The 144,179-nt window shown below is 44.1% G+C and overlaps 1 protein-coding gene and 1 long non-coding RNA gene across 5 annotated transcripts; both read right to left on the reverse strand.

Moving 5' to 3' along the window:
* Positions 1 to 16,310: 16,310 nt before the first annotated feature.
* Positions 16,311 to 26,981, reverse strand: LOC111544268. The gene is made up of 5 exons (XR_002732092.2): positions 26,638 to 26,981; positions 22,819 to 23,147; positions 18,460 to 19,336; positions 17,749 to 17,928; positions 16,311 to 17,253 (listed from the first exon to the last, which is right to left on the reverse strand). It is a non-coding gene; the product is annotated as an uncharacterized LOC111544268 (long non-coding RNA).
* Positions 26,982 to 37,201: 10,220 nt separating this feature from the next.
* Positions 37,202 to 109,702, reverse strand: MASP1 (mannan binding lectin serine peptidase 1). Of its 4 annotated transcripts, XM_031935274.1 has the most exons (16): positions 109,149 to 109,418; positions 103,370 to 103,601; positions 80,204 to 80,381; positions 78,407 to 78,538; positions 74,287 to 74,483; positions 70,818 to 70,965; positions 69,266 to 69,384; positions 67,889 to 67,967; positions 61,292 to 61,429; positions 59,243 to 59,317; positions 47,502 to 47,639; positions 44,138 to 44,251; positions 43,048 to 43,233; positions 41,167 to 41,234; positions 39,067 to 39,166; positions 37,202 to 38,004 (listed from the first exon to the last, which is right to left on the reverse strand). In XM_031935274.1, exons 1-16 carry the CDS (start codon positions 109,229 to 109,231, stop codon positions 37,814 to 37,816), a joined length of 2,178 nt encoding a protein of 725 aa, XP_031791134.1. In that variant the 5' UTR covers positions 109,232 to 109,418; the 3' UTR covers positions 37,202 to 37,813. The 4 variants fall into 4 exon arrangements, with proteins under 4 accessions (XP_031791134.1, XP_026311446.2, XP_031791135.1 ...); XM_026455661.2 differs by lacking the exons at positions 37,202 to 38,004; positions 39,067 to 39,166; positions 41,167 to 41,234; ... (1 more) ...; positions 44,138 to 44,251; positions 47,502 to 47,639 and adding an exon at positions 51,835 to 54,318 and having other exon boundaries at positions 109,088 to 109,482; XM_031935275.1 differs by lacking the exons at positions 37,202 to 38,004; positions 39,067 to 39,166; positions 41,167 to 41,234; ... (2 more) ...; positions 47,502 to 47,639; positions 103,370 to 103,601 and adding an exon at positions 51,835 to 54,318 and having other exon boundaries at positions 109,088 to 109,702.
* Positions 109,703 to 144,179: the final 34,477 nt, after the last annotated feature.

Consider the following 144,179-nt stretch of genomic DNA (forward strand, 5'->3'; position numbering starts at 1 on the left):
TGCTCTGTCGTCTTGGCTGGAGTGTAGTGGTGAGATCTCGGCTCACTGAAACCTTCACCTCCCAGGATCAAGCGATTCTCCTGCCTCAGCTATGACTTTCAAAAAGTCACTCTGCTGTTTCTTCTCATTTCAGTCCAGACTTCGGGCTGCCAGCCAACTGGCTCTTTCAAAACATGGCTGTTTAATATACCATCCTTCTAACCCTCCTTGATATGCCATCTCTACTTCCCACTGAAATGCGTAAAAGCCCTTTTTTTTTTTTTTTAAAGAGATGGAGTGTCACTCTGTCACCCAGGCTGGAGTGCAGTGGCCTGATCTCAAATCACTGCAACCTCCACCTCCTGGGTTCTAGCAATTCTCCTGCCTCAGCCTCCCAAGTAGCTGGGATTACAGGCTTATGGCACCATGCCCGACTAACTTTTTGTATTTTAGTAAAGACAGGGTTTCACCATGTTGCCCAGGCTGGTCTCGAACTCCTGATTTCAGGCAATCCACCTTCCTCGGCCTCCCAAAGTATTAGGATTACAGGTGTGAGCCACTGTGCCCAGCCATAAAACCACATTTTGCCATAGCATTGAGAATTAAAGATGGCAACAGACCACTTGCCAATGTCTGGAAAAATTCTAAGTGAGACATGGCGGAGCTTCAAATGACAAACTTTAGGTGGATAACACTCACTTTGACCTGTGAAACAAAATGGCAAGGCTGGCCATGGTGATGTCTAATAGCAGATTTAACACTCTCTCCCTCTGTTCCTCTCTCTAGGCCATGTCATCCCCACTTTCTAACTCGCCACATGCACTGAACACAGCAATTGTCTGAGATGGGAGGAAAACAGCAGTAGGGTCTGTGATAGTTTCTTCCCAGCATGAGATGTGAAAACAGCCTAGGCATGGCTGGGCACAGTGGCTCATGCCTGTAATCCCAGCAATCTGGGAGGCTGAGGGAGGTGGATCACCTGAGGTCAGGAGTTTGAGACCAGCCTGACCACCATGGCAAAACCTTGTCTCTACTAAGAATACAAAAATTAGCCGAGCACGGTGGCGCATGCCTAGTCCCAGCTACTCAGGAGGCTGAGGCAGGAGAATTGCTTGACCTTGGAAGGCGGAGTTTGCAGTGAGCCAAGATTGTGCCATTGCACTCCATCCTGGGTGAGAAAGTGAGATTCCATCTCAAACAAAACAAAACAAAATGAAAACAGCCTAGGCAGAGAGGTAAAGCCTGGTAGTGGAGTGGTCAGAGAGCTGGTTTCTTGCGACAGCACTGCCCCGTTCCTCCCTCCTCTGTCATGCCCATGTTGTGCCAACAGAAATAATTGATGGGGAGAACTGGAAGGAGCAAAGAGAAGTCAAATTGGCCATAAAGCCACTCAGGAAAGAACTCAAGTGATTTGGGGAGAAGGAGGCGTGTGAGTTAACAGGTTTTGTTGGGGGAAGGTACTCAGGGGAGCCAGCAAGGAATGAGTTGCTGGGTGGAGGGCTGGAGAGAAGAAAGAAGAAGAAGATTTCAAAAGGATAGTCATGGTAAATGGGAAATGAAGGAGTGAAAAGGAAGCTTAGGACACTGCTTTGTGTTATATAAGGAAATTCCTCATCTGCCACCTGTTGTAGAGATGTTAATAGTCATGCCCATTGTTTTTCAATGCCCTTTTGCAATGTGCTTCTTTTCGCTGTGGCTCTGTGTAACGAATGACTGTGAGGTGGTCCAAACTTACCTCCTCTGCATGGTCATACCAACGGGCAGCGGAAGAAACAAAGGACTACTTCTTAGTCTGGGTGAATGACTTGATGCATGTCTACAGGATAGTCGTCCCCTGTCCTGTGATCTGAGGAGGGGCCCAGGCAGGCAGGCTGTACAGAGGGGAATCTGTGCCAACTGTCTGCTGGGGGACAGTTGAGCTTCTGTGGATCTTCAAACAAAAACAAATCTTCAAAGCAAAAAGCAAGCCTGATCGCTGCCCTCCAAGGTCCGGAGGAGGCTTCAATAGTGTCTGGCTGAGCTCCCAACCCTCTTTTCTTGGTCTCATTCCTTTCCTTTCTTCCCCCTAGCTGAGGTTGCTGCCCAGAGCAAACCACATGTGGGGCCACACACCCTAGCAGGCCACTGCTGGTGTCTGCTGCCTCAGGGATGCTCCAGCCACCTCGTTCTTCCCTGCAGCAGGCCTCGCTTTCCACCTTCCATCCCAGCCTACTGTGGGCCCATCAGCCTGGTCCCACCCCCATGGAGAACCCAAAGTCTTACTGTATGTAACTCCAGGTGATGATCCTATGTTTTCGCAGCGTTCCAAACTCCTTCCTTCCCAACCCCAACCAAAGGTTTCCCAAACTCTTATGGTTCCTGGGGCAGGAGGAAACAGGCTCACAGCTTATGTGTTGGCTGCAACAATGAATCCAAAAAGCAGCTCCAGGGTGTGTGTGTGTGTGTGTGTGTGTGGTTGTGGGGCGCTGTTGGGGAGTGGGAGAACACAACCTACAAAAAAATCATCATTAAAAAAAGATTGGCCAGGTGCTGTGGCTCATGCTCGTAATCTCAGCAGTGGGAGACTGACGTTGAGGATTTCTTGAGCCCAGGAGTTTGAGACCAGCCTGGGCAACATGGTAAAACCCTGTCTCTACGAAAGAAAAAAAAAGAAAGAAAAAAGAAAAATAAGCTAGGCATAATGGCATGTACCTGTGGTCCCAGCTACTGGGGAGGCTGAGGTGGGAGGACTGCTTGAGCCTGGGAAGTCAAAGCTGCCGTGAGTCATGGTTGAACCACTGTACTCCAGCCTGGGCAACAGAATGAGACCCTGTCTCAAAAAAAATATTATAAAACAATTACTTAGGATGCCTGTAATTTGCCAACCTTGCTGTAGATGCCATGTTACCAGTGATTTCCTGTGCTGACAGCTTGTCATTTTTTACTCTTGTATTTACCAAATTCTGGCCTAGGCATGACAGTGGGCACCTTCCCCCAGCCCAGTGCCTATGTTCTGGGTGTCAGAAAGGTTTTGCATATAAATACATAATTACCTAATAAATACATAATAATATACACACACATATATGTGTGTGTGTGTGTGTGTGTATATATATATATATATACAGTTATATATATATTAATACATGTAATTTTGGGGACCCATTTGTTTCACATTTTATAGTTACCTTACTTTTCCCCTTGTATGTACTTGAGAAAATGCTAATATACAGAGAAAAAGTGGTTCTTACAGCTTAAATATGTGGTTTTTCCACTCCATTGCTTTTACACCGGTTTTTAGCATTTAACATAACTAGTATGTTGCATTATATATATATACACACATATATATGTGTATATATGATACACATATTATATGAAATTTTTAAGAGATTTGCACTTTAAAAAAATCAAATTTACTAGTTCTGCTTGACTAAGTAGTGAAATCATTATTTTAAAAAATATTGTTGCTCATTTCAGAGGCATATTCACTAATAAATGTGTAATATATACCGATTTAAACAACAATAACAAAAACAAACCAAATGAAGCCAAATCAAAATAAATATTTAACCCAAATTGAACCTGTAAATACAATTAAGCCACAAGGATGCAAAGGAAGCATAGACTTAAATGAGTCTCTACCGTTTTCAGAAGTGTACTTATGGAGAATCTGCCTTCTTTCTCTCTCCAGTTCTGTTTCTTTCTGTGGTTCCTTTGTCTCTGCCCTTTAGTTTTTCCTCTTTATTTCTCTCTCCTCTTTCTTCCCCTCCACTTGTCTTCCCTTCTTCTGTGTCTTATTTTCCCCTTCATTCCGTTCAGTTTATGTAGTCCTTGCTAAGGATAACAGGGGAGACATTTTTCAGGCTCCTTCTGCTCTTTGTGCTTTTTTTTCCACCAGGAAAACAGGTGGCTTGCATGTTTTATTTTAAACTCTCAAGAAAGAGTATAACAAAAGGCAGTGCTTTGTCAAATTCAGCAGGGTATGAAGTAGTGAGTAAGTGTAGGAGGAGGTATTCAAGCAGATGTCTGAAATGCAGACAGGGTTAAAGAGGATTCTTTCATTGGGATGAGCAGTTGACCTAGATGATCTTCAAAGCTCATTCTAGCTCAGAAATAATACAATAATGACAAATATTTATTCAACATTTACTATATTAGTTAAATACAATTTTGAGACAGCCAAATGCCTAGGCAGATAAAAAGTGATCTCCAGGGAATCTGACCCGTCCCACAAGTGTTTACAGCAGATGCTTTTGTGCAGATGAGGGAACCTGCCCAGGGCTTGTGTGGGCATGCCCATAGCCAACTGGTGCTCAACACGCACACTGGGGGAAGTGGATGGATTATTTGAGTCACCCGTGAAAGGTGGAAAAGCAAGCACCTATCATAGGGTTGATAACAGAAGAAAATGTAAATCTTTAGCAGGGTGCCTGTTTGGTGTATAATAAGCGTTCATTAAATGTTAGCAATCCTTATAAATGCTGTGGTATGGAAAATGTGAGCTGTTAAAGAGAGCATAGAAACTTGCCTCCTTCTCGGCCCAAGTATAGGAGAGAAGAACACCAGACTGGATAAAATAGTTCCATGAAGAGGGGAACGAAATTTTGGTAGAAGAAAGAGTAAGAGCAAAGCAATGGAGATGGGATTATGCATCCTTTTGTGGGAAAGGAAAAGCATCTGCTATGTCTGTTGAGAGAGGGTCAGGTGGTAGGAGCTGTACTTTGCAAGTTAAATGAGACCAGATCATGGGTTGGAACTTGAGTGCCTTGCTAAGCAGTTCACCCAGTGGTGCAGCCCTAAGGTGTGAGAGCAGGGATTGATTTCCATGGTTACATATCTTTTTTTTTTTTTTTTTTTGTAGGTCCTGCTGAGTTTACTTGGAATCAGAAAATATTGGAGGACATATTTATTTGGGTAAAGATATAGCTAAGAACTGTCTAGATCAGGGAGTGGTTATAACTTTGGACATTAAAAATTGGGGGAGGTTTCTAGATAACCATCATTTCTTATTTATTCTGAAAATATTTAATAAGGAAAAAGTTATGAGCACAGCAATACTCCTTCATGGGGAAAATAGAAAGTAGCTCATTCTATATGTTTCTGAGTATCTAAGAGGTTTGGGAGAGGAGAATTTTGCTTTTACCAAAGCTATAGGTGTTTCATGTAATCGTGACCCACAAATTGCTAGAGCAGGAAGGAAACTTTGAGATCACGTAATACACTTCTACTGATTTTAAGTACACAGAAATACAGAAGCAGAGAGGCCACATTCTTTGGTCACACAGCAAGTCTCATAGCAGTGACAGAATGTGGACCTTTCATTTCTCCCTTTCTTGTTCTTTCCACACAGGTCTTGCTAATACTATCTCTCTCCTATAGTTTCTGAGAGTTATCAATGTAGCATGTGTTAACCGAGTTTTGTATTTATGCCTAAGACAGACCTGCATAGATATGCAGGGGTATAAGGCACCATTTTATCACACCAGATGTCAGTTGCTTTCAGAAGCATGGGTCCAAGAAGCCTGAAATACCAGTCAGTCAAACAACAGCAAGAAGTTAAAATAGTAAAGGTAGTGCTAAGTCAAAATGGCTATGGGTGCCAAAGCCCTTAGACTAGCCAGCCTTGTTAGCTGCCATGTAAGGCAACACCAGGGTCAGTGTGACTCATGAGTTTATTCTGGTGCAGACTTGGCCAGTTCTGGGCTGGAGTGTTTATTTGATTGGGCCCTTCTGAATCTGTTCCCCATGGGCTTACAGATAAAGAGCTTTAGGCCCCTTGGCCTCCTACCTGGTATGAAAGCCATCTCTCTTCCTGGAAGCTGAGAGAGGTACACCTCCTGGAGCTGCTGCCTCAGACAGCCTGCAATAGGACTGACCTCACACCTGCTCTGCTGGCCAGCCTCTCAGTTCTGGGACATTGCCCAGTCTAGCCTCAGGGCTCACCTTTCCTACTTCTCTTTCAGGCTGTGTCTGGCACTAACCATCCTGCCACCCCTAACCACAAAGTGAGGCGTGGCCTATACCCAGCTCAAGGGAAGGACCTCCCTCCAGAATATGTAGATCAGGGCTCTTTCTCACTGGAACTTCTCTCTGTGATTCATACAGGAGTTAACCTAGGTCAAGAATTGGATCCCAGAGAAGTAAATATCTGCTCTGGGACACCAAAGAGAGAATCTGCAGTTTGAGGATTCTTGGTTCCTTAGTGGCTAACAAGCGAGGACTCCCTTAGCCCTCTTCTCCTGAATGAAGTCTACAAAGGAATTAACTTAGATCCTTGAGAGACCAACATTGGCTTTCAAGAGAAAGTGAGAACAGATTTTGATAAAGCAATGGACTTCACAGCTGATGTGACTGGCAGTGAAGGATGCACCTGGTTGTTTCACTGTCTTTTGTCCTGTTTGCCTGATGTACATGACTTTCCAATTTCATTTACCTATGTCAAATTATTGCAACCCCAAAATTTCATGTAAACGTATAAATTAACCTCCAAAGAAAAGCCAAGCAAAAGTTGAGGCCTTAGAATAATGATAATTCTTTTGGCCTGAGAAGCCAGGCTTCTGGATAATAGACCTACTTACTATGCTAATTACCTACTTCTTATGTGTGCCCTGAGTATTTCAAATACAGACATTCATTGGTAAATATATGTGAGGCTGTAAGAGGAACATTTTTTTTTTTTTTTTTTTGAGATGGAGTCTCGCTCTGTCGTCCAGGCTGGAGTATAGTGGCGTGATCTCAGCTCACTGCAAGTTCCGCCTCCTGGGTTCATGCCATTCTCCTGCCTCAGCCTCCCGAGTAGCTGGGACTACAGGTGCCCACCACCATGCCTGGCTAATTTTTTTTTTTTGTATTTTAGTAGAGATGGGGTTTCACCGTGTTAGCCAGGATGGTCTCGATCTCCTGACCTCATGATCCACCCGTCTCAGCCTCCCAAAGTGCTGGGATTACAGGCGTGAGCCACTGTGCCCAGCTGAGGAACATTTTTGAACTGTTTTACATATATAAGGTTATCATTACAATGATAGGAACAGTATGGAAAAATTCAGACCACAGAAGGTTAAACTAGAAGTCCACAGATACAAGGAACAAGAACATGAGTTCACTGTTTTGAAAGCAAAAATTTAGGAGAGAACAATGATGGTTAATTTTATGTGTCACTTTGACAGGTCCATGGGATGCAGATTAAACATGGTTAAACATGATTTGTTTAAACATGATTTCTGGTGTGTCTCTGTGAAGTGTTTCCAAATGAGATTAGCATTTGAATCTGTAGACTGAGGAAAGTAGATTGCCCTCCTCAGTGTAGGTGGGGCATCATCCAATCTGTTGAGGGATAGAATAGAACAAAATGGCAGAGGAAGGGAGAATTCACTCTCTTGCCTGACTACCTGAACTGGGACATCTCTTAGACTGTGACCTACACCATTGGTCCTTTGGGTTCTCAAGCTTTCGGACTTGAACCAGCTGCACCACCAGCTTCCCCAGGTCTTCAGCTCACAGAGCAGAGATCATGGGCTTTTCAATCCTTATAATTATGTGAGCCAATCCCTTATACTCTCTCTCTCTTTCCTATTGGCTCTGTTTCTCCGGAGAACTCTGACTAATGCAATAAGCAAAAGAAAAAGTGCTTATTTATTTATTTACTATTATGGAAAGTTTCAATATACAAAAAAATACATAGGATAGTATAATAAATGTCCATGTATCAACTACTCAGCCTCAACATTACCAACTCATGGTCAATCATATTTCGTCTATACCCCTACCCATGTTATTTGAAGGAAATCTCAGATACTGGGTTAAAGAAAATGTTTTAGAAGACATATAACTGATGGTTACTGAAGCTGGGTGATGGGCACGTGGAGTTTCATTGTCTGTTTCGCTTTTCTATGTGCTTGAAAGTTTCCATAATATTCAGATTAGCAAATAGAGATTGTTAGCCATTATGGAAAGTTATGTCAAATAATAGAATAAATAGTGCTCCGTCTTTCTCCTAAAATTGCATTTCAACTCATTACAAGGTATTCTTCTTAAAAAGCTTTCATGTTTAAAGAATAAAACAAGCCAGTGGTGTTCCGGCAATGCAGAATTTTACAACTTATAAACATAGGCTTTAATAGTGGTAACAATAGAACTACAACACCCCTTTTACCCCTCGCAAGTAGTCAATATTAGCTGTCTGCTTACTGTGGGCTGGTATGTGGTTAAGTGCTTTCTATTGCAAGGCACAGAGAGCCAAGGTTTTAGAAAGTGAGATGGTGGCACTCAGTAAAGAAAAGCTTCTTAATAGCCAGGGGTTAGATAGTGCTGCTACCACTGGATAATGAGCTCCATGTCACTGGAAATGTTCACATTCAGGCTGGATAACTGCTTGGCTCTCAGTAGGCATTGGTTATTACTTGGATTTCAGAGGCAACCCTAATCCCAGATCACTGGGTCTGTCTAAAGATAGACAATGAAGTCTCCTCATTCTATACGAAGAATCACCTTCTCTCTAAATTAAAATCAGATTCTTTTATGCCTATTTAAATCTTCACATGAAATGTCTCAGAGTCACTGGCACATCTGATCAGGATCAGACTAGATAATTTCCAAGATCCCTTTTATTCCTTAATTCTGTTCTATACATCTTTGTATTTTCAGGTCATGTGGTAGACTCAGCCAAAGTGACTGAATGCAAATGTGATTCAGGTTTATTTTGTGGCCACTGTGAAACACACATCTGCTGTCCAGAGCAGTTTCCTCTCATTTCCAAAAGAAAGAACCAAGTTTTCTTGTTTTATTGCTTTTCTTGGAAAGGTCATGCTCAGAGGGAGAGCAAATGTGTATCAGAATGGATTTTTTTCTCCTCCTTCCTCTACTTTCTTTCTTCCTCTTTACCCTAGTGAGTAGAGGTCTTTAACATAAAAGAATCATCGGCCGGGCACGGTGGCTCAAGCCTGTAATCCCAGCACTTTGGGAGGCCGAGACGGGCGGATCACGAGGTCAGGAGATCGAGACCATCCTGGCTAACACAGTGAAACCCCGTCTCTACTAAAAAAAAAATACAAAAAACTAGCCGGGCGAGGTGGCAGGCGCCTGTAGTCCCAGCTACTTGGGAGGCTGAGGCAGGAGAATGGCGTGAATCCGGGAGGCGGAGCTTGTAGTGAGCTGAGATCGGGCCACTGCACTCCAGCCTGGGCGACAGAGCCAGACTCCGTCTCAAAAAAAAAAAAAAAAAAAGAATCAAGGGACACAAACTTTGTTAGCATAGTAAGAAATGACAGCTATGCAATGGAATGTGGTCAGTATTAGTGGGAGAAAGGTTATTAGCTTATAGATACTCTGCACTGAAGGTTGAACAAGGTCCTGAAGAGAAAGTAGAAGAGCAGAAGAGATCAAAGAGAAGACCTAGAAAGGAGACCAGAAAAATAAGGGAAAGTTCTGGACATGCATTCTAGGTGGATTCTCAGTGGACCTATTGGAGACTTGATGAAGAGTAAAGGAAAGTTGTGTCCTGTCCTCTGAACCCCACGAATATGCCATTCAACCACAGTAAGATGGTCTGATAACGTACGGTGACTTCATTTCCTACTAGACCTTCCAGGAAATGTTGTTAGGGTTGAACAGTTGCATATCTTTCCAAAACTGCTTCAGGAATAATCTCTTGGGGGTACAATCTGAAGATACATTCCCATAGTAGTGGCTGCTCAGCAACAGGAACATGCTTAGGGCTCAGTCTTCCTGTCCTAAGCCAAAGGCTCTGGGTTAGTGTGGGTCACCTGGTTATTGATGTTCATTGGACATGAAATGAGCAAGACTAATTTATCTCTACATCCCATGAGTCCAGAATAGGGCCTGGCACATGGTAGTTGATAATTCAGAGTTTTTTAAAAAACAAATAAATGAGTAAAATTGTTGCTTCCCCACATGTAATGTTACCTTGCCCCTTCTTCAGAATAAGGGGAAGGTAGCTGTCTTTTATTCTAGATCGAAGATCCTGAAAATGGGGAGATTAGTTTTTGAGGACTTGATAATTTCTCTCAAGTATGCTCTTTTTCACTTCCTGGACCATGGCACTGTTCCCTTGGTAATATCCATAGAACATTTTCTGATGAATGCTCTTCTCAAAGACAAGATCTTGCACTTGAAAAAAAAAAAAAAGTACAGAGACTGGGCACAGTGGTGCATGCCTATGGTCTTAGAACTTTGGGAGGCTGAGATGGGAAGATCACGTGAGCCCAGGAGTCTGAGACCAGCCTAGGCAACATAGTGAGACCCTAACGGTACAAATAAATAAATAAATAAAAAATCAGCTGATCACGATGGTGCATGCCTGTAGTCCCAGTTATTTGGGGGGCTGAGGTGGGAGGATCAGTTGAGCCCAGGAGATCAAGTCTGCAGTGAACCATGATTGAACAACTGCACTCCAGTCTGAATGACAGAGTGAGCCCCTGTCTCAAAAAACAAACATAGAAAAAACAAAGCACATAAACTGGGCACAGTGGTGCGTGACTGTAATTCCAGCTACTCAGGAGGCTGAAAAGGAGGATTGCTTGAGCCTAAAAGTTCAAGAGTAACCTGAGCAACATAGAGAGACCCCATCTCTGAAAAAAAAAAAAAAAAACAAAGCACAGTTTTATGGTGATAAAACTTCAACAGAATGAAGACTGGGGGACTTTGGATTTTGGGCTGTATATCTCTGAAGGGCCCCCTTGCTGATGGTAGGCACATAAACCTCACAAAATTGAGCAAGAGCTTGGAAAAGAAGTTCAATGGTTGCTGTCAGGGTGGAGGGGAAGCAGAGGAAGAGATTCTTATAAATCATGACTGGGCATGCAGAGGGGGGTGGTACTGGCAGGCTGGGTACCTGTAATGCTTTCCTTTGCTTTGTTCCAAAGGGAGCAGCCGTACTGTTCCTATCTGTCTATGTTTTGGGATTGGACTTGCTGGATTAGTTTACTCTTTGGCTACTTTGCCTTTTTGATCCTTAGTTTGCTTGCTTTTGCAAAATAATGTCAGCCTCTACCTACATCATAGAATTTGACATAGCGTTCTCAAGGCACTAACCTCTTTGAAGGATGAAGAAAAATAATCAGGTACTGTGGTTGAAAGTCTCCAAAGAAGGCTGCCACCAATTCCTTCCCTTCCTATAGGCACAGGTCATTTCCCCATCAAGAGTTGGTTTATTTCCCATTCCCCGAAATCAGGCTGGCCCTGTGATTGCTTTCATCAACAGAATATGACAGGAGTGATGTTCTGGGACTTCGGACTCTAGCCTTAAGGAGGACTGGAAGCTTCCATTTATTCTTCCTAGAATGAATCTTCTTGGAAACAAACTACCATGTAGTGAAGAAGCCTAAGCAGCTAAAAGGAAAGTCCCAAGTGGAGAAATACCATAACAGTGAATAAGGCATTATGTAAGTTCACAAATGGCAGAGGCATTGTGGAGAGGGAAGGGAAGTCCATATTCACGGTAATTGTTTCTTCTGGTGAAAACAAAGGTCTATCCCTTCCTTGATGGAAATGGTCCAGTGTAATCAACCGGCCATCAGGTCGTTGGTTGGTTCCCCATGGAATCATGCCCCACTCAGTGGTTCAGTGTTGATCTCTCTCTGTTCTTGGAATTTGGGCATTGTATTAGTCCATTCTTGCACTGCTAAAAAGAAATACCCGAGACTGGGTAATTTATTAATATAAGGAAAATAGGTTTAATTGGCTCAGGGTTCCATAGGCTGTACAGGTAGCATAGCCAAGGAGGCCTTAGGAAACTTACAATTATGACGAAGGTGAAGCAAAGCAGGCTTGTCTTACGTGACCGGAGCAGGAGGAAGAGAGAGTGAAGGGGGAGGTGCTACACTCATTTAAACAATCAGATCTCATGAGAACTCTATCACTATCACCAGAACAGCAAGGGGAAAATCCACCACTATAATCCAATCACCTCCCACCAGGACCTTCTTCCAACATTGGGGATTACAATTCGACATGAGATTTGGGTGGGGATGCAAATCCAAACCATATCAGGCACTCAGCAGTGGATTTAGAGAATTCCTTATATACCATTGTGATATTCCATATAGCATTGCTTCTGACTGGCAACTCATTTCAATGTAAAGGAAATCTGGCAATGAGCTCACACTCATGAAATTCATTAGTCTTAACTGTATCACCCATAATCCCGAAGCAGTTGGCCTGATTGAACAATGTGGTGGTCTTTGGAAGACTCAGTTATAGAATCAGCTGGGGGACAGGACCTTGCAGGGCTAGGATAATGTTCTCCAGGATTTGGTACATGCTCAGAATTAGCAACCACGATGATATAGTGCTTAGTTCCAAGAATTAAAGGGTGGAATGGAATGGCTCTCTCAAAATTACCCCTGATGGTAAACTAGTTTTTTTCTTTTTCTTTTCTTTCTGTACCCGCAATTTTGAGCTCTGCTATTTTAGAAATCTTAGTTCCCAAGGAAAACAAAATTTCCATTAGAGAAGAAAATTAAAAGTTCCTTTAAAGTTGAGACCACTACATGGGCTCTTAATATCATTAAGTCAACAGATTATGGAGGGCCTTACTGCTCTGGCCCAGCAATGCTGGGGCATTCTGGGAGGAAAGAGTCTTTGTTTGGGGACTGTGAGGCACATTTAGATCTTTGGTACAGGGTACCAGTAGAAACTTCTAGTCATGGGTCCAGCCCTAAAACACACCCCTCCTTCTTCTCAAATGCCATTTAGGGATAGAAAATTGCCCACAGTTGAGAATGATTTTTCATGAGGGCATCATTCCAAGAAAAAAAATTAGAGACTTGTTTTTTCTTTTCATCCCTCTATTTTCTAGTTGGGAATTTAGTTTGAACCATTTTATGCACTTAAAACATGATCACAAACTTTAAGAAATTGGCCAGGGTGAGGCCAACAGCTTTAGAGATATCTGAATTGGCATTCTTTATATTGTGGATTCCATGGTGTTAGAGGTCATTTGATAGAGAGCAAGTTGCAATACCACAGGGTTTTTTTCTGTCTTGATAGAAATTTTTATTAGAGAAAATACTCTGCTATCCAGAAGGATGTATTATACTGGCCTCTGCACAGCAAGCTCAGGTTCTAAACAAAACTTAATTTGTGCCAGTGGGGATTGCATCAGCTGGTCACAAACACACATACACACACCCTCTGGTGATTCTTACTTTCTGTCTTCTGTCACCATAGTGTTTATTGTAGCAACACCTGAAGATACTTCTAGAGGATTTGTTCTGGGTAGCACTCTTTGCTATAAGCTCCTCTCAGCTTCATGTATTTTCTGGAAAAGTCCACAGCCCCCATTCTCATTTTGGCCAGTAGCTCCCACCTGAGGCAGTTCCCAACATATCTGTGAAGTTAGTTAAACTAGTTTACTTATAGGTGTTGGTTGCCTTAATTCAGAGGTAAGAATACTGACTTGAAGGACTAAAAGTTTAATGAAGGGTCCTGAAGAACTTAAAAGTTTTTCCCAATGCCAGCCAGGTGAGGTGGCTCATACCTGTGATCCTAGCACTTTGGGAGGCCAAGGCAGGAGGTTTGCTTGAGCCCAGGAGTTTGAGGCCAGCCTGGGCAACATAGCAAGACCCTGTCTCTACATAAAAAACGTTTTTTCCGATGTTAATGTTCAGTGGCTTGATATGTTTAATTTCTGTCCTTCTTGCTGTGTTCAGTACAAATTTAGTAAAGTGGCACCTCCCCAGAGATTGTCAACTATGTAGCAGGTTCCAGGAGACAGAGCCTGGCTCCAGGCATTACCTGCCATGCCTCTTAGAAGCTTCCCTCTTCCAACCAGTGGCCTCCATCCTACCTCCTGCCCTCCCAGGATTCAGTTTTCTAAGTATAAAGCTGTTTGAAACCACATATGACTAAAGTCAGAGGGGACCTTACTTTTGTCATCCACCCTAATTCTTCATTGAACAGATGGACAAACTGAGGCCAAGGGAAATTAGTGACTTGCCCAAGGTCACAATGCCAGCCAGGAGCAAAGCTGGGCTATGTGTCTCCTGACTCCCAGTTAAGTGCTCTCTCCATTGAGCCAAGATGCCTGGCATCAAATGACTGAGGCTTTACAGGGTTGCTGTGCCTAGAGATGACTTTCTGTACCGTATTTTCTTTGGCAAGATTTCAAGCTAAATATCTCTCTCAGTTCTAAAATATTTACACCGAGTATCAGGGGTCTTTGGACACCATTGCTTCATTAAGTTTAGCAGCAGTAGCAGGGAGGATGGTGGGTCAAGTACAACTCACTCCTCTTCTGGGGAGATGTGGCCTCAGTGTGGGGGGGCCCAGTGACCCATTTGCTGAAATGATATCAACTTCATTTGCAATTCTTGGGGTTTGTAATGGCCACGTGAATGATGAAGAAACACATATTTAACGAGCAGATGTGATGTTCTAGATTCCATGCTGAGCATCACAATGGCTAAAGCTGGGGTTTTGTAGACAGTCATATAGGTTCAAGTCCCAATTCAACTAGTTATTAGCTGTTAAATCTTGCACAAGTTATCTAACCTCTAGACTTTAGCTTACATATCTGCAAAATGGAGCTGCTGCTGCTATTACCTACCTGCCAAGGTTGTTATTGAATGAAATAAGTTGATATTTATAAAGCACCAGAACAATGCCTTCTAAGCACTTACCAGGTAAGTGCTATATAGTGATTGCTGTTACTATGCAAATTAAAAATATATTCACGTAAAACATTAACATGTGTTTTTACTAGGATGAAAAGATACAGATTACATATATTAGAATTGCTACCTACGAGGCTACATGGAAATTTTCTTTTTTTAAAAAAGCGGCCAGGTGCAGTGACTCACACCTGTAATCTCAGCACTTTGGGAGGCCGAGGCAGGCAGATCACCTGAGGTCAGGAGTTTGAGACCAGCCTGACCAACATGGTGAAATTCCATCTCTACTGAAAATACAAAATTAGCCAGGTGTGGTGGTGCATGCCTGTAATCCCAGCTACTTGGGAGGCTGAGGCCAAAGAATCACTTGAACCCGGGAGGTGGAGGTTGCAGCGAGTCGAGATTGTGCCACTGCACTCCAGCCTGGGCAATAAAGCGAGACTCTGTCTCAGAAACAGCAACAACAACAACAACAACTGCAACAAAGCAACCAGGCAAGTCATTCTAGAGCCCCTATTTTTAATCACAGCAGATACTGTTTTGTTATTATCCCAGTGAGAAGATGAATAAACTGAGGTTAAAATAGTATAAATCAAGGCATCAAACATTCATGAAACGGCAGGAGAAGCACTTGGAAGATGGTTTCTGGTATCAGACGGGTAATTTTTAGGTCCTTCTTTTTCATCACTAAACTTCAAGATCTGCTGTCTGCCTAAAATTCATAACGTTCGAAGAGCCTGCTCAGATTCTGCTAGCCACACCAAGCTTTTGAGAGACTGGAGTCAAGAGATGTGTTTTCTAATTGTAGGAAGTGTTGTCTCTAATGCTTGCAGTGAGCTTCGCCAACAAGTTTTATACAAATAGATGGCAAGAGTGTAATGTGAGAAACTGAAATAAAACCAAAATGCCCTAAAAGACAGGATGGGCTAAATAAATTATGCCTATCCATATAACAGAATATAGGTAGCCTATAACATCCTACTATGGAATATGACCTAGAAAATTATTCATGATATATTAGTTTTTGAAAATGTCATAATGTGGTACGTAGAATGTATGTGGTGTGCAGAATGTATGTGTGTATACACACACATATACACATGTACATGTACAGAAAAATGGTAGGTGGGATGTACATATCATAGTGTTAACAGTAGTCATCTCGGGTGGGGTATTATGGAAGAGTCTTCCTTTTCTTTTCTTTCATCTATAGTTTGTAATTTTTCTAGAATAAACCCATATGATATTTTTCAAAGGAAAAATAATGTATTAAAAATAGCAGGAGAGGCAGGTATAGTAAAGGCTGCTTTGCCTGTGGGTGGTGCTCCTCTTCTGCACTTCTATAATCAGCTTGGAAATAATCTTGTCTACTCCTGCCTGGCTGATGCAATGCTCCAACCTTTGTGCACAGGTGGCTGCTCTTGCACAAGGCCATTACAGCATGGATCCTATTGCACAATAATTGGATACACAGTCAGCTACAAGCACTGACATAGAGCCTGGCACATGTCTGCAAACTCTACCCACATGCCAGGATATGTTTGACATGAATGAATTAATGAACTGGTCTGGGGTCAACAGCTTGAATTTGTATACAGGCTCTGCCATTTATAGGCTAGGTGAGCCCCAGGCTCCTGATCTGTACTGCGGCAATAGTAATCATAACTTAAGAGACCTCCAATTGTGTTTTGAAAATGGCAAAGCGCTGGTCACAAGATGGCTGGGGGAGCCGAGGGAGAGTTTATTATTATTGCTCCATCTACTAACAAATTTACATCTCCCCATCCCTTATTTCTCCTTGGCTCCCTAAGGCATCATGGTTACCATAGCAGCCAGATGCTGATGATGCCTCCAGGGTGTGGCAAGGTGAAACTGAGCCAGTTTCCCAGTCCTCATCTCCCCAGTACTCCTTCCAGGCCGGGGTGAGATGGTCTGAAGCTCAACCTCTGATCAGGTCCTCCACTCTGTCTTGGATCACTTAGAGCCACAAACTCTGCCTCTGCAATCTCAGTTCAGGGCCTTGAAACACCTCTTCAGAGACTCCCTCCTCCCCAAGCTCTGTCTTCTGGCACCCTGCCTGGTTGCCGTGGAAACAGGTTCCACTGCGGACAAAGGAGGGAGCTGGGTCCTGCTTCCTCCTGGTCTTGTCGATGAGGATTTTTAGACCTTGGAGACTGCGCTGCCCTGCCCTGCACCTACCCTCACTCTCCGTGTTCTCACTAAGGTGGAAATTGCCCTCCCTCACTACTGACAAGACCATGTGTAAAAGCGTGACCACAGACGAGTGGAAGAAAGTCTTCTATGAGAAGATGGAGGAGGCAAAGCCGGCTGACAGCTGGGACCTCATCATAGACCCCAACCTCAAGCACAATGTGCTGAGCCCTGGTTGGAAGCAGTACGTGGAGTTGCACGCTTCAGGCAGGTGAGTAGCCCAGGAAGGTGGATCCCTGCAGGCCGCCTCTAAGTCCCTAGCTCTAGGGCACCTTCCAAGGAGAGGAAGATTACATAGAACCCATGTGTTTAGCTTCAATCTCACTATTAGGCTGGCGTAGACTGGAAGTCAGAGAAAGAGTCCCTAACTGGGAACTAGGACACTTGAGTTGGATTTCAGTTCTTCCACTGATCACCTGTGTTACTCTTCCTCTCTGCGTCACAATTTTTCCATCTGGAAAATAAAGACATAGAATATACTTATGAGTCCTACACACTGACATTTTACATATTTTCTATTTTAACAATCTGTTAAAAAGTAGTTTAAAACCAGAGAAGAAGGGCTGAGGCCCACTGAGGGTCAAGAGGCCTGGGCTCCGGTCCTGGGACCAGTTTAAATCTATTTAATTCAACTTAATTTCATTTAAAATATTGAATACATGAGATGTGCCAGAAACTGGCTCTACTGTTGGCTCCAGGGCCCTTGAGGAATTCGATTTTCTTCTGGGACCTGGCTTTCTCCATTTGCACAGTGAGAGGTCAGCCTGTGGTCCACAGAGCAGCAGGGTCAGCATCACCTGGAACTTGTTAGGAAAGCAGAATCGTGGGCCCCTTTTAGACCTGAATCAGAATCTGATTTCAAGAAGAGTTCTAGGTGGTAAGTATGTAAAAACTATCTGAGATGATTTTCTAGCACTCTTGTTCACGGGTCCAGAGTGTCGGGGCTTACCTTTGGGACATAAGATGGGGAGGCTGAGTGGTGCAGCCTGGAAGTCAGAAGCAAGACCTTCCTGCCTGCCCTGATTCAGCCAATTCACTTCAATTCAGGAAACATTACTGGGCACCTGTTATGTGCTGGGCGCCGTCTCTGCCTCTAGCTGGGTGTACGTACGTGGACGCCTCTCTCACTCTCTTTTTCTCAGCATAAAACAAAAGATTAATTAGGTGATTTCCAGGTCCCTCCAGTTACATTTTTCAATCCAGGTTTTGTAGTCTGGTCTGAGAGGAGGAAACAGTCCCCAAAAGAGGTGAGTGAACAAGAAGAGAATGAAAATGTGAAGCTCCTAGACTGGCTGACAGGAGGGGTGTCAAGGGCTGGACACTTACAGGCGGGACTCGGGAGCTTCTCGAAGACCTGGGAGTCTGTGGGGGCTGAGTGGGGAGGACTTGTGGCTGCCCCAGACCTGGGTGGGGACCTGTAATCCCCAGCTGGCCCCAGTCAGGCCTGGGAGACTACAGGCCTTGGGGCTCTGGGCACAGACCGCCTCCACCTTCAGGCCTTGTGATGCATTAACTCTGGCACTGGCCTGGACGCTGATAGCTAGTAATGGTGTCATCTTCTCCTGATTTGGATCCAGCCTGTTCACAGTCACGTGTTAACAGACAGAAATGTGCAGATGGATTAAGTGTTTCTTATCTGGTGTGAGCAGGAAGGACTCACCTAGTGCACCATGGGCAGTTTGCAGATGAGGAATAAGAATGAGGCCCAGCGCTGGAGATAGGCCTCTGGCAAGCACTGAGGAGGTAGAGCACTGCTGGATGCCAGGTGACATCCTGAGGAACCTGTTCTAGTCCTAGGGGCACTCGCAAGGCTGAGTGGCTTCCTGGGGAAAGCTAACGAACCCAGGGCACCGGCAACACACTTCCTCCACCTCCAGGCTCTGCTGAGCCCCCATGTCCCCTCACCCCATTCCTAGGGCTGTTTCCACCACCTCCGCCTGTCTTCTATTCCTCCCTCTCCTCCCGTCTCCGCAGGTTCCACTGCTCCTGGTGCTGGCACACCTGGCAGTCACCCCACTTGGTCATCCTCTTCCACATGTTCCTGGACCGCGCCCAGCGGGCGGGCTCGGTGCGCATGCGCGTCTTCAAGCAGCTGTGCTACGAGTGCGGCTCGGCGCGGCTGGACGAGTCCAGCATGCTGGAGGAGAACATCGAGGGCCTGGTGGACAACCTCATCACCAGCCTGCGCGAGCAGTGCTACGGCGAGCGCGGCGGCCAGTACCGCATCCACGTGGCCAGCCGCCAGGACAACCGGCGTCACCGCAGAGAGTTCTGCGAGGCCTGCCAGGAGGGCATCGTGCACTGGAAGCCCAGCGAGAAGCTGCTGGAGGAGGAGGCGACCACCTACACCTTCTCCCGGGCGCCCAGCCCCACCAAGCCTCAGGACGAGACGGGCTCAGGCTGGAACTTCTGCTCTATCCCCTGGTGCTTGTTTTGGGCCACGGTCCTGCTGCTGATCATCTACCTGCAGTTCTCCTTCCGTAGCTCCGTCTAAGATTCCCTGGGTGGGCCCAGAGCCTGTCGAGGGTGCCAGTCAGCTGATGGGAGGGTAGAGGAGAGACCTGGGTTGGGAATAGTGTCAACTTCTAGCGCTGGTGATGCCACCGACTCAGTGGGGATCTTGTACAAATTATACAGTTTTTCCACCTATAAAACTTAGGGTTTGGGCAAGGTCATTGGTTTATCATAGTGAAACCCAGGACCCCAAAGTTCTGCGTAGGTGCCTCAGGGACTTTTGGATTTGGAAAGTAGGCTAAGCTAGTGGGTGTCTCCAACTCCTGGTCTAACCACCCATCCTCCAACTCCTGCCTCCTCCTCTTGCTTCGATCATATCAGCTTTACTTTAGATGGGGTTCCATTTAAGATTTTTGTACAAAAAAAAAAAAAAAAGGTTTAACTACTTTTAAAAAGTTTGAAAATTAGAGGACTGGGTGATCTCAAAAGGGCTTTCTACAGTAATGAGCTCGACCTTGCTCTTATTAGTCCCTCACCCCTGCACCTCATGATCTCCCACTTTCTCTAGCTGCAGCCTTAAATTAGCTTCTTTGCCCACCCTGTGAGCCTCATCCATGATTCTGCCTTCACCATGCAGCAGAGGTTTCCCTTGAAGTGCGCCAGGTGGGAGATCAGGCTGTTCCTTCGCTGCTGGGTACACAGGGTCTCTTGCTTTTGTTTCTCAGATTCCAGCTTCTTTCCACCCAGGGCAGATTCTGGAGGCTGCCTGCCTGAAAGATGGTGGCTGGGGTGGGGTCTCATAGAGCTAGGCTTCTTACCCACTGTGTATGAACTGGCAGAGAATTCAGGGGAGATTTAGAAGACAGAATTTTAGAAGCAAAGCATAAAATCTCTGGGAAGCATTAGAATGGAGGGTCTTCAGAGTTCAGGGACCAAGTCTAGTGGATTCTCAGCTGATGGCCAAAATACAAGAGCAGGGGCCTGGCCTCCTGAGTTCTTTGCTGAAATTATAGTTGAATGGCTTTCCCACATTGGCCAAGCATGAGGCCTCTTGCCAAAGATCAGCTGTCCCCCTAAAGCCACAGGGATGGGGTATCTTCAGCAAGAGAGAGGGTGTTAAAGATGTAAAATGCTTTGTCCATGGGAAAGTGCACAGATATGTGAGAGAAACTTACAAGGCTCTAAAATGAGATGTGATATGGCTTGAAATGGGAGGAGAGAAGACTTTCTGACAGTGGGGGTCTGGAATGGAATTGGTGGGGAGAGGCAGCAAGCTGCACTTTTGAGGGGCCTCATTTATCCCACCTCTGTTAATAACTTGACTCCCTCTCCTCCTTCCCTGCACTTTTGAGGGGCCTCATTTACCCTACCTCCGTTAAAAACTTGACTACTCTCCTCTTTGCTAGAAAGTCACCATCATCTGTAGTGATGGAGGAAGGCAGATCACTTATATAAAGATGGGACACTTTAATAAAGACAATATATCTTCAAAAAGGCCTAGTAGTCATTAATGTGTGTTTGAGATTCCCCCACTGTCCCTGATCTGTAATGAGCTGTTGGTCCCCTCCATCCCGCCACCCTGTCTCCCCTTTTCTCCTTTCTGCCCCCCCTCCCCCCGCCACCACATGAGGCTCTGTCTAGCTCCAGTTCTGGGCCAGTCTTGTCCACAGTCAGGAGGGACGGAGGGTAGTCATTCAGGGAATCAGCGTAAGGTCAGTTTTACTCGTATCCTGGCTTGAATGCAAGTAAGCAGCGATGGCTTCCTTTACTTCATTCACAGAGTACTTATTTCTTCGTCTAGTCCGCATATTCTGAACACTTGCTGTCTAGCAAGTCCTGATTTACTTGCTAGACGGTAGGTGTTCAGAATATGCGGACTAGACGAAGAAATGAATACTGTGAGTGCAGTGGAATACAGGGGCTGCTCTCTGGTTCCTCAGACATCTCTGCTTGCTACAGAAGTTTTCAGCCCCAGCTGTACTTCAGAAATTCTGGGGAGATTTTAAAGAAATATAAGTACTTAGCCTCTACCCCAGACCAATGGGATCAAAATTTGGGGGCAGTGGGACCTGAGCATCTGAATTAGAATAAAACACCCAGGTGATCGACCTGTACTGCTGGTGTAATGCCTTCTAACTGAGGGATAGACTTCCTTTTGCACCTAGTTTTATGAAAGCTGAGCCCTGAGATCTTTCTTGATGACTTGCCCTGGATTCTTTAGGACTGGGGCTCGGCTTCCCTTTCTCTAGCTGCCCTACTCACTCCGCAACCTGTGCTATGGGGATTTCAACCTCCCTCACACTCCCTTGCTCCTGCAGGTTTGCTGCTACAATGGCTGTGTTCTGCTCTGAGAGTCTTTGTCACTGAGCTCTAACACCCTTGCTGGGACATTCATCAAACTTGTTATAATTACTCATCCCTGCTAGGATGTAAGTTCCAAGAAGCACAGGCTCCATGGATTTCATTCACCTCTATTGAATGCATAACAAATGTTCAATAAAAATGTATTGAATGAATAAATGAACCAATAAGCTGAGTCATCTCCAGCCATATCCTCACCTCTCTAGCATATTACGCCTGTGACAGTATTCGGAGTCTCTTTCTCACTTTACCACTCATTCTTTCTAGGTCTTGCACTTATATATCCCAAAGCAAATCAGTTTAAATTAAGGCACTTGAAGTAGGAACAGTGTTTTGTTTTTGTGTTTGTTTTGTTTTAAGATGATAGCATGGGGTCAGGTGAAGGACCCTGAGCCCTGCATTGGGAACTGTGGGTCCTCGTTTGATTTTAACTGGGTTCTGCTGGGACTTTAGGGGGATCATTATTCTCTCTGGGTCTCTGGGTCTTAGAGGCTCTTATGATATGAAGCACTCTGAAGTCTGTCTTTGTGCCATCCTGTATTAGCCCATATAAAGCATTTGCACACACTTTCCAATGACAAGTTCTCCAGCCTGTATTTGAGCACCCCCAGTGACAGGAGATCATTACCACCTAAGGTAGCTCATGCCATCTTTGGATAGTTCTGCCTTTTAAAGAAGACTTTTTCCTTTCAAGCCTCCCTCAAAGGGGTTTGAATTTTTTTTCACTTTCTAGTTCTAGTTCTGGTTCTTACAAGCAGGATCCCACAAGGGAGGAAGTTTCACATTCCCCCTACAGATCTCTTCTCAGCACTGCAGCCAGGGCAATCCTTTTAACCTAAGTCAGATCCTGCCATTCTTGTGCTCCCTTTTTTGTTCTGTAAAAGCCAAGTCCTGCAGGGCTAAACATGATGTGGCTTCAGCCACGTTACTGACATCTTCTAGTACTCTTTGCCCTCATTTCTGTAGCTACCCTGGTTTCTTTGCTGTTCCCCAAATACATAGGCATGTACCTGCCTAGGACCTTATTCTACCTGTTCCCTCTGCCTGGAATGGTCTTTCCCAAGAAATTCACTTGCCTCACTGTCTGACCTCCCTCAAGTGTTGGCTCAAGTCTCATCTTAGATGCTCTTTTCAGGCCTTCTACTTCATGCTGTCACCTGTTCCCCCACCCCACCCTCTTGCTCCTGATTTGCCTTGCGCTTACCTTAGCCCGTGTTTCTAGAAAGCAGAAGTCAAGGCAGAGGTTTATATGATAGTACTTGACTGAGGAGTGTGACCTCAGAAAACTGGAGTTAAGATAGGGGGGAGCACAGCAAAGCAGGAGGGAAATCCAATGGAAGGAGGCCTTGTCAAGTTGGCCGTCTCCACTGGTGAAGGGTGTTTCAGTCCCACAGAACCATCTGAGAAGCCGGATGAAATGCATCTCCAGATCACTTGGGGGTAAAGGGGTGTCTGTCCTCTGGCTCCTGTCTTCCAATGGCTGAAGGTTGCCCCATAGGATGTTAACTTCCCTCCACTCTGGGTTGTGGTACACTAGCGGAATGAAAACATGAATGAATAAGTGCTGAAAGGGTATCAGAAAACAAGGTTAGTGTCCTTGCTCTGACTTTCTCAAGGTCAAAGTTCCAGTTTCTGATTTTTGCAGTCCTGTTCTGATTGTGTCTCTTTCTGAGGGCGCAGCATCTCCTCCACATCCTTTAAAAATAGCACTCTGACTTCCTTTTCCAGGAATTACCTATTCCCCATGCAATATAACATGGTAGGATATCAAGGAACTCTGCACCTCCCCTCAACTCCCAAGCAAGAAGCACATGGCCTAAGAGAAGTTGGTTGGAATTTCAATGATGAGCAAAGTGATGAAAACACTAAAAACAGATGGAGCCTATCAATTCCAGTGGTGGCCCCTGGCATGATTGCAAATTGTTTCTGCTATTCGTATCCCCAGCATGACCAAATTTTGTCCTTTGCTGCGACTTGTTCTCCACTCTTTTTGATTCTATGAACTTTCTCCATAGCTTTTCAATACTTGCCCTTTTATGCTTAAATCAGCTGCCATCTCTGTGTTTCAACCAAAGGACTCTGACTGATACACCAGGTCTTCTCCATTGGGTCAGCTCTGATGATGAAAGCTCAGACCAGAGCTCCATCTGCTCTCTCCCTGGACCTCCAACTTTTCTGTTCTCTGTACTGAAGCACCTGCCTCAACCCCACACATGCCCTCCAAATCCTGCCTTTTCTTTTCTTTTCTTTCTTTTTTTCTTTTTTTTTTTTTTGAGGCGGAGTCTCCCCGGACTGGAGTTCAGTGGCCGGATCTCAGCTCACTGCAAGCTCCGCCTCCCGGGTTTCCGCCATTCTCCTGCCTCAGCCTCCGGAGTAGCTGGGACCACAGGTGCCCGCCACCTCGCCCAGCTAGTTTTTGTATTTTTTTTAGTAGAGACGGGGTTTCACCGTGTTAGCCAGGATGGTCTCGATCTCCTGACTTTGTGATCCGCCCGTCTTGGCCTCCCAAAGTGCTGGGATTACAGGCTTGAGCCACCGCGCCCGGCCTCTTTTTTTCTTTTTTTTTGAGATGGAGTTTCACTCTTTCACCCAGTCTGGGGTGAAGTGGCCTGATCTTGGCTCACTGCAACCTCCGACTCCCGGGTTCAAGCAATTCTCCTGCCTCAGCCTCCCGAGTAGCTGGGATTATAGGTGCGTACCACCACTCCCAGCTAATTTTTGTATTTTTAGTAGAGACAGGGTTTTGCCATGTTGGCCAGGCTGGTCTCAAACTCCTGATTTTGAGTGATTCACCTGCTTCAGCTGCTCAAAGTGCTAGGAATACAGGCATGAGCCACTGCGCCCAGCCAAATCCTGCCTTTTCTCCTTCCATTTACAATGAAATGTTTCAAGGACTGTTCATAGGCTGCCTCCATGTTTACACTTCCAGTTAATTCTGCAGGCTAGCGTTCACCCCATAGTGTTGCAGAAATTGTCCTCATCCAGCTCACCAGCAGGCATCTTATGGCTACATACAATCAACACGTTTAAACCTTATTTTTCTTGACCTCTCACAGGAGTTCAACACTACTGACCATCTCCAAACACTTGCTTTATTTGGTTTCAGGGACATGCACCCTCCTGATTTACCTTCAGTTTTTCTGTCTCCTTCCTCTCTTCTTCACAGGTTTCTCTGTCTCTACCTGCCTCCTGAATGTTGGTATTCTTTAAGCTCCAATTCCAAGCCTTAGTCTCTTTGATCCTCTCATATTTGTCCATGTCCTCTGGCTGATTGAATCTATTCTGAGTGTTCTTTAATATCTGTATGCTAATGACTCATATATGCATCTCAAGGCATGAATTTTCTTCTGGACTTCTTACATTTATGTTCTCCTTGACATCTCTGTTTGACTGTTTCACAGGCATTTCAAAGTCAACGTGTCCTAACAGATTCTAAAATATGTTTTCCCTCCGGTTTTCCATAAAATTTTTATTTTAACCAATTTTAATTGCACAATTCAGTGACATGAAGTACATTCACATTGCTGTGTAGCCATCACTGCTGTTTATCTCCAGAACCTTTTCATCACCCCAAACTGAAACTGTCAAATCTATTTCACAGCCCCACGACAACCACCATTCAACTTTCTGTCTATGAATTTGACTATTTTACCTGGTTTACTTTAATATAGAGAGAGTCATTTCTTTTCTTCCCCTCATATTTATTTCAAGCAATCACTTCATGTTTCCAGTGGCATAGTAGCCACAATATTTGTCCTTCTGCATCTGGCTTATTTCATTTAGCATCATATTTTTAAGATACATAATATTAAAGCATGTATCACAATTTCCTTCCTTTTTAAGGTTGAATTGTATTTCCTTGAATGTATATACCACAGTTTGCTTATTTATTTTGTCTTAGTCCATTTTCTGTTGCTTACAACAGAATACCTCAAACTGTGTAATTTATAAAGCAAAGAAACATATTTTTTACAATTACGCAGGCTCAGGAGTCTAAGGATGAGGGGCTGCATCTAGCGAGGGCCTTCTTGCTGGTGGGCACTCTGTGATCACAAGGTGGCATCACATGGCAAGGGGACTTAGCATGCTAATGTGCTCACTCAGGTCTTTCTTCTTTTTCTTATAAAGCCACCAGTTCTCCTCCCATGATAACTCATTAATCCATTAACCTATTAATCCAAGAATGGATTGCACCATTTGTGAGGCAAAGCCTTCATGACCTGATCACCTTTTATAAGCCTCACCTTTCAATACTGCCACATTGGGGATTAAGTTTCAATATGAGGTTTTGAGGGGACACTCAAACCATAGCATTCTGTCCTAGCCCCCCAAAACTCATGTCCTTCCCACATACAAAGACATACATTCCATCTGCATAGCTCTTAACTTGGTCCAGCAGCAACTTAAAGGTTCAAAGTCCTAAGTCTTACATATGAGCCTGTGAAATCAAAACAAAATATCTACTTCTAATATACAATGGTGGGACAAGCATAGGGTACACATTCGTATTCCAAAAGGGAGAAACAGAAAAGAAAGAAGCAGTAACAGGCTCTAAGCAACTCAGAAACCCAAGAAAGCAGACACTGGGTCTTACGATTCCAGAATGGTCTCCTTTGACTCAATTTCTGGCATCCTCTACACACTGGTGTGGGGGTTGGGCCCCACAAGCCTTGGGCAGCTCTGCCTCTGAAGCTTGACTGGGGTCCATCCACCCAGCTCTTCTAGGCTGGCATTACATATTGAAAGCTCTGGGGTCTTGGTGGAATTCCATTCCCAGAGCTCCATGAGGCATTGACCTACTGAAGACCTTCTGCAGCAGCTCTGACCTTATATTTCTGCTTGGCATTGCTCTAGTAGAGGTTCTCTGTGGTGGCTCTACTGTCACAACAAGTCTCTGTGCTGTCAGGTTATCAATGACATTTTCTGAAACTTAGATGAAGGCTTAATAAGCCTTCATAGCTCTTGCTTCTTGCAAGTCAGCGGAATTAGCACGATGTGGATGCTTCCAAGGTTTATGACTCACCTTCTATATCTGCAGCATGAGCCACACCTTGGCCTGCTTCAGTTCTGGCTAGGGTGGCCTCAGAGAACTGTGCCAGGGCACAGAGTCTGGAGGTGGTCTTGGATAGTAAGCCCATAGAAAGCGCCTGGGCTCACTCCCTGAAACCATTCTGTCCTCCTAGGCCTCTGGATCTGTGATAAGAGGGGCAGCCTTGAAGATCTCTAAAATGCCTTTGAGATCTTTCTTCCATTGTCTTGAGGAATAGCACCTGGCTGCCTTCTAGCCATGCTAATCTCTTTAGCAAATGGCCTCTGGGCTACATCCTTGCTTTTTCACTCTCTACACAGCTGGGCTGAGAAATTTTCAAATCTTTCCACTCCGCTTCCCTTTTAATTATAAATTCTTTCAATTTTTTTTTGTTCCTCAGCCTCAGTGTAAGCTGCCAAAAGTAACCATGCAGCTGCTTGTTTTGCTTAGAAATTTATTCTGCCAGATACCTTAGCTCATCACTCCCAAATTTGGCCTTCCACAGAGTTCTTGAGTGTGGACACAGTTCAGCCAAGTTCTTTGCAAATTTATAACAAACATGGCTTTTATTCCAGTTTCTAATACCTTGTTCCTTAGTTCTATTTGAAACCTCATCAGAATGGCCTTTATTGTTCATATTTCCATCAGCACTCTGGTCATGACCACTTAACCAATCTCTAAAGAGTTTCAAACTTTCCCTAGTCTTTTTGTCTTCTAAGCCTTCATCAGAATCTAGGCATTTCTTAGACTGCTCCTCCAAATTCTTTCAGCCTCTGCCCATTACATGATTCTAAAGCCAATTCCACATTTTCAGGTATTCATTACCAGCAGCACCCTCCTTGGTACCAATTTTCTGTCTTAGTCTGTTTTCTGTTGTTTCTAACAGGATACCTAAAACTCCATTCATCCATTGAAAAACATTTGAATTGTTTCTACCTTTTGCCTATTGTGAATAATGCTTTCACAAACATTAGTGGACAAGGATTCATCTGTTTGAATTCTTGCTTTCAATTCTTTAGGTAATTTTGTTGTTGTTCAAAATGGGGCATTTGGAATACAGCCACCTCTTCCAGTCTTTGCAGACTGGCTTTGTGCCAGAGAAGCTCTTCACTAATTAGCTGGGCATGTCCTGTACCTAGGGATCAGCTAGAGGTGAAAGCTTGAAGTCTTTTCAGTTCTTTTTTGAGCATGCATCTTGCCTGGGCCTATGGCTTTTTCAATTTCCCAGTATACAGGTCTGCTTTTGAATGTCTTCATTTCCCAGAGTCTCACTCCAGCTTCTCCTCTGGGTCTTAGATGATCTATTGTGTAGCTCCACGTGTAATGTCTTACCACGGGTGTCTGTGGGTCTGCAGTTTCTCTGAAGCTTTCTAAAGCAGACTCCCATGCCTGCGACCCTAGGTTAAAGAGAGAGATCAGCCCTCCAGGCAGCCCCACAAAGATGTTAAAATATTGCAAATAAGGACTGATCTCCTCCTTCTGTTCTGAGGGAGGAAACTGGGCATGGGCTGCTGCCTCTCCCTTGTGCCACACCAGGGAAAGGGTGGGTCAAGGGTGAGTAGAAACATCACGAATTTCCTGATGTTTCAAATGTGGCTTTTTCTTGACTGAGTATTCACTTCTTTGCTGTGGACCTTTCGTCGTTTTCCAACACTCCTATAAAGTTAATTTCATTGGGTTTCTGGTTGTTGTAATGTTTCTAGAGGGGAACATGGGTTTGGATCTGCCTCGTCTGCCATTTCACTGCAACACACTCAACTGTTCTCCCTGTTCTTGCCTTCCTACAACCCGGCCTCCACACAGGGCCATAATGACACCTCACACATGCTGTTCCATCTGTTCCTCTTGTCTCTTTGCCAGGCTAATTCCAACTCATTCCGTTTCCAGCCTACACTCTTTCCTCTTCATTTTATCCATTTGAGAATAGAATAGATGCTCCTGCTAAGAACACGTATATTTCTCTCTGCTTTCCATTTCATAGGCTCTCCTTCCAACTGTAAGACTTTATGATTCTCAAAGTCTACTTAGGGAAGCAAGTATTTACCGAGTCATGGGATGTTAGAGTTGGAAGAACCATTAGAGACTCAATCGCTTCATTTCAAAAATGACAAAATGTGATGAGAGGGTGGGAGTAACTAACCCCAGGGCCTACTGTCAGGTGATGGTAGAGCGAAGCATCCAAGTCTCACCTAGTTTTAGTCCAGAACTGTTTCCCAAGACTCTTCTTGATCTGCTAGGAACATGTTTCAATCTAAGGAGGCCTCACCTGCCTCTCTTATTGCCTCTTATACTTGCTACATATGGGGAATTCTAGGTTTGCTCATGGGCTTTGCTCCTGTCTTGGCAAAGATTCCTCTGTGATGGTTCTTTCTTTGCACACATTGCCACATGCCACATAATGAACTTGTTAGATGTATCTTATGTGTTTTAAATAAACTCCTCAGGGAAATTCCTGGATCCTGGGCCTCTCCCACTGGAGCTTTTGTTTGCTTGTCTTGATGTTCAAGCCAGGAATAGAACTACAGGCACTGAATTATCGTTCTAGAAGCTGAAATTCCTGGTGTAGGGTTGGGAAAAATTGTTGCCTTTATTGCTTTCCTCATGCCCATCTGGACAGAGACCAGCTCAATGAGAGGATTCTTCCTGGGGATCAGGAGCCCTGAGAACTGAGAGGCCTGCCAAGTAAGTAATATGTCTAACATAGTAAGTCCATAGACTATCAGAGCTATATGACAAATTAGAGATGCTTTGAGCAAGGGCCCTGATTTTGCAGATGGGAAACTGAAGCCCAGAGGAATAGGAAACTTGACCAGCATTGTATATCATGGGGTAATAGAAGATCATGAAATTTGGGGTCAGAAAACATTTGAGTGCTGGTTCTGCTACTTACCAGCTCTGTAACCTTAAGTAAGCCTCATTTTGCTCCTCATCAAAATGCAAATAATACTATCTGCCTTGGAGGGCTATTGCCAGTAATAAAGAATACCCTGTCTGTGATAAAGCCCGCTATAGGGCACATGCTCACTGAATGTTCATGCTCTTCTTTCATCCTCTTTCCCTTTTAATTTGCATCTTCCTCTTTGAGTCCTGAAAGGCTCTTTCTTCTCTGTGATTTCAGTTGAGCTTGGTTGGTAAATACTTGAAAAAAAAAAAAAGGCAAGGGTTAACTTTGCAGCTTGGAACGGGTTTATTTTAATATATGTAGAGTTATTTATTTTCTTCCCTCATATTTATTTCAAAGCAATGATTTCATTTTTCCAGAAGCACATGACCACTCTTCATTCTTCAAAGATAGCTATTTAAAAAAAATATCTTTAAACAGAAAACACCAGTGATTTTCTGGGCCCCATTCCCACTGGCTGGAATACCCCAGAGGAATTTAGTTTTTTTTTCAAGTCCCATTCTGGTTCTCTGTGGGGCTCCCAGCTAAGGAATTTCCTTTGGAGTCGTTTTTTGGCATTGCCTGGGTACTGCCACATGCACCAGGGAAATGAAATCCGCTTCTTGTATGACTCTGCCGTTACAGAGGCCTGTGGAGGTGGTTGTGTTAGTGATTGTGGTATAGAAGAGCTCATTGGCCTGGGAGTCAACAACCTTGGTTTTCAGACCTGGTTTAACCATTATCTAGGCTGCTGGCCTTCGGTGACATGGTCTTTCCTCTCCCCTGGATATCAGTTTCCTTATTTGTAAAGCAAACAGATAAAGTGCCCTGAAGGGTCTCTGCCAGCTTTGGCCTTAATCACAAACTGCTACTTAGCCCTATTTTGGGGGAGGAGAGGAATTTGGAATGGTTTCCTAACCCTGACCCTTCCAACAGTTGAAATATCACACCCGTAGTTGAGAGGAGGTGCCCAAGCTAGAGATGAAATTGGAGAGCCATCAGCATTTAGGTGGTTTTAAATGTCATAAGCCTAGATGAGATTATTTAGGGAGTGAGGGTAGAGAGTAAAGAAAAGAGGCCAACGAGCTGAGCCCAGGGAATTCCCATGTAGAGAGGTTGGAAAAATAAGGAGAAACCAACAGGGAGACTGTGGGGACTGAGACACACAGAGCAGGATTCCCTGGGGCTTTCAGAGCCTTGGGAGCAGAGTGAGGACTGGAATCCAGGCCTTCACGGCCAGGTTCAGAGCTCTGTCTACTGGCCCAAGGCTCCTTCTCTCTCATGGCACCAACTACTTCTCGTATTGGAATCCTGCTGATGTCCCTTGCATTGGACACATCGTTTCATCGAATCTGAGCAGGAGGTGGATTTTTGTCTCTTTTTTTTTCAGTGCACTTGAAGTACTTCATAATTTTAAAATGCACTCAAATGAAAAGACTTGGTGGGAGGCCCAGACTGCTATCATGGATTTGGGCGTCAGACATGCAAACTCAGACCGAAGGGAGATGTTGTCAGAATTGTTAAAAGAAGGATTCTGTTGTCTTGGATCCCATTGGCAGGCCTGGGCCACATGTGAGCATTTAACTGGCATAGATTAAATAAGCCAGATGGTCCCAGGCGATGGGCAAGATGGGATAACGTCACAGGACAAATAGCCCAAGGGGAGAAGAGAGTCCTCACTTTCAAACTAGGTCAGCATCTTCTGAGACCACGGGCCTGGTCTACATCTACACTGTGACCTTCGGATCCCCAGGCTTGCTCTGGTTGGTGGGGTACCATAACCTCTTACTTTGCAGAGGTCTCCATTGGGACTGAAAGATGCTGGCGGGGAAGACATGTTTTTGCCCATGCTGATCTGTTTGTCATTCAGGCACTCATCCTGGGTGCCATCCAGGCCCGATACACCTTCCCATTGTCATCACACTGCTTTATCCTAATACCCCATTCCTCACAGAAGACTCCCTTGGAGGCTTTGTGATCTGCCTAGGTGTTGAAATGGTCCTGGTTCTTTTTCTTATTATCAGAAGCTCATTGCTAGGAATTAAGCTTGTGTTTCTGCATCCAAATGACATTTTTCTTTTCTTCTTGAAAAAAAAAAATGGCAACACAGGAAATTGTTGCAAAGGCATGTTTGTCTCCTTCCCTCAAGTTCAGAGAACCCATGGCTTCCTTTCTATGGACAAGTGCTGGTACTAGTGGGTCATAGAAAGACCAGGACCTGGAAAACCATTTCTGCTTTTGGGTTTTGGTTTCTGCTCTCTTTTCTCTCTACTTCTCTACCAATTCACTGTGAAGCGCTAACAGAGGTTGGGAGTCTGTTAAAAGTGACTTCTCTAGGCCCAGCCCTAGCTGGGCCTAGAATCTCCAGAAGGCGATTCCTCTCCTCCCTGTAAGCTGGCCTACCTCGCTCAGGACCATTAAGTCTCTTGCCTAATGTACTGTAGCCATCTTGAGTCTCCCTCAGTTCACTGCATTTAATGCCTCATTCGAAAGGGAAAACTGATCACATCTCTCTTTGGTTTAAAATCCTTAGATGGTTCCCTATTCCCAAAAGCAAGCTGTGTATTCCAGGCTTTTTATAATCCTGCACACAGAGATCTTCCCAAATGGTGTGATGTTCTTTCTCCCAAACTGTCTGTCTCTCTAGGGACCGTATCACTCAGTTTACCCCAAAGCCCGGAGTCGTTTCATATCTCTGCTTTCTCGTATGCTACTCCCCGGTGCCTGGGATGCTCCTCCTCTTCTTTGGTTTACTACTGCAAGGTAAAACAGCACTGTTCTTTCCAGAAAACACTAGTGCAGAAAGGTCTTAGCAATGGTATTGCTACTGAGAGTCACAAAATAGTTTTGGATCATGGGCTACAATACCAGGGAATCTACCTCATCTCTGTATCTTGCCAGCTGAGTGACCTAAGTCAGAGGTTGCACACTGGCGGGATAGCCTAGAATAATGACTCTCAAATTGGATGTCCATTAGAATCACCTGTGGATCTTTAAAAATCCCGGTGCTCAGGCCTTACTCTAGGTTGATTATATTTGGATATCTGTGGTTGAGATGCAGACATTGGCATTTCTTTAAACTCCCCAGGAAATGCCTGTGTGTAGCCTCGATTGAGAACCACTGGTGTGCGAGTTAAGGGATTGGGCTCCGGAGTCCATCAGAACTGGTTTCAAATTCTGGTTCCTCTATGCCCTAGTTGAGACATCTTGGTTCACATTTTTTTTTTTTTTTTTTTTTTTTTTTGATATGTAGTCTCGCTCTGTTGCCTAGGCTGGAGTGCAATGGCACGATCTCGGCTTACTGCAAGGTCCGCCTACCAGGTTAAAGTGATTCTCCTGCCTCCCAAGTAGCTGGGATTACAGGTGCCCACCACTGTGCCGGGCTAATTTTTGTATTTTTAGTACGCATGGGGTTTCACAGGTTGGTCAGGCTGGTCTTGAACTCCTGACCTCAAGTGATCCGCCTGCCTCGGCAGCCTCCCAAAGTGCTGGGATTATAGGCGTGAGCCACCGTGCCTGGCCTACTCTTCTTATAAGGACATCAGTCCTACAGGATTAATTAAGGGCCCACTCTACTCTAGTATGACATTTTCTTAACTAATTATGTCTGCAATTATCCTAGTTCCAAATAAGTTCACATTCGAAGGTAGTGAGGGCTGGGACTTCAACGTATCTTTCCCATTTTGTCTCCTCTTGGCTGTGACAGTTTCTTAGAATGTCCTCGTTTTTGATGACCTTAACAGTTTTGATGAGTGTTGGTCAGGTACTTGGTAGACTGTCCCTCAGTTGGGATTTACCTGATGTGCTTCTCATGATTAGCCTGGGGTTATGGGATTTGGAGAGGAAGAACACAGAGGTACAAAGTCATTTTCATATGGCACACAAAGTCACATAGCATCCATGTGACTTAACACTTTTGTATTAACCTTGATTACCTGGCTGAGGTAGTGTTTATCAGGCTTCTGCATAGCAGAATTACAGGATCCTGCCCCGCCCCGCCTTTTATACTATATTCTTTGGAAAGAAGTCACTATGTGCTGCCAACACTTAAGGGATGGGGACTCATGCTGCATCTCTGGAGGGATGCACGATTTTGCATTTTTTCAATGGGAGATTTGTCCATTCTCCCAGTTGATTTATTTGTTCAATAATTTATTCATGTACGTGTGTACTCATGAATATTTATTTTATACTTTAGGTTAATATCCAACGCTATGTTGTTTTGTTGCTCGACATTCCAGCTTTGGCCAGTGGAGCTCTTTCACTTGCCTCCTGTGTCCCTTTGACATACCCCCAGCACTGTGTAGCACTTTGAGCATGTCCTCACTTTCTGGGACTACAAGATGCTCCAGGCTCAACTTGTGTGTTTCCTGCCCCAATCCTGGAATCAGCCCTTTCTTCAAAGAGCCCGTGTTACTTTTATTGGATGATGATATTTTAGAAACCAAGACCTGCCCACTAAGAGTGCTCACTGCTGCTGGGGTATTTGTGCTCCTAAGTTGGCCCACATTTTACACTTCACCGCACTTCAGGTCACTTACCTGTAAAAGGAGGATAGGCATAGTCCTTCCGTGACATTTTCTTGTGGAAAATTAAATTAGAGAAAGTGTATAACCAGCAGATAGTAAATGCTCAAAAATGTTAGTGATTATTTTTTCCCATTAACTTTCTATATTTGAGTAAACTTACAATTTTCTAAGTTCTTTAGTAAATGCTCAAAAATGTTACTGATTATTATTTCCCATTAACTTTCTATATTTGAGTAAACTTACAATTTTCTAAGTTCTTTAGTAAATGCTCAAAAATGTTAGTGATTATTATTTCCCATATAACTTTTTATATTTGAGTAAACTTACAATTTTCTAAGTTCTTTCCTATCTGCTAATTCGTCAGATTCAACAACCTCAGAAGAGAGGTTATTCTACAAATGTATAGATGAGAAAATTAAATAAATAAGGAAATAAACGTATGCTGCACCAGAATTCAAGTGTTTTGGATTTTGAGACTTATTCTAGACCAAGATTGGTTTCCACCTCCGTCATATGAGTGGTCTACATTCCCCTCCCTGACTCTTGCCCAACTGTAGCTTGAAGGACTTCTTTGTGGTGGTGTTTCTTTGATTCCTGCTCTCCATTGAATAAGATTAACTCAGGCAGAAAGAAAGCATAAACTCCAATCCAGAACAGGCCACCCATAGACATGGCATCATATTTTCTAAACCAAACAGTGAACATATGATTCAAATTTATTAAATGCCACTGATAATAGTAAATTTAGCAAAAGGGTGGCATTTAATAATTGTAATGTGGATGCAGAAACATTGGCATTCTGGAATATTTGGATAATTTGCAGGAATAATAGGACAGGTATTTAAACAGAACTTTGTATTTATAACAGTCCTCCTATTATAGTCTCTCTCCCTTCATGGTACAGTGATGCTACATGAATACAGCAAAATGCTGGTAAATGAAAACAACTCACTAGAATCATCAGTGCATAAAAAACATACAAACAAACAGGGAGGTTGGATTCAATGCAGATGTTTATTGGAACTAATGTTTGTTTTTTCATAAGAACAACAGCTTCTGTTGTTCATAAAATCTGTGTGTGATTATTATTGCTAACAGCAGCACTCATGGTATGAAATGACAGCTTCAGTTATAGAGAGGTGGGTTTGGGTTGCACAAAGAGGAGATCTTTTTAAGTGTCAGCTCATTTAAAATTTTTCTTACTTATTTTTTAAAAAATTAATATTCACAACCAATGATTCAAAAGGCAGCAATTTTAAAGTTGGAATGAGCTGCAATTGGGGATAGTGAGTTTCTCATCAGTAGAAATGCTCAAGAATGAGGTCGTGAAGTTAGACAAGGTTGTTGTCCTCACAGATACTCCAATCCTCTGCTTCTATGGCTCTGTGAGAGATTGGGGTTTCTTGGACCTTAGCAGCAGTGCAGGAGCTGGCACAGCTAACAAGCGCTTGTAGATCATGGGGAAGCGTGGGTTCCATGGCCTATTTAGACATTTTCTCAGGATAAGGATGAAATTGCAATTGGAGGAATAAAAAAAATAAGCTGGGTCCAGCCAGAAGTCAGTATTTGTGCACAAATCTTGAGGCCATTTCAAGTCCTGTTTAGAATTCTAACTTCAAGGAGGAAAGCTCTTTTTGGTGTTGGTTCTGATCCCAGAAAATGAGTCTACTGGACATGAGTTTTGGGGGAGGGGCTGGTATAATACAGGAAATCTTGAGTGGACATTTACTGTTGTTCTCCCTCCATCTGGAATGCCTTCTCCGTCTTACCTGTGGACAAGACTCCAGTTCAGTCACCTCTTCTGAGAAGCCTTCTTGATTGATATTTCCTCCCCCAAAACCTTCATACCAGAATGTTCTTTCTTTTACCTCCATGACTTTCCAAAACAGCACTTGGCAGGGTTTATTCCGTTACACAGCAGTCACTTACGTATGTTTCATGTCTCCCAGTAGGAGCTTCCAGAAGGTATGGATGATACTCTCCTCATCTCAGTAGTTCCCACAGCAGTCAGCACAGCCTGGGCTGTTGGGGTGTGCCCAGGCCGTGCTTGAAATGGGAAGGTATGGTGTCTTGGAATGCCTTGGGGTGATTCCAAAACAGCATTACAGTTCTTTGGCATTGAAAACGGAGTTTCCGCTAGCCTGACAAGTGTCTGATGGAGTTGGGTCCTATTACCACCTTCCTTTTACAGAATAAACAGCAGGGCACAGAGGTAGAATGACTTCTTTATAGAAAAAGAGGCAGGCTGTGAATTGTTGTCCCTGAGTATTCAGCCTGGGGCTTTATACATATACATATACATATATATATATATATAAGTTCTCATTCTCCATTATCTTCCTCTTTTTTTTCAAGAGACTTGGAATTACTCCAACAGGTCAAGAGTTAAAAGCCCCTGGGGAAGATCAATTTCTGTAAAACACAAGACAGGAACTTGGAGATCCTGATCCCTTGGAGGGCTTATATCTTGGAGCTCTGGAGGGCATAAGGTCTCTAGAAGCTTCCTGAGAGGGGATGGGAGAGGCATTCTGCTTGGAAAACACTTATGGCCTTGCAAGATTAGGGAGTTCAGGGTGAGTCTCAGGGGTGAGGAGTTGGGGAATGGCTGCTTGGGGTCAGCTGTGGACATAGAAAGGAAGAGTCTAGGGGCCTGGGGTACAAACTCCCAGGGCCCACCTCGTGCAGCCATTTCCCAAGAAGGGAAAGAGGCCAGGGCCCAGAGCAGATGCTCTGCTTAGGAATAAGGAAGGATCCCTTGGCTTGCACTTTGCCTGGCCTATGTCCTTGGGAACCCACCCGTAGTGGGAAGGGGTGGATATTGCGGGAGCAGCAGCAGCATTTTGTCTGCATCAAAGTTCCTTTGAACCGATTGTAATTTTTGCCTTTTGGTTACATTGGCTTTACCTCATCTTATCAGGGGGAAAATGGCTTCATTGCATCTTAGATCGTCAGAGCTTGGAGGACCCTTTGAGATGAGGGAGAAGCACTTGCATAGGGTCATGCAGGGGGCTAAGGGCAGAGCTAGTTCTAGAACCTGGTGTCTGTCTTTCCAAACCACAATCCCCAGGCTCCCTTCTGTCCCTGCTTCTCTCAGGCCCTCCGGCAATCTGGCGTCTAGCACATGTTCCTAGCTACATTGTTAGGGGACATACCACAGGACTCAGAACCTTGTCTGTTTTAGTTTTTAGGGGTGAGGGCGAAGATTGATGTTGGGAAAGTTGCACGGTGGCATAGAGCATTTAAGGGTAGATGGAGGTGGTCAAGGTTGAGGGGAGAGGTGTGTCACTGATCAACCCTAAGACCCAGGCAGGGGTTTGTGAGACAGCTGCGTTTGCCTGGTAGACACACCGACCTTCTGCTAAGGCGCATTTATTGAAAACAGGGTATGCTATGCACTGTGCTAAGTGCTATGCATCTATTAATTAATTTTTTCCTCATCAGACTTTTGTGAGGTAGGTAAGGTATAGCATTTCCATCTTATGAAGAAACTGAGGTTCGAAGAGATGAAGTCACCTGCCCAGCACTGCAAACTAATAAGTGATAGAGCCTGGATTTGGCCTCGTGTTCTGAGCGCTCCCCTGCTCTGTCTCTTTAAAGAGAGTGAAAGGGGGGCGAAGATACCCGCCCTATTGCTCAGTAATGGATAGGCTGAAGGAAGAGGGAAGGAAGGGAGGAAAGGAGAAATGGCCGCTTGCATCGGAGGATTGTCCTCTGCTGGTGACTGACCACAACAGGTGGTGCTGGGGCTGAGGGGCCAAATTCAGTTCCTCAGTCTGGTGACCCTCTGGATCCAGTCCTTGTTGTGGTGGATGTAGGAGTACACTCCGTAGCGGTCCTTCTTCCCGCAGTCCTCACCCCAGGACACAGTGCCCACCAGGTACCAGTGGCCTCTTTCTCTATTCAGGGTCACCATGGGGCCTCCAGAGTCACCCGCACAGGCGTCCTTTCCCCCTAGATGAAAAAGAGACGCAGATGAAGATAAAACGCCCCTTCCCAGTCCAAGTCTCCTTCTCCCACGTCTGGATTGTAGTTCAGAGAATTGGACACTAGAGGGCACAGCAGACCGTTGGACCCAAACCTGAGCTCCGGGCGGTTCTAGGTTAGGCCACATCAAAGCTCAAACGATTCTAGAAAGCCCTGGTTCAGACTTTCTCTTTTCTTTTTTTCTTTTCTGTTCTTTCTTTTCTTTTCTTTTCCTTTCCTTTCTTTTCCTTTCCTTTCCTTTCTTTTCTTTCCTTCTTTCCTTCCTTCCTTCCTTCCGACAGACCTTCCTTCCTTCCTTCTTTCCTTCCTTCCTTCCTTCTTTCCACTTTCTCTCTCTCTCTTTCTTTCTTTCTCTCTTTCTTTCTTTCCTCTTTCTGTCTTCTTTCATCACTCTCTCTCCTTCCTTCCTTCCTTCCTTCCTTCCTTCCTTCCTTCCTTCCTTCCTCCCTCCCTCCCTCCCTTCCTTTGTTCTTTCTTTCCTTTCTTTTCCTTTTTTTTCTTTTCTTTTTTTTTTTTGAGATGTAGTTTCACTCCACCCAGACTAGAGTGCAGTGGCATGATCTCAGCTCACAGCAACCTCTGCCTCCTGGGTTCAAGCGATTCTCCAGCCTCAGCTTCCTGAGTAGCTGGGACTACAGGCACCTGCCACCGCGCCCAGCTAATTTTTGTATTTTTAGTAGAGATGGGGTTTTGCCATGTTAGCAAGGCTGGTCTCGAACTCCCGATCTCAGGTGATCCGCCCGCCTCGGCCTCCCAAAGTGCTGGGATTACAGCCAAGAACCATTGCGCCCGGTCAAGGCCTTTCTTAAGGGAAACACTGGACTTGGGAAGGAAATGATGAACATCCTGTAGATATCTTTTCTCCAATGCATCTTCTCCTGTGGAATCCCTCCTCCCATGCCTTCCTCCAGTCCCCTGCACCCCCACACTGGCAGCCCACCAGGCTGGGATGCCTCTGTGCTCCCTTGCTGGCTCTGCACCATTCCCTGGCTGGCAACGCCCCTGTTGTTTGCCAGCCTCTTAACCCACCTTCCTTCTCCCCAGCACAGATCATGTCCCTGGTCACTTTCTTCTTCAGTGGGGCATAAGCCTTCTGGCAGGTGCCGTGGTCAACAATCGGGATTTCAATCTAGAACACAAAGCTGTTACTGGTCTCCACCCCTGGCTGAGGAGCCTCTGCTGTTCTAACACTCCCGAAGCCAGCTCCTCTCCACTCCATACTGGACTGACCTGTGTCTACCTTAGACTTGGTCTAAGAGACTGCCCCGTGCTACAGGTGAAGGAACAATTGAGTGGAGAATCAGGAGGCCCGTGATCTAGGGCAGTCTCGACTATGCAGACCTTGGCTGTGTGAACTTGGGCAAGTAATGTGCCCTCTCTAGTGCTCAGATTTCTCATCAGTAATATAGAGATAATACTACTTGCCTAGGAGATGTATTAGTCAATAGGACAATGTATACATAAATGATGGTCAGTTTTCTTTTCTCTCACCCCTACCGTAGGACCTAGAACATGTGGCTTACTCATTGTTTTTCAGACTCTGAGGCTCTGTTTCCTCATCTGAAAAATGGAAGTTGCAGCACTTGATATACTAATCACTGTACAAGGAGGAAAGGTATGAACAAGTGCTTTGTAAACTGCACACACTGAATACATATTAGTTACTGTGGAGTTATCACTGCTGGCTTCGGAGCAAGCACTTTCTTATGTTGTCCTCCTTCACCACAGTATGAGCATCTGTCTAGATGCTGGATCCGTATTTTATGCATTTCTCTCTTACATTGCTTGAAGTTTAGTAGATACCTAGAAAAAAATATGTATATTTTGCACTGCAGCAAAATTGATACAGAAAAATAAGGCATTGTGGCTATTATTGCCCTTGATCCAGCATGGGGGTAACTATTGTGTAGATGTCTGGAATAAAAAGAGGAATCATATGATTCCCTTTCAGTCAAATCAAGAACTGAATGGGCCATATTATCTAAATGGACAACTCCTGTAGCCCTTGCTGGGAGGAAGCCAAAGGCCATTCAGATCCCTCTTGGGCCATGGCCTTCCCTGGATAAGGGGAGAGGAAGCCAGGCAAGGTAGTCCTCAGGACAGGTCCTCAGCTCCTGTTGAACACCAGATTCATCGTTCAGGTATCATTTCAGCATCACTTCCTTTGGGAATGCTTCCTGAACCCCTGAGATGAGATCAGGTTCTCTTTCATATGTTCTGGAGCGTCCTACACTTCTCTTTCTCCACCTTTATCACATCCAGAACTACTTTCTGTCCATCCCACTTGACCATAAGCCCAACGGGCCAGGGACCAGATCTATCCTTTTACCCCAGCCAGCTAGTAGCTAGTACAGCATCTGGTACCAAGGAAACACCAAATAGACCCCCGGGAGCTAGTGAATGAAGGGGTGAATGGTTGTTGTAAATCCCAAATCTTAAAGTATGTCAAAATAATATATGTGGAAGAATTTAGAGACTAGCCGTGTCAGCCATAGGCCCCAATGATATCAGAGCCAAGCAGCTCTTTGAGGGCAGCTCATGTTGCCCCATAACTTTGCAGTTGGAAATAGTACCTTATGGTCTAGAGAGGCAAAATGTCTTGCTTCAGATGACCCAGCAAGTTAGTAGGAGCCAAGCAAGACTTGAAACCGTGGTTCCCTACTTTTAGTTCAGTGTTTTTTTTTTTTTTTTTTTTTCCTGAAATGAGTGGAATATGAACTTCTAAGTGTAACTGTCAGGTTCGTTACTGCAAGGACTGTGGTTCTCAAGAGCCTGGCTCATTCTGGCCAATTTGGTGTGCAGTTCTCATGGTGCACAGCTGGATTGTCACCCATAGGGGTGTCTAAACTTGCTGCTTTCTGAGAGAATTTTCATAAGCTCAGCCTTTAATAAGCTCCCAGGAAAACTTAACAGTGTTTAGAGGCTAGAGTCCATGACATGTAGAACAAACAAATCAAGCTTTCTGGGGTTCAAAGTCCCATTGAACTGTGGAGGTGGCTCTGGCCTCCTAGTTTTCCTTCTCACCAACCCCCACCCAAGCCTCAAAATCCCTAAGGGAACAATATGGAGCAGGAAGGCCCAGTGCAGAGCTGAGGTGTCACTGTCTGTGGGTTATAAAATGAACTTCACCTCCATCAGGGTCTCTGGGAACCTTTGCAAGAACTGCTTCCCCCAGCCACTGACGATGACCATGGCTCCTGAAGGAGAGAAGATACTGTGAGAACAGAGAGGCTATTTGGGGGTGTTTGGAGGGGTGCAGCTTACAGCTCCATCATCCTCTGTCTGCGGAGGAAAGACTGGATTGTTCTTCTCAGAGAAAGGTGGCATGGTGAGGAGGAACGTGTGAAAGGCAGCTGGGCTAGAGGTTACCTGCAGCAGAGCTAGGGTCACTGGTTTCTATGATGTGTTACTGGCTTACTTGTTTAGTTTTCTATTGTGTCCCACCCTCAACCATCTGAAACTTAGGGTCCATGAGAGCATAATCTCATTCTTGGTCACTGCTATATCGCAATGCCTATAACAATGCTGGCACATAGGAGGTGCTCAATCAAGAATGGTGAATAAATACAAAAGCCAGCCTAGTCCACTATATGCTATGCTGCCTTTAGCAAGCCCTCCTCTCTGCTCCCCTTCTAAGCCTCGGTTTTCCTGTCCATAAAATGAGGAGGCTGGACTGGTATTCTCTAAAACCCCTTTCAGACTTGACAGTCTAGAAATCTATGGTAAATCTGGGGGGCAAGGTGGAAGTGGGTTGAGCACTGACAGAGCCATTATTTTCCTGTTTGAAAAAGAGCCTGGATACTGAAAACAGTGTTGGGCCTAAAGTCAGAAAACCTGTACTATATCCCCAGATCTGTTTCATACAAGCTGCATCTCGGATGAGTCACCTCACCTTGCTGACCTTTCGTTTTCTTGTTTGTAAATGAGGCTACAATGCCACCTTGCAAGGCTTGCATGGTTCATAAATAAGTTAATGAACATAAAGCACCTGGCACATGGTAGGCACATGGCACCCAATGAGTCAAAGCTAGCTACGTCTGTGCCTTTCCTGTTGGTTCATTTCCCCTAAATACTCCTCAGATGACATCTCAGCCATTTTCTTTTTGAGCTAAAGGAAGTGAACTATGATGTGGTACCATGGAAACTGAACGAAAAGGAGGCCAGCTGGCATGGGTCGCCTATGTTTAAGTATTATCTCAAACATGGAAATATCACAGCCCCCACATGGGATAGCATCTCTGGTTTAGAGGTAAGGGGATTGAGGCTTAATGAAGTTAAATAACTTCCTCCAGATTACCCAACTGGGAAATGGTCGCAGTGGGGTTTGAGCCTGTGCTGAGTATTAAGCCATTGTCCCCCAGCTCGAGACTTACCCTTCTATACTCTGCTTTGTGGCACTAGGGATGACTCTCTGAAGTGGGCAGTTCTACTTTGCTAGCTGGTTTCCTGAAAACAGGGGGGCACTTTCAGAAAGGCAGGAAGACTTGCTGTGGCTGTTGGCATCAGCCCTAGCAGTGGTTTTTCACCCCAGTAGTGGCCATTGTTTCCAGCTGTTTTCCTTAGCACATTAGACTCTTCTGCAGAAGTTCAGGTTCTGGCCCCATAGGGCCCCCTTTCCAAGCTTCTCGTTTCTAACTCCAGGTTCTTACCTTTGTTTCCCCTGCCCTAGGGTTGGTGGTTTCTTCCTGCAGGTACCATCTCTATGATCTCAGCTCTTCCCTTTTACTTCTCCAATCCTCCAGTGCCCTATATTAAATTCTCTCTGTTATGATAACTAGTCTAGTTTTTGTTTTTCTATCTGGACCCTTAGGTCTGACTGTTTACTATGTGCTTCCCACAACTTTTGCTGCCTTGGACCCAGTTCTGACTTGGCTGTTTGAGAGGAAGCAGCTGGTGAGTCATGCAGACACTATCAGCTGACTTAATTGGCACCAGAGCTTCACCAATACGAAGACGGACTCCCTGTGGAGGCACCAGCTGCCCTGCAGAGGTGGAGGTGGGGGAAGGTACCTTCCTGCTGGGGTCCCTCGGGCAGACAGATGGGCATCACGAAGGCATTCAGCACTGGGCTCTCCAACAGCTCTACCAGAGCCACGTCATTCTCGAATGTGCTGGGGTCATACTGGGGGTGGAGAGTGATGTGTTTGACGCCGAGATGCTGTTCATTTTCATCTGACCGGAGCCTCCAATGCTTGCCTGGGCAAGAAGAAGACATGTGGGGCATGGGGGGCAAATGGGGGATAAGTTCACACCTTGTTCCCTGTCAGCTCCCACCCCAGCCCCATCCAGCCCATGCTTCTAGCCTTAACCCTTTCACTGCCTTCACCCACCTTTCCCAGACATCCCACCCTGTTGGTCATTCTCTACATACTCTTATGGGTTCCCACCTCTGCCTTTTTCAGGAACTGATGCTGTTGTCTTGTAATGCTTGTTCTGATGCCTGCTGCTACGTGTTCAATCCATATCATCACCTTCAGTGCCTGGGTCAAACATGACCTCCTCCACGTAGCCTCTCGACTCTTGGGTTAGAAGTCTTTCCCCTCTGAACTCCCATGGCACTTTATCTGTTCTTCTTCTACAATACTTACTGCTTGCTACTTTCCATTAGAGGTCTCTGTGCTCATATCTTATTCCTTTATTAGACTGTAAGCTCCCTGTGGGCAGAAACTAGGTCTTGATTATACTGTGTCCTTAGATCCTGGCATAGTGTCAGTAGATAAATATGTGTGGATCTGAACTGAATCAGCTGGTGGTCTGATTTTATAAACAAGAGGGGAAGTCTGGATTGTATATGTATGATCCACTTGAAACCAGAGGTTCATAGAAACCTAACAGGTCTTTGGAAATTATCTAGACTGGCCTCCTCATTTTATTGTTGTGAAACTGAAGCATAGACTTCAATGCCTTGCTCATGGTCATGTGTCTGGAGAATCATATTTTGACTTGGACTCAGGTTCCTGGACCTTCATCCCAGGTGTCCTGCCCTGACAAATGAGTGAGTGAGTGAGTGAGCAGACACTCTTTGTAAAGGGCCAGTCGGTCATCCCATTCCCAGAATCACAGCTGGTTTCAGGAGTCAGCTTGCTCCTCACTCACTCACCCAGGATGATTTTGAAGTCAGAAGGGCTGAGCAAGTCTGAGTTGTGTAGGGTCGGATCTTCCGGATTGAGTGACTGGTGGAGGCAGTGTGCAGCGGTCACAATCCAGCTGGAGCCTGGGGAATAGAACACACGTGCCATCGTCCTGCACTGTCCGGTCTTACCTCCCTCTGTCTTGAGCTGAGGATCTTCAGACTACTCCAGGAGACCCCTCAAGACCTTGAAAATGGCCGTGCTTCTCTCCATTGTATTTTATGGCCCCCAATTCAAATGCTCATATGATCCTAATCTGAAGATATGGGATTTAAACCTGTGATTTTTACCTGCCTTTTCCAACCGAGGCCAGGACTGAACATTGTAAACAGGATTTCAGGGATCCTTTAAGCCTGTGGCATTGGTGAGAGCCAGAGAGCCCAAGGTGGGTGCACAGAAAGCCTGTGGTCAACTGGCTGCCTTCTCAGGCCTTGCTTCTCAAAGTGTGTTCCCTGGACCAGCAACATTAGCATCACCTGGAAACTTCTTAGAAATGAAGACTCTTAGGCCGGCCCCACCTTGGATCCACTGAATCAGAAATTTCATTTTAACAAGACTCCCCAGTAATTTGTATGCACATTAAAGTTTAAAATGGACGAATCAGAAGCTAGCTACACCAGCTGCACTTTAGAATTACCTGGAGAATGAAAATAGAGTAAATCAGTGTCTGCACCTATATTTAGACCATTTATGTCATGGGGGTGGAGCCTAGGCACAGATAATGTTTTAAACATTTCCTTAGTGAATTCTATTACTGCTGGGGTGGAGAATCACTGCTCTGATCTAGACCTTTCATTATATAGACAGGAACCCTGAGGCCTGGAGAAAGCAAAGATGTCCAGGGGCACCCAGCAGGTTGGTTTCAGGGTCAGGGCCAGGGCCAGACCCCAGGGCTCTTGATAGTCAGCTTAGTGCATTTCCTGTGTCTCAGCTGGCATCTTTCTCTGGATGGACAGGCATTTGCCCTTCATTTAACGTAGGGTCAGGCTTCCATTCACCTCTTATGTGGAGCAGATGACAAGCCCATAAGTAGCTGAGCCCAGAGACATATCAGGATGAGCCAAGCAGAAAGAAAAGCTCTAGAACATGGGGGTGGGGGAGGCTGAGTATCAGGTCAAAGTTCAGGGTCGAGGGCAGAAGTGCTTAGTCCCAGAGCAGGTTCCAGGCTCCACTTTGTCCTCTCAGAAACAGCTATGTGCTCCTGGGTCCTGGCCAGGGCTCCACTTAAGTCACTCTTCTCTGCTCTGGGCCATTTTTTGATCTCTGCCCATGTCCAAGACCAGATTTTCCAGGTGGATCAGGTGGGCCGGGGTACCCAGGTTAGGAGAGCCTGCCTTGGTGTGGGACTCTGGGCTATTTAGATGAACCCAGGGGTGTGCACTGGCCAGTTCAGAGATACAGCTTGGCCTCCCAGCTCTGCAGATCTCGCTATCCAGGCATCAGTGTGGGCATTAACAAGGTACTTTCCCCTTCCTCTGTCCCTCAGCTGCTTTCCTGTTTCTTCTGCCCTCTCCTATCCCTCCCTTGCTCTTTAAGACTGAATGATAGGAGGGAGACAGAAAGGATAGATCAGAGTTGTTGCAGGGAGTACGAAGTGTGAGGGCATTCCAGCTTCGCTGGGGGTAGAGAAGTGAACATCAAACATTTTTCGAACATAAGTCATAGTCATGGGGAATAAACACACAACGAATAACAATACATGGTGGACATTAATGGACTCAAAAATTCAAGGTTTGTCCTAGCTACTCGGGAGGCTGTGGCAGGAGAATGGCTTGAACCCGGGAGGTGGAGGTTGCAGTGAGCCGAGATTGTGCCACTGTACTCCATCCTGGTGACAGAGTGAGACTCCGTCTCAAAAATAAATAAATAAATAAATAAAAATCAAGGTTTAAGAAAACAAATTCATTCTTAAAATTAGGTGCACACAATCCATCTCTCTTATTTGCCCCCTAACAAAATCGGAGCTGTCTGGTGAAGCAAAGTCTTCCTTCTTTCTCCCCTCGTCCTCCACACCACTCTGCTTCTCTCCAACTTCCCTTCAGGTCCCTCCTTTCCTGGCTTCTTCTCTCCTGGGTATCTTGTGCCCTGCCAGTAGCTCTTCCTCTTGTTGGATTGTTCCCTTTCATTTTTCCCTTTACTGTCTTCAATCCTCTGTGTTATTTTCCAGGTATCTCAGTGCTCTCCGTCTCTCTCTGTCCTCTCCATTGTTGTCTTTCCAATTCTGGTCCTCTGTTCCCCTTCCCTTCTCTCCCTTGGTCCTCTCCCCGACTCCGCTCCCACTGCACTGCCCTCAGTCCTTTCTGGCCCTTCAATACCTTCCCTCACTCTCTTTGCCTCTCTGGGGGACTCCTTTGAGTGAGACCATTCATCTTTGGGCCTGTGAGAATTTAAGGATAAATTCCTTGCAGAGTAGGGTTTTCTGTAGCCCTGGTGCTTTGGCTGCAGCTCTAGCCCAGGCCTGGTGCCTTGCCAAAGGGATCCCTGCCCCAGAGCTGTCCACCCTGGTTGGATCTGGAGGAGGGTGAGGCTGAGTGAGAGGCATGCCCATCTGGGAGCTCCCATGCCCTGGGAGCCGCCCGTGCAGAGATGGGCCAAGCCAGGCCTTCTTCCTTGGTGGTGGGATCTGATGCAGAAGTGGTCTAGATAGCCTAGATTGCTATTCAGCTTTCCTTTGACATCAGAACTGGAACAGACCTTAGATTGCCCAGACCAAACTGTGGCAGGGAGAGCCATCAGCTGTTCTCACTCTTGCTTCCACTCCCACTCACATTCCATTACCAAGGTGACAGTCCTATTTCCCAGTGTTATTGAATCTGCCTCCTTGTTTCCATCCCTCATGCCCTGTTCTTATTCTGAGGCTATGCCTTCTCTCCCCGCCACTGCAATGGATGCCTCACTGATTTCCTGGCCTCGAGTTTCACCCTCCTTTTTATCAATGCTGCCTCTGGAGAGAACTTTCCAGAACATACTTATCAACCTAAGCAGCATTCAAGACAAGATAGAAATTCCTAAGCATAGCGTTCAAGGTCTTTGTAAATTGACCTTTCCTGATCCCCAAGGGTGAGTTTCCTGACTCTCCCTGACCTCACAGCCCTGCCATGCCCTGTCCTTGACCCCCATGTACTGTTATTCATGGTTGAGAGACTCCCTGACTTTGTCCTTCCCAGTGCCAGAGACAGACCAGGATCCAGTCTAGTTGAGAATTCTTTCTACCATACTGCACCCTGTACCCTGACGCTAGTGTGCACAATGATTCGCAATGAAGAAACCTTGGTCAGTCTCTAAGGAGGGGGTTCAGTTCCTTTGCTTCCACCTCTTCCACCTTCTCCTTACCTAGAAGGGAGCCCCCGCAGAAAGGCTGCCCATTCAGGTGTGACAGCATGGCAATCCAGGGAGTGGTACCCTTCTGGGCTGGGCGTCCATTGAAGATCCTGGCCATCAGCTTCCGGGAGAACTTGGGGAGCCCACACACTGCGTGCAAGGGAGGGAGGGAGAGACAGATCAGACTCTGGATTCTATCTTGCCTACTGCCAGAGCTCCCAACTCATCACCCTGTTACGAACATCTATTATTTTTGCTCCTCCAGCATTAATTGACCTTCCTGATAATAGTATCCCAATCTTTCTTTGGCGTCTGCACTTTCCCCATTCTTAGTCTATGCAGCTAGAGTTGGACTGATCTCACCTCTGGTTTCAGGGATAGGAATGTGACTGATCAAAACCATGCACTTTCTGGTCACAGCAATTGCTCAGAGATGGGAATGTGACCTTGGCTGGACCAATGAAAGCCTTACTTGAGAATTTTGCTAAGCATATTAGAGAAGAGAAAGTCATTCCCTACTGGAGTTGCCAAGCTATTAACCATAAGCCCAGATCTGCCAACAGTCATTTCATTGAGTCTACTGAGACTGATGAAGAAAAGTGGAGCTGACAGTTGAGGGGCAAAGAGAGAGAGAGATTGCACCCTAACAGTTGAGCCCTTTGATCTAATTATACGTGAAGCCTTTTGGCACAGCCTTTTCAGTTATATGTGTCTGTAAATTACCTCTCTTTTTTCCCCTGAAGCTGCTTATGTTGGCTTTATGTCACTTAATAATGAAAGAGTCACAGCTAATAAAGAATCATTATGCTCCATCCAAAGGAATCTTGTCTCCTGAGAGAAGCCCTTCCTCAGGGCCTTGTGGAGCTGAAGATCCTCACCACCACAGTGTCTGCCTGCTCCATCCCGTTTTCCACTGGCTTGAATTGACAGACACGCTCCCACATACACACTTTACAACTGAATAGCCCCTGAATAGCCCTTGGAGACCATCTGGTCTATCCCTCTTATCATTCAGATAAAGAAACCGAGGCCTGGAGAAGGAAATTGACTTGCCAAAAGGTATTCCATGAGTTAGCAGCAAGACTATCAGTCTAGGTCTCCTGACTCCCAACTCTGGGCTTTTCTTACTCTGGCCAGCCCCATAAACTTTTAACTATGTAGCTTCCCAGAACACTCATAACCCAAGCCCCTGGATTCAGGCAGTTACCTGCTACCTTTGTAGCTGTCACCAGGCTGGAGAAAATCACAGATAAATGCTCTGCATCCACAACTTTGATGCAGCCTCAGCATCTCCCAGCATCATTCTACATGCCCACAGCCAGCTTCCCCAAGCTAATGTCCTGCCTCCATTCCCAACAGACTCTCAGAGCCCACTGAGTGGGAACTCCCTGAGCGGGAATCCCACTGAATGCAAACCATCCTCCTCACCATCTCTTCTTCCTGTAAACTTTGTTGTCTTCAGAACTAATTTTTCACTCTGGATCTCTTAACTTTTGAACCTTGGAGACCTGGCCTTGGAGATTGTCACCCCTCTCCTGTATTTTTCATCTCTCCTTATTCTATGCCTCCAAAACACAGTCAAGACTTTTCATCCTAAAAATCAGCTTCCATTTACCCATTTGCCATTCATTCCACAGTCTCTCCTACTCCTCCCTTCTATAGTAAAGCTTCTGAAAAGACGAGTTGACACTCCTTTCCCACATTCTTCCTCCCCCTTTGAAGCTGTATTCAGAAGAAGAAAGTGCCATGTACTGCACAAATTTGGAAATAGGCAGCCATTTGAATATTTAACAGGTCTACAAATAGTAGATGGAAATAAAATGTCTCTGAGACCATAAATGGAACTTCAACTATGATATCTACATACAGAGTAGGATACTATTTTTCGAATCTTATCAGATACATTTTTCATCCCTAGGAATTTGCTGTGCACTGTGGCTCCCAAGTCACTGAAGCTGGAGCATCCATGGTTTTAAGCAAAGGCTGGATAAGGCTTTGACTTGAAAGAGCAAACCAGAAACCAAAGTCTGGAAAGACAGACTTTCATTTTGAAGAATCAGGCTTTATAGTAAGAATAAAAAATTTGTAGGTTTCGAGGAACGAAAACACGGAGAACTGAACATGTAATTTTTACCACAAGGCTTACGGAAGATGCAAGGGCAGTTTCCTACCTCTGAGAAAAGAGCTAAAAGCCCATCCTGGGAGACTGAGAAGGCTGGAGAGAGAGGAAGGAGGGAGTACAGAGAGAGGACCGAGAGAGAGAGAGAATGGACTAAGGAAGAGAGAAGTGCTAGAGACGTGAAACTCACACATGGAGCCTGCTGCCTGCATACCCCTCAGGGATGACAATGGACTTGACTCCTGTCCTGGGGAACTTCCTTCCCGGAGTCCTTCATTGGGACTCTTAGCAGCATTGGGTGCTGTTGACTACTTCATCCTTCTTTACAGCTCCTCCTCTTGGTTTCAGAAGCACTTTTCTCCCTCTGTTTCTGATCCCTTCCCTTTTTTTTTCTTTTCCTTGGGGCCTCTCTTGTCTTCAGGACTTCTGTGATGCTGGTGTTTCACCCATTCGGCCCCAGGCCTTGGTCTCCTTTTCTTATCTGTAAATTTCCTGTAGATGATGCCCTCTACCTCTATGCCATCGTACTATCCATGTGCTGATGAACTTCAAATCAGTGTCTTTCAATCTGCCCTGTCCTCTAAAACTCACCATTCTTTACTGCTGACTTACACTTCCAGCTGGTTGCTCATAAACTCTTCCAACTCGGTGAAACCACGCCCAAGTATCCACCCTTCACTAACCTTCTCCCCTTTCTTATTGCAGATGTCTGCTAATGTCTGAATCAATCACATGCTTGTTGCCTCCCTTTTCTTCAACCCCACGTTCAATCAGTCATTAAGCTGCTGGGAAATCCCCGGGAGAAGGAGAGTGATGTGTCTCCCCGACTCCATGTCACAAAGTGCTCTGTACGTAACCTCGTCATGCCTCAGTATCTCAATGTGTCACAACATAAAGTCCAAGTATCTAAAGAAAAGCAAAAGTTGGAAATGTAATAGAACATGAGACACGACAGCCCTTCAAACCATAAAGTGCAAAGCATAAATATGCTCTTATTTTCATTCTCAATAGTGTAAAAACAATGGCATTTTCATTATGGTACAAACCAAAAACAAAGGCAAACCATGAGTGCGTCCCACGGTGAGACTTCACTATCACATGCCACTCATGCTTGAACTTATCAAGAGATGCCTATAGGCCAAGCTCTGCTGAATGTACCACTTAAATCGATTTAAACTGCCCCTGGTCCTGTCTGCACTGTCACAGCCCTATGGCTGGTGGGTCTGCACCATCCCTCATCAGGACAGTTGCAGTAGTTGCATAACTGCTTTCCTAGCTCAGCTCCTTTCACTTTCCACACCATGCTGCCCACCCTCAGACCTGCTGAATTCAAATTTTCCAGTGGGTGAGACCCAGCAATCTGCATTTTTCACCAGCACCCCAGGTAATTCTCATATGCCCCAAACTTAGAGAATCACTCATTTCAGGACAGTTCAAATAGTGTATACCTTTAAAAACTCTTCCCACTCAATGCCCACCACTCTCACTTTAACCATGGCCAGCTTTCATGCTTTGAAAGCTTTCATGCTTTTTTCCACTCTGCCCCTTCCCTCCTATCTCCCATGCGTCCTTTGAAGCCTCTGCAAAGCTATTCCAAGCCCCTTCAGCTGTATGAAATAGCCCCTTCTTTCAGTTCTTGTAGTACTTAAATCTCTGTTGCTTTTACATTTAACTTCTTTTGCCTATGTAAGACCTATAGGCACATAAGCTTGTCTTGCATGCCACTTTCAACCCTTTGAAACTGGCACTAGAAACTAGCTGGCACAAAACATGTTCTCTGTGACGCTGTAGTTTCCTGAGCAGGACTCGTAGCTGATTCTGCACTCAGCGTGTGGCACCACGTGTAACTTGACATACTGCAGGACATCTGACAAGGTCTACGTGCCGCTGCTGATGATCTCATCCAATGTCACATTGTGACTGGAGATGCCCTAGCTGGTCACCAGGCCCAGCACGTAGGGGGCCGGGCCTTAAGGCTCAAGTCCTTTGAAGGCAAGGACTTAAATGCCAGGCACTTAAACGAAGGAACAAGCAGCTTCTGAGAAGGAGACACATCAATAACCAAATCCTTTCCTCATTACCTCTGGGGTAATGTCCAGATACCAAAAGTTGTACTTTTTCTGCAACAAGGGAGATTTTGGTTTAATGAGGAGGCCAATTTCTTTTCAAAAAAGTCAAAACAAATGAACACACTTCCCCAACAATAACAAAACCTATAGCCAAGGCTGTTGGTTATCCATGAGGGTTTATTTCCACTTTAGACCCCTGATGGGAGCAACAATGCAGAGGCCCTTTACAGAGTGGTAAAGCATATCATATAAAAGATACAAAATATAACATCTTTACATGTGCCATTCATAGACATAGGAGTGTGCTTTGACGAGCTGGTTGGAGAAGTGGATACTTCCCAATCATTCCCTCTCAGGGGCTTCTCTGGCTGTCTTGCTCTGATGGAGATTTCCAGGACAGAGAGCTCCAGGTAGAAGGAGGACAATCAGCCCTGTGAGGGCCAGAGAGGCTGCTAGCAGTCAGGGAAGCTCTGAGTGCTCCAGCTAGAAAGACCCTGCAGGAGACCTAATGCCCCCCTATTGCTGATGGAGAACCAGAGACTCAGAGAAGGAAAATGATTTCCCAAAGGTTATACAGCCAGTTGGGAGCAGAGCAGGGACTAGAACCCAGAACTCTTGGCTCTTTTCACTGCCTGCCATGGGTGAGCCTCTGATTCCCTTGACTCTGGAAAATGAAGGAGTGGGTCTCTCTGAACATTCCGTGGGGTGGATTCTCCGCCCAGCTCATGCCCCAGGGATGCCAGGCAGCCTGGCAGGATTTGGGTGACTTCTAATGTGCCCACCCCAGTCTTTCTTCCATTTTCCTGCCCAAAAGGACAGCAGGATACGGTGTGGGTCTTTTCTTTTCCCAGGTAATTGGCTAAGTCCCCATATTTGGGTCTGGGGTTCAGGTAGTAGCCTCTTAGATAACATATTTCAAGGCCAAAAGATTGCTTTGTGCTTGTCTGGAGCAGCAGGTGTGGACATCCATGGTGTCAGCTGGTATTTCAGGGTGGCATATGGGCCCAAACGTGTTCTGAGTTGACAATGGGAATTTAAGGGCTTGGTGAGCCTCCTGCTGCTATTCTGCTCCCACCAGTCAGCACAAAACTTCCCAACTTTCTCCATGTCCTTTGAAATTTCTTTAATGGGGAACATAAGGGATAAGGCTTAGACTGCAAGAAGCTTTTGGGAGAGAAACCCCAGGCATGAAAGTTCTCCGAGGGATTATACTAGGAGAGAGGGGCTTGGCTATGAGCCACCTCCCAAAACCTGAATGCTCTTCTCCTAGAGGAAGGACTAGGCCAAGGCTAGTCCCAGAAGGCAGAGCAGGAAAATATACAGATGCAGCATTCAGTTCAATGTTAGAAACCATTTTCTAATAGTCAGGTCCAAGCTCAGTTATACCAACAGTGGAACCGATGGGTTTGATAAGTGGTCAGGAGTGAATAAAGGCCACTGGGATAAGAAGTATGGCCTGGAGAGGAGTGCTGGGACAGGCGCAGAGGCCTTGGTTTAGCTCCTGCATTGTATTACTGGGGAGAATGAGGCCCAGACAGGGGAAGAGACCTGGACAAGCTCAAGAACGCAGGTCTCCTGCCTAGAGCCTTTTCCTATACCACACTGTTGCCTCTCAGGGTCCTGGGGGCTCTCTCCGTAGGAGAAGCCACCCCTAGGTCAGTGTGTTCCATTCCATTTGGTCTGATAAGTAATGTGGAGTGTGCTGTCGGAAGTGCAGTGTAGCTTCACTCAGGGGAGGCAGGCCCCGAGGAAGTAAGTCAGCTCACCGTTCCACCTGGGGCTCCGCCTTGTGGTGAGCCCATCTGCTCCCACACCCAGTCCACATAGTTGGAGACCTTTGTGTAGACTCCATAGACCTGCTTGCTGCCACATTCTTCAGGTCCCCCCCAGGACACCAGGCCTTGCACCACCCAGCGCTGGCTCAAGTCATCCAGGATGACAAAGGCCCCACCGCTATCTCCAAGGCACGTGTCTTTGCCACCCTCATAGTAGCCAGCACAGAACATGTTCTCTGTGACGCTGTAATTGCCTGAACGGGACTCATAGCTAGTTTTGCACTCAGCGTGAGGCACCACAGGTAACTTGACATACTGCAGGACATCTGACAAGGTCCGCGTGCCACTGCTGATGATCTCATCCACTGTCACGTTGGGATTGGAGATGCCCCAGCCGGCCACCAGGCCCAGCATGTGGGGTGCCGGGCCTTCAGGCTCAAGCCTTGGCAGGCAGACAGGCATAACTTGGGGTCCCAGGGGCACGGGCTCCTGCAGCTGCACCAGAGCTATATCGTGGTTGTAGTTTTGGATGTTGAAGTCTGGGTGGAGCACCACTCGGGCAGCTGAGCTGTTGACTGCCCCTGATTTGTCCCGCACATCATGCAAGCCCAGGTAGACGGTGACGTGCTCCTTGGAGACTGGTATCACCGTGGTGTCTCTACGCTGGGAGCGCAGCACATGAGCTGCTGTGAGGATCCAGGACTCAGAGAGCAGGGCCCCACTCCCAAACCACTTGTCGTTTGGCACTCTCGAAGTGTCCTCCACCACTATCAGGGCCTGCCATGGGAAGAGGCCGGGCTCAGCATTTCTGCCCCCGATGATCCTCTTGACCAGGCTTGGTAGGGAGCGGGAGGGCTGACCACACTCTGTAAGGAGAAAGAGGGAGCAGGGACAAGAGACAGAGACTGGTCAGGTCGGCCATATGACAGAAGCTACAAAGAGAAATTCACATGTCACCTACTATAGATTATGCCACCATGGGACCCTAACCTGCCTGGGTCATGCTAGCCTGGAAGAGCTCTACTCAGGGTCATTTTGGGTCTAAGTCTCTCTAGGCTGGCCCATCTCTAGTCTGGCTCTTCTGTAGCTGGGACCCTCTCTGGACTGGACCACTCTGCTTGGGCTTTCTCTATCCTGAACCACCTCTGGCTAAGACCACTTGTGACTCGGACCATTGACAGCCATCTATTTCTAGTAGTGGACACTTATCCCCTTCCTTCTCTAGAAAGGCAGGTCTTATTTCAGAAGTTGTCCATGCTATGAGAACCTAGAAAACTTCTGAAAGTTTTCTCTCCATGGGGACAGAGAGATGCAAGGAACCTAAAAAACCATCTAGCAGGTCACAGCAAATGCTAGACTGGTAACAGAGATGCTGGAAGTCTTGACCTGGCTTTTCTCTTCCATTTCCCTTGTGACTCTGAATCAGTAAATTTCCCTCTGGATTTCAATTTTTGATCTGTCAAATGAGGCATTTGGTCACAATGATCTCCAGGGATCCTTCAAATTCCAGGGATCCTTTAATTTTCGTTTTATTTGCCTTAGCCATCACCATTTTCTAGGTGAGTAAACCTCCTGAGTTTAAGTGACTAGCCTAAAGGGATACGACTCTTAAGTCAGATAGCAGGAGCTTAACTAGATTCTAAGTCTAGTATCCCACACTGATTCAATAGATATTAAGACCATGGGCATAGGGCCTTAAACCTTTTCTTCTCTGTCCTAAAAGAATCTTGCTATAAATTGGTGCCCATGGATTAAGGCCCAGGGCATCCAGGGTTGGGGAAAGATGGCATAATCTATAAGCAATGATGCATGGACCCTACTCTGGGCCACCCATCATTGCACCCAGGAGTTGTGTAGTACCTTTAGGAGAAGGAGAAAGATCTGAGCAAACTTCATTCCACTGAGTTGCACCCTGAGCATGCACATGCACCACCAGCCTCCTGCAGCCAAATGCCTCTGGCCCATGAGCAGGTCTTCGGCACCAGGCCCCTGCTGGCTAAGAACATGCTTGCATGGCCCTCCCAGGCAGGGTGCTTGGGTCTTGGAGGTAGACCTACTGTGAGTGTGGGCCTCGTCCTGGTTCCAAATGGCCAGGCTACACTCCTTGGCCTGGGCGCTTTTGACAATCCTTTAGACACCATGGAACATTTGAGTTTTCTTGGCAACTTTGGGAGAGCAGGCTTTTAGCAACCTAATGCTTTTCAGATGCTCTTCTTCCTGAGGCCAAATGCTTCTTGCTTGATCCTGGGGCACCCTGCCATTCACCCCAGGCCAGATGTGAACTGGTCTTTGTAACTCTCTGTGGCCTGGCCTTTCAAAGTTGAGGGTCAGCCTTCCAATTACAAGTAGCAAACTGCAAGGCAACATCTCAACGCAGCTCTGCGACTGGTCCTACAAATATTTAGTACTTCAAGGCCCTCATCTGGTAAGGGACACGTCTGTGACTTGGTCCGTGATCACAACAAAGCCAGTACTAAATGGTACCTTTCTCCAACCAAGGTGCCAGTGGCACACTGCAGGTCACAGATCAGATCTGGAGAAACCTTGGAGAACAGCTAATTTACAGATGGAAACATGGAAGTTCAGAGAAGGCAATGACTTACTCAAAGTTGTTAGAGGGAAAGCCAGAACTCGAGCTTGTTTGTCCTGAGTCTAGCTTCATATCTCCACTGAAATCTGTTTTTCTCCTTGATGTGTTCTTGCCCTTTTAAGGGGCTGAATGATGCCACAAGCCCTTGGGAGAGCTCACTGAAATGGGGTCATTCTTATTGGCTGCTGCCATTCCCCACCCAGTCTTTCCTGGGAGAAAGGAATCTTCTTGAAATGTTATAGCTTTGGCTATGTTGAAGCCAGATTTGGGTTCTAGAGGATAGTGGTTAGTGAGGGAGGGTCTTTAAAGAAAAATGTGATGCTCTAGGATTCAAGGTACCTGAGGATGGCATAAAACATGACCATGGTGAAAGAATGGCTCGGCATTGCTTATGTTGCCATCAAAAGTATTGACTTCACCTTTCAGCTCTGCCCCTAATTTTCTACACGTGGCCTTGTGCAAATCACTACACTATTCTGATACTTAGTTTTCTCATTTATAAAATAAGGGGGCAAGTAATATTTGCTTAGCAGGCCCCCTGAAATGGTGGGCCTTATGACAATAGATGAGATGGCTTTCTCCATCCTGGCCTGCATCCTGGTTCAATCACAGTGTTTTGCAAAGAGAGACTTTACAAATTTCTGGCCTGGTTCAATGATACACCATGGTTCTGCCCAACATTGGGTGTTAAAAAGAATTTCATGACTCATTGTATCCAAGATGCTTTGTACAAACATAGAGGATGATGACCATTAAAAATCATAGAATAGCTGGGCATGGCGGCTCATGCCTGTAATCCCAGTACTTTGGGAAGCCGAGGTAGGAGGATCACCTGAGGTTGGGAGTTTGAGACCAGCCTGACCAACATGGAGAAACCCTGTCTCTACTAAAAATACGAAGAATAAAAAAATAGTCAGGCATGGTGGTGCATGCCTGTAATCCCAGCTACTCGGGAGGCTGAGGCAAGAGAATTGCTTGAACCCAGGAGGCAGAGGTTGCAGTGAACTGAGATTGCACCATTGCACTGCAGCCTGGGCAGCAAGAGTGAAACTCTGTCTCAAAAAAAAGAGTTATAGAATATCATAGGTCTCTTGGTTCTGATGCTTTACTTCTGAGGTATGGGATCCCAGACCCAGAGATGTGAAATTACTTACCAAAGATCACAGTTAGGAAATGGCAGCATCAGTATTAGTACCTAGGGCCCTGACTCTTTGTCCAGGGCTTCTTCCCCTTCCTGAGGTCGCCACACGGCTTTCCAGCATGGAATCTATCCCTAGCTTTCTATGGCTTACATAGTCTTTTAGCAAAATGGGGATTAGATCCTCTGGTTTGCTACAGCTCCACCATTCCTCTCTTCTCTGAGGCTTCAGTGCCTGGAGTCCTTGGGTGTACTTCTGGGCAAGCCTAATTGAGGTAAGTGGAATCAGCAGAATGGGTGGGATGAATATTCCCTTATTCCACATCCTCATAAGTTTTTCTTAGAAATAAAGACCCCTTATGTGAAGCCTTCCTTGTCAGTTCTTACCCCTCCACTCATAGACAACCAGGCATTGTTACTTCCTTCTTCTCTGGGGTCCCATAGCACCTGTGATGGTCAAAACCTGACTCTCAAATGCTAACACATTCTTCACTTCTTAAGGATGAATGGTAGACAATTCCATAGCCTTTCCATTTTAGTGTCTAATCTGATATCTAGAAGCCTCCTGATATGGTTTGGCTATGTCTCAAACTGGCTCTGTCTCATTTCTCTCTTGCCTGCCACCATGTAAGATGTGCCTTTCACCTTTGGCCATGATTGTGAGGCCTCTCCAGCCATGTGGAACTGTGAGTCCAATAACCTCTTTTTCTGTATCAATTACCAGTCTTGGGTATGTCTTTATCAGCAGTGTGAGAACAGACTAATATACCTACTGTGTACTAGTATACCTACTTTATACTGCATACTGTAGGGTTACTGAAATATACCATTAATATAATATACTACGTCAGTTTACCCAACACTCTCATTCAGCAAAATACAAATATCACCCAATGCTTAACCATATTGCAAATTTCCTGCTGTTTCTGCAAACATGCAGATGGAATTAGACAAGGCACTTAATTTTCAGTATTCCTCAATGCTGTCTTGAGTGATTGCATCATTAAACTACTGCCATTCTTGCTTTTTTTTTTTAAAAAAAATTACTATGTTGTGAATATTAAATTTAAATTTTTGTGGATTATTTGTTTAACCCTAGAGTGTGCATTTTGGGGTTATACTTTTTCTAAGTCAACTTGAGTAGCTACACAGTGTGATTGCAATGCAAATCACCCATACTATTTATTTATTTATTTATTTATTTATTTATTTATTTATTTTTCAAGACAGAGTCTAGCTCTGGCACCCAGGCTGGAGTGCAATGGGGCAATCTCGGCTCACTGCAGCCTCTGCCTCCTGGGTTTAAGCAATTCTCCTGTCTCAGCCTCCTGAGTAGCTGGGATTACACATGCGCGCCACCACGCCTGGCTAATTTTTTTTTTGTTTTTAGTATAGATGGGGTTCCACCATGTTGACCAGGCTGGTCTTGAACTCCTGACCTCAGATGATCCACCCGCCTTGGCCTCCCAAAGTGTTGGGATTACAGGCGTGAGCTACCACGCCCGGCCTATACTTTTAATGCTAAAGCAAATGTCCCCAAAATCTGTATGCACAGTAACACTTCCTGTCACCACAAAATGTTCTTTCCATTTTAAAGTGGAGTCAGTAAGTAAACCACGGGAAAGGCAGCAGTTGGAAAGGCTTGACCACATTGCCGTTTGGAAGAAAGAATTTCTCACTCTGTCTTATCATGATGCTGTTTGTCTTATCATCTCCTTGATAACATGGTGAGTGCTTGAGGACAGGGTGCCCACTTCTTAAATTTTCCTGGCATGACAGCAGATGCACGTACAAACTGTGTTATATGAAAAAGCTTGTGGCAAGGACACAGAGAGGGGACAGGAGGACTCTCAGAGTGACGGAGCAGGCAGAAAATACAGGCTGGTTTGAGAAGGTGTGAAGCAGGGCTTCTCTGACATTTAACCTTTTGAAGACGCCTCTTAAAAAGCAACCAAAGCATCACCTCCCCTGTTCCCCATCTCCCTGTTAACAGCCAGAAGACCTGGGGTCCTAGGGCCTTGGATGGAAAACCATGAGGCAAAGAATTTGAAGGGTGAGGTACCTGGAAGGCAGGTGGGCAGGCTTCTCCCCAATACTTTATTCATCCAGACTCCTTGGGCAGAACAGGTATATATACCTGGATTAGTGAAAGAGGTTAGGAGAAAAGGGAGAAAATGGTTGATTTGCAGCACATTGAAAATAGATCTGGGTACTTAATTTCCCTAAAGTGAGTTATTACAAAAGTCTTCCAAATGGTCATCTAGGCTCTGATACGATTGTCTCTGAGCCTAGATGTACTAAGAAGAATGAGGAAGAAAGTGGAGGAATGTGGCAGGTACTCTCTGGGATATAATCCTCCAAAGGGACCAATTAACCTCCAAATGTCTTCAAATACCCACAGGGCTACCATCCTAGGCCTTCTATCAAACTCCCTTTGCAACCTGAAGGATCTTTCTAAAACGGGAATCTGACCATGTCCTTTCTTAGCTCAGAATCACCAATGGCTGGCTGTCACCCTCAAAAATGAACACCACACTCTTCAGCATGGTGTCTGTCTAAAGCTCTGGGGAGTCCCACTCCTGCCCGGCTGAGGGCTGCTGCCCTCCCCACCCCACGCTGCCCAGGTCCTGGAAGGCATTTCCCCCTCACTTGTCACAAAGACCTGGGCTTACATGGCTCTTTGTTGCACAGATGCCCTTTCCTTTCTTCTCCATTTGACAGACTGTTTAATAAGCATACGGTTGTGACCACCATCTCACTGGAGTTTCAAAATAGTTCTAAGAGCTTCATCACTGTTCCTTCTTTTAAAAATGAGGACTTCGGGCCAGGTGCGGTGGCTCACGCTTGTAATCCCAGCGCTTTGGGAGGCCGAGGTGGGAGGATCACTTGAGGTCGGGAGTTCAAGACAAGCCTGACCAACATGGCAAAAGCCCGTCTCCACTAAAAATACAAAAATTAGCTGGGCATGGTGGCAAGCTGTTGTAATCACAGCTACTTGGGAGGCTGAGGCAAGAGAATTGCTTGAACCCAGGAGATGGAGGTTGCAGTGAGCCGAGATCATGCCCCTGCACTCCAGCCTGGGTGACAGAGTGAGACCCTGTCTCAAAAACAAAAACAAAAACAAAAAACAAACAAACAAAAGAAACCAAAAAGGAGTTGGAGGCTTAGATGAGTCAGGAGAATGTTCTCAGTGCTTGCATGCCAGAGAGGCAGAGCTGATGGGCCCTCCTTTCTCCCTGAGAGTTTCTTTTCTGCTAGGGACTGTGAGTGTGTGTGAGGGGGTATTGGGCTGCCACAAGGCTGGGAGAGGCGGGTTATGTCTCTAAGCCCTTCTCCTCCCAGCTCCTCCCAAACCCCCAGTGTGGCCAATGGACAGGTTATTGCAAGTCCTTCACCCTCTGGACAGTGTGCTGCTGCCCAGTCCCTGGGGCAGCCGGGGGTCTCTGCCAGCTGGCCTGGATGAGGTCTGGACAGGAACTGCTGTGGCTGTGGCTGTGCTTGAGCTGTGGTCAGGGGATGTGCCGGGCTCCCTGGGGGGGGCAAAGGATCTGCTCCTCACTCCCCAGCCCTGCCTGGACCCCTGTCTGTATCAGTGGAACAGGTCTTTGAAGGAAGGTCCCTTACCTGCTGAATGGGTCTGGCCTGGTGAGATGTTGCCCTCACCCAGAAGCCAAGGCAGAGACTGGGTGAAGCAGTAATACTGGCCATTTTTTTGAAACCCCAACTCAGCCTCAGACCACATGAAGGAGTTTAACTTGGGGTATTCCAGGCTTCCTTTAGGGTCTCGTTTCTTCCCTTAGTTGTGTCAATATGTGACTCCTTCACGCTCCCACCAACAACTCATTAGTAAATCAGTGCTAGATTTAAAGTTAAAAACAAAAAAGTCTGGGTTTTGGTCTTGAGACTGTTTCTGCATCTCCACATGGACACAGTAACACAAGCTCATGGAAAGTGAGAACCTGAGGAGATGTGTGAGTGACACGTTTTGCATTCTCAGGCTCTGCACACTTATGAGCAGTTCTTCCTTTCAGAGCTGCCTCAGCCTCCAGCCCAACCCTGAGGCCCTGAGAGTGTGAAATGGGAGTGGGGTGGCTCAGCATGGAGGGCTTACCTGTGATATTGTTGAGCATCTTGTAATAGGGCTCCTGGCAGGAGTATCTGATCTCAGACTTGTATGTGGTGAGGTTGTTCCTTGTGGAGAAAGTGACCAGCCCATGTTCCAGCTCTCCTGGGGCTCTACAGTCTACAACTGAGAGAGAAGAAGTGAGAACCCTCGACTGCCTTTTGCTCATCTTCTTCTGGCTATCTGATGGATCTGTGTCATGCAGATGTACAGGTTGTGCACTGCACACAATTCCAGAAAGCAATGTTATAATGCCTCTGAAGGGTGCCCCTGGGATGTGCAGTGTACAACCTGTGAAGCTACCAGTGGTCCTGCTTTCGAGGTCTCTCCCATTCATTATGGTACTACTGTGTGGTCAACTCACCTGGCCAGTGTCAATTTTGGGTAGGGGAAGGTCTCCTGATGTTTAAACAGACTCCAGCCTCTTACCCACCAGGGCCTCTTTCTTTTACTTCTAGTTTTATTGTGCAATCCTCTCTGCCTCTTCTGCCCAAGGATGCAACCCTTGGCTTAGCGAGAAAATTATAGCTGACATAAACCAAATAATCTTTTGTTCTTCTAGTCCCAATCCTAGGCTGAGTAAGAACAGCTAATATGCTCACATTGGAGTTTGGCACAAAAAATAAAAAAAACCCAGCTCCTGTATGAGTACACAGCCCCACCCTGCTGCCTCCCCAGGCAGCTTGCTTGGCCCTAGAAACCAGGAGGCAGGGTTGGAGGCAGATCAGCTTTCAGCCTTCCCCTGTTCATTTTCTACAACTGTTGATGGCCGGATGTTGGAGCCATAATTCCCAGTACAGGACATGACTAAAGATGCCTGCTCCTCAGAGGTGGTCTTTGGGGAGCTTTCCAGTCCAGCTCAGTCTTAGGGGAGTTGTCAGCACTGATAGAGCCCAGCGTGAGTCAGCTGAGAGTCAGGGCATCTTTTCATGGCCACATCAGAGGCTCTGGACCCAAATTTGTCAATCTTTTCATTCTTAAGGAAATCCTAATCTTAGGTATAACAGCCTACGCCAGAGTTGAAGAATCATAGATGAATCATAGAATGTCACAGCTGGAAAGAAACCTGAAGTAGGCAATCTAGAATGTTCTCTTTATTTTATCTATGAGCCCAGAGAGGAGATTTGACTTGTCTAAGATCATACAGCAAGTTACTGTCAGAGTGAGAGCAAGATTTGACCTCAAACCCAGTGCTGTTTTAGTAAATGGAACTAGTAGTTCTTAAGGATCTGTTTTCCAGTTAAATGGCCTATTTTAGCTGGCCAATGGTGGACATCAATTGTCAGAATTTCCAGAGCCCTGGTAAAATTTCCAAAGTTCCATGTCCTCCTGAATTTTACCTGGTCATTTTGGGAAACAGTGAGACATAATTTACCCCTGAGTGCCATTTAGACATTGTGATTTTGACTTTAGGACTCCAAATTCATCTCTTTGATTAGCTAGAGAGTCCACTCAAAATGTAAATAATTCCAAGTCCCTCCAGGTTGGAGGAAAAGATGAAGGAAGGGAGGAAATACAGGTACTTCTTATCCACAAAGAAGGCAAACCAAGACAACTGGTTTTGTCCTGGCCCCTAGTCCAATCACCCTGGACAAATCATCTCCATTTGTTTTGATAACCCAAAAGTAGAGACACTCTTCCACTTTGTGAGGTAAACATGTGCAACTCAACCCTAGGATAATGACCAATAATATTTATTATTTAAATACTATGAACAGTTTAAATTCTGCTAAAGCAGTTTTTCTCCTTTTTTAGAAGACGCCATTGACTTGGTAATTAGGTATTGGTGTTACTCATCTCCCTTAACTTTGGTCCAGCAGTTTGTTTTGCCTAAACTAATCTCAAGACCTGACCGCCTAATTTAGGAATTCCAGGGTTGGCCTTAGCGTGGCTAGATGGTCGGGGCCCTGGGAGCCTGTTACGTGGCTGATGCTGGTGGAAAGATATTTTCTGGGTGGAGAACCTACTTTCACATCACTTCAGAGAAGTAACTTTGTCCACTGATACAGCTGGCCCTACAACTAGGTAGATGGGGTGACAAATAGTGGAACATAGAGGGTCTTGGCAATGTGGAGGGGCACAATTTCTTCCCAAGTCCACAGTAGCAGGGAAAAAACCATGTCTCTTTGGGACACGGAAGTGACTTCTCGTCACAAGAGGCCTTGAGCAGCTCTGTCTGGCACAGTCAGCACACACTAGACCCTGCTTCCTCCGTTGGCCTATGCTCTTTGCTTTAGGAAGGGTTTTATCCTTTTCTGTAAAGTCCTGTCTGGCCAGTTTCGCACTCTGGAATCAAAACACCCTTCTCTTTCCCCTTGCCTTGGCGGTACTGCCCAACACCCTATCTCCACGGTAATTCCTTGCTGCCACTTATTTTCCTCCAGACACACCTTGCTTGACCTGCAGATCCAAGTGTGCTTTGCTGTATTGGGGGGCTTCGTAGAGAATGATGTGCAATCAGATAATCCTAACTCAGGCCTGGGGTTTTGGGCTCTAGCCCCCTCCTTGGCCTCATCTTCTTTCCTCCCCTCGGTATACCCACCCTCCAAACACCAGCTCCTTCAGTGTGTTGCCTCCTGCTGCCAGGCCTTGCTAGTGCCATCCCTGTTGCCTGGGGCACCCTGTGTCCATGCTCTGGCCGCCCTGGAGTCTTGATGAAACACCACTTCTTCTTGAAAGCCTTTCTAATTCTAACTGGACAGGGCTGCTTCCTTGTTTCTTTGATGGGATGTATCTGATGTTGTCGGCATCAAATCTATTACAATTATTTGGGTACATATCAAATCTTCCTCTTAAATTCTGATTCCCTGTATGGCACTGAGTAAGACTGCTGTTAATACTTTGTAGGTTTAAAGACATTTATTCAACTGACACTTGTCTTTAGTAGCCAGCCCATCTCTTCTTTCAGTGGTGTCTCTAGCCGAGAATGGCACCTCGGTCTCCAGACTGCCCAGGGTTCTCCCCTCACCTCACAGCCATTTAATCACCAAATAGATCAGGCAGTCCATTTAATGCAAAGTTTCTCTGACATGTGCACCCAGATCTTCAGACGGAAGCAGAGATTCCAGCTGCCACTCCCCAGCCCTTTCTCTGTCACTGTTTAGGACCTGTGATGTCCCATGGCACAGAGCTGGGGCTACTGCTTTCAGGTGTGATACCTATCTTTTTAAAATTTTTAATCAGAGAATTTTAAGAAACATAGGACTTGTAAGCCCCAGAAGACAGAACCTCTAATGTTGACATTTCAGCCCCATGCTAGGTAGGGGTAGAAGGAATACTTTTGTGAATGAGAAAACATTCAGATTCTCAAAAATCCACACTCTGTGAGTTATTATTTGCTTTACCTACTCATGGTGGTTAAGAAAGCAGCAACAGGTAACACTTTCAGATTCATAAAGTCACAGGCAATCTGGCTCATTTAAACTTGACATGTAGAATGGATTAGAAACCACTTTGATCTGGTCAGCCTGAGGCCACATGATTATATATTCTATCTTATGTCCATAAGACCAAGGGCATTTTTTTTTTCCTTTGAGAAGAGCACAGTCCACTCAGAGGTGCTAAAATAAATCCCACATTTTTTTTTTCATTATTTTCAGGAGTAGTGTTTGAATGATGGGCGAACCCTCAAGTAGCGAATTTGTTTTCACACACGTAGCAGCTTCAACTGCTGAGATCATGTTGCCTTGTTCAGCACCCATTCTAATCCACACTGAAAGGGGCACGGGAGTGTTGTTGGGTGGGGAGGGGTGGTGCAGCTCTGGGCCCCGGGGGTCTTGGGAGTGATCCATTTCTGGATGTCTGCATTGTGTGGGGTCTCGTCATTCACTCTGTCACTTGCTCTGACTTGAGTTCGCTCTCCAGATCGATTTCGTTTTCTGCCACTACGGTGAAGATCAAAGAGGGATCAAGAGATACAGAGGAAGGAAGCAGAGAAAGAGAGAGAGAGAGAAAAATTAGCAAGCAAAGCAGAAACAGTTTATGCAGGAAATACAGAAATCACTTCACCAGAATTGATTAAGAATGCATAGTTTAGGTACAGCCAGTGTGAAGAACAGTTTGGGATAGTGGAATCTGTATCATTCTGAGAATTTGCAGAGTCATACATCCTGGCTCATGAGGATTATAAAATTCTGCCCTGGAGGGAGTGTTGCCTGCATCTGGTCCAAACCCTGACTTGACGGCATTCAGAGTAGAACAGGGCTTGTCCAGGGGCCACCACAGCAAGGTGGAGGCCAGAACAACAACCCATAATTCCCAGCTTCTTTTCGAGTGCATGTTTCTTTACCACACAGTGCACACCCCTTGTCTGTTTCCAGCCCTGTACTCCATAATCCCTGGGGACTCTCAACTCCTCAGTCCTGTCTTTGCCTCTCCCCTAGGACCTAGCACAGTGCCTGGTACAGAGAGATGCTCAATAAATACCTACTGAGTAAGCAAAGATGCTGGGTATACCTGAATGGGAATTCTGATAGTCTTAATCCAGCCTATTTTGGGAGAATAGGGTCATATGATGGAAACAGTTCCTCTTTACTACAAACTGACAGGGTGTTCTGTTGTATGCTAATGTAAGTCAGGGAAAAATATTAGTCATGGAAAAATTATTAATGTTTCCTACTTTCCAAAAATATGAATGAGAGAAACAAAACCACTTCCTAGTGAGAGGATTGGGTTGGGGCGGGAGATGTTTGTTGATCTTTTGCCGTTTCTGGCCCTCCATGGGTATGGAATGTATATTAACCCAGCTAATCCCCAAAGCAATCTTGAGGGCGGGAAACTGAGGCCAAAGAGTCTGAATACACTGATTAGGGACTCTCAGCTGGTAGAGTCTGCATTTGAATCTAGAACTTCCTAATTCCAAAGCCTGATTCTATCCAAAACACCTCATATCCTCCTTTACCTTCTCCTTCTACATGGCCCTTGCTTTGTTCTGCAGAGTGCTTTGCTTAGAACCCAGTCACAGCACTGTGCCTCGAGCCTGGGATTGGAGGAGGTGGCGACTGTGGCCACCAGCACTTGAATTCAATGCCTGGACCTTGTCTTTTCCATCTGACTTCCCTATGGAACTCTGCACAGGCATCCAGTCAACATTTTTTGAAACATTTTGTTAAAGCCATAAAATGCCCCCTTCTTCCCCACGCTAGGCTCTGACCCCAGCCACATCATAGGAAAAGGAACAATTTCATCATATGAAAAGGAAAAGAATAAGCATATTTTACTTCAAAGTTCTTCCTGGGATTTGCCTTAAAGGAATGTCCCCCTTGGGACAATGGGAGGAGATATGTCTGTGTACTGAATCAAGGCCATGTAGGAGAAAGGGATGAGGATAGCGCTCCAGTTTGCATGAAAAGCCATGAAAAGAAGATGGGTGGGACCAACTCCAATCCGGTTTTTTTTTTTTTTTTTTGAGACAGAGTCTTGCTCTGCCACCCAGGTTGGAGTGCAGTGGCACAATCTCGGCTCACTGCTATCTCCGTCTCCTGGGTTCCAGCAATTCTCCTGCCTCAGCCTCCTGAGTAGCTGGGATTACAGGTATGTGCCACCATGCCTGGATAATTTTTGTATTTTTAGTAGAGACTGAGTTTCACCATGTTGGCCAGGCTGGTCTTGAACTCTGGAACTCAAGTGATCCACCTGCTTCTGCCTCCCAAAGTGCTGGGATTACAGGCGTGAGCCACTGTGCCAGGCTCTAATTCTTGACCTCACCTCTCCATCGTAAAGCAAATTCTCCCTTCTCTCTCCCTTCCTTCCCTGCCTATGTCTGTCACTGTGCCTCCTCTCATCAATGCTGGCCACAGATAAGTTTCTAAAACTGTGGGCCTTATAAGTCTTTTTCATTGAAATCACCTGGGTGTTGAGAGGTGGTTGCAGAGGGTGGTGGTGAGGTGAAGTGGTTGGAAGCTTGTATTTTTACAAAGGTCAGTAGATGATTTATATAGACTATATCATTTTAAAACCATTGGCACATCTTCTAAAATATAAAGCTAGTCCAAACTCCTTATTTTATAATTGAGGCGAAGGATCTTATTCACAATCACAGAGTTGGTTAGGGGCAGAGCCAAGGCAAGATCTTACTCTGGGTCCCAGGAGCCAGTGAAAAGCTGTATCCTCTGCTTCATGCAGGCCAACTGTGCTGACCCCACAGCCCTTCCTGTACAGCCTAAATCATGAGTTGTCTCAGAAGATGTAGGGGATATGGCTGATGGCCACATGAAGACTAGCAAGGTCACTCAGCTCTGGGCACCAGCACCAAACTAGTTTCCCGAATTAGCAATTGCCAAAGCTGGTTTTGAGCCTGGACACATGCTATTCCTTTAGTAAGTTCGGCAACCCATCTATGGACTGAAGTAAAATTGGTATTTAACAAAGTACTGGGCCCATACGTTTCTTTTGGGATCCAAACGTCTTATTGCCAAAAGGGGCGTTGATATTCTTTTTTCCCCCAACCCTTGTGTGTCTGTTAAATTTCTGCTCCCATCCCCTTCAGAGTGCTCCTGCCACACTTTCACCCTTGCTTGCTCCGCTCGGATCCCGCCAGTGTTGGGGAGCTCAGTATCTTTATAACAACCCATTAGGCTTTCTTACTTTTGCAGGTGGGAATCTTGTTACTCCACGTCCCGTCCTTCAGACACTCAATCTGGAATGTGTCCATCTCCACATTATCCTGGGAAGAGACAGGAAGAAGGGAGTGGGAAGAAGGAGGCGGGGGTGCTGGTAGGGGTTTTCTCCTAGCAAAACCAACTCAAGTTCCACCCGTGTCTGTCCTCAACTGAGATTTTCCACCCATGGGCCTCCAAGGGCAAGCTTGAAGGTAGGGGAAAGATACACACTGAATTCATATTCCCTTCTCATACTCTGGAGAGGGGCAAGGGCTGTGTGTAAGAAGGGGTTTGGGCAACTATCTCTGAAGGGAAGACTGTAAGCATTGACTCCTTTTTCAGAGCAGTGCTTCTCAAACCAGGGCAAGCAGTCAGCATCTCCTCGAGGGCTTGTTAAAACACAGGTGGCCGGGCTTCTCCCCCAGAGTTTCTGGTTCAGTGGGGCTGGCTTACCCAAGCATTTGCATTTCTAGCAAGTTCCCAGTGATGCTGAGACTGAGGACCCCTCTTTGAGAAGCATTCCTTGGAAGCAGTGGTCCTTTGGCTTGGCTGCACCAATCACTGGTCCCAGTCCCAAAAAGTCTGCTTTAACTCATCTCAGGTGAGAGCTGGGAGGTGATTTTTTTTTTTTTAAGCTAACAATGTGATTCCTAGAACTACTGCTTCAGGGGGTGGGGGAGTGAGGGGAACCCATCTGTTTGTTTTTTTATTTTTTGAGACAGAGTTTTGCTCTTGTCACCCAGGCTGAAGTGCAATGGCACAATCTCGGCTCACTGCAACCTCCGCCTCTCAGATTCAAGCGATTCTCCTGCCTCAGCCTCCCGAGTAGCTGGGATTACAGGCGCCCGCCACCACACCCGGCTATTTTTTTATTATTTAGTAGTGATAGGGTTTCGCCATATTGGCCAGGCTGGTCCTGAGATCAGGTGATCAACCAACCTGGGCCTCCCAAAGTGCTGGGATTATAGGCGTGAGCCGCTGCGCTTGGCCCCATCTGCCACTTTTAAACCGTCTACTTCCTTTCCTGGTATCCCACTCCACTCCCCTCTATAAGCCGATGAACTTTGTTACAGTTCTCAGCCTTGATTATAGAGCTGTATGGATCCATATTTTTAAAATTCAAACCAGCTCATGCTCTGATTAAAAAATAAAGCAAACAAATTTTTGTGCCACTTTCAGAGTGTGAGACCACCTGGGACACATGCTTTGCAATTTCTGGAGCATTTGAGAAGTTGATGGCCAGCTAGGAAATTCTGTGCTGGAACGGTGACAAGTGCTGGCAGCCCATCTGCCCTGGGGAGGGTGCAGGTTTGGAGAGTTTCTGTGGCCTGCTCACTACCCTTTCCCAGGCAGGGCTCTGCACCTTCAGCACTTTGTAGCCTGTGTCACAGCTGACGAGCACTTGGTCTTTGAAGGAATACTTGGCTTGGGAGGGCTCGATTTTCCCATGGACAGGAGGTTGTAGCTCTGGGCACTCATTTCCTGGTGGGGAGCAAATGAAAGAACAGCAGGTGAGAAAATGAGAATTCTGACCTTAAAGGGCCAGTCCCTAGAAAGCAAGGCCTGATGAAGGTGAATAAAACATGGAACTGGGTATTGGAGGCATGGATCTTCCAGGCCCTTCAAGAGACTAATTCTGGAGCCATGAATAGGGCAGTTTCCAACTTGAACCACCACGTCCTTACTTGTGGAATGAAATGGTTGACCAGATGATTTCAGTAAAACTCAGGATTGGGAGGAATGTTAAATGTCATTAAATCCAATCTTTGTCTGATGCTTCTCTTACAGCATCCTCCGCAGTAGACACCAAACATACTGCTCAGCTAGGAGCCCCACCAGGTCCAAACCTGCATCCCTCCTCCCTCAGCCACTACCAGCATCCTTCCTCCCTCAGCCACCACCCCTGGGAGGGCTAAGCATGGCGGCTCAGGGACACAGGGACGCAGTGACAGGGAGCTTAACGCCTCCCTAACCTGTACCTTTCAGCCTCAGACTCTGCTGATTACATGAACGTTGTTTTCCTTCTTAGCTGAAATTTGCGCCCCTGTAATTTTTACTCATTTGTCCTCTCGGGCCACCAAGGATGACCCAAATTGCTCTTTCTTCCCAAGGCCCTTCTTCAAAGCATTAGAAAGGCTGTGATCATATGCCTCTGAGTCCTCTCCTCGAAAAGCTAAATCTGACAGGCTCTTCAGGCCTGGGCCTATCCCTGACACTTCTTCTAAGACAAACTCTCCTTTGTTAAGATCCTGTCTACTCTCCCGCATTTGAGCAGTGTACGTGATAATGTAGGCAGGGCCAGAGTTTTAGCCTATGAACTGGGTTAGTCATGCCCAGCTGTGATCTTTTGTCACTGATGTTCACCCTCTCCTTCCTTGAGTTCCTACAGACCAGTTACTGCAGGTTGAATGGCTTGATCAAGGTTTGGGCCAGGACTGACTGACTTGGGGGATGGGGGCATGAGATCCATGGGCTTTGCCGATGGGGGACCCGGAAGGAGGCAAAGCACCATAGTGAAACATTCTGGGCTACAGGCCCATATCCAAATTCTAACCCTAGACTTGGAGAAGGCTGGAGCTGGAAAGGCCCTCCTCCCCAAGTCTACTGAATCACTGTGTGAGGTGTAGAGTTCAGGAAACAAGTTTTCTTTTTCTTTAATCTCTCTATGTGATACCGAAGTACATGTTTTGAAAACCACCTGTCTAGTCCACCCAACATTATTGCTGCCCTTGCCCCCATTTTATAGACGGAAAACTGAGTCAGGAAAGAGCACTTGCCTTTGTCCCCAGCTGCTCGACTGGGAGTCCCATCAGGTCCCCAGAGGAGACCCAAGCCTGCGCCCCTCCTCCCTCAGCCACTGCTTCTGCAAGGGCTAAGCACAGTAGCTCAGTGTAACCTGGGAGGGAAGAGGTTACCTGCAGCCCTGTATGAGAGCCTCCAGCCCCGGTTCTCTCCTGAGTTGTCACTATGGAACAGGATCAGGACACTGTGGCTCTGGGTGCTGATGGGTTCTGGGGCTTTCTCTCCACAGAAAGGCCCCAGAACTTTTGGACCAACTTTGATCTGCAAAATATGAGAGAGAGAAAGAGAGGGTTCCATCTGAGCAGCCAACATGGCCCCTGCAGGTAATACCTCTCCACTGCACTCTGGGTTTTCTGGAAGCTTCCATATGAACCCTTGATATTCACTTAGGTTTTTAATGAGCCGTACCATTCACCAAATGGTTTCATCTTCATTCTCTCTTTTATAATTTACAATGACTCTTGAAGTGGACAAGGCAGGTTAATAATCCTCTACTTAACTATTTACAATAGCAAAGGTATACAACCAAATCAAATGCCCATCAGTGATAGACTGGCATTGATGTGGCACATATATACTGTGGAATACTATGCAGCCATACAAAAGGATTAATTCATGTTCTTTGCAGAGACATGGATGAAGATGGAAGTCATCATTCTCAACAAACTAACACAGGAAAAGAAAACCAAACACCACATATTCTCACTCATAAGTGGGAGTTGAACAATGAGAACACATGGACACAGGGAGGGGAACATCACACACTGGAGCCTGTCAGGGGGTGGCGGGGCAAGGGGAGGGAGTGCATTAGGACAAGTACCTAATGCATGTGGGGCTTAAAACCTAGGTGACACATTGATGGGTGCAGCAAACCACCGTGGCACGTGTATACCTATGTAACAAACCTGCATGTTCTGCAGGTATATCCTAGTACTTAAATAGAAAAAAAAATCTTCTGCTTAAAGATGAACATATTGTGGCTCAGAGAAGGGCAGAGTGCTGTCTGGTGCATAAAGCAGAGACGATCTCTGCTGTCAAAAAACCTGCAGTCTAGTTGGGGGAGACTAACAACAAATAATAAACAAAATAATTATAGGGTGTCATAAGGGTAATAAAAATAATCAGGATGATATGCATATATAATAGAAATATATGCTATATGTTTATAATTGATGTAGTAAAATCTATGTAACCTATAGAAATAATCATTCCTATAATGGTAATATAATAGATAATAACTTTAATTAGGTGATCAAGGCCAGGGCTTTCCCTTAGGTAGCATTGGGAATCTGAGATGCATAGGGTGAGTATGAGCTTATTTGAAGAGAAGGGAAGAATACTTTCTAGGGAGAGAAAACTGCATATGTACAGATCAAGGCCAAGGGTGGTAAAGAGCTTGCCTAGTGTTAGGAATAGGCAGGAAGCCAGGCCGGTTGGGCAGTGGGAGTGCCATGGCATGAGGTTGGACAACAGACAAAGGCCAAGTTGTGCTGAGAAATTTAGGTTTAATTTAAAGTGCAAACTCAATGGAATCTAGCTTTCATAAAGATCACCCTCAATGCTATGGGAGAATAGATTGTGTAGGGCAAGAGTGGAAGCAAAAAAAAAAAAAAAAAGAAAACCCATTGGGAAGTTTTGCAGCTGAGCAGGAGGGAGGTGATGAGTTTGCAGTAGGTTGGGGGCAGTAGGGAAGAGAAGGCAATAGGCTCTATTATCTGATCCAGATTCCCCACCATTCATTCCTGGTTTTTTTCTATGTCTTTAATGCACTTTTCTCCCATCTTTGAGGGCCATGACTCGTTACCAATCATTTGGTGACCTCTACAATCCCAAGTGACATCTTTGTCCTGTCCTTATTGAGGAGAGGGGGAAACGAAGCCCCAAGAGGTTGCATGCTTGGACGAGGCTCCCATGTGTAGCTCCTGAGACACTATGGCAGGCAGAATTCTAGATTGAAGGTTGAGCTTCACCCCTGGAGTTACTTTGTGGTGATGTTATGTTAAATGGCAAAAGGGATTTTGCAGGTGTATTAAAGTTATTCATTAGTTGACCTAAAGTGAGGGAGATTATCTGGGTGGGCTTAACCCAATCACACGAGCCCATTCCACACAATTTCCTTCTGCTGCAGCAGAAGTCAGGGAGATTTGAAGTGTGACAGGAATTTGATGGAAGGGACTGTCTCTGATGGCAGGGACCAATGTGAAAGTATCTAAGCACAACTTCTAGAGCTGAGAGCCACCACTGGCTGACAGCCAGGAAGAAGAAGGGGATTTTAGTCTTACATCTGCAAGGAACTGAATTCTGCCAAGAACTTAAATGATCTTGGAAGTTGATTCCTCTCCAGAGTCTCTAGATAAGAGCTCCATCAGCTGACACCTTGATTTCAGTTTCATGAGATCCTGAACAAAGAATCCCATTGTGCTCACTGGGACTTCTGACCAACACAATGCTGGGATAAGAAATTGGCATTGTTTTAAGCTGTTACGTTTGCGGCACTTTGCTAACACAGCAAAATAGAAAACCCGTGGCCTATGCTTCCTGCTGTCACCCTCCAGCCAAGCTGCCTCTTAGCCTCTGTATCCAAGTAGGGGACAGGCCAGGCTCTAAGTTCTAGAGTTTTCTTTTGTGTCCTCTCAGGCTTTTCTGCCTGTCTCACTGTTGACAGCTTTCTCCTGGGCAGTCTCATTTTATGGCTCTTTCTGACCTCTTTTGTGGGTTCCTCTTCCTCCATCTAGGTCTCATAATCTATTGTGTTCTGGCTTCCTTTTTTTTTTTTTCTAGGACATCCCATTTCCACAGTTTAAATCAGTACCTCTTTAAACATTTAACGGCACCCATCTTTATCCCCAGCTCAGTGTCTCTTCTGCGCTAGGCCCTAATATTCAGCTCTACTTGGATGTTTTGGCTGTTCACTCTGTAAGAATTGCTGGTTTTACTTTCCACACATCTCAAAAATATCTCCCCATTATCCCAGGCATGGCTCAAATTCTTAATTATAATATTGAAATAACCACAAATAGAGTAGTTATTTGCCTGTGGTATTTCTTCCATCTTTATTTGCCTTCGACATAGCCTTTTCCCGCAAGTGGGCCCAGCAGCATAATTTGTGGAGTCTGGGGCAAAATGAAAATACGGGGCCCCTTATTTAAAACAAATTAAAAATTTCATACATTCTTCTTTGCCTTGGTAGTCGGCTAAAAAAATAAACAGAAGAAACATAGTTTCATATGTTTATTAAACCAAGCATGAGGCCCTTCTGTGCACAGGACCCTATGTGACAGCATGGGATGCATGCTCATGAGACTGGGCATGCCAGCAAGAGACCTTTCTAAACTGCAGATTCAACCTTAAGACTCTCCTCCTCAAGCCTCCCTAATGGCTAGGGGGGTCATTTCAGATCAGAGATTCCTGGAACAGATCTAATTAAGATGGTAGATATTATTTTAAATAATGCCTTTTTGAGAAACTAGCTGCTTGGCTCTCTATCCTGGGAGAAGAAGGTGAAGATTCTGCAATATCAGTTTTCCCAACTCAGCCAAGATTTTCCAGCATCTCCAGGACAAGCGTTCATTGCAGGCTCACCTTGATGTAGTCATAGGGGCAGGGCACCTCAGGATGGTCCTCAATGTCAAATATGTCCTCAAACTGCAGGTTGACCATGAAACCCTCCTCCAGCTCGATGGTATAGAGGCATTCAGAGCTCTTGGGGTAAGGATTTGGGAAGTCAGGGCTGGTGATCACCCCAGTTCTTTGAGTGAAGAGGTTGTCACTGCACTCCACTGTTGGAAACATAGCAGAGAAGACGGCACATCACAACCACGGCCACAGCAAGCCTTGCTTATCTGTTACTATATGATTTTCCCGATGGTCCCAAGCAGTAGACAGGGAAGGTATCAGCATCTCCATTTTACAGATGGGAAAAATGAAGCTCAATGAAAGGAAATGATTTATCCAAGGTCTCATGTCTAGCAATTTACCGAGTTGAGACTCAAACACAGATTTTCTAATTGTCTGTCCGGACTATTTACCCTGTGTGAAGATCCTTCTCATCAGATCCTCTGGTTTGGGGGTCAGGGAGAGGGATCTGAGAGGGAAGGGTTTCGGGATGGAGTGGTCAGAGGGATGCCTGGACCACTGTGATCCTGCCCTCCCTCCACCCAGAACTTCAGGAGATCCCTTATCTCCTATAGGCCCTTGACACACACCTCACTTTCTAGCCCCTGTCTTTGTTTTGTTTTTCTTTATGGTGCTATTCACTGTGTTCAATTAAATGTAGCCTTAAGCTACCTTCCTTATTTTATTTTATTTTATTTTATTTTATTTTATTTTATTTTATTTTATTATTTTATTTTATTTTATTTTATTTTATTTTATTTTATTTTGAGTCAGGACCTTACTCTGTCACCTAGGTTGGAGTGCAGTGGTGCCGTCTCGGCCTACTGCAACCTCTGCCTCGTGGACTCAAGTGATCCTCCCACCTCAGTCTCCTGAATAGCTGGGACTACGGGAACGTGCCACCATACCTGGCTGATTTTTGTAGTTTTTCTAGAGATGGGGCCTTGCTATGTTGCCTAGGCTGATCTCAAATTCCTAGACTCAAGCCATCTGTCTGCCTTGGCCTCCCAAAGTGCTGAGATTACAGGTGTGAGCCACCTTGCCTGGCCTTCTTACATATTTTAAATTCAGCCTGAAGGGTTCTGCATACATGGTGAACAGTAACCTAATTGGATTTTTAAGTAGACCGTAATCTACTCTTCCACTGTAAACTAAAAATAAAATCCTAAGCCCTCCACTGACCTAATGGGCCCCCTGAGGCAAAAGGATCTCCAGAAAAACCTTAAAACAGAATTCCTGGCCATGATGGAGTGGTAGATTAGACACTCCTTCTATATCCCTGTTTCTCTGCAGTTTGGACACAACAAGTGACCAGCATTAATGTTAAATAGAGATCATGAGAGTGAGAAAACAGACTACTCGTGGCAATAAAATACCAAATTGTAAATGATGAAGGACCTAAGGCCATGCCAGGCAAGGGTTAAGTCATGCATCCCCCGCACTGAAAGCAGAAACTATGTTCTAACGATGCTACAAAGTTTTTCTTTTTCTCCAGCAGCTGAACAAGCACTGGCCTTGCAATAAGTGATATGAAAACAATTTTCAGCTCTACCAGATGCCAACTGGCTGATCCCCACCCTGTGCCACAAGCCACAACTATGGCTTTGAATGAATAAGACATTGATTTCAGTCACTTTCTCTTGATAAGAGACTTCTGACCATGGCCTGGTTCTGGCCAGTTTACAGAGGCTGCACACCTGAATGTCTCCTGTCCTGAAAAGATGTTTGGACCGTAACTGTAATACATTTAATGTGAAGTCTCCATCCCAAAAGGAACATGGATCATATGTTGCATGCATGTTTGTTCAATATGCATGTGTCAGGACCACTGTCATAAATATTCATAGCTCCTCCTGTAACCTGTTGAATATGTTTAGCCAACCTGTTCAGCATAAAGCTCCTACCTCAATCGCTCCTCCTTTCAAGTGCCTGTCTCTGGTCTTGGCTGGAGGTGGTGCTTCCCAGACTATGAGGATGGCCACCTGCTGTAAGACTTTGTAAGGAATAAAATCTCCTCTCTTTTTCCAAACTTACAGATTTGAAATCTTGATTTTTAAGTTAACAGTACCAATCACAGAGTTTTGGCCAGTCACGGGTGGCCATCTGTTCAAACTGCATTCGAACAAGGCAAATACCAAGCTGTAAGTAATTTGGCTGTTTCTGTACCTGACTTCCATTTGCTGTCCATCACTTTTCTTCTACTTCCCATAAATCTTATCCAGCATGAGCAACCCTGGAGTTGCTCTGAACATGTTCTGGCGGTGGTAGGGTGGGTGGAGGGGAGGATTCTCGAATTGTTCTTTGCTCAGTTAAACTCTGTTAAATTTAATTTGTCTCAAGTTTTTCTTTTAACAGCTCCTTAACTTTATGTTTATTTTCTTGCTCCCACTGGACTATAAGCTCTGTGAGTGCAGGAATTCTGCTTTGTTCCCCACTGCATTTACTGCACCCAAGAATCCACTGTCCTGGGAACCTAGACATGACTTTAACCCTGCTAAGGAACCTTGATTTGTCACTAAGACTTTACCCTGGGGCCAGTTCATCCTAGATCTGGGATGTCAATGTTTCTACGCCCTTGTTCATTCTGCTTATTTGCAAATGAGAAAACTGTGGTTCTGAAAAAGGGGGCATGACTAACTTAAAGTTTCACAGCTATGAGCTGCAGGACAAGGTGAAGACAGAAGTCTCCTGAGTTCCCAACTGTTTTCATTTTTTACCCCAAGCATTCTCATGGGAGCGATCTTGCCCTCAAGAAAGCTAAAATTCCTTCTTGGTGGGGAAGGTCTTACTTTTTAAATGCACAATATACAGATGGACATACAGTACATAAACAGATGTATAGTATATCTGTGGTGTTAAAATTTCATGGGGGAGAGAGGAACTATTAAGAAAATGATATTTTAAAAAGCTCCTGCTGACGTGTGAAAATGAAGAAAATGAGTGAGAAAGCTTGCTCTGCCCTAAGCATTCTTGGCCCTGACTGTACTCAACACATAGTAGATACTCAGTAAAAACTCAACTGAATAAAAACAATAGAAAACATACACTCTGTAAGAAAAATCCTGCACGTGCCTGTTCTTTTGGTTTTAGATTGCTTTATACTGATGTGTTATATAGGGTTTTATTCAGAAGCAAATAGCAGCTTTTGAAGGAGGAAGAAAAAAAACTTTTGTCTCCAGACTTGCCCTCCTCCAGTGATCCCGCACTCAGCTTCCAAGTGAGATTTCAAGCATAGATGCTAATCCTGACTGGCTGTTCCCTGAAACATTGCAAGTTCTTTCACACCTCTGATTGTTTGCAGAAGCTGTTCTCTCCACCTGGAAAGCCCTTCTTCTCCTTATTCTTTCATCTCTGTCAAGGGTCACAACTCTGGGAGGTGTTTGCCTGCACAGGTCTGATTGTGCTGCGTCCATACTTCCATTACGTAAATGTAATGGAAACATTACTGTTAAAATAGAGACCATAAGACACTTCGCCATTTGCTTACGTGGCCATTACCCTACTAGCCCAAGAGCTCCTCCTAGAAAGTGGCTAAACCCTTCCATTTCTCCATCCCTCTCTAAGCACAACTACAGCATAGTACGTATGTTGATGAGAGATGAAAACAAAGATAGAAGGAATGGGAAGTTTTCTGGCTGTTTCTTTCCTCTCTCTCTTCTTCCCTTTGGACTGAGGTCTCTCTATTGTAGAGGAACTTAGGGGCCATGGAAAAGAAGAGGAAAAGGAGTTGCTGGGTAAAGCATAATTCATGGCTGAAAGAGAAAGAACTGGGAAACCCAAATTTTCCCCTAACTTGAGCAGACCAATTGCCTACAATAGGATAAGACACAGTAACCTATATAGCAAAAATGCTGCCCAGAAAGAAAGATGGCCAAATAGTCTAGAGCTTCTCTCCTTTGGGAACACAAGTTTGGGTTTCCAGGCTGGGTGGACATTTCTGCATCTTCATCCATGTGGGGTCTGAGGTGCATCATTGACTTCATTTTTACTTGTTCCTACTGCATATCTGTCTTTCTCTGAGCCTCATCTAAGGTTATTGAGGATGTGGCCTATAAGGGCAATGCATAGAATCATTAGTAGTCTCTACCTCGGCAGGTCCTGTTGTCTGTGTGGAGGATGTAGCCGAAGCGGCAGGAGCAGTAGTAGCCGCCAATGTAGTTGTGGCAGTAGTGGTCACAGGACAGCTCCTCGTCCTCCCTCTCCTTGCACTCGTCCACATCTGTAGGGCAGGTAAAGCCTCTCCATCAATACAGGCATGATGATGAAGACTATAGCCAACATTTATAGAGCACTTGATATGCGCCACTCACTATGTTGGGAGATTCATGGATTCTCTCATTTAATCCTCACATACAGCCCAGAGGTAGCCATTATCTTCACTTTACAGACTAGGAAACTGGAACTCAGAGAGGTTAGGCAACTTACCCAAGGTCACAAAGAACCAAGTTCAAACCCAGGCAACCTGACTTCTGGTGGGACCACTATCGTCTAACAGTTATAATAATAATAACCGTGTATGGGATAACAACCTCATGAAGTATTACACATTTGTTACTACGCATTCTGTTACTATTCACATTCTATGGAGGATGAAATGGAGACATAGAGGCATTAATGAACTTAGAGTCACATAGATACTAAATGGCCGACCCGGGATTTAAATCCAGACAAGCTGGGTACAGAGCTTGTGCTCTTAACTTCCACCTCATGCTTTCTTTCTTTCTGCCCCTAATGTGGGTCAAGCCCTGTCCTAGGCATTTGAATGTACATTTCCCCAAAAGGGATAAACAAATGGCCAATAAGCACATGAAAAAGTGTTCAACACTGCTAGTCATTAAGGGAATGTAATTTAAACCACAATCAGGTACCACTACATACCCACCAGAGTGATTAAAATTTTTAAAAATTGATAACATCTAATGTTGGTGCAGATGTGGAGCAGCCAGAACTCTCGTACATTGGGGGACAGATAAAAAGTGGTACATTTGCTTTGGAAAAGGTCTGGCAGTGTCTCATAAAGCTAAACATATACCTATCCTCTGACCCAGCAATTCTTCTTTTATATATTTACTTAATAGAATTGAAAACATATGTTTGCAAAAAGACTTGTACAAGAAAGTTCATAAAAACTTTATTAGTGAGAGCCAAAAAATGGGTAGATCCCAAGTAGCCATCAATGAGAGAATGAGTAAACATACTTTAGTATATTCGTACAATGGAAAATTACTCTGCCGGCAAAAGGAGCAAATTACTGATGCATGCAACACACGAATGAACTTCAAAAACATGATGCTGAGTAAAAGAATCCTCATCCCCAAAATATATTATCTACGTGTTCATTTAAATGAAGTTTTAGAAGAGGCAAGAATTAATCTATAGCAGAAAAAAAAAATGAAAACAGTTGTTTCCTCTAAGGGAAGTGAGAGCAGAGATTGACTGGGTGGGGACACAAAGGAACCCTCTTGGCTGGTGGTAAAGTTCAATGTCTTGTTAGAGGTTTGGGTTACACACAAAGAAAGATTTTTCAAAATTCAACAAATGTGTACATGAGATATGTGTATTTCATTTTATGTCAATTTTATGTCAATTTTACACGAAGAGAAAAAATACTGTGAGCAAATATTGAACTCTAGCAAGATAATATGCATGCTGAATTATTTAGGAAGAAGTGTACTGATGTCTGCAATTTACGTTAAAACACTTTGTAAAAGATGAATTGCCGGATGGATAGAGGATAGATGGATGGATAGATATGTGACAGAGCAAATGCAGTAAGACATTAATGGTAGATACACAGATTTCCATCATAAAGGAGAGGGCACAGGACAGTTTTCATCTTCGGAGAGACAGAGAGACCTGACGATGAGTCGGTTCTCCAACTTACCCACAGCCATGTAGTGGGCATCAAAGCCTGTGAATCGCTCCTCATTGGAGAAATCTGACCGGAAAGTGATGGACATGAAGGAGCCAGGGGAGAGGACCACCTCCTGGCCGGGAGTCTGCTCTGTGTCTGTGGTCTCCCTGCCACAGAAGGTTGCCAGCACCTGGTCCTCAGTTTCTACCTTTGAGGTCAAAGACAAAGGGAACAAGGTGAGCAGTTTCCCAGCTAGGCTTCTTTTCTTATCTTTAAAAGAAAAAGGAAGAGGCCACCCAAGAGTAGGTTAGTCAGCCTGAGAAACCCAAAGAAAGGAGGTTAAGGATTCTTGAGAAAAGATGCATTACAGGTTAAGTCAATGTGGACATTGATCAGTTTCATTCATCTTATTTAGTTCCATTAGAAGTAACTTGATATTTGTTGTTCCTGTCAATAACCAAAAGGCTTATTTATTAAAAATAACTCAATATGAAAGTTTAAAAAAGTTAGATGACCTCACAGACAGATTCTCTGTGCAACAGGATCTTACCACCTTTCCAAAGAATGGAAACTGTATACACAATATAAGTCATTCATTGATATCCAAGGTGTGCCTACTGCCGAGCAAAGCATGAGATGGAGGTGATGAGAGATAGTCAGACACAGTTCTGTGCACAGGACAGCAGTGTTGAGGTTGAGGAACACAGACACAGGCAGGTATTATTCAGTGTGACAAGTGCTTTCATACAAGCAGAAGCACTGCATATACACTCAAAACAGGCAAACAATCTACATTAGAATATAAGCTACAGGAGAGAAGGACTTTAGTTTCTTTAGAGATGTGTCTTCAGTTCATGGAACAGGACCTGGCACATAGTAGTTATCCAATAAACATTTGTTTACAAGAACTAAAAGTACAAGCCCCATTCTGTGAACAGTGAGTAGCCAGGGAGTCTGTGGGGATTGTAGGAGGAGATGTACTTGGAAGGATACATGGAAAGTAAATTATGGTTGACCTTGAATGCCATTAATTCTGTGAGTAAGTGGAAGACACTGAAAACTTTAAAGCAGGAAAGTCATGTAGTGAACATTAATGTTTAATGGGCAGTCTTAATATAGAACTATTTATTGGAATCATCCAAAAATAGTTTGAGTGTGTATCTCTGTGTGTACATGTTTGTGTTAAGACTTAGATGCAAAAAACATGCCTGTTTTCTAAAAGAATTCCCTTCTTTGGAAGAGCCAGAGGCTCTGTGCGAATTCAGAGATCCAAGCAAAGATCCTAAACTGGTGGCTTAAAGCTGATTTTATGTGAGACAGGAGTTTGGGAAGCTTCGTATGATAGCTAGTTGGTATATTTATTTGAGTATGAATTCTTGACATACCTATTCAATTATCTTATACCTAATTCAATTCTTATAAGTTGTATTTGTGTTTGCAACCTCTGGACTAATATTTTAGCCAAGATGTATGAAAAAGATCTCTTACCAAGAATGATTCCTGCTGCCTTTCAAAGTCATTAAAGAAAAGTTCTCAAAGGCTGCCTATCTCTAGTAGCTTCTAATGAATTCATTGTTTTGTTCATTAGCTTAGCATGTCAGAAATATCTTGACATTTGACACTTCTGTTTTGAAACTAATGGTTTATTTATTTAAAATAAGTGGGAGTTTTAAAGAAAAACAATTTGCCCTGGCAACAAAACACAAGTACAATTAATCACTAACTTTGGGAATTGAAGTGTAAACAGAAGATGAGATCATGGCTTTGCTATTTATTCCTCTTCTCTGCAGATACCAGCCGAACTCACACCAGTCTTGTTACTGTAGAATGTGCCTATCTGCACACAGCTGAAATGTCACTTTCTTGAACCCCCAGCTGCTGTATTATTTTGTCTGACTCAGTTTTCCAGATAGCCAAAGGTTTACCTAACTATAACTAAAAATTTTCTTTTTGGTGTAACACTTTTTTTAAAAGTTCTTTAAAGAAGTACCCACTTTCTCTAGTGAAATATGCTAACCGTTTCTTGGTGATCCAGGGACATTGTCATGAATGTCAGCCATTGTGATACTACATTAAAGTGATAATCTTGGGGATATGGGGTTGTGTAATGTCGCTTGACCTGCATTAAACATTGCTGGACTATAGAGCCTTGATATTCTGAAATCTTCTTTCTGTAGTGTTTTATTTCTTGTCTTTTTATCAGCCTATTCACTGTACTTTTCTGTCTGCTTATTTTTAATATGTTGTGAATTAGAAACCAGTTAAACTGCTCTTGCTAGAACTTAATAAAAAAAAAGGCTAAATAGATTTAGAATGAGGGCTTGGGAAAGGGATTCTTCTGTGAGTAACTGCATGAACTAGAGTACACCATCTTTGTGACCTCTGCTTTGGAGTAATATGATATTTAGGAACCTGGCAGTTGGAGGTCCTGGGTCCTGTTCCTGACACTGCCATATCCTGCATTTTGGGCCATCTCCTTTCTAGCTCTCAGTTATCCACCTGTAAACACAGGGGTTTAGACTAGCTGAGCTCTAGATTCCTTTCCAGTTCGGACATAGTAGTCATCATAGTCTAACAGAATTCTAACAAATCATCACAGTCATATATCATATAAACCAACCAGAAGATGGTAAGCAGGAATTTTAACACTCAGATTACTGCCTGTTGATGAACTTGAACTTGTTAATAATGAATAGTCATGCCTTGGGCATTAACAGTTCCAGCTACACAGCCTTCTTTCTGTAACTTGGTATCCCCAAGGCCTCTTGGGTTTTGCAATGACTGGGACGTGAACTTTTCAATGAACCCACTGGCCATTTGGATTAGGGAGATACTACTGAGGGTCTGTGATAAATGACCTCCCTCCTTGTAACGTCTGGGCTTAAGGATCTTTTCGTAATGGCAGATAAATGGTTATCACCTGCAGAGCCATAGTATTCCAGAGAACAGGAAGTATGCCCCAGCTGAGGCCCATGGGAAAATCTGAGCCATACATCCTTTTAGAAGCAGAGAAGAGAAGGCCAGTAGCCTGGGGCCCTGGGAATTCAGCCTGTAGCTCAGAATAGAGTCCTGGAATATCAGAGCTGGGCAGGACCTTTAAGAGCTATTTCTATCTGCCTCCTTCTATAGGAAACAGAGGTCAAGAGAGGGGAAGTGACTTGCTCAAGACTGGAGAGATAACACGAACATTTTCTGATATCAGTTTTGCTTTAGGAACTATTCTGAGATGAGAGAAAAGAACCTACCAACCCAGAGAGTACATGACTAAAGACACAGACACTTGGCCAAACAATTTTCCTGGCTCAAAGGGTTCTTGAAACCTTATCTCGGGTGCATGGACTGTCTCTTAGAGAGGATGTAGCTCACTGACAGCTCCAGTCATAACTTAAACAGAGGAGTCACTGGCCCTGGTTAACATTTGCATCCTCTGCTGTGGAGTATGGAGTTCTATAAAGATCATTTACCTCTGAGTATAGGCGGATTGAGACCTAGCTTCTATTTGGACTGTCCGTCTCAGAGGTCATCACATCAACATGATGGAGAGACCTTATCAAGTGAAGACAAAACATTCATAATAATAGAGACCCACGTGGCTGAGAATCATAAACTCTTCATTTTTCTGTTTCTTCTTGTGGGCAACTGTGTCCTTACAGACTTGTTATTTAGGACACCAACATGTGGCTGTATGTCCTCAATTTGTTTTCTTTGAACTCAATTCACCAAATATGTGTGTACTAAGTTCTGTCTACAATTTAATGTGAAGGATGCCAAAATTATTTATTTGTTAGACGAGCTTAATAAGCAAGTTCCCTGCCTCAGGAATGTAGAAGAATAAGATAAGTACTCAAAGGTATATGTGTTGGGGTATTGTCAGGGTATGGTAAGTGCAATCAAAGATAGGCTGCCCTGGGGGTTTAAGGAGTGGAAAAGATTGCATCCAGCTGAGGGGAATCAGAAACCATTTAGGAAGAAGAGAATAATCTTTGAGCTGGAGACTGAAACATGAATAGAATTTAGGCAGGTAGAAATCGTGGATGGATGATAGGGGGTGGGTAGAGTATGTAGGGAGAGGAAATAGTGAAGGCCTGGGATATTCAAGTCTCAACTGCTCCTCCCCACTGCCCATTGCCTGGCATCAGAAAGGGGCTCTGTTGAGGACAGAGAGCTGGGAAGGCAGATCTGAAAAGGAGAAGCCAAGAGGCTTTGGTTTCCATGAGTTTCCTACCTCAGCAGAAACAGCACAAACCTCCTAGGCAAAACTATGGCAAGGCAGCAGGGGTTGACCAAACTTTTGTGGAAGGACAGATACTCTATGGAAGAACAGCTACTCTCACTATGTATGGCTGTTCTCTGAATGTCCATGAATTCATTGCATCAGCTTAACAAAAGCATTGATGGCTACCAACTGGCTCCTCACAGCAGTGTATAGAGAAAGCAGCCCAGGAGGGATTGCTCTCCTTTTATAGATGAGGAAATTGAAGCCCAGATAATTTGAACAAATTGGGCAAAGTGACTGGTGGATCTAGTGAGTGGAGAATGAATCTCATGATAAATGAATCTAGTGAGTGGTGGCTTTAGGTCCACAATTGCAACATCCTGATTCCCTAGCCAGTGCTCCTCTAAGACATTAGGCAAATAAAGGCTGTCTTATAACCCAAATGCCTCGTGGCTTTGTTTGTCAATGTTCCCAAGCTATCTCCTGGAGCCTTTCTGAAATCTGCTCAGGGCCCTTGAGGAGCATTGCAGACCTAATTTAGGCAGACATTTAGGGAGTATGCTGGATTACCCTGTTGCCAGTTTAGTTACTCTGGGAGTTACGTTCCCTAGACTTTCTTTCCCTGTATGATTCCAGATTAGAGTTGGCCAAAAGAGGAATTTGTGCAAGTTGGGACGGCAATAGTCATCACTCACTGAAGGTTGTTTTGTAATCACATACAGAGAAAGAAAGGTGTAGATGTGTCCAATACATCCTCACTTGCTCTCACGTTCCTCTACTCTGAACCCAGCTCTTCTTTATAACTGCTGGCTCTGATGACCAACAGTGGCCCATGCCTATCACCAGATGCTTTCAGGTAAAACCACAGAGGTGGTAGCTGCTTACAGCCAACAACTTCTCAGAGACCCCTTTCCATGAGCCTCCCCTTCATAGTTGCACTTTGGCCCCTTAGGTGGAATTGACTTATCAGATTCCCTTGCAGATGCAAGTATTTCCACCCATGCCAGGGCTTTAAAAGAACTGCTTGGTGACGACCTTTTCTGTAATCCTCTAACTCCCCATTCCCAACTTTCACTTGCCCAACTCCTTCTATAATTACGTGAGTTCTAATACCCATAAATATTCATTGTCTCATATTACTCATAAAGACTTTGCCTTCCTGATTGAAGTCTGACTGATACAGTTATTGATACCAGAAGTAGAATGCTGCAGTAACAGAAAACTAGAATATGTGGCTTCAGTTTTGGGATTGGCTAGCAAGTAAATATTAGAAAAACAGTGAAGAGACTGCTATAGGAGTATAAAACAGACCACTTGAGTAATGCAGTGGTGAATCAATTGGCAAAACTTGTCTGCGGCAACTTAGAAGGTAGAAAAGTGTATGTAATGGGCTAGGTGTGGTGCCTCACACCTGTAATCCCAGAAACTTGGGAGGCCTAGGTGAGAGGATCACTTGAGCCCAGGAGTTCAAGACCAGCCTAGGCAACATAGCAAGACCCTGTCTCTACAAAAAGTGCAAAAATTAGCCAGGTGTGGTGGTGTGGTGCGTGCCTGTAGTCCCAGCTACCCTGGAGGTTGGGGTGGGAGGATCGTTTGAGCTTGGGAGGTTGAAGATGCAGTGAGCCAAGATCATGCCACTACACTCCAGCCTGGGCAACAGAGGACAGAGAGAGACCCTGTCTAAGAAAAAAAAGAAAGAAAGAAAGAAAAAGAAAACGGTATGTAATGAACTTGCATATCTGGCTAAGGAAATCTTTAGACAGAATGTTGAAAGTGTCAGTATGTTCTTCTAGTTGTATATGGCAACGTACTTCAGGAAGAAGTAAGTCTCCAATACGTGAGCGGAACTTAGAGGAAATATAGAGCACCCAGAACTAGCTGGGTTGGAAAACAGTCTATCCACTAGTAAAAGATTTTAAGGCTGGGTGCAGTGGCTCCCTCCTGTAATCCCAGTACTTTGGGAGGCCAAGGTGGGTGGATCACGAGGTCAGGAGTTCGAGACCAGCCTGGCAAACATGGTGAAGCCCCATCTCTACTAAAAATACAAAAATTAGCTGGGTGTGGTGGTGGGTGCCTGTAGTCCCAGCTACTCGGGAGACTGAGGCAGAAGAATTGCTTGAACCTGGGAGGAGGAGGTTGCAGTGATCTGAGATCATGCCATTGCACTCCAGCCTGGGCAACAGAACAAGACTCTGTCTCAAAAAAAAAAAAAGAAAGATTTTAAAACCAAAAATGGCTTCAGGGTAAATGTCAAATCAATGGTGTGGCTGTAAGAATCATTTGTCAAGACCTAGACTATTTAAGGCAGTACCTAGTACTCCCTATCAGCCAGACCACAAGGCACCTAAGAATCTTAAGAACATTGTTTTGTAGCACCCTGACATGCCCTTCAAAGTAGGAAGGCCTATTTTGAAAAGAACTGTGGATATGTTTTTTATCTAGTGGAGTGAACTATATTCTGCTACATAGGAGACCCAAAAAGATTTTTAGGGAGCTATATCAGCTTGGACTAGAAATGACTGTGGCAATTCAAAATGAAAAGAGGCTCCTGAGCTTCAGGTTTTTATGTACAGGAAGTGAGCCAAATAGACTACTCAGCTGCAAACATGGGCCATTTCTTATAGAAAGGAAAAAACGTCTCAGAGGCAAAGCTAAGAAGCCAGAGGCAGAGTCAAGATCAGAGGCAAGAGCCACTCTCACCACTCCCAGAGAGCAGTGGACTGGGGATCCACTCTCACCACTCCCAGGAAGCAGAAGTGGGCTCTAATCAAAGAACATTCTTGGTATCTGGAGTCGGCAACGTGTGCCTGGCTAAATTTCAGAAATACTATGGAGCAGTAATTGCTATAAGCCTCCCATTTTTTTCATTTTTCAATGGAAATTCTATTGTGGTTATCTTATTCTTCTCTCACCAAAACAAGGAGATTATTGAGCATGTGGAGAGAAAATAACTTTTCTTTTGGGTTCAGAGATCTCTAAATCCAGAGGAGATACACTTCAAGAGCTATATCTTTGTTTGTCATCTGACTCTAGACCTGATTTAGATCATGAGGTCCTGGAGTTCACACCTGACCTGCTAATAGGATAAAACTTTGAGAGAAGGGGCAAACGTGCATTTCATGTATGCAAAGAACATGAATTATTTTGTCCCTAGGATAGATTATAATTTATTGTTTGCAAAAATTATTCACAATAATCTCTTCCATTTCTGAACACAGACAATTTTTGCAATGTAACTTCACTGCTCATTGGTTGACCTAACTTGCTTTGACAATAAGTATACAACACGTTTAAAGCAGTATACTATTTCCAAACTTAGGCCTCAAGGGGCCTTGTAGCTATTAACAAAGATTCTTTGCTTAGCCAAACTTTAGTCAGCTTCTGAAACATCTCCTCGGCCCATCTGTGTACTTCCTTGTAAAACTCAGTTTTAGCAAAATATTTGTTGAATCAGTGTAGCAAGAATGCCCCATCCCTGAAATCTTTACACCCTAGAGATTGAATTGGCATCTTCATCCTCCACCATCCCCCAGGTGCTGTCTGATCATCTTGGCCTGTCATCAGCAAGAATCCTGTTAGGTCATTTTAGCTAGAACCCCCCTTACCCCTGATGTTTCCTCTTAGTAATTTAACATCCGCTGACCTCCACCCTGCTCCCTGGCTTTAAATCCCCACTTGCCCATGCTATACTCAAAATTGAACCCAATCTCTCTCCCTCACTGCAAAATCCCATTGTCGTGGTCCCTATACTTTTTGTCCTGGTCCTGAATAAAGTCTGCCTTACCACACTTTAACAAGTACAATTGAATAATTTTTTCTTTAATACTTACGTATATGGAATACTGCTCTGAGGCAACTGTGTGAAGAAGCCCTGTGAGGCCTACTGAAGAATCAGTGGCCACAGAGGGAAGAGATGAACCGTCTGATTAAAATCTCTAGACAAATTCACTGGCATTCACCATTAGCCACGAGATGAGCAGCTCAGGCCATCTTTGACCTTCCAGCTTCAGACATGCCTCTGAACAACTGTAGCTGCATGAATGACCTCAGGCTAATCCAGCAAAAAGACCATCTCATTGGGCCCAGCTCAAACGCCTGACCACAGAATCATAAGCAAACAAAATGGATGTTGTTTTAGCTACTAACTATTGGAGTGATTTATCATACAGCAATAGATAACTTTTATAGCAAGTAAGAAAGTGATTTGGGACAAAGAATAGGCTGATGTTTATAAACGGAAATTTGGAGAATCACAATCTCACGGGTTCCTGGGGCCTCAAAAGTCACGTAGTCTAACCTATTATCTTTTTAGCACACTCTTAGCGAATATCATACCACCTTTTCACTATCAGCTGCAGGGATGAGAAACTCAGTATCTTCCAAGATAGATCAGGCTGTTTGGATTATCCTGGACTTTGAAAGTTATCTGTTGGCTCCATATCTGGGAATATAACCTAGGGAAAAATATTCCAAATGTGGAAAAAACTTTTATAAACAAAAATATTTATAGCAGTCATATGATAATAGAATATTAGAAATACTGTAAATATCCCATTCTAGAGAAATAGTTAAATTAGTATTAACTTCTAAACACAAGGCAGCCATTAATTATGACATTAATGGAGAGTTTATAGCAATATGTAAATATTCTTAGGAGGCAATACTAAGTAAAAAAGCAGAAAAAATAGTATATGTGGTATAATTATACCTATGTTGAAAGTATGCATTGAAAATAAGAAGGAGAAGGAATTCGAGTGACTCTTAGCAAAGGTTAGTAGAACTATAGGTAATTTTTCTTCTTCCTCTCTTTTTACATTTAAAAAGAAACTTGAGCTCAAAGCTGCTTCTCTCTAGCTTTCACCCCATGGTATAAAATCGGTTAATTCAAGTCAACAAACAAGGGGGGCACACAGGAGGAGCAACTGAACCAGCCTGGAGATGCAGGGTCATGCATCTGCTGTCACCCGCCTCCACTCGGGTCTTCCCTTCATCACAGAACATGGCGTGGGTGCTCCTCAGCACTCTGTCACCCCCTCTCATTTCTCCAGCCCTTGGGTCTCAACAGAGTTGAAAAAGAGATCTTTGCTTCATAAACAATAAGGTGAAAAGTAAAATTCTGAGAAAACATCAAGAAACTCAGAATACCTAAAGGTCACATATGACAGTGTATGGCAGCGAGGGTCTCATGTCAGGGGACAGTTTTTGTGACTGTGAAGTCCAAGGAGTGAGTAGGTAGGTGTAAGTGGATGGCTAAGGGGAGACAGAAGAGTTTCTTAGTCCAGAGTTCACGAAGACCTAAAGGAAAGGAAAGGAAAGGGAGAGAGAGAGAAAAAGAGAAGAAAGATCTTAGATGTTTAAGAAAGGTTGCAATAAGAGCATCTCTGCCCTTTGTTGACTTCTCAAGAGTGAGTCAAATTGTGATTTGTTTTCAATTTATTAGGTTTTCTGTTTCTTTAGGATGCAACCCCTTACTTACTAGGGTACCTCATTTTTATATGATCTTCTCCAGTGATTAGATGTTGGAAAAATTACTTAAACTCTCTGTACTGTAGGGCGAATTGTGTCCCCCTAGAATATATGTTCAAGTTCTAACCCCTGTTTCTCTGCATCCGACGTTATATGGAAATAGGTCTTTGCAGATGTAATCAAGTTAAGATGACACTACACAGGGTTAGAGCGGACCCTAACCCAATGACTGGTATCCTCATAAGAAGAGGGAAGTTTGGACACAGAGACACACACAGAGGGAAGACAGCCATGTGAAGACAGAGGCAGAGATTAGAGTTATGCTGCCACTAGCCAAGGAGTGCCAAAGACTGCCCGCCTACCACTGCCTATTCTAGAAAGCTAGACTAGGCAAGGAAGAATTCTCCCCTGGAACGCTCAGAGGGAGCATGGTCCTGCCGACACCTCGATTTCAGGCTTTTCACCTCCGGAACTGCGTGAGAACAAATTTCTGTGGTTAAGAAACTTAACCATTTAAACAGCCACCTAGTTTGTGATCATTTATTACAGAAGTCCTAGAAAGCTAATATTCTCTGTATACAGGTCTTCTCATATGTCAAATAGTGAAAATAATAGTATTTATATCACAGAACTGTTGTAAATAGGACGGGAGTTGATATACGTAAAACACTCAGAGAAGTGCCCGGGATATGTTGAGCACTCAGTACATCAATGAGAAAAACAGAACTGCTGAGATCCATCCACCAACCGAGATGACACGTTCTGGCTCCCAGCTAGTTGCCATGGGTCACTTCATGCATTTGGAGAACATTAAGAAGCTGAGATTGTCCCTGGATACCCTCTGTTTTCTCCATTTCACTCCTTTCCTAATCTTGCTGAAGCCATCAGCAGTGGTTTCCCCTTTTGTGGGGACTCAAAACCCAGGCTGGTAGAGCTGGAAGGGCACCTAGAGAGACCTCCCAACCCAGCCTCCTTCCCTGGCAGGTGGTTTATTAGCTGTTTGGCTCTTTGCACTTTGCAAAGCCTTGCAACAGTCCTGGGGCTGGGAGACTTCAAAAGGGTACTCTTAAGTTATGAAAGGCGATCAGAGCAAAGTGAGGGGGTCTCTGAAGGCTTCTGTCCACAAGAAGATAGATAGCATTAAGTCTAGGAATTTCTCTCTACTTCGTTGTGTTTCAAAAGATTTGTGGGCCAATGATTCACTGACAGCCCCAGGCCAACTCCTGCTCATTGTGAGTCCTCGGTACTTCTGAGCTCACCTTCGGGGAAAGTCCATCACTCCCAGCCACTGGGCCAGTAGTTAATGGCCCAGTTCTGCTACTTCACCAGGTAGCTTTAATTTCAGTTAAGGATCTGAGTAGAAGAAAGTTAAAGGCACCTGATACCAGATAGAAACCTGGGCCTAGAAACGAAAGAGGCATCTGGTATGTGTGTTTGCATGTGTGTGCTGCACTTCAGAAGCTCTTGAAAGCCACATAAAGTAAAAATAACAAAGCTGGCAGATCTAAGCTCAAGTTGACTCCAAATGAGAGGTTCTGGAAGTTAATGCTCCAGTTCTGGCTCAAGTCTTTTGACCATAAAAAAAAGAGTAATAATAATCAGCCAGGCACCATGGCCCATGCCTGTAATCCCTGCATTTTGGAAGGCCGAGATGGGTGAATCACGAGGTCAGGAGTTCAAGACCAGCCTGGCCAACATGGTGAAACGCTGTCTCTAGTAAAAACACAAATATTAGCCTGGCGTCCTGGCGGACACCTGTAATCCCAGCTACTCGGGAGGCTGAGGCTCAAGAATTGCTTGAATCCAGGAGGCAGAGGTTCCAGTGAGAGGAGATCACGCCATTGCACTCCAGCCTGGGTGACAGAGTGAGACTCCATCAAAAAAAAAAAAAAGTAATAAAAATAATGATGATGATAATAATTCCTCATTCTATGTGGAACTTTCCAGTTGACAGGGCACATTTACCTTCTCTATTTTATTTGCTCCTAATGGCAGTCATGTAGTGAATGCACTTCAGGGAGACAGTTCTGAGTCCAGGGAGGTGACAGGACTCCCTCAAGTCCACATAGCCTACAAGTAGCAGACCTGAGACAACATCCGGATGTTCTGACAACCAGAACATCTCAATAATTGGAATCACACAGCTGATAAGCCATCTGCCAGAACAAAGGTCAGAGCTGAAAAGATCATGAAAAGACCTCAAGTCTATACCTGTCCTTTCTTACGTGGAGGAACAGACTTATTTAAAGTCAGTCAATGGCAGAGCCAGTACTGGGCGCAGGTGCACTGCTCTTCCCAGGACGGTGTCCTTATTTGTTAATCAGGGTGAAAACCTCCTAACAGAGCTACGTGAGCCCCTAAGCAGGTATTGTGTACATGCAAATGTGTACATGCAAATGCTTGGCGCCATAAAGAATGTGGGGGCCTGAGAAACAGCTGGTGGGGTCCAGAGAAACAGCTGGCAGGTCCTAAGAGTCCAGGAATCCCAAAGAGTCCAAGAATCCCACTGCTGCCAGGAAGCATTGCCCATTCTCGGAAGGGCTCTGGACAGAAAAGGGCAGCATGGGCAGAGGGAGAAGAAAGAGCTGGCAGGGGAGGGGTCCTGCCAAGAGCCTGGGAAGCGGGCATCCCGCAGGTGGGAAACCGGCAGTGCCCACCGTCTCAGAGGGAGCTGGGCTGGGGGGTGGGGTGGGAGGGAAGAGTCTGGGAATTGTGTCTGAGAGGGAGAGCCAGGGAGGATTGACACCCTCTTTGGCCTGAGAATGGCTCAGACTCCCCCACCTCACCCCTTCTGGAACTCCAGAGCTGAGCTCATTCATATGCAAATCCCTTCTGCAACTTGGAGGCTGGGCCCCAAACAGTTCAGGACAGGAAAATAGCCCGAGGATGGGAAACACAAAGGGTTGTTGTGCTCTTCTGAGGCAGAAGCTGCCTGTCTCCAGGTGTGTCACAGCCAGGATGCGGGTGAAGGCAGTGATGAGGCCAGTGCTGAGTGGACAGAAGGGGCCGCCTTGGGCAAGTGTCTTCCAGCAGAATTTCAAGAATTGTGAGCCACTGTGTTCCTGTGACACTGTCCAGGACCTTGCCCTGACCCAGGCTAAACTTACATCCTCAAATCTTTGCACTGAAATCCTACAAGAGCGCTGGAGTAAGGACCAATTGTCACATCTCTGCCACTCATACCTCAGGGGTCACTTAAACCTCCCCAGGCAGTAGGTGCGCTGGAGCTGGCAGCTCTCACCAGTTTCTAGGAGCCAACTGTCAGCTTTTCAGGGATTTTGCTACCCTGTTGTTAAATCCAGTCATCATTAAGTTTCACAGACTTACAATTAAATAAATTCTATTAGTTCTATGAAAACTTATTACTTCCTAATTATGTGATTGTTCTATGATCTATGCTCTGAGGGCTCTCTGTGTCTATGATATCTGAATGTTGAATGATGAGCCACTGCACGTCTCTCTTCCCCCATTCCCCGCCCCCACCCCCCAATCTGGTTGTTAGCACTCATACCCCTGTCTCCAGGTTGCAGTTTTCACAAACGTAAAAAGTGGACATTAATACTATCCTTTGAACATCAGGTCAAATGAGATTCGGGGCATGAAAGCAGCTTGCGAAGCCTGCCATTGCATGGCAGCATTTAGCAGGAACCCTATTTTGCAGTCTCCCATCCCGCTCTCCTTCTGTACCTCCCAGTCTTCATTGATGTTCCTGCCCTCCAGCCACACTGCCATCCTTGCTATTCTTCAAACACACCAGGCACTTTCCACCTGGAGGCACTGAATGTTCCCTCTGGTTGGAGTGGCCCCAGGGTAGCCCCCCCACCAAGAAAGCCACATGGCTAACCTTCTTACCTGCTTCAAGTGTTTGCTCAAATGTCACTCTCTCAATGAGCACCGTATTTAAATCAGAGCCCCCATCTCAACTCATGCAGAGCCCTGCCCTATTTTATTTCTTTGCACGTAAACTTATTACTTACTACATCATTTAGTTATGGATTATGTTTAGTGTTTACTGTCTGTTTATCCCAGTGCAATGTAAGCCTCACTTTAGAGATTTCTGTCTGTTCTAATTACTGCTGTACCCTAAGCTCTAATAAATTGTAGGCACTAGATGAATATTTGTTGAATAAATGAACACCTCTCCTTCCCTAACTTTTCTCTTTATAAGCATATCAAAGTAAATTCAGGCACTGCTCTTCACCAAGGTGTTTTCAAGAACAACATGTAATACACTCAAGCACAGAGATGTGCACCCCATATGAACCCATACCTGGGACATTCCCAGCTCACACTCACCCACATTCTCTGCCTCAGCACTGGGAGCTTCCTTTTGTTTTCCGTCACCCTGAAGCCTGTGCTGTTTGCACTTTCAGCATGAAATGAGCTTTCATCACACTTTCCTGATGCAAGCTCATTTTCATTTTCTAATTCTTCTGAGTCAGCTAGAATTGGTGTTTGGGACCCGGTGTCTCTGGATTGGGAGAATTCCACTGGAGACTACAATTGAAATTCATGAGAAATGTTTACCCATTTCTGGGGCCAAGGCCTCCTGTCCACTCCCAGAGACTGAGCAGAGTTACTGCAGTAGGTGAAGTGAGTTCAGCCGGAAGGTCGAGGGCATGTTCTAAGTAAACACAGAGCATTGCACAGAAATTAGGAGCTTAGGGGTCAGAAGAGGCCCCCTTGGGAGCGACTTACCTCTCAATTACACAGCAGGATGCAGACTGACCCAATGTGGCCTGAGGGAAGGGGCATTGGACTGGGAGTCACAGACCATCAGAACTGGAAGGGTTTGGAGAGGCCAGCTGGTCCAGTTCCCTCATCAGGCAGATGGGGAAACTGAGGCCTTGAATGAAGACGTGACTTGCCCAAGCTCTGAGCAGGAGTCAGCAGCTGTTTTCTAGGCCAGAGCCCTTTCCACTGCCAGGAGACATGTGCCATGTGCCTTTTCCTGTTCTGCCCAGGACTGTGCTTTCTACTGGAGAAAACACAGACATAGGCCCTGAACTCACGGGGCTGGCAATCTAGTGGAAATGAACTTGAGCTCATCATTAGAAATTATGCACTACAAGCAGGTAATACAAGCACTTGCCGATTCACTGTAGTTCAGACTCCATTTTCTATTATTTTTAAAAAACACTTTTTTTCTCTCAAAGGATAAATGAGAAAGTTATTTAAAATAATCTAGACAATATAGGGCCCCTCAAGGACCTCCTGTTTTACTAAATTTTATGAAATTATCTTGACAAGTAGGAGAGAACAAGGTTCTCCCACAACCTTGTTTTAGGAATAATACATGGCCAGGAAACATAACAGGGCCCCTTTCACAATAAAGCCTATTCTGAGGAAGCCTCCACAGACAGACAGAACCCTGACTGGGGGAGTTAGAAGAGCAGGGAGTCAAACCCGGCTTTCCTGCAGAGACTTGAGCAAATTCACTTATACCTGTTTCCTTTTTTGTAAATTCGGTGCAATAATCCCTACTCTTCCTATTCCATAAGAATCAAATGAGTTAATAGATTAAAAACTGCTGTAAAATTTGTGTTTCTACAAGGTAAATACAAAGGAGAAATAACCCCCAGCTTTTGAATAGTGTTTTGGAAGCACTTTTTTATAAATTGCCAGAAAAAACTGAGTAACATTAGCAAGGTCATACATAGCTAATCAGTGGTAGGGTTGGAGTTGATGAGAAAACTGACATTCATTGAGCATCTGATGATACCAGGCAGACACTTTTATTACTCATCCCATTGCCTTCATTATCACTACAACGTACTTATGAGCTAATTAGAGATGTATTAGACATATGCCATTAAAGCATTTACTTCATTTGGCATTCACAGTAAGCCTATGAAATAAACATCATTGTTACCTCCATTTTACAGATGGAGAAGAAAATCTTAGCAAGGTTAAGCAATCGCTCCAGTAAGAAGTGGAGGCAAGACTTGACCATGGGTCTGAATGACTCCAAAGTTTGAGCTCCCAACCACTGAGCACAACTGTGTTTGCAGTACTGATTCCTCTTAGACCCTTATGTCACTCAAATCCTCCCACAACCTGTGAGGAAGACACTGTATTCATTAAGAACTCTTTGTTCAAATGATGACAAAACCAGTGCTGAGGGAGATCAAGGAGCTTCACCAAGATTCCTCACTCAGATGGTGGCAGAAACAGAATTTAATCCTCAATGTGTTAATCCTCTCTCCATCCGTATCTCTGTGCTCTTCCCACACCCATTCTTACAACTCTTTAAGTTCTGTCTCAAACTTCAGACCAGCATTTCCAGCTGTATTCAAAACTCAATGCACATCAGTGCACTCTATATCTTTCCAAATCGATGCATCTTCACGTTCCCGATCTCAATTTCTGGGTTAGTAGCCAATAAGCTGTCATAACTGGAGCTGAAAGCATCTGATTCCTCCTTTTCCTCTCCCATACGCAGCCAGTTCCTGTGGGGTTTACCTCTGCACATCCTACCTGCTCTTCCATATCTGTCCAGGAGGCCTGTGGGCTTTCTTGAAGTATACTACGCTCCACATAGTCATATCCAATCTATTTAGCACAGCCACCTAAATGGCCTCATTCAGCAGCTCCAGTTTTTTTTCACTTTACCAGTCCTTGATGCCCCTTATGTAGCTCCAGATTAACCTTGCTCAAGCATACCCCTGATTGTGTCACATCCCCGAGCCTCACTGCCCCCTCCCTCCGTGACATCACAGCTTCTAATTGGAAGTCCTAGACTCAAATGCTGAAAGATGCCAGGCAGAAAACATGAGTGAAACAAGCTGCTATGAATTCTTTAGACAGAAATACACACTTTGCATGTTAAATACAGAGGGATATTCTTCACTCTGCAAAGAGATTTTTCCTGAAACACATGTCTTTCTCAGGAACTTTCAACTTTCCTATTTTTGATAGAGACACTGGGGAAAAATGTTTCACTTTCTTTACTGTAAAAGAAGCAATGGTGCCACGAAGAGGCCAGAAAGCATTAGCATGGGGGAGCTATAGGGAATGGTGGGGACTCTACCCACGGGGCCACCTCTTCCTGGTGCTGGCTGGTTGCTGGAAGGCAGGAAGCTGCAAGATTTGTCAGATTTTCTAATATTCTAAGATAATTTGGAAATGTAGACTGTTGTGTGAGATTGGAAATTTTATGTTGTCATAATTCTTTCTTCTTCTTTTTTTACCCCCCACCCCAAATCATAGTATAAGTTAGTATTGGGCTGGCTAACAAAATTAATTGGTGAAATTAATTCAACCTTTGACCACTTTTTTGCGATTTTGGGAGCACATACTTAAACCCAAATTTACCAAACATTTCCCAGTTCACCCTCAGGTAATCTTTCTGGGCTTTACCTCTCCCCAAAGCATGCCAACTCTGATTATTTTCAGTTTTGCATCATTCCCATCCTCTTCAAACTCCCTGCTTTGATGGTAGCTCTGCTAAGAAATCCTACTTAGGGAACTGCACTGCCAAATTATTATTTACCCCTCAAGACTAATCTCAGACATCAACTATTTCCAAAGCCCTCCCTGGCCATCTAGAAATGACCACTCCCAAACGTATATACTGACTGATACCTCTTGTGTTACTTTGTCTGGCTTTATTATGCACTTATTTCATCACATTCTATGGAACTCTGAATTCCTTGAAGTCTTTACAGTTCATTTTACTGTGAAGAATTCTTTTTACTGATCTTTGCACACCCAGTCTTTTGCATAGGCTCAAACTTATGGTAGATTTTCAATAGGATTACTGTGCTTCATTCCATAGACAATAGGGAGGCATTGAAAGATTTTTAGAGTAGCATAATCAAAGCTATGTTCGACGAAGATCCTTCTGGATACTCATAGAAGATAGGCTAGATGGGGAGAGGCTGACATCTGGTAGACATACAGAAGGCTATTACAATAGACTAGCTGAGAGGAATAAGAATTGGAACTCAGAAACTAACGGTGGAAAGGTGGGAAGAAATGTCAAATACATCGAGGATACAGGGTTAAAAGGAAAACAGTGGCATTGTGTTACATAAACATGCCACAGATGCTGTTGAAATATTACACATGGTGACATAAAGAGAAAAAAAAGAGAGTATCCAAATGCAGGTAATTTATGCTTCCTTTTATAGTGAATAGATGCCATGAAATGAATTTGAAATTGGAATGCGTAATCTGCTGTTCTCTTGGTGGTTCTGGTTTCTAACTATCTAAACTCTCTCCATAACCATAGCTTCACAGTTTCTTTGTAAGTATAAATGAACCACTTCATCTGGTGCTCAACCAAAGGAACTTTAATTTCTTGCATTTCTGGAAAAAAATTCTTTTCTGGACATCTAAAACATAATGCTTTACAATATTTAAGGGATTTTTTAACGGTAAGTTTGACTATAGACAATATTTGTCTTATATTACAACAGAAAAACCTAGTCATTCACAAGATGGGACTTCGCTGTTTTTTTAATCTGTTAAATAACTCTGTTAAATAAATAGAAGAAGAGGCTGAGAATCTTAAGATGTAAATTCTGATACAAGCATGATGTTGGCCAATGAATTGCTCTTCCCTAGGTTTGGACATGATGATCATGGGGTTGGATCATGATTTCTAAGGTCTTAGATGCACAGAATATCAAGGCAAAGTAGACCTTAGAGACCATCTGGTTTTACCCTTTGTATTTGACAGAGGAGGAAACAGAGTTCCTTCTAGGTGTAGTCATCTGCCCAAGGTTAGTTAGTATAGAATGATATCCAGGACCCAGGCTGCCTGACTCTCTGATCAGAGAGTTTTGCCTCTTGCCTGCAGCATTAACCAGCCTGGATTCATATGCCTCATCCATGCACTACAGGAATCTAAACATTGCAGCCACATTCCCAGGAAGCAGACGCTGCTGTGCAGATGTGCGTGAGTCTTGAAGACCAAGAACTGTGGGAAATCAGGCAGGAGAGGGATTTTCATAAATGTGAGCATCCGGACCACAGACTTGGGGGTCCTGCTCTTCTACAGGCTACTGATGAGCAGTATCAGCAGTTCCATCATCATTGTCCTAATGGGCCTGGGTGGGAAGGGCAGTTTGTGGGGTTGGGCTGGCTGGAAAATGTTCCTGTGAGTTGGAAGGTTTCTTAAACCCACTCCTATATAGGCCTGGGAGGAGAATTTAGTCATAGAGCAAAAATGCCCTAAAACAGGGAATTTTATCCAGCCAAAGGCAAGCCAGTGTTATTTTAAGTTGCTTTGTAAAGGACACTGTTGGCATGATATGTTTACACGTTCTGTGATGACATACCACCAAGGCATCCCCAGCAGGCTGCAGGCTCCTACTGGAGGGCTTGCAGCTATGCAACATTGAGACGCAGCTGCTGTAAACAAGATTTCTGTTTTCTGGTGTTATCCTGACTATGATAAGGAGGGTTTGGCGGGGTCGTCTTAGAAGTTCTGGCGAGGAGGATTGGGAATATAATTCCAGAATTCAAAGGACCATGGGGATCATCTCGTTCCACCCTCTCACTGAGCAGAGGAAAAAACAGAATTTTGGAAAGGGATATGGATTTACCCGGGGGCCACATGGTATATTTGCGCTTTTATTTAGATGGAAAGAGAAGAGTTTCTCTTCCATTTATAGCCAGAAAAAGCATACATGCTAGGGGCTAGCATTGGCCAGGCAATTAGAAAAAGTCAGTCGGTTTCAACTAAGTGTGGAAGACTTCTGGGTCTGGGATTTCAGAGGCAGAATGCTCACCCTCTCTCCTCTCTGTCCAATAGGAACGTGACCAGAGCAGCAAGATTCAAGTCACAATCCCTCAAGGTGCTTCAGGGTAACCAAGGAGGATGAGCAAGCAGGGCCACCTACAGCTAGAGCAGCTCACTTCTGTCTCTTCTCTATGTTGGGCCTAACTGAAGATTTTCAAGAAGAAAATGTGGGCTGGGCGTGGTGGCTCACATCTCTGTAATCCCACTTTGGGAGGCCGAGGTGGGAGGATCATGAGGTCAGGAGTTAGAGACCATCCTGGCCAACATGGTGAAACCTCGTCTCTACTAAAACACAAAAAATTAGCCGGGCATGGTGGTGTGTGCCTGTAGTCCCAGCTGCTCAGGAGGCTGAGACAGGGGAATCGCTTGAACCCGGGAGGTGGAGGTTGCAGTGAGCCGAGATCGAGCCACTGCACTCCAGCCTGGCAACAGAGCAAGACTCTGTCTCGAAAGAAAAAAAAAAAAAAGAAAATGTGTACTGGGGAGAACATATTTGAAAACCACAACGTAAGATGAGATGCATCCCCGAGGGCCCCTGCAGCCTGACATTCTGTGAGTTCTCAGTTCTAGGAGGGCAACTCACTGGTTGTGTGTAGGCAGGGGCACAGGTTGGTGTCCGCATGAGCACCAGTAGTCAGCCAACCAGCATGCAGCACCCTGCAGAGGCGAGGCCTGCTGGTGCCCCAGGGCTGCTGGAACCTCTGCAGGAGGCTAATGCTGACATTTGGGTGGCTTTCTGGAAGAGAGTCAGCTGTGCAAGCGCAAGTGGAGAAATCTATCTCACTTCCTGCCGCCACCATGTTACTCTCTTCTTTCAAAGGAACTGGAAAAATGTTCCAACTCACAGATGCAAGGCTCTTAGGGCATTTCAGGTACGCAGCTCAGTCCCTAAGTTGCCTCAAGTAGACTACTTCCCTGTTATGCCCAGAGGTTTTCTGTCTAATTTTGGAGTAGAGAGGATGCTGTAAAATAATATTTTTCTCCACTCCATGTCATTTGGGGAGTTAGTGGCAGATCTGAGCCCAGAAAAGGAATTTTCTGAATTCCATGTAAGGGCCCAGGACCATACTACCTCTTCCAGAGGGCCCATGTCCACCTGCTTGTGGTTTCAGGAAGGAGTCTCACCACTCTAGATAGAAACCATCAACCGATTTCCAAAATATTCTGTAGCCTAGAAAGCCAAGCTTTGGATAGAAGTCGATTCCAATATCTTTAATTCAATGTTAGAAGCGGTCTTCAGATTTTGTTATTGCTCTTGAAAAGCAGCATCGGTTTTTCCCCATTAACAAAATGCTGCTTTATGTCAGCTGCTTCATCTGCCTTCCTGGGAGACTCCACTTATTTGGAGCAAAGAAATGAGCTAAACCCTCTCTTCTGTGTTTATCATCTTGATAAAGGAGATCTAACAAGGTTAAACTTGTCTTCTGTCTGAAAAAGAATCAAACTTAATGAATTCTCAATGAATATGAAGTTAAGAGTCAAACCTTAAGGAGGAGAAGGGGCAAATTATGAGAAGAGGTCATTGCTACAACTGAGGAAAAATATTCTATAATTTCTGTGATTTTGAGTCTCAGGTACCCATAAAAGCTATTGGCACTGACAAAATTTCTAGAAGGTTGACATGTTTGAAAGTGGAGAAAAATATGGTTAGAAAGTTCATATCAAGCCTTGTCTAAATCCATGGAACTTATTGTCATATTAAACCAAGGTTTGTTCATTTTTCTTCCGGTTAAGGCCACTCCAACCAAAATATTAAAGAATGTCATGATTTTGTGACCAACATTAGTTGGGGGAATGGGCTGGGAGATTCCACTTAGCCTCAAGATACACACCTCTAATCTATCTTATCCTGGAGTTTAACTCTGGTTAACCCTTTTATCCTGAAAGGCATAACTGACCTTTTCACCAGAAAGTTCAGTTTAGGATGATACATACTCATAGCCTCAGTGAAGACCTCTTGGTTGATCCTTGTGACCCTGAGAAATTGGTTCTATTTTTAATGAATTTATAGAAATTGCATCTAGATTACCAATCTACATTGTCTCTTTGAGCAACCAGTTCCACCTTTTCTCATTCTTTATCAGTTAGTCTTTCATTGCCATCACTGTTTTCTATCTTGTGCAATGGCTATTTTCAAGGCTCACCTTTCTTTTTAAGGGACCAGATCTTTTGTGTCCTAATATTTCCACTGTCCCTAGCACAGGGCATTCTAAGAGGGCATCATCCCATACAGCAGTGGTTCTGGGACATTGAACAATATCTGGACACATTTATGATTGCCATAACTGGTTGGGAGGGGATGCTGCTACTGGCACCTAGTTAGGATAGAAGCTAGGGATGCTGCTAAAAATCCCACAATGCTCAAGACAGCTTTTCTCAGCAAATTACCTGGTTCAAAATATCAGTAGCGCTGAGGTTAAAAATCTCTACCATGGAACACCAATTTTGGAAAATGTTTAGATGCAGAGACCTATTGTAAATGGAACATTGCAAGCAGACCCAACATATACAATGACAACACTCTACATATAAAATAAGTGGAGGCACAGTGCCTTTATATGCCCCTGCTGTATCCTAGGCTCAGTGGAGAATAGCTTGGGAGTTGTTTGGTGTAGACAAAAGAGCATGTGATTCAAAAACACAAGGCATGGGTTTGAGAGCTTAATCCGTCACTTACCAGATGTACAACCTTGGGTGAGTTGCTTAACCTTCCTGGGTTTATTTCTTTACCTGTGAAATGGGGTCATAACTCCTGTCTCAAAATTGTTTTAAAGTTTGAATGAGATTATAATTATAAAAGCACCTTGTAAACTCACTTCTCTGTTGTTGACCAAATATTCTGATTAATACAAGGTTAATTCATGTTGAATTGCTGGTTACGGAAGAATGAGTGTACAATAATACTAAAAATATCTAAATGCTCTAGCATTGTTTGATGAGATCCTCTTCCAGAAAGCTGGAGAGAGCTTAGAAGGTAGGTTCTTAGGTCTCCACATCTTTTTAAACTAGATACAACTGCAATAAACTTGATCCCTTAGAAATATTCTGACCTTTTTTCAGCCACACTTTAAAAGAAGAACAGCTTCTCACCCATGGCAATTTTTTTTTTTGTGTGGGGGGTTCTCTAAATTCCAGGGTATATCGTTTTGATGAGGTCCTGCTCTTCCCCCATATTTACTTTTTACATCTACTTCTGATAGTGACCCTCTCCTCCCTACCCATGCTTTTTGCTGATAAAATGCAAACTCCTTGGCATGACATTTAAGGCCCTTAAGAATCTCCCCTCCACACACCCTTCCTACTTCATCTCCGACTCTTTACTACTGTATACCCTGCACTTCCCATATACTTGATCATTATTTGGAAAATTGGACAATGCTTTCTAATGCCTCAACTTTGGACATAATTATGGTTCTGTTTCCATGATTACCGGTTACTCCGAGGTCTCTGCCCTTTTCTGCTCACTGCATTAAAGGTGACCTTGGAACAGAGACTGGTAGAATCACTAAAGGCTTTGAGGACAGGAAGAAAGAAGGGATGTTGTGTTGGGCTGAGTCATACTCCATCAGCTCCAGTTTCCTTCACGGACTTTTCTAGTTCTACCCATCAGCTTGCACTTAGCTTTCCACCTTGACATGAATTCATACCATAGTGATGTTGTGTGTCTCTCTCACTATATGCCACCCTGGAAGGGTCTAATTTCATACTGCCTTGTCTAAATCCCAGCAGAGAGCCTGGCCCAGTTAGGGGACATCAGGAGTCTCACCTTCACATAGTCATATTCACAAAGGTAGGAGGATTCCAAGTTGAAGTGCAGGAAGTAAAGCTTGATCCGAAACCCGTCTGGGACAGTGATATTCCAAGTCACCTCCGAATCACTGGGATAGGAGTCTGGATAACCAGGCGACTGGATCTGGCCAAACATATTGTTCAGCTCCACGGTGTGGGCTGAAGCCTTTGACAGGGAGAAGCACAAAGCATGATAGAGAAGCAGCCACCTGAAAGACATGAATGTAGGTCTACTTACATTTATAAACACAGGCCCCCGCCATTCATCTCAATCACAGCCAGGAGAATAAGATCCCAGCATGTCTGTCTCTCTGGCGTTCTGCAATTACCTTTCCCCTTCTGACCTTCCTCCTCGGTCTGTATTATGGGAAAATGGTAACTAGATAATTTCTAACATTTCTTCTGGTTTTGCTCATTCAAAGCTCTGATAATAGTGTTAAATTTAAACTCCTAGAAAGTATCACATTTGGGAGTCAGACACTTCCATTTTACTGTCGAAAATGTAACTTTCATAATTAGGTAAAAGTTGATATTTCTTCAGCTTGGCTTAATTTAAGAATCATAAACTCTTGATTCTCTTTTCTAAAAAGTAAATGATAATAACATGGTAATACTGGGATGAGGCTTAAATGCATTGATGGAATCTGTAGTACCTTAAACAGATTTAACATGTTGAAATGGTATTTCACCACAAACTCAAAGTATGCAGAATCTTTAATAAAGAAGGAATAAGCAAAGCAAATCTTCTTCCTCTTAGTAAAAGGATCGAAAACTTACAACTTATTCTTGTAGGACTCAGAGATAATGGACTAATAAAGAGTTGCAAAAGAGGCAAGGAAAATTCAATAAAACTTACAGAGCACATCACCATGGCTGACGCAATAACGAGGCAGAATGACCAAGGCTGGTCAAAGCCCTCCTGGTCGGTCAGTATTCACCACACCAGGCCTCTGTCAAACAGACTGATTCCCCTGTGCGGTCTGGTGACCTTGAACTTAATGGTGCTGAAGCTGCCTCATCACTCCTCTCCTTATCATTTCCTGCTCTTGTTTCTGATTTCTGTTCATGGTATTACCATCAACCAGTTCCCTGGTCTGAACTTTAACCGTTCATCTTTTCATTTACCCCAGAGTCAATAGTCACCACGTCCTACTTATTCTGCTTCCTATGTTTTGGAAATCCGTCTCTCCTCCTCTCCAGTTAATTACATAGTTTACATTTTCTTATACAACTTATTGCTGTAGCATCCTAACAGATATCCCCGACCCACCCACCAACAGTCTTCTGCCAAAGCTGATTTTTTAAAACACAGAGGTGACCACGCTGTTCTACGGTGTCTGCTGGGTAAAGTGTCTGCTTCTGGGATGGCTGTTGAGGCCCTTTTGATCTGGCTGGTCTGTCCTTCCCATCTCATCTCAGTAGCCAGCCCTGTGATCCCCTAGTTATTCTGGGGGCATGCCATGCCCTTCCATTCCAGCCTCATTGCATGTGCCCTGTTCACTCCTCACCTACTTATCCTCCACTGTCTTGCTTGTCCTCCACCAACCAGCTCAGAGCTTCCCAGCTATGGAGTATCCTTTCACTCCTCCACAAGCCACGGCTCCCTGCACATTTCTCTATTAGTGTGGGCGTCACATTGCACTACTTCAGTCACACCCTTTGGAGTGAAATTTACTTGGATTTAAGTCCCAATTCTTCCACTTACTGACTGTGAAAACTTGGGCAACAAGTGTCCCTGAGCCCCCGTTTCCTCAGATATAAAATGGAGATTATAATATCTAATTCATAGGGCTCCTATGAGCATGAAAGATGATGCATATAAAGGTCCTAGTATAGAGTCTGATATATAACAGATTATAAATGAATGAATCCATGAAAGTGGGGCCTGAGTCTTAGATAGCCTAAAAAGTCAATGCTGGGAAACCATACCAGCATCTTCAGATTAACAGTGACATATTTGCTAATCAGGTGTCATGTTAACATTTACATAAAGTGTAAATAGGTAAGTACAAAAAGTCTGAAAGGATATACACCAAGGTATTAACAGTAGTTATCTCTGAAATGGGAAAATAAGTATTTCTATTTTTGTGCATATAAAATGTTTACATTTGTCAAGAAGGATCATGTACTATTTTTTCAAGAAAAAGAAAATAAATTTATTTAATTTTTTTCAAGGTCCCTACAGTAGCAATATGTGACATTCTATTAAGAAAACAAAATGTCTTAATCCCATAGCCAATGTCAATATTTTCTTAAACCAATCTGTGGAAGGAGGGCCTCAGAGGCAGAAGGAAGGGAAGGCATATGTCCAAGTTAACCTGCGAATTAGTTGGAAAGCTGAGTCAAAAAACCAGTTGGCAGGGCCCAAGCATCCCATTTTCAAGTGAGGAAATGAACCAATGTTAACAGGGCTGGAGTTCAGGTTCAGCCCTCCTGAGGAGGGGAGAGCACTGGCCCTGGGTCAGAAGACCTAGATTCAGCTCCAGCTTTGACTTTATTTATCCTTTCCATTTTAGGAGGTCATGAGAGGTCTTGTTTCCTCATCCATTAAGTAGTAATAATAATGACTTCCCACAGCACTGCTATCAGAGTAAAGGAGGATGGGGAAGTATTTTGTTAACTGTCTAGCCCTAGCCAAACATTAGTTATGATTATTCCATCGTGCTACTTCCCGAAAAGCAAGAGTCAGGAATGAGCTTTGGTTCCTAAACCGGACTTCCCTATAATAGCGACACCCAAATTATGCAAGGCTGAAACGTCAACTTCCTCCATGTCTGCTTTTTCCAGACCACATCGAGGAGATACCGAACCTCCTGAGGCCAGTTCTGTCAAGGACTGGCAGCAGAGAGCCCTGTCTAGCCCAGAAGCCCAGTGCCATGTGTGGTAGGCAACTGGTCAGCGTGGGAGGAAGGCCCAGGAAGCTTTCCCTTCTACTTTGTTTGCATCTCAAAATGGTTTCAAACATATGAAACAAATATCTCCCTTCATGTAATGGGCTTGAGCATATGCTTGCCTGCTTGCGTTAGGGGCTGTAAATTGAAGAATGTAAGTGGCAGCTTTCATTCCTCGTCACACTCTCTGAGTGTTTTTGGCTTCTTATATACCAGGCACCGGCTGTATAGTTTCTGACACCTGCTATCTATACTCCGGCTAATCAAAAAGTTTAACTACATTGCTGAAATGTCAAAAGTAATATATAGAGCTGAAATTTTATAGGCCCCACTGTAGGAACAGGCTAGCAGGACTCTGTAAAAATGCCTGCATATATCTATGATTGTGGCATGAACGGCGCTTGCTCTCTTCTCCATACACTCTCCGTACACGCCCCTCGTTTCAATCCACACCACACCAAGACCCCATTTTTGAATTGAAGAGTTGGAAGGGACTGCATGGATCCCTTACAGAGCACCCTAATTTGACAGATGATGAAAAGGGGACCCCAAGAGATGTCACATCATGCTCAATACCATATGGTGAATTAACTTCCACAGAAGAAGGGAATAACAAGAGCTCACAGAAGAAGCTGGGTCCATGCCCATATCATGCCCAGGCATCTGGCCAAAGCAATTAATTCTGTGAAAAAATTATTTAAAAATCCATGACTTTATGTGAAAAATTTAAAAATATTAATGCCAAAGTCCCTCCCCAGGAGATTCTGGTTTAATTGGTCTGGGGTGAGGCCTGAGCACTGGCATGTTTTAAGGCACCACCGATCATTCTAAGGTACAGTCAGAATTATGAGCTGTCAGTTTAGAATAATATACTTGGCTGAAAGTCTAGTGGAATATAGTAGAAAAAATCCTGAACTTGGAGCCCGAAGACCCAAATTTGAATCTGCACCTTTTCATGATCATCAGTGTGGTCTGGGCAAGTTGCTTCACTGCGTTTATACCCACCACTTATCCATAAATCCTTACTTCATCCAGAATCTGAAAACCAGATGAGACAGTGCTCTTCAAAGCGCTCCACAAATACTGAAATACTGTATCCATGTGAGACAAGACCTGCTGGAGACTTGTCTAGTGGAGCGCTTTTCTCGGAGTTGCTTGGCTATTCAAAAATTGAATTCAATTCAACAAACAGGTACTGAATGACTAGTAGGAAATAGGCATTATGTTAGGTGCTGGCCATACAAACATGAAGACATAGATCATGTAACTTAAGGAGCACTGAGATTTGTAAGGGGAGGTGGACATTTTAACAAGGACATACTACAAGGACAATAAGAGATGCAGCTTTAAGGGACAGAGACAGAACAAAGGACAAAGGAGGGGGTGCTCACTCTGGAAGATGGTGGTTAGGAGAGAGAAAGAGATATTTGTGCCAGCTTGAACAATCAGGTCTTCTAGGTGGAAAATAAAGAAGAAGGTTGCTCCAAGTTTAGGGATGAGCATATGCAACGATACAGAACTATCTCTTAGCCAAGTAGTTTGATACGGGCTGGGGCACTGAATGGTAGGGTGGGATTCAGACCAGATCATTCACAGGTAAATGAGATGATCATTCAATGTAGATTGACGTAAATCCCATTTTTTTTTTTTTTTTTTTTTGGAGAAAGAGAAATGATGTTTAATGGCAGGTTTAAAATTATAATGGATTTAAAAAGAACAGAATTATTGCACTAACTTTTTAAAGACCTAGTTATCTCTCTGAACCACAGGTAATTGGAGTTCAAAGAGTTAACATAGTCTGAAGCCTCTCATTGGTCTCAGACCCAGAAAAGTTGCTAGGTTACTTTGCAGAAGAGAAACAAATAAAAACACTTTCCCAACTGAAAAGAAAATTATAGTAAAAGAGGTATTTAGGGATTTTACACATCTGCAGAGCATTTTGTGTGTGTGTGTGTGTGTGTGTGTGTGTGTGTGTGTAACAGCATTAACACTTAGGTAATAAAAACAACTAGGGTGGCTGGGTTTTCAGACTTGCAGCAAAAAACTTGTATGAAAGGTCTGGGAAGGAGTGTCAAGTATAATGAGGAATAAGAAAGGTTAAAGAGTTTAAAACCAATTAGAATGTGAAGTTCTTGATTTCAGAACTCTAAAATCCTTAATTTTTTTTGAGTGTGATATCTCTTTAAGAGCCATTTGGTGTACTTCATAGCCTGATTCATGCCACCAGCTGCCTTTGATTTCAATGAGAAATGCAGAAAATTTGTAGGGAACTGTAAAATGGGGACAGATTTTTAGTTTTCTAAATTGAGGTTTAACTGGCAAACTTGTAAAGGTTGAAGAAACCACAGAGTCAAGCTATTGGAAGCTGGTTTCTTTTCTGGTCAGAACGAATAAACACACAAACACGTATCTAACTCACAAAGTGTTGGAAGAGAGAAAGCAATGCTCTTTCTAGAGGAGGAACACGGAAAAATCAGCCTTGTGGGTGAGCAGGAGAAGAGTCACATTCGCCAGCAGGCAGCACCCTGTGCAGGCAGCGGGAGAAATCCGAGCTTCAGCAGCGCCCGAAGCAGGATTTGCACAAAGTCTCCCGTTTCAAGTTTTATGTCTCCTGGAGTCCTGGGGAAGGCACCCAGCCCACCCACAGCTCCCTTCTCAGAGCCCCAAGAATTGATGAGAACCCCCCTCACTACCACACGCAGGACACGCAGGTGAGTCTGTCCAGTGACAAGGTCAGACCCTCCCTGCTATTTGACACCGGGTCCCCAAAAGGGAACTGTGCCCTCTCCTCCCCTGGCACGTACCTCATTTTCCTGCCTTGGGTGCTCCCGGCTGCCCGGCCTTGGTCCTCCCAGCTTGACTTGCCTGTGAGCTCGTGCCCGGTGTGGTGTCCGCGATGCCTTATCTTTGTTCTGAGGTCCCTGTGTGTCTCTGGAATTGGCTGGCATTCTCCATTCAGGTCACGCCTTCCCCTGCCTGCAACAGATCCCCTCTCCCCCTCTCTCCCTCTGGCTTCTCCTCTCTCCTCTCTCTCTGCTTTGACTTGCTCTTGCACTCCCAGGAACCTGACAACAAAACCTGTCTTCTTCCCGAAAAGATCTGCTCCTTCCGTTCCCTCCTTTATCCTGTGTGACTGACTTCAGCCCTTGAGAGAAAATAACTGAGGGGCTCAAGCAGGTATCTGTATCACTCCGTGTGTGTGTGTGTGTGTGTGTGTGTGTGTGTGTGTGTGTGTGTGTGGAGAATGAGAGAGAGACAGAGTGAAAGGGGACAAAGTCTAATTTCTCTTTAGTTTTTTTTTTTTTTTTTTTTTTGCCAGATGACTATAATTTTCTGCTTTTCTTCAGGACACCCGTGAAAGTAAAGCAATTAAATAGAAACAACCAACTAAGAAGGCAATTCTAGCACCCACACTAGAAGATAAAAAAGGTCTAAATCCCAGAGCCTCTGTCTGCAAATAACTACAGGTTTCCTTGTGAGCGGAGCCCCAAATAACTACAGGTTTTCTCATGATCAGAGTCACAAACGACGACAAGTTTTCCTGTGAATGGAGCCACTGGCCCCGGAATTGGGGGAGCATCAAGTCCTGAAGTTGGCTGGTTGTTCCTTCCCATAAGCATTACCTGTGGCACTATTTACCGGCTTGGAGTGTGCGTGGCTCTAATCCAGCTCAGACAGGGCCCATCATGTAAGAAATCTCACTGCCCCAGGGGTATAGAAAGACCTGAGCCTGTATACATGTGTATACCCATGGCTTCTGGAGAAATCAGCAGTAGATCTAAGATGAGCTGAATAATAAGAAAATTACCCCCTCCACAGCAACAACAAACCAACACTGAATAGGGAGCGGCATGTCTGAGTGTAGAAGTTAAGTTTGACTGTGCACCTTTTCTGTGTTAGACACAGTGCTAGGCACAAACATCATCTCAGTTACTTTCGCAAACTGGTGAGAGTGCTGCTGTTATATTCATTTTACAAGTGAGGACACTAAGGCTCAGAGAGAATATGCCACTTGCCAAGATCACCCAGTTATTTATTACTCCTCACTGCCACGACCACTAGAAGCTAACAGTTATTGAGTGCTATGTGTCTGGCACTACTCTAAGCACTTAATAGATCAATTCTCTTCAGTCATCTTTATATCTTGTATACACGGCTGGTAATATTCTCATTTTTCAGCGGAAACTGCCCAGAGAGGTTAAGTAACTTTCCCAAGTTCACACAGCTAGAAAGTAATAGAGGCAGAATTTGAAGTGTTAGCCACTGTATTACACTGCTACTCATTAACATTTTATAATGCATATGGAATTTCCAATGCACACACACAGACAGCATTCACAGAGAAACTCTATTTGAGTCATTTGGAAAAGAAGATTAGATGCAGAGTTTAGCTGTAATCTTTCCTTTCTACCCTAGACAGCTGTGCACTTTGGGCACAATACCTAACGTATCTGATTCTGTGTCTTCATTTGGAAAATGGGAGTTACTATGAGGCTTAAATAAGATTGTGCTTGTAGAAGTGTCCAGGGGAGTATCAGAGAGAGGGCTGCCAGCCACGCTAACCAAAGCTGCAGACACAGACACTCTCTACCCTCAGATAACATTCCTTTGGCATGTTCTGGGAAACAGTGGCTTGACTCTCACTGCACTTCTTACTCCATTTTCTCTCCAGTTTCTCTAATTTTCACACTTTTGAATGCCAGCCTTGCCAAGCTTGGCGTTATCAAGAGGCTGTGGTTGATAATGCAGGTACAGGTATATGAGATGGGAGGATATGTTTGAACTCAGGCACTGTTTTAGCAACATGTTTTCTGCCTCAGTCAGCGCAGGAAAAAAGCTTTTAACATTCCCATTAAGAAGACTCACCGGCTCCTCACACATTAAATAACTCTCACAAAACAACATTTTAATGATTTAAGTGTAAGTGAATCAGAAACACGTGGATGACATTTCTCTTGGAATACACAAGGGTTTTAAAGCTGAAGGAGAAAGAGCTTGGCAAAACGCACACGGTGCTGGGAAGAGAGCCCCTGCCCAGTGGAGACATTCCCTCAATTCATGCTGCCACTGAACTTGCCCTCTCCTAATTTAGGGCATACACTGGGAACTGCAGTCATTTGTTCTGGGCACAGAGGGAAGAGCTTGGGCGAGAAAGCCATCAGCTTCTCCTTGTAAAGTGTCACCAAGCAACTAGGCCTCCTGGAATAATTTTCCAGCCATGTTTCTTCAAGGCTGCCAATGTTCAACGGAAAGCATTCGAGATGTGTTCTAAGCCAAAGTTCTGCCAATATATAGCAGAGCTGATATGTGCGCTTCCCTGGGAGTTAGCCAAGGCTCAGAGGAAATCTGCATAGAAACAGGAACTACGTGGCTCAGGAATGATCTGCGTGTGATTCAGGGCAGTTTTCTGCTTGGTTAGACTACATATTGTCTGATGCTTTTGGGAAATCTCCCTGAAGTGTCACTAACAGATCATGGGCCATGAGGGGTGGGAGGAATGGAAGGGACATTAGGCTGCAAAGAGGAGAACTGGGCTCAGTGACTATAGGCCAGCTCGGATGTGACCTTGGGGAAGTCATTTACCTTCTCAGGGGTGGGGGTTGAGGGGTGGAGGGGTGGAGCATCAGTTTGTTCAGCCATGAAATCAGGGGCTTGGACTCAGTTGAGATCATAGAGCATATACATGTGGATCTGAAGACTGTGAAATGATGTTGTTGGGAGGCGGTTAGGTAGTTTACTAGACCTAAAAGATTGTCAAGGAGTCCAAAATAGCTCTAATAATCTTGACATTTGCTTTTTCTGTGCTCATATTAAGGTTACCGTTACTCAGAATTTAATCATAGATATTCAGAAAAAGTAATATTTAAAAGGGTTCAACTAGTTTTTTAAAAGTTTGGCAAAAATGATTTAAAAAAATGCATACAAGGAACTGACATCATTTAGAATCATGAAAGTGTGGAATGACTGAGGTGGGCTCAGCACCCGCGTGTTATAGTCTTATAGTCCGGGAAAGTGATCAGAGAGCTGCCTACTAACGGTAAATGCAGCAACATTCGTACCACTGGAACAGGTTTTGGTTTACATGTTCTACCAAAGTATTTATTTTATGCCACTTTTGAGCTAGAGTTTCTGGAATTCAATGAATGGGTGAGAAAATGTAAAGAATTTGGGCAATGACTTTTTGTTGGCAAGGGCTGAAATCCAGGCTTCCTATAGAATATCTGAGGAAACGATAAGTAGCTCCAAAGATGGCAGCTTAGAATTAAAATTTCGGGTTTTCAGCACATTGACTGACAGCATGCTGAAAGTCCTGGTTTCTGAGTCTATCAACAGAATAATGGGGAAAATATTTTTTAAAAATGACAATCCTTGAGCTTCATCCCAGGAGATTCAAACTCAGTGAATCTGCGGGTAGGGCTCCTGAATCTGTAATTTGAAAATCTCTCCTGGTATGATTTTGCCACTTTTGGTACAAATAACATAACGATACATTTTATGATTGATGGCTTCTAGATTTGATAAGATATACTTTGTATATACCAGATACTTTTATATATATTATTGCCTGTAGTATTCACATCTTTTTACAAGGAAAGACATTGAGGTTCAGAGAAACTAAACCTGCCTGTGTCCGTAAGTGAATGATACATGTCTAGAGCCCAGGGCCCCCGATCTCAAATGCAAGGCTCTTCCCTGTCGTCTGCAAATTTCTCTCACTTCTTGTGGACTCTGAACGTTCATGTGCCATGCTGTCATGTGATTACAATAGTTTAGTGAAGACGAAAATAGCTTCTATTTAAAAAATAAATGATTAGACCCTGTTATGGGCTGAATTACATTCCCCTCAAATGCATATGTTGAAGTTCTAACCCTCAGTACTTCAGAAGGTAACTGTATTTGGAAAAAGGGCTTTTAACGAGGTGTTTAAGTTAAAATGGGACCTTAGAATGGGCCCTAATCGGATACAGTTGGTGTCGTTATAGGAGGACGTGAAGACACAGACACACACAGAGGGAAGACCACGTGAAGACACAGGGTGAAGACGGCCATCTACAGGCCAAGGGTCAAAGCCGCAAAAGAAACCAAATCTGCCAACACCTCCATCTTGGACAGGTTTTCTTTATAGTCCCGAAAGCCACAATCCCGAAATCTATAATCCCAAATATTGAAATTCCAAAAAATCAAAACCTCTAAAGTCTAAATCCCTAACATCTAAAAATCCCCAAAATCGAAATCACAAGATAGTTGCATCACATTAGGTGAAACTATTTACTTTGTTATTGTCTTTATGCAGAGGAAAATGGATTTCAATTGAATCCTCAAATCATAAAGACGGATTTGGAATTAGGTGTGATTCAGGTTTCTAAAGGCGAACTTCAAGGTGTTACCAATAAAGTTTGTTTTTTCCATTCTGTCCAATGTCTTTGGCAGAAAATTCAGATGAGTGGACTGGTCACGTGATACAGCAATGACGAAAACTTCAGTTTAAAAATGCGTCATTTGCCTGTATTGGCATTCATTCCAGCTGATGGCATTCCAGGAGCTTTTAATGAATTAAAGCCACATCCGCCTGAAGAAGCCAGCGAAGTTCCTGACTGGTTCAAAAACAGTTACGTGCACGATGGGCAGTATTGTTGCAGTTCAATCACCAGTATTGCTTCCACCAGATTTGTGGTCTGTATGTGTGTGCGTATGGAATAGATTTCCACAGACTGGCAACAGCACGGAAGGATGGCACAGAAGACGGGAAAACTTAATGAGGAATGCTCATATAGGTGTATATTAAACCACAGAAGAGTTTTAAAAAGAGCAATGTCACATAGAAAATAAATGTGAACATATTCTCCAAGGACAGCCATGTCCTAAAAGAAAAAAAGTAGCTATTTCTTGTGATGTGAGACTTCAAAATATAGTTAATGACTGTGAAAGTTCGCCAGCTCTTATGGACAATCTCCATGCAATTGCCCATAATCTAGCTCCGTAACTTTTTTATTTGTTTCTTTCACTATTTGAAATTGTCAGCATTCTTTTTTATAATTCGCTATGCTACCTATTTCATCTTTGCATCATTTCCAATGCTATATGCATCGTACAAAGAGTTTTGGAGAGTTCTAATTTGCTTTGTGCATTTTTGCACATGTAACTCCATGAAAGTGTATTTTCAAAATGTTGAACTTGTGTGTAAGCAACATGCATGTGCATAAAGACATTAAAACTTCCTCAATAAATGAAAATGTATCTTCTTTGTACATCTGCTTTTATGAAAAATAAAATTTCTCAATACCTTGGCTCTTTGGGCAACTGATGTGGTGATATGGTGGTGACTCATCATGGTTTTTAATCAATCAAAAGACTTAGAAGAATCTAAGAATCACAATATTTCAGATGACTGCTGTATAAAGCTGGCTTTATACACAAAATTACCAACTATAGTGTGATATACATTTTTATATTTTGCTTTTTGATCTATTTGTTTATGAATATGGTTCATATGCTCGTAACTGTTATACCCATGTGACTGTTGTTAGTATATCTGAGTGTTTCTGCTTGCAAAAAATATGGTATTATTGTCCATTTTATTGTGTAAAGTAGCCTATTAAGAGTTCTATCATGTTTATATATATATATATATATATTTTTTTTTTTTTTTTGATGGAATCTTGCTATTTTTGTCATTGCCCAGGCTGAAGTGCAGTGGCACAATCTCGGCTCACTGCAACCTCCGCCTCCTGGGTTCAAGCGATTCTCCTGTCTTAGCAAGTAGTTAGGATTACAGACGCCCGCCGCCATGCCTGGCTAATTTTTGTATTTTTAGTAGATATAGAGTTTTGTCTTTTGGCCAGGCTGGTTTTGAACTCCTGACATCAGGTGATCCGCCCACTGTCAGGCCTCTGAGCCCAAGCTAAGCCATCATATCCCCCATGACCTGCAGGTATACATACAGATGGCCTGAAGCAACTGAAGATCCAGAAAAGAAGTGAAAATAGCCTTAACTCATGAATTCCACCACTGTGATTTGTTTCTGCCCCACCCTAACTGATCAATGTACTTTGCAATCTCACCCACCCTTAAGAAGGTTCTTTGTAATTCTCCCCACCCTTGAGAATGTACTTTGTGAGATCCACCCCCTGCTTGCAAAACATTGCTCCTAACTCCACCGCCTATCCCAAAACCTGTAAGAATGAATGATGATCCCACCCCCCTTTGCTGACTCTTTTCGGACTCAGCCCGCCTGCACCCAGGTGAAATAAACAGCCTCCTTGTTGCTCATACAAAGCCCGTTTGGTGGTCTCTTCACACGGATGCATGTGACACCCATCTCGACCTCCCAAAGTGCTGGGATTACAGGTGTGAGCCACCACGCCTGGCTGAAAAAGTTTTTTTCTAAAATATTTTTGGGATTTTAATTTTTCAGGATTTTAACATTGGGGATGATGGCATTTGGGACTGTCCTTTAGGATTATGATCAGTTCCCATCTTGAACTTCTGGCCTCTAGAATTGTGAGAAAATAACTATCTGTGATTTAAGCCACCCAGTCTGTGGTGTTTTGTGATGGCATCTCTGGCAAACGAATACAGCTGGCTTACAGAAAGGCCTCCCAAAGCATGAAACCCATACTACCAGGGGTGTCGCATTGATTTCACACATCACATTCACGGAATTAACAAACACTGGGTCAGTTAAGGCTCTGTTTGGTAGGAAGTGAGAGAAATCTTCACTAACGTTGAAGCAGATCGGGCATTTTCCTCACATAGCAAAAAGTAAGGAAGTAGGCAGGGCTGGGGCAACTGCTCAAGATTGTTCCACTCTGCCAGCCTTAGGATGGGGCTTTCCTCCTCATGCTTGCCACCTCTTGGTCACAAAAAGGCTGCTGTAACTCCAGATGTCATGTCCACATTCAAAGCGGGAGATGGGAAAAGGAACACAAGGAAGAGGTAGCACTGGGAGATTCCTGCTTGTGTCTCCCAGGCCAGAGCTGGGTTGCACAACCAGCACTAGCAGCAAGGGAGGCTGGGAAGTCAAATCCTTATTTTGCAGCTTATACGGCAAGGCAGGCAGCAAGGAAGCCCGAGGTTGGAAATGGATGTTGCAGGAGTCAGCTCTCGTTACCTTCACGTGCCAAGACAGTCCTGCCTTTTTCATTTGTCTTTCGTTCCTGATATTATTAAGAAGAAAGTTAAGAAGAAAGCTTCAAGGGGCCATTATGCCATTAACACTAATTTGCCTCTTAAAAAGGAATGATGGGTCTCAGATTCAGAGCCTTGTGTAAGCATTAGTATTCCAGAATTTGACAAAAAACGTATTATCACTGGGTGCGGTGGCTCACACCTGTAATTCCAGCACTTTGGGAGGCCGAGGTGGGCTGATCACTTGAGGCCAGGAGTTCAAGACCAGACTGGCCAACATGATGAAACCCTGTCTCTATTACAAATACAAAAATTTGCCAGGCTTGGTGGCAGGTGCCTGTAATTCCAGCTACTCGGGAGGCTGAGGTTCAAGACTTGCTTGAACCCGGGAGGCAGCAGTTGTAGTGAGCCAAGATTGCACCACTGTACCCCAGCCTGGGTGACAGAATGAGATTCCGTCTCAAAAAAAAAAAAAAGTATTATCAGTGGTAGTGACATACTTTTTTTTTTTTTTTCTTTTGAGATGGAGTCTCGTTCTGTCACCCAGGCTGGAATGCAGTGGCACAATTTCAGCTCACTGCAACCTCTGCCTCCCAGGTTCAAGGAAGTCTTGAACCTCAGCCTCCCAATTAGCTGGGGTTACAGGCTACCGCCACCATGCCTAGCTAATTTTTGTATTTTTAATAGAGACAGGGTTTCGCCATTTTGGCCAGTCTGGTCTTGAACTCCTGGCCTCAAGTGATCTGCCCATCTTGGCCTCCCAAAGTGCTGGGATTACAGGCATGAGCCATTGCGCCTGGCCAACATACTTTTAAATATGTGAATTTCAGTCAAAAATTCCAGAATAGGCCAGGTGCGGTGGCTCATGCCTGTAATCCCAGCACTTTGGGAGGTCGAGGTGGGCAGATCACGAGGTCAGGAGATCGAGACCATCCTGGCTAACATGGTGAAACCCCATCTCTACTAAAAATACAAAAAACAAAAAACAAACAAAAAAAATTCCAGAATAGATTTAATCAAAAATATAGAAATAAGTAATAATACAGGTGGTATTAAGACATATGAAAAAATGCAAAGATAAATTACTAAGTGTTAAAAATAGTGATGGTTAATTTTATATGTCAACCTGAGTTAAAGGATGCCCGGATAGCTGGTAAAATATTATTTCTAGGTTTGTCTGTGAGGACGTTGCTGGAAGAAATCATCATTTGAGTCAGTGGGCTGAGTATGGAAGATCTGCTGTCATCAATGTGGTGGGCATCATTTGATCCATTGAGGGCTTCAGTGGAACAAGAAAGCAGAGGCAGGGTGCGTTTGCTGTCTCTTCTGGAGCTGGGACATCCGTCCTTTCCTGTCATCAGACATCACAGCTCCTGGTTCTTGGACCTTTGGACTCTGGGTCTTACACCAATGGTTACATGCCTGTCCCACCCTCCCAAGCTCTCAGGCCTTCAACCTTGGACTTAGACATCACTGGTTCCCCTGGATCTTAGGCCTCTGGACTCGAACTGAATTACAGCTCTGACTCTCTTGGTTTTACAGCTTGCAAATGACATATCCTGGAACTTTTTGTCTTCCATACTCATGAGAGCCAATTTCTATAATAAATCCCCCCTTATAAATCTATATATTTCCTACTGATTCTATTTCTCTGGAGATCCTTACTAATACAGAAGCATTGCTCTGGAGAGTAGACTCAGTAAAAGCATGCCGGCAAGGTGGGAGAGGACTGGAGTGTGAGTTGCGATGCCTGAGACAGAGGCCAATTTCTGTCCTAACCCAATGTGAAACCTTGAACTTTTGGTCTTCCTTGGGCTTTGGATTTCTAATTCACAATGTTGAGCTGGATTTGGTGTTGTGTGTGTGTGTGTGTGTTTAAAGCACATTTCTACTCAAAACAGTTTATGACATCTCTGTTTCAGTGTGTGGAACTATATCTATTACATTATTATTAAGACTGGATTAAAGTTTCAGAGGCTCTCAAAGTAGTTTTAAAAAGGGGGTGCACTCTGGTATGAAACAAGACATTATTCCCAAAAAGAATGTTTCTCCTTTAATACTCATTTCATACTGAAAACAACAGAAAAAGTCAAACATTATCAGCTTTACTTTACTTATAAAATTAGCAATATTGAGAGGAGGTAATTGAGTCCCAGAGGAGAGAAATGCCTTGCCCAGGGTCACATAGAAGGTAGGTGAGGCTGGGATCATGAACACGGATTTCCCTGTACTCATGCTCTTTTTTATCCCTTTTAACATTTGTTCATTTAAATTGACAAATAAAAGTTGTACATATTGATTGTGTACAACATGATGTTTTGAACTATATATACAATGCAGAAAGGAAAAATCAAGCTAATTAATACATGCATTAATTCACATACTTTTTTTGCACTGAGAACATTTAAAAAAACTAGTCTCCACAATTTTCAAGAATACAATATATTGTTATTTACTCTAGTTGTACAATAAATCTCTTGAATGCATTCCTATCTAACTGAAATGTTGTATCCTTTGACCAATATCTCCCCACCTCATTACCTCCCCCCACACCCTAGCAACCACCATTCTACTCTTTACTTCTATGAGTTCAACATTTTTAGATTACACATTGCTATAGTTGGGATGTTTGTCCCCTCCAAACCTGATGTTGAAGTTTGATCCTCAGTGTTAGAGGTGGAGCCTGATGGGAGGTGTTTGGGTCCTGGGGATGGATCCCTCATGAATAGATCAATGCCCTCCCTCAGGAATGAGTGAATTCTATCTTTTCTCATGAGAGCAGGTCTTAAAAAGAGCCAGGCGGCTGGGCACAGTGGCTCATGCCTGTAACCCCAGCACTTTGGGAGGCCGAGGCGGGTGGATCACCTGAGTTCAGGAGTTTGAGACCCGCCTGGCCAACATGGTGAAACCCTGTCTTTACTAAAAATACAAACGTTAGCTTGTCGTGGTGGTGGGTGCCTGTAATCTCAGCTACTCAGGAGGCTGAGGCAGGAGAATTGCTGGAACCCGGGAGGCGGAGGTTGCAGCTGAGATTACGCTATTGCACTCTAGCTCAGGTGACGACAGCAAAACTCCATCTCAAAAAAAAAAAAAAAAAAAAAAAAAAGAAAAGCCTGTCATGTCCTTCCACCCCCACTACATACGATTGATCTCAGCACATGCTAGCTCCTCTTCACTTTCCGCCACAAGTGGAAGCAGCCTGAGGACCTCACCAGGTGCCCAATCTTGAACTTTTCCAAGTATCAGAATTACGAGCCAAATAAATCCTTTGTATTTATAAATTACCCAGTCTCCAATATTTCTTTATAGCAACACTACATGGACTAAGACATGCATGTAAGTGACATCATGTGAGATTTGTCTTTCTGTGCCCAGCTTATTTCACTTAACATAATGTCTTCCATGTTTATCCATGCTGTCACAAATGAACAGGATTTCCTTCTTTTTGAAGGTTGAGTAGTATTCCACTGTGTACATTTACCACACCACACTTTCTTTATCCATTCATCTATTGATGGACCCTTAGGTTAATTCCATATCTTAGCCATGCTCATGTTCTTTTATATTAGGTTGTTGACCATTCCATTTGAGAGTAAGTACTTAAAAAGAAACTTCACTGTATTTTTTAAGGTACAAAGTGACCTTTTTTTGGTCAACACAGCCTGGCTTTCTAGCACATGATATTGTCAAATAAAGGTACACTGAGATGTTTTTTCTCCTGAAGAACAAACTCTTCACACTTTCTTGGATGCCATTAGGATGATCACTTCTAGAACCTACTTTAGTCACTATATAAAAGAGAACACCTCTCCCCTTTTTCCAGCCTCTCAGCCTAACCTGCTTCCCACCCTCTTCTTCATTCTTATCAAGACCAGAGTCTATTTATTAGGGAGCAGTGAAAGTGTCATCACCTGGCCATATTATACATTAACTTCTCCCGCTTTCTGCCCTATTTCATACAGTGAAAAAACAGCTTGGGACCAGCCTCCTTTAAATCATTCTGGCTTTGTCTTTCTTTCTTCATGCACTTGGACAAAGGGTGATAGGAGACCAAGATTAGGATTTAAGCTCTGGCAGGGGCTAGGGCTGCTCCTCTTAAATCAAATGAAGCCCTGTCATGTAACCCAGAATTATAGAAGAGTCCAATGCTATGAAATCGGGTAATAGCCTAGCTGGTAACACAGGATACCTGGTTTCCTCTTTGGTTATTTTCCCCCATGGTAACCTTGCAGGAGCATGGGTGAGGTATTAGGAAGAATTCTGGAGGTTACCCAGGCTGGTGTGCAATGCTGTGATCTTGGCTCACTACAACCTCCACCTCCCGGGTTCAAGCAATCCTCCTGCCTCAACCTCCTGAGTAGCTGGGATTACAGGCACCCTCCATCATGCCTGGCCAATTTTTGCAGAGATGGGGTTTCACCGTGTTGGCCAGGCTGGTCTTGAATTCCTGACCTCAGGTGATCTGCCAGCTTCAGGCTCCCCAAGTTCTTAAGTACTTGATACATATACTCTCTGTTATCAGTTGAATTATCTCTCACATTCATATGTTGAAGTCCTTGCCCACCACTACCTCAGACTGTGACTGAATGTGAAGATAGAGTCTTCAAAAAGGTGAATAAGTTAAAGTGGGATGGTCTGTGTGGGCTCTAATCCAATATGAACGGTGTCCTTATAAAGGAGATCAGGGCACAGACACAGAGGGAAGACCATGTGAAGACACAGGGAGAAGACACATCTGCAGGTCACAGAGAGAAGCCTCAGAAACCTCAGAAGAAACCAAACTTGTCAACTCGCTGATCCTGGTCTTCTAGACTACAGAATCGTGAGAAAACAAATTTCATAGATTTCTGTTGTTTAAGCCACCTAGTCGGTGGTGATATCCCCTTTATCATTTTTTATTGTGTCTACTTGATTCTTCTCTCTTTTCTTCTTTATTAGTCTTGCTAGCGGTCTATCAATTTTGTTGATCTTTTCAAAAAACCAGCTCCTGGATTCATTGATTTTTTGAAGGGTTTTTTTGTGTCTGTATCTCCTTCAGTTCTGCTCTGATCTTAGTTATTTCTTGCCTTCTATTGCTTTTGAATGTGTTTGCTCCTGCTTCTCTAGTTCTTTTAATTATGATGTTAGGGTGTCAATTTTAGATCTTTCCTGTGTTCTCTTGTGGGCATTTAGTGCTCTAAGTTTCCCTCCACACACTGCTTTAAAGGTGTCCCAGAGATTCTGGTATGTTGTGTCTTTGTTCTCATTGGTTTCAAAGAACATCTTTATTTCTGCCTTGATTTCGTTATGTACCCAGTAGTCATTCAGGAGCAGGTTGTTCAGTTTCCATGTAGTTGAGTGGCTTTGAGTGAGTTTCTGAATCCTGAGTTCTAGTTTAATTGCCCTGTGGTCTGAGAGTTTGTTATAATTTCTGTTCTTTTACATGTGCTGAGGAGTGCTTTACTTCCAACAATGTGGTCAATTTTGGAATAAGTGCAATGTGGTGCTGAGAAGAATGCATGTTCTGTTGATTTGGGGTGAAGAGTTCTGCAGATGTCTATTAGGTCCACTTGGTGCAGAGCTGAGTTCAGTTCCTGGATATCCTTGTTAACTTTCTGTCTTGTTGATCTGTCTAATGTTGACAGTACAGTGTTAAAGTCTTCCATTATTGTTGTGTGGGAGTCTAAGTTTCTTTGTAGGTCTCTAAGGACTTGCTTTATGAATCTGGGTGCTCCTGTATTGGGTGCATATATATTTAGGATAGTTCTCTCTCTTCTTGTTGAATTGATCCCTTTACCATTATGTAATGGCCTTCTTTGTCTCTTTTGATCTTTGATGGTTTAAAGTCTGTTTTATCAGAGACTAGGATTGCAACCCCTGCCTTTTTTTGTTTTCCATTTGCTTGGTAGATCTTCCTCCATACCTTTATTTTGAGCCTATATGTGTCTCTGCACGTGAGATGGGTCTCCTGAATATAGCACACTGATGGGTCTTGACTCTTTGATTTTTATTTTATTTTATTTTTTTTTGAGACAGAGTCTCGCTCTGTCGCCCAGGTTGGAGTGCAGTGGCACAATCTCAGCTCACTGCAAGCTCCAACTCCTGGGTTCACGCCATTCTCCTGCCTCAGCCTCCTAAATAGCTGGGACTACAGGCACCCGCCACCACACCTGGCTAATTTTTTGTATTTTTTTAGTAGAGGTGGGGTTTCACCATGTTAGCCAGGATGGTCTTGATCTCCTGACCTTATGATCCGCCCACCTTATCCAATTTGCCAGTGTGTGTCTTTTAATTGGACCATTTAGCCCATTTACATTTAAGGTTAATATTGTTATGTGTGAATTTCATCCTGTCATTATGATGTTAGCTGGTTATTTTGCTCGTTATTTGATGCCGTTTCTTCCTAGCATCGATGGTCTTTACAATTTGGCATGTTTTTGCAGTGGCTGGTCCCGGTTGTTCCTTTCCATGTTTAGTGCTTCCTTCAGGAGCTCTTGTAGGGCAGGCCTGGTGGTGACAAAATCTGTCAGCATTTGCTTGTCTGTAGAGGATTTTATTTCTCCTTCACTTGTGAAGCTTAGTTTGGCTGGATATGAAATTCTGGTTTGAAAATTATTTTATTTAAGAATGTTGAATATTGGCCCCCTCTCTCTTCTGGGTTGTAGAGTTTATGCCAAGAGATCTGCTGTTAGTCTGATGGGCTTCCTTTTGTGGGTAACCTGACCTCTCTCTCTGGTTGCCCTAAATATTTTTTCCTTCACTTCAACTTTGGTGAATCTGACAATTATGTGTCTTGGAGTTGCTCTTCTCGAGGAGTATCTTTGTGGCATTCTTTGTATTTCCTGAATTTGAGTGTTGGCCTGCCTTGCTAGGTTGGGGAAGTTCTCCTGGATAATATCCTGCAGAGTGTTTTCCAACTTGGTTCCATTCTCACTGTCACTTTCAGGTACACCAATCAAACGTAGATTTGGTCTTTTCACATAGTCCCATATTTCCTGAAGGCTTTGTTTCTTTTTACTCTTTTTTCTCTAAACTTCTCTTCTCACTTCATTTCATTCATTTGATCTTTGATCACTGATACCCTTTCTTCCACTTGATCAAATTGGCTACTGAAGCTTGTGCATGTGTCACGTAGTTCTCATGCCATGTTTTTCAGCTCCATTAGGTCATTTAAGGTCTTCTCTATGCTGTTTATTCTAGTTAGCCATTCGTCTAATCTTTTTTCAAGGTTTTTAACTTCTTTGCGATGGGTTCAAACATCCTCCTTTAGCTTAGAGAAGTTTGTTATTACTGACTGTCTAAAGCCTTCTTCTCTCAACTCATCAAAGTCATTCTCCATCTAGCTTTGTTCCATTGCTGGCGAGGAGCTGCATTCCTTTGGAGGAGAAGAGGTGCTCTTCTTTTTAGAATTTTCAGCTTTTCTGCTCTGGTTTCTCCCCATCTTTGTGGTTTTATCTACCTTTGGTCTTTGATGATGGTGATGTACAGATGGGTTTTTGGTGTGGATATCCTTTCTGTTTGTTAGCTTTCCTTCTAACAGTCAGGACCCTCAGCTGCAGGTCTTGGAGTTTGCTGGAGGTCCACTCCAGATCCTGTTTGCCTGGGTATCACTCAGAACAGCAAATATTGCAGAATGGCAAATGTTGCTGCCTGATCCTTCCTCTGGAAGCTTCCCGGCCGTATGAGGCATCAGCTGGCCCCTACTGGGAGGTGCCTCCCTTGAGCTTTAAAAAGCTGTCAACTATTGTGGAAGACAGTGTGGCAATTCCTCAAGGATCTAGAACTAGAAATGCCATTTGACCCATTACTGGGGATATACCCAAAGGATTATAAATCATGCTGCTATAAAGACACATGCACACATATGTTTATTGTGGCACTATTCACAATAGCAAAGACCTGGAACCAACCCAAATGTCCACCAATGATAGACTGGATTAAGAAAATGTGACACATATACACCATAGAATACTATGCAGCCATAAAAAAGGATGAGTTCATGTCCTTTGTAGGGACATGGATGAAGCTGGAAACCATCATTCTCAGCAAACTATCGCAAGGACAAAAAGCCAAACACCGCATGTTCTCACGCTTAGGTGGGAATTGAACAATGAGAACACTCAGACACAGGGCAGGGAATATCACACACTGGGGCCTGTTGTGGGGTGAGGGGAGCGGGGGGGTGGATAGCATTAGGAGATATACCTAATGTAAATGACGAGTTAATGGGTGCAGCACACCAACATGGCACATGTATACATATGTAACAAACCTGCACATTGTGCACATGTACCCTAGAACTTAAAGTATAATAAAAAGAAAAAGAAAAAGAAAAAGAAAATTTATGGCATGGGTGAGTGCTTCTCAACTCTGGTTGGACAACAGAGTCATGTGGGGAACTTGAAGAATTCCAACTTCTGCCACATCCCCCAGACCAACCAATCTAGAATCTTGACAGTGGCCCAGGGCCAGGGACCACAACACTCTTAGGCAATGGGGCTAGAGAAAAGGTTTTTAAAACAGAAAATGACATGGCCAGAAGTGATTTTTAAAATTCACCTGTTTGGCCTAGTGTGGTGGCTCACGCCTGTAATCCCAGCACTTTGGGAGGCCGAGGTGGGCGGATCACGAGGTCAGGAGATTGAGACCATCCTGGCTAACATGGTGAAACCCCGTCTCTACTAAAAATACAAAACATAAGCTGGGCATGGGTGTTTATAGTCCCAGCTACTCACTAGGCTGAGGCAGGAGAATTGCTTGTACCTGGGAGGCGGAGGTTGCAGTGAGCGAGATCACACCATTGCACTCCAGCTTGGGCAACAGAGTGAAACTCTGTCTCAAAATAATAATAATAATAATAATAATAATAATAATAATAATATTATTATTATTACTATTATTATAGTTCACCTGTTTGATAGTAGTATGGGAGATGGGAAGGAGTGGGTGAGAGACCGGAGGGTAAGCCAGAGAGCTAACAATACCCAAGTACCCAGGTCACCTGGTTCTTATGCCCCTCCATAGGCTCAGGAGAAATGTCAGATAAGGCCACTCGGAAAAGAGCTGGAGAGACCTTCTGGGTCCTCAGCCAGAGCCCATCTTGCCTGAGGGTCATGGGCATGGGGCACAGGGGCTGGGTGGTCCATTGGCTTCTCTGGCCAAACCACAGGGCAAATTTAAACACTCCAACTGTCACAACACAGCAAATCTGAATGACAATGGCTTTTTTAAAAGCAGGATTTTAAAAATAAAAATACTTATTCACAAAAAACCATCTCAGGGAAGCTGGCTAATCCTAAGGCATTTTTTTTTTTATGTGTAAGCATTTAATTTATTTTTAAAATTAATTACTTTGTAATTGACAAAAATTGTATATGTCTATTGTGTATAACATATTTTGAAATGTGTATACATTATAGAATGACTAAATCAAGCTAATGAACATATGTATACCATTACCTCACATACTTTTTCTGTGGTAAAAACCCTTAAAATTTACTCTCAGCAATTTTCAAAAATCCAGTACATTGTTATTAACTATTGACACCACGTTGTACAATACAGCTTTTGAACTTACTCCTCTTATCTAACTAAAATTTCATATCCTTTAACCAGTATCTCTGCATCCCCACTCCCACCTACCAGCCCCTTATTGTTTAAATAAGTCGAACTCACAGAATTTGAGAGTAGAATGTTAGTGAGATTACATGGCATTTGTCTTTCTGTGCCTGTTATTTCACTTAACACAGTGCCCTTTGCGTTCATCTATGTTGTCACAAATGGCAGAATTTTCTTCTTTGTAAAGGCTGAATAATACTCCATTGTGTGTGTGTGTGTGTGTGTATGTGTGTGTGTGTAAATCATTCATCAACAGACACTTAGCTTGTTTCCATATCTTGCTATTGTGAATAATGCTGCAATCAACAAGAGGGTGCAGATATTTGAGATATTAATTTTGTTTCCTTCGACTATGTACCCCAAAGTGGATTACCTGGATTGTATGCTAGTTCTATCTCTAATTCTTTGAGGAATCTTCATACCATTTTCAATAATGGCTGTATAAATTTACATTCCCACCAACTGTGTACAAGAGTTCCCTTTTCTCCACATGCTCGTCAACACTTGTTATTTTTTAAGCCATTCTAACAGCCATTCTAATATCTCATCACAGTTTTGATTTGAATTTTCTTGATGATTAATGATGTTGAGCACTTTTCAATATACATGTTGGCCATTTCTATGTACTCTTTGGAAAATGTTTATTCAGGTTCTTTGCCCATTTTTCAGTCACGTCATTTTGTTGTTGTTGTTTCTATTGAGTTTTATGAGTTTCTTATATATGTATTTTGCAATATTAACTCCTTATCAGATACATGATTTACAAATATTTTCTTCTCTGCCAGTTGCCTTTTTATTTTGTTGATTGTTTCCTTTGTTGTGCAGAAGCTTTTCAGTTTGATGTAGTCCCACCTTTTTATTTTTGTTTTTGTTGTCTGTGCTTTCAGTATCAATCATATGCAAAACATTATTGCCAAGGCCAATGCCAAGGAGCTTTCCCTGTGTGTTTTCTTTTGGGAGATTTACAGTTTCAGATCTTACATTTGTGTTTAATCCACTTCAAGTTTCACATATGGTATAAGATAAGGGTCCGATTTCATTCTTTTACATGAGGATATGCAGTTTCTCAATACCATTTATTGACGAGCCTATGCTTTCCCTATTGTGAACTCTTGCCATCCTTGCCGAAGATTGACTGTATATGCCTGGGTTTATTTCTGGGTTTTCTATTCAGTTTCATTGGTCTATCTGTCTGTGTTTATGCCAGTACCATGCTGTTTTGATCACTATAGCTTTAATTATTTACTTTTATTATAGTTTGAAGTCAGGAAGTGTGATGCCTCTAGCTTTATTCTTTTTTCTCAAGATTGCTTTGGATATTTGTGGTCTTTTATGGATCCCTACGAATTTCAGAATTGTTTGTTCTATTTCTGTGAATAATGCCATTGGAATTTTGATAGGAATTGGATTAAATCTGTAGATCAATTTGGTTAGCATGGGCATTTTAACAATATTAATTCTTCCAATCCATTAACATGTGACATCTATTTGTTTGTGTCTTCAATTTCTTTGTCAATGTCTTGTAGTTTTTAGTGCATAGAACTTTCCCTTCCTTGGTTAAATTTATTCTTAAGTAAAGTCATGTGCTGTATAACAATATTTCAATTAATGATGGACTGCATATACATTACTCCTTATCCTAGAGAAAAAGATTTCACCTTTTCACAATTGAGTATAATTTTAGTTGCGGGCTTGTTATATATGGTCTTCATTGTGTTGAAGTATGTTTCTTTTATATTTAATTTCTTGAGAGTTTTTTTTAATCATGAAAGGATGCTGAATTTTGTCAAATGCTTTTGCTACATCCGTTGAGATGATCATACCGTTTTTCTTCCTAATTTTGCTAATGTAGTATATCATATTTACTGATTTGCATATGTTAAACCATCATTGCATCCCAGGGGTAAATCCCACTTCATCATGATTAATGATTTTTCAGATATGCTGTTGAATTCAGTTTACTTTATTCATTTTATTATATTTTCTCATTTATGTTTATCTGGGATATTTTCCTTTCTTGTAGTATCCTTGTCTGGCTTTTGTATGAGGGTAATGTTGACTTCATAAAATGAATTAGGAAGTTTTCTCTCCTCTTCATCTTTTTTTTTTTTTTTTGGAAGACTTTGAGTAGGATTGGTTTTAGTTCTTCTTTAAATGTTTGTTGGAATTCACCCATGAAACCATCTGGTCTTGAGCTTTTCTTTGTTGGGAAGTTTTTCATTGCTCACTCATTCTCCTTACTCATTATTGGACTGTTCAGATTTTCTATTTCTTCATGGTAGGTTGTATGTTTTTAGGGATTAATCCACTTATTCCAGATTACCCAATTTGTTGACATAAAATATATTCTTTGTATTTCTATGGTGTCACTTGTAATGTCTTCTTTTTCATTTATAATTTGATTTATTTTAGTTTTCTCTTTATTTTTTCTTAGATAGTCCAGCTAAGAGTTTGTTAATTTTATCTTTTTTTTAAAAAAACCTCTTAGTTTTGTTGATTTTTATATTGTCTTTCTAGTCTCTGTTGCATGTATTCAGAAGTAACATTTAGTTCCTTCTATTAACATTGGGCTTAGTTTGTTCTTTTTTTCTACTACCTTGAGGAAGGTTAGTTAGGTTGCTTATTTGAGACCTTTCTTTTTTCTTAATGTTGACACTTATTACTATAAACTTCCCTCTCAGGACCACTTTTGTTGAAATCCACACATTTTGCTACCTGTGTTTCTATTTTCATTAGTCTTAAAACACTTTTGGATATCTTCTTTGATCCATTGGTTGTTCAGGAGTGTTTTGTTTAATTTCCAAGTTAGAATTTGAAACAGAAATTATTTATAAAACAGGCATTTGTTACTGAACATGTTTTGGTCTTCAGTTAAATTCTTTTAAACTTCTGGCTCCATGGTGTAATGGTTCTGGAATTAGCAACAATAAAACATTAGTTACATTGGTGAGTAATGGTTTTATTTAAAATAGAATTAAAATGTCAACCCAGTGGAGCTGAGAACTAAATGTAAACTCTCTAAGTGGCTAGCCTTGTGAATGTCAGAGGCCATAGCCACTACTAATAGCGATCAGGTTGGTGTTTGAGACTCATGAAGCAACCTGCATTTTAACTTACTCTTTTATCTGAACCTCAAAATCTTTTGGGGAATACTTATCATAACTTCTTTTACTGGTAAAAAATCCTAAAGCTCAGAAAGGTTAATTTGCTGGAAGTCATACAGCTTGTAGGCAGTGACAGAGCCCAGGAGGTTATAAAGTAACCTAGTGGATAGAGCAAGAGTCTATTTCCAGGCCTCAGGCAGTTTGGGTATCTGTGTAACTCAGGTACTGGTATGACATACAGTCGCTATGTATGAATGGGGAATAATGCCTACTTCATGAAGGCATAGTGTGTAAGCTGCTTAGTGTAGAGTCAGCCATTGACTTGAATGTTTCGTGAATGTTAGCCATTTCTTTTCATCATCCACGTAACTTTCCACTAGATCACCTGTGTGTTGACAAACACAACCATAGGCAACCTTCAACTTATCTAGTTTCCCACATTACCCAGGAGCATCCCCCCAACACCGGAATTGGCTAAATTTGGTCAATTCTCCCCTCTCAGCTTGCTTGTTCTAGGCTTTGGGGAAATTCCCTCACTCCTCCTTTTCCTTCCCTCTGCTTTTGCAGCCAGCACTTCAGCCTGAGCCCTTCTCCCTTTTCTGAACTTGAGTCCCAGCCTCCTGGGTCTGGAGTAGCAGGGGTGCAGGTGGGGAGGGGGTGGAGTTTATAGAGGGCAGGGCTTTGTTGTAGGTAGGAAGGGAGAAATAAGAGGAGGAGCTGGAGCAATTTCTCCCTCTACCCTTTATCTTGAAGGAATGATACCTGCTCTGATCTCCCAGACCCAAGGCCATGCCATTTCTCTCCCAGGCCATGCCATCTCTCTCTCTCCCGAGGCCATGCCATCTCTCTCTCTCTCCTGAGCCATGCCATCTCTCCCTCTCTCTCTCCTAGACCATGCTATCTCTCTCTCTCCCATGCCATGCCATCTCTCTCTCTTTCTTCCAGGTCAAGCCATTTCTCTCTCTCTTCTGGACCATGCCATCTCTATCTTCCAGGCCATGCCATCTCCCTCTCTCTCCCAGGCCATGCCATCTTTCTTCCAGGCCACGTCATCTCTCTCTCTCTTGCAGGCTGTGCCATCTCTCTCTCTCTATCCCAGGCCATGCCATCTCTTGTCCAGGCCATTCCATCTCTTTGTCTCTCTCACAGGCCATGCCATCTCTCTCTCTCTCTCAGACCATGCCATCTTTCTCTCTCACCCAGACTATGCTATCTCTGTCTCTCCCAGGTCATGCCCTCTCTCTGTCTCCCAGGCTTGGATCTGCAGCTCCCTTGCTAGAACCTGCTTCACTCCTCTTCTCCTAGTTGTAACATCTTACATACCCATGGTACAAGCATCAGGAGCTCTTGTGGTGTTTAGTTATACCTTTTATTTTGAGTTAGTTGTGGATTTACGTTCAGTTATAAAAAATAACACAAAGACTTCCTATGCATTCTTTATACAGTTTCTCCCAATGGGAACACCTTATCTAGAACTTTTATATTTAAATATTTTTGTTTTATTCTTCAGGTTTATTGACATTCAGGAGAAAGTTCTCAGATCTCTTCTGAGGGGACAGAGAAGACAGAACCTTTTTAAAAATTATAATGATGGTTTTTTTTTTTTTTTTTTTTTTTTTTTTTTTCAGGCAGGAAAGGTGAGCATCTGCTTTACCTAGACTCATCATTGCCTCTCCAGGGACCATCCATGACCTCAACAGAAACCTCTGGCTGAAAGCTTCTACAAGTGCTGTCTGAAGAGAACTGCACAGGTAGGAGACAGGAAGAGAGCAGGTGCAGTGCTGAAGGCACTTAAAAGCCTCCTGAAACCTTGCACTTGGGCATGATCTTGGAGTCCGACAACTCAATTCTTCATCTGATGCTTGAGTCTCAACCTCTGAGAAACACTTTCAGTGCTAGGAACTCACCTCTATCTAAAAGCTTTGCTTACTTGGAATGCCAGAAAGTTCTTTCACTAGGCATGAGAGCAGGACTGTGTTTTCTTGTTCACTGTTGTATTCCTACTGCTAGCACAGCATTTCCCAACACAGTGCTTAACTAGTATTAGTTGAGTGAAGGGATGAATGAATGAACTAATGATCAGACATGTCCAGCCCTGTCTGAGAGGTTGGAAGCATGTTCTCCCTGTGAAGGAAGGGGTGGAGGCTGCCTGGGACGCTGAGGTCATGACTGAGGCCAGCCTGTCAGGAACAGAGCCAAGCCCATGTGTAGGTGCCTTGCAGAGCATAGGGGCCCTTGGAACTTGAGAGGGATAGAAATGCTTCAGGGTAAGAAGCCACTGAGTTGGGGACACGACAACTCCTTCAAGTGTTCTAAGTGCCAGGGCCAAGTGGCAGCCTTTGTCCACAGTCCTGATTTAACTACATTCCTGGGTAACTTTAGGGAAATTTAATCCATGTGTTCCCCAGTTATTTACACAACTCTGAGCAAGATGCTACCATTGTGTAAGAGCCATTTGACGTCGGTGGCACTGCTTTCTTTTTTCCATTCTGAGAAGTCCTTGAAGAAAAGCCAGCTCCTTCATCTCTGAAGAAGGGAGGGGCAGGAGCCCAGGGAACTGTCATCTGGACCTGGCAGGGCTCTGCAGAGTCTGGGGAGACTATTTTCAGTGAGATTCAGAGAGGAGGCTAAGGAGAGGGGTTAGCACAGGAGCACCAGTGGGCTGCTGCCGAGCCCTGTGCCCACGTGGGCTCTGCCAACTGCTGTCAGCAGGAGCTTGGTGGAGGGAGGATGTAGAAGCAGCTGGGAGATGCAGTGGGAAGATGGGGTCTTCAGGCAGGGGTCCTCCGGTCTTGCATTCTGTGATAACCTTGGGAAGGTTAATTTCTCTCCATAAGCCTCAGTTTCCCCTTCTGCAAAGCATGAGGGTGTACCCGGTTCTGCAATCTTTACGGGTTCCGACAGCCTATTTATTCTAGGACTCTTTTTCTGTGTCTTATTGTGAATATTATCTGGCACTCCCTAGACAAACGTCGTTTAAAAAATATTTTTACCATAATCCTCAGTAAGAAATACATTTTACACAGCAGCCTACTTTATATAACTGAAGCAAAGGTTTCATAAATTAATACACTTTCTATGGGGATAGACATAAAGATTGATGGAATAGAAGAGAGAATGCACAAATAAATCTGTACACTTATGGTCAATTGATTTCTAACAAGGGTGCCCAGGTAACTCAATGGGGAAAGATGGTCTTTTTAAATAGCAGTGGGACAACTGGTTATCCAGATGCAAAAATAAATAAAAATATACACATATACATAAATACATAAACTTAGAGTCTTACTTCACATGATACACAAAAAATTGATTAGTAAATCGATCACAGACAGAAATGCAAGAGTGAAAAATAAGGAGTGACTGATTATACCTATACACACAAGGAATAGGATCATCTTCACAGACATTATGCTAAGTGAAAGAAGCCAATCACGAAAGCCTAAAGGTTTTATGATTCCATTTATAGGGAATTTCTAGGAAAAGCAAAAATAATAGAGACAGAAAGTAGATCAGAGATTTGCTGAGGCTGTGGGACTGTACATAGGCAGGAGGCGACTTTGTGGTCAGACAATGAGAGCGTTCTAGAACTGTGATGGTGCTTACACTGTGGTACAGATTTACTAAAACTCATCAAACAATACACTTATCAAGGATGGACTTCATGGTTTATAAATCACAACTCAAATAAATAAGATGACTAATACAATTAAACCTAAAGAATGCAGACGATAAATTATTTGTTCATTTTTTAAAATTTAGGTTCTCTGGGTATGACGAGTTAGTTCCAACCTACTTCTTACTACTTTCTTCATCTCTCTTCATAACATCCACAGCACCATTACACATAGCTATTGCTCATCAGTGACTATTCACTTGAAAATATGAAGAAGAATAGACACATACTGATCGAATTTATTTTGAAAACTGAATTCTTTTAAGAAAATGAGTTTTATAAGTCTAAGCAGATCTTTCTACATTTTTATATCCAACACCAACAAATGCCACTGGTAAATCATAATTAGCCACAGATTCAAGCACATAAGTTTGTCATACCCACTACAGGCCCAATCTAATGGTTCTGAATGCTTGTGAAGCACAAGGAAAAAAGTTCTATCTCTCTGTAGGAGTTTAGGATGGGAACCAGTCACTTCCAAACCAACTGATGACTACTTTCCTACGCACTTCAGTGGTTTCAAACCTAACTGATCATCTGAGTTATTCACTGTCCTCTCACCACCTGCCCAGACCTAAACAATTGGAATTTCTGTGGGGATACTTCCTAAAAAGTTTTTCCAGGCCAGGCATGGTGGCTCGTGCCTGCAATCCCAGCACTTTGGGAGGCCGAGGCAGGGAAATCATTTGAGGTCAGGAGTTCAAGACCAGCCTGATCAACATGGTGAAACCCTGTCTCTACTAAAAATACAAAAATTAGCCAGGTGTGGTGGCGTGCACCTGTAATCCTAGCTACCGGGGAAGGTTGAGGCACGAGAATTGCTTGAACCCGGGAGACGGAGGTTGAAGTGAGCTGAGATGGTGCCACTGCACTCCAGCTTGGGTGACAGAACAAGACTTCATCTCAAAAAAAAAAAAAAAAAATTCCAGGTAGTCAGGGAGGTTTATGAGCCTCATTTGTAGCCACATCCTTTGGTATGGTCAGTTTTGAGATAGATCATAGAGAACCGGTTTCCAATTATAGCTTAAATAGCAAGGTTTGCAAATAAAGGACATTAAAATATTATAAAGCACAGTATAGATTAAGTTGCCTCAACAACCACACCACCCACTACTTCTTGTCTTTGCATCTTTAGAAAGAAATGGTATAATAGTTGGTAGGCTAGAATTCTGCAAACCCCTGAGAACCCACATTGATAACCTCAAATTCTTAGCTTTTCAAAGCCTCCTAAGCCTTTTTAGTCAAATGGAGATATCACCAATTAATTTTTTTATGTTGTCATTTGCTATTAGATCAAGTCATTCTCCTGTATTTGCACAAGCTAATTTAAAAACCAACTGCAGAATTTCCACTACACACTGAAGCCAGTTTGTAGCTCTTCACTCTAGATTGTATATATCTTTTTGAATCTTCAGTTACTTAATGAACTCATCAGTTCTCCCAGATTTATAGTATCTCAAATTTTACCAAAGGAGCTTTTGTATTCAGGACATTTATTTTCATTGCCTCTACCTTTAATCAACCTGCGAACCTCTTTTCCCTCACACTTTCCTCTTGCTTCTAGCCACCTGCCTCGGGAGGGAAGGGGCCCTCCTCCTTCGTCCTCAGGACTCTCCCGTCTCCAGTGATGCCAACTCTGTCTTGTGTCCACTGCTTGTGACTCTACGCCTACTCATCTTCCACAGCTTAGACCGATATTCAAATCTCTCCCATCCGAAAAACAAAATCCTTCTTTGGCACAAAATTTCCCTTCCCATTCAGCCTTCATCTTCTTTCTCATTTTCTTTCCCAGTCAAGTTTCTGGAGAGAGGAATGTTTCCTGAGTTCTCTTTATTTCTCTTCTCCAATTAGCTCCTCCCCTCTATTGTCTGCTTCTGTCCTCATTGTTCCAATAAAGCCGCTGCCAGGTGGAGCCATTAGAGACCCTCTGAGTGGCCACATCTAATCAACCCGTTTTCTGTTCATACCTACTTTAACTTTCCTGTTGAGTATGTTTTTGTGAACGATTGTCTCCTTCTTGAAACAATCTTCCTTTAGTTTTTCACACATTGTCTGTTCTCCTTTCTCCTTCCTACACCCTGGACTGCCCCCCTTCAGATGTAATCTCAAGGCACTCTTTCCCTTTCATTTCTTGCAAATTGCCTCTGTCTTTGACTGCTTCCTTCTCTCATTCTCCTCCAGGGACTCTTCAGGTATGGCTCTGGAATCATTTGTGTCAGAAACACCCAAGGAGCTTTCTGCTTGCTAAAGGTATGACCGGAGTTCTAGTCCAGACCTACTGTATAGAGTCTCTGGAGGTGGGTAGGAACGTGCATTACAAGTTTTGTGTCTCCTGGAGATTCTGACACTTTCCCCGGACCACACTTTCCTGCCCTCCTCCACCCCCACCCTGACAGGGTCTTGCTCTGTCACCCAGGCAGGAGTGCAGTGGTGTGATCACGGCTCAGTGCAGCTTTCATCTTCTGAACTCAAGTGATCCTCCCAATTCAGCCTCCCAAGTACCTGAGACTACAGGCGTGCACCACCACACTTGGCTAATTTCTAAATTTTTTGTACAGATGAGGCTTTGCTATTTTGCCCAGGCTGTGGGCCATCCTTTGTGTGTGTGTGTGTGTGTGTGTATGTGTATGTGAGACAGGGTCTCACTTTGTTGTCCAGGTTGGAGTACTGTGCCAGGATCTCAGCTCACTGCAAATTCCTTCTTCCGGGTTCAAATGATTCTTGTATCTTAGCCTGCTGAGTAGGTGGGATTACGGACGTGCACCATTTTTGCATTTTTAGTAGAGACAGGGTTTCACAATGTTGCATGAGTTCACAATTCAAACTCATGGCCTCAAGTGATCCACCCTCCTTGGCCTCCCAAAGTGCTGGGATTACAGGCACGAGCCACGGAGCCCAGCCTGTGGGCCATACTTTTTAATATTTCCCAGTTTATCCTTCCGACTGCTGCCTTGACCCCATCCCATTGCTCTTCTCCTTAAAATTCTTCATGGGCTCTCTTCCCTACAAACAGACGCTAAGCTCCATATCCTGGCATAAAAGACCTCCGGTGATTTGGCCCCTGTGCAGCTCTTGAGTTGCCCCAAACTCTCAAATCTACTCTGTGCTCTGGAGATATCCTTAACACACCGGCTTGCCCGCACCCTGAGCCTGGCAGTTCCTGCTGCCAAAATGCCCTCCATCAAGTTTCGCTTGCACCCACCTTCAAATCTCAGAGTGGGAAAGACCTCCTGAACGAGAGGAAAGGCCTAAGCCCGTGTTGGCTCTGCCATTGATAAGTCACATGACACATTGATTATACAGTCCTTGAGCCCAAACTTATATGTAAGCAAAGAGAGGACTTTAAACTGATTTCAGTTTTGGAACATTTAAAAAAATCAGAAATACCAACTTGGTACAATGTGTTGTGAAAGGTGCAGTAACAAGTCGCAGCCACCAGATAGCACTAGAGGATCTCATTCAGCACAAGCGCGAGACTGCGTGACTTAAACTTCGTTCTGGGGGTGGTCCACTTGAATTTGGGACTGATGGGTGCCATCAGCTCCATGCCTAATCTTTACGTAAGACTATCATGTGACAGAGGAGCAGAATTTGTCACTTAAAAACCTCACTTTGTGGGAGGCAATGAAACTAGTCGTTAGTTGTCTTTAAATGCACAAATTTAAAAAGCAGCACTTCCCATGCTGGCTGGTGCATGTTGAAGGCTGTCCCAGTACTCCCACCCTACAGCTCATTTTTGGACCTCATATGCCGGACACATGGAGGGAGTTGTTTTGTTCGGGTTCTAGTGGAACCATCTGTACATTCCTCACTCTCTGTGGGGAGCAGGAATTGATCCCAGGAAATGACCTCGCCTGCCTTGGCAAAGACGGACCTCCCGTCCCTGGGGCTTTGAGCAAATCTGGGCCGTTGAGGGGCTGAAGAGGTAATTCTAGACCCTCTGTGGCTGGCTTTGAATCTGAGACCCCTCTGAGGATCTAATGAAAGTCATGGACAATCCCCTCCAGAATAGTCGTACTATGCAGATTATTTCAGCAGCTTCGCAGACTTTTTGTCTAGGGACCCAGGCTATGGACTATTTAGGGTTCCTCTCAGCGTTAAGAACCCAATGTCTTATAGCTGTCCTTCATAACGAGCGATGCACATTAGTAGCTTTCTTATTTGTAGTAAGGCTAAACTCTTGGTTATTTCCTCTGGAGAAGAAGTGGGGGTGATGAATCTCACTATTTAGGAATACCTCAATAGCGGATCATCCAGCAGGTCTGGGCTTTCCTATGAGCACTTCAGCCCCTTAGAGAGGGTGCATTCTGAAACTCTCCTGCAGGGGAGGCTAAAGAGCCACACATATCCCCAATGAGTGCCTGCTCCCTGGGGATGTGTCCTGGCCACGCAGGGAGGAAGTGAAGCTTCTTGCCATGTCGGTATCCACATCTCAGTCCTGAGCTTTCTTTGTAAATCTTTCTGTGTTCTGGGAAGCTCCAGGGACTCTGCCTGCTTTTCTCTGCACTATACAGTTCCTCCATACGCTCCTACCTTTGGAGTTCTTCGCATCCTGCAGCTTGTGACCTAGAAGCCTCATAAGACAAAATAGCTAGCAATGACCTTGGGATTAGGATTCTCAGTCTGGTCTTGGCTCTGCCATTTATTACCTGTGAGACTCTCGGCCTCAGTTATAAAACAGGAATAATCACTCCTATTTCTTATCTTATTGGGTTCTTTTATTTTTATTTAACAAATATGCACTGAGCGCTGTTACGTGCCACTCCCTGTCCTAAGCACGGTGGATACAATGAATGGGACAGACATGATTCTCTGTCTTGATGAAGCTGACAGTGCAGGATAGTTTGAGAATCAAATCAGCAAGTATCTGAACACCTTCTGTTACCTGCAGAGTGCTCTACTCACACACTGTTCCTACTGCGTTTGCTTCATAACAATAACTTTGATCTAGAGAGCAGTGAATCATTTGAAAACTTGTTGTAACACAGCTCCCTTCTGAGAATGCAGCAGTGCCCTTGTGACATGGTGGGTGCAAACTCTCCCAGGGGTCACAGGGTAGAGCCCCTGACTCTCTCCCGGCCTTGACTGAACTCATGGGGTCTCCTGGGCTCCGGCAACAGCCATGCTTTCACCTTGTATGCATTCTTTCCCTACAATGCCCTGAGCCTTCCAGGAAAATTGATCCACCCAAACAAGCAGGTCAAGATTTCCATTTGATCTTATTGCTTCATGTGGTCCTAAATTCCCATAGCCATAGTGGCATATAGAAAGTAAATTAATATTAGTAACGGGGACCTGGGAGGCCCTCAGTTCCCATTTCCCACTCTTATCCCCTTTTCCTCTCCAGGTCCGCAGGCTGGGTCAGGTCCTCTGTCTGGGTGAGGAGCTATCAGTGGACGGGCTACAGATGAGCGGCAGTGGCCCAGTGGTTCTAACTGCGCACAGGACTTCAGGCAAGAGAATGGGGCTCTTTCTTATCCCAAGAATTCAGAAATATAAAATGTTGTCTCTAACTTCTTCCCAGCACTCCTCTTAGTTACAGAAATACCCGCCCCTCTTACTGGGTGGCTTTAAATGGACATAGAGGCTTTCAGGCAAGACTTGCACATTAAGGGTCTGTGTTCACTTGGGAGAGGCTGTGTGTATGTGAAGGTCACTAAAATCTGCATTTTTATTGAAGAACATGTCAGACTTGAGCTATTTCTGTTCTGTGAATATTATTCAGAAAACTAATTTTTCAGGACAGAGTGAAAAAGGCAGGGAAAGGAGGAATTAATGATTAGGGATTTTAAATTCTTCTCTCTTGTTTCTGAGAAAATTGAAAAATACCTGTCAGTTCTGCATTAAAGAAGACATGTGGCTCACACCTGTAATCCCAGCACACTGGGAGGCTGAGGCAGTAGAATACCTGAGGTCAGGAGTTCAAGACCGGACTGGGCAACATGGTGAAACCCTGTCTCTACTAAAAAAAGTAAAAATAAAAATAAATAAATAGCTGGGCATGGTGGTGCACGCCTGTGATCCCAGCTATTCAGGAGGCTGAGGCAGGAGAATCTCTTGAACCCAGGAGGCAGAGTTTGCAGTGAGCCGAGATCATGCTACTGCACTCCAGCCTGGGCAACAGAGCAAGATTCTGTCTCAAAAAAAAAAAAAAAAAAAAAAAAGACGTGAAATGTTCATGTACAAAAAAATTTAAGGCAACTGCAAGCACACATTCTCTGAACATCAGCAGTGTGCTGGAGGTGGGGTGAGGTGCTCTGAGGGCTCCCTCTAACTCAGCTGAGGGCAACTCTGTCCTTCCAGATGCTCGGGCCTAAAGCTGTGCTGGTGTTTCTGACCCCTCTTTTTCTCTCATGCCACACATCACACATCCGGCCAGCCAGGAAATCCTACTACTGACTCCCTTTTTCAAGACATATCTAGCACCCACCCACTTGTCACATCTTCTACTGTCACTGTTGTGATCTGCGCTGTCATCGCTTCTCTCCAGGGTGATTGCAGTAGCCTCCTAGCTGGTCTCCCTACTTCTACCCTTCTACCCTACACTCTGTTTTAAAAGCCACAGCCAGAGTCATCCTGTAAAGCAGAAGTCATATGGATTGATTAAGTCAGTCCCCTTGTAAGCCCTTCTATTAAAAACAAATTTTAAACAATTTGTATTTTTTTTTTTTTTTCCGCATCTGTCGCCCAGGCTGGAGTGCAGTGGCCGGATCTCAGCTCACTGCAAGCTCCGCCTCCCGGGTTCACGCCATTCTCCTGCCTCAGCCTCCAGAGTAGCTGGGACTACAGGCGCCCGCCACCTCACCCGGCTAGTTTTTTGTATTTTTTAGTAGAGACGGGGTTTCACCGTGTTAGCCAGGATGGTCTCGATCTCCTGACCTCGTGATCCACCCGTCTCGGCCTCCCAAAGTGCTGGGATTACAGGCTTGAGCCACCGCGCCCGGCCACGATTTGTATTTTCTACTGATCACTGGAATGTCCTGACAGGCTGTGCAGAGCCTGCTTGTTCTTTGTTTAGTAGCATTAACCGTTACCAGCTCTTTGGCTGAGTTTAAATTCTTAAACACAGAAAATTTCTGGAAATGAGGTAATAGCAGAAATAGGTTGAGGTTTCTTCAAAGTTGTTAATTTTTACTTCCTGCTGGCTAAATTGGGCCCGTGGTTCTCCTGAGAAACCCAGAGCAGTGATTTTAGCAGAGCTCTGCCAGGGTTAGGTCCAAGGGATCCATTCAAGTCTGGTATGAGAGATCGACTGGGGAAAAACCAAAGAGCCCCATGCAAAGTCTACTGGAAATAAATGAGTCTTGGATGAGCTTCATTAATCCGCAAACGTTCCCTGCATTTTCCTCCTCACCTATGGTCTTTTCCTTCAAGGAGTTCTTTGCCAACCAAGTTCCCAGATCTCTATAATGCAAATGTGATCTGAACAATGGGTGGTAACATTGATGATAGCAAATAATTATGAAGCACTCTTTTGGTGCCAGGCACTACTCTGAAAATTTTATATCCATTTGTTTATTCACTCATCTAACAAATCTATTTTGAGTATGTGAATCCAAAAGCATCTGAGACGGGTCGCTATCAATTTAGAAAGTTTATTTTGCCGAGGTTAAGGACGCATCTGTGACACAGCCTCAGGAGGTCCTAATGACATGTGCCCAATGGTCGCTGGGACACAGCTTGGTTTTATGCATTTTAGGGAGACATGAGATATGTCAGATACACATTGGTTCTGTCTGGAAAGGCGGGACAACTCAAAATGGGGGCTTCTAGGTCATAGGTACATAAGAGACAAAAGGTCGCATTATTTTGGGTCTTTGATCAGCCTTTCACCAAAGACACAATTTACATATAAGAGTGGGTAGAGGAGGAATAGTCTTTTATGCCTTAGTCTGACTCAGTGAATCCGCATTTTTACATAAACAATAGAGCAGAGAAAGCAACTGGGTATGCATTTATCTCAGGTGAGCCGAGGAATGACCTTGATTCTGTCTGTCCTTTGTCCCACACCTGTGAAGATAAGCCATCAGTTTATGTTGCCAGGGTGAAATTCAACAGAACTAGTTTAGGGCAAAGATATTGAGGCCCACAAGGAATTTCCTTGCAGGTAAATTGTGAGGGAGGTATATAGTTTTTTTAAAAAATCTTTGCAGCTATCTTATTTAGGATTAAAATAGGATGCAGGTTTGCCTGACACAGTTCCCAGCGTGACTTTTGCCTTTCACTTAGTGATTTGGGGGTCCTGACATGTATTTTCTTTTCACAAGCACTTATTACATACATGAATAAACAAAACAGAAAAATAAATCCCAGCCCTCCAGAGTTTATACTGTAGCACAGGGAGGTAGAACATATATGATAATCACATGAATAAGCAATTGAGACCATCCTGGCTTACACGGTGAAACCCCGTCTCTATTAAAATATACAAAAAGTTAGCCGGGCGTGGTGGCGGGCACCTGTAGTCCCAGCTACTCCGGAGGCTGAGGCAGGAGAATGGCATGAACCCGGGAGGCAGAGCTTGCAGTGAGCCAAGATTATGCCACTGCACTCCAGCCTGGGCGACAGAGCAAGACTCCGTCTGAAAAAAAAGAAAGTTATCCCTGTAGGTAGCTGGAGGCAGAGCAATCCAGGCAGAAGGACCAGCCCGTACATGGACTCTAAGGGGAGAGCAACTTGGATGCTCTAGGGCCAGCAAGGAGTCCTGTGGCTGGAGTGGAGGAAGGAGGGGAATAAAAGGGATGAGGTCAGAGGTATAAGGGTGGGCAGAGGCCATGAAGGGCCTAAGGGGCTACTGTAAGGGTTTGGCTTTCTCTCCAAATCAAGTAAGACCAAGTAGGGAGCCACTGGAGGACTTTAAAAGTGAGCTGACTTAATGCGACTTGTGTTTCACAAGATCTCTCTGACTGCTGAGTTGAGACGGACTGTAGGGTGTGGAATCCTGAGAAGGTAAGGAAGCAACAATGAGGAAGGGGCCCCAGGTGGGGGAGAATAATCTGTGGGTATAATGACATTATTTGGCAGGCACAATGACCTTATTCCACACATAGCCCCCTTCAGCAGGACCCTAAAAAACTTCCCTCCAGCCCCTGTATCTTTGCAGATAGTCCTTTCTCTGCTGTGCTGCCCACTGCCACCTTGAAAAAATTTTCATACTTTCTCTAATAAATCTGCCTTTTTGTACCTACAACTGTCTTGATAAATTCCTTTACCACCCGCAAAGTCAGCCCCAGCCAGTTACACCCATGACATAGGGTGCAAGAGTGGAAATCCAGAGACCAGTCCGGAGGTGACTGCAGTAATTCTAGGGAGAGATAATGATAGCTCCCCAGAGGAAGTGAGAAAGGTTTAGATGCCAGATACGGCTTACATGTCGCGCCAATCAGGCTTCTTAACTTAGTGAGTCTGTGGAGTGAGAGAAAGTGAAGAGTTGAGGATGACTACCAGGTTCTGGCCTGAGCTCCTGGAAGGACGGAGTTGTCCATTACTGAGAGGGAGAAGAATACTGGTGAGTAGGCATTTGGAGGAAGATGAGGAGTCCAGTTTAGGACATGTTAAGTTTGTTGGTATCTACTAAAGTGGGCAGTGGGACAGGTGAGCCTGGGATTCAGGGAACAGGCTTGGCTGAAGGTTTACATTTAGAACTCCTTCGTACACACGCGGTAGTTAAAACCTTGAACCTGGATGAACCCACTGAGGAAATGTGTGCACACACAGAGGAGGACCAAGGACAGGGCCCTGTGGACTCCAATGTCAGGAGTCACAGAGAAGATGAGAATGAGAAGGAGCAGCCAGTGAAAAAGGACAAAGAAAGCCAAAGTGGTGCTGTCCCACAAGCCAAGGAAAGGAAATGCCTCAAGGAGGAAGCAAAGATTGGCTGCATCAAATATTGCCGGTAGCTCAAGTAGGAGCGCGGCTGAAAATCAACCATGGGGTTTAGCAATGTGGAGTCACTGGTGACCGGAACAAGAACTCTTGATGTGGAGTAATGAGCATGAAAGCCTTAGTTCGAGTCTCTTTAAGAGCAAATAGGAGGAGAAGAACTGGAGACAGTGAATATATCAACACGAGAATTTTTGCTGCAAAGTACTACAGAGAAAAGAAGGGGTGGAAGGCAGAGGAGGTGGAGTCAAAGGAAGCGAAAAACTGTTATTTTTTATGATGGGACAAATAACAGCCTGTGTGGATGCCAATGAGAATGATGCAATAGAGTGGGAAGAACTAACACGACAGGAGAGGAAAGGAAGTGCTCTTAAAACAACCCCTTTAAGTAGTTGAAAGAGGGTAAGACCTAGCTACTTCAGGTAATTGAAGGGTTGAAATTCATGATAGTCTACTAGGCTGCCATAACAAAGTACCACAAACTGAGTGGTTTAGGCAACATCAATTCATTGTCTTACAGTTCTGGAGGCTGAGAGTCCAAGATCAAGGTGTGAGCAGGGTTGGTTGTTCTGAGAGCTGTGAGGCAGAATCTGTTCCATGCTGCTCCCCTGGCTTCTAGTGTTTGCTGGCATGTTGGTGTTCCTTGGTTCATAGGTGCATCACTCTGATCTCAGTCTTCATCCTAATATGGCCTTCTCCCCATGTGCATATCTGTGAATACACTTTTCCTCTTTCTAAGGATCTGTAATATTGAATTAGGGGCCCACCCTCCTCCAGTATGACCTCATCTTAACTAATTACATCTGCAATGACCTCATTTCCAATAAGGTCACATCCGGAGGCACTGGGGATTAAGACTTTTAACATATTAATTTTTGGAATACACAACACAACCCACAACAACTTTAGAGAGGAGATGGAAAATTTGTCTTTAGTAATAAAAGGGAAGGCAGAGGATTCGTTTGAACATGCTGGCAGTTTTATGGATATATTTGCGACAGTCCATAGAAATGCTCATCTAATTGTTTCCATTGCCTCAGAGATGTTTCCATTGCCTCAGAGACAAGGTCACTTGGTGTGGGCAATGGCAGATTAAGGAGGGGAGAAGGTGCAAAATTGTTTCTAGCAGGTGGGAGAGTGAGGAGAGTAAGAAAACACAATACGGTAGCCAGGTAACCTTAAGGGCACACCTGTGGTCCTTGGTTCTATATTTAAAGCAGGGCAGCTTGTGTGGTTGTGGGTTTTTCTCAAGCTCCTCTCAGTTGCATGGTAGCAGGCAGAGAGTTGAAAAGGAGAGTTTGGATTAACCAGGGTTGTGATTTTGCAAAGTGAGTACAGCACACAGAAGAGAAGGAGAGGCAAGGGAGTCGAGAGTAAATATAAGGAAGTTGTAGTGATAGACCCTGAAGAGAAAATTGGATAAGAGGGAAGAAAGGACCCTATGTAAAGATACTGTAATGACACCAATTTTACAGGCATGGAAAGTGATGCACAGAGAAGTTAAGTACT

The sequence above is a fragment of the Piliocolobus tephrosceles genome, chromosome 2 (genome assembly GCF_002776525.5).
Source record: "Piliocolobus tephrosceles isolate RC106 chromosome 2, ASM277652v3, whole genome shotgun sequence".
Lineage (NCBI taxonomy): Eukaryota > Metazoa > Chordata > Mammalia > Primates > Cercopithecidae > Piliocolobus > Piliocolobus tephrosceles.

What these genes read in the sequence shown, in the direction of transcription:
- MASP1 (XM_026455661.2), bottom strand. An exon ending in TGCCCACTACATGGCTGTGG is followed by an intron (nt 78,539 to 80,203) that starts GTAAGTTGGAGA and finishes CCTGCCCTACAG; the next exon opens with ATGTGGACGAGTGCAAGGAG. An exon ending in GCCCCTATGACTACATCAAG is followed by an intron (nt 70,966 to 74,286) that starts GTGAGCCTGCAA and finishes CATATTTTGCAG; the next exon opens with ATCAAAGTTGGTCCAAAAGT.